The sequence below is a fragment of the Martes martes genome, assembly GCF_963455335.1.
Source record: "Martes martes genome assembly, chromosome: 7".
Taxonomy (NCBI): Eukaryota; Metazoa; Chordata; class Mammalia; order Carnivora; family Mustelidae; genus Martes; species Martes martes.
In genome coordinates this window covers 118467352-118611530 of record NC_137894.1, presented here as the reverse complement: position 1 = coordinate 118611530, position 144179 = coordinate 118467352, and the positions used below count along the sequence as shown (strand labels likewise).

At 41.3% G+C, this 144179-nt stretch overlaps 2 protein-coding genes across 3 annotated transcripts; one reads left to right on the top strand and one right to left on the bottom strand.

Annotated features, from left to right (window-relative positions):
- Positions 1 to 53852: 53852 nt before the first annotated feature.
- GALC (galactosylceramidase) lies at positions 53853 to 112990 on the bottom strand (the record flags this gene model as incomplete). Its single annotated transcript, XM_080809602.1, has 17 exons — positions 53853 to 55758; positions 59999 to 60075; positions 61690 to 61853; positions 63869 to 64049; positions 66075 to 66225; positions 68404 to 68490; positions 69229 to 69318; positions 78405 to 78532; positions 80433 to 80557; positions 83732 to 83887; positions 95674 to 95804; positions 98274 to 98312; positions 100277 to 100416; positions 102369 to 102482; positions 104462 to 104525; positions 104761 to 104829; positions 112796 to 112990. 17 exons carry the CDS (start codon positions 112988 to 112990, stop codon positions 55612 to 55614), a joined length of 2058 nt encoding a protein of 685 aa, XP_080665728.1. The 3' UTR covers positions 53853 to 55611.
- Positions 112991 to 130191: 17201 nt separating this feature from the next.
- GPR65 (G protein-coupled receptor 65) lies at positions 130192 to 140925 on the top strand. 2 transcript variants are annotated; one of them, XM_080807516.1, is made up of 4 exons: positions 130192 to 130272; positions 130542 to 130707; positions 136347 to 136489; positions 138097 to 140925. In XM_080807516.1, the coding sequence occupies exon 4, from the start codon at positions 138549 to 138551 to the stop codon at positions 139569 to 139571; it is 1023 nt and encodes a 340-aa protein (XP_080663642.1). In that variant the 5' UTR covers positions 130192 to 130272; positions 130542 to 130707; positions 136347 to 136489; positions 138097 to 138548; the 3' UTR covers positions 139572 to 140925. The 2 variants fall into 2 exon arrangements, with proteins under 2 accessions (XP_080663642.1, XP_080663643.1); XM_080807517.1 differs by lacking the exon at positions 136347 to 136489.
- The last annotated feature ends 3254 nt before the right edge of the window (positions 140926 to 144179 follow it).

The following is a 144179-nucleotide window of genomic DNA, read 5'->3' as shown; positions in this document are numbered from 1 at the left end:
ACAAGAGCTGTCACAAAACACAACAGTTGGTAAAAGGCCGGTGGCCTAGATAATAATGGTTCTGTATCTTGAAGTTGGAGAAATCATTTTGAGCAAGAGGTGGAGCAGGTCTCTTTATAAACTGGTTTATGAACTCAGCACTTAGAGCTACGCTGTCAGGAGGAGAGAGACGGGTCACAAATTGCTTCGGAAGGAAACCGATCAATGCAGAGTCCCTGGCAAAGGTGTCTTGATTTGTTGCCTCTTGACAAAAAGAAATGTCCCAATGAGGAGTTGTTCCCAGATATTGAAAGACCTCCTTTGGCAAAACCCACGTAACTGAAGAGCAGACAGAACCCCTTTGAGCAAGCTGCTATCACACAAATATGTCAGAGGACAATGTGGCGTTTAGTCACCTCCTGGGGTGACCACAGCCCTGCCAGCTTACAATTACATTTCACTCTCTGCTGCCTTATATTAATTAGAGGAGCAAGTGAGGTGACCTACCTGTTACTAAAGCAAGATTCCCACCGAAGGGCATGTTCAGCACATGCATAAACCTATGCATAAACCAGGGCACAAATCCTATTGGGTTTGGCTCCTCCCAGATTGGCTCCTCCCTTATTGGATTTGGCTCCTCCCATCTAAAATGGGATTAGATATGCAAGATACTTACTGGGGAAAGTGCCAGCAGGGGAAAACGGAAAGGGACCAAGTAGAACTGGAAGAGCCATCAGACTAGAGTGCAGGTCTGACCTGTCTGAAGGAGACAGGGAAGAAGGCAGGTGTGAGTGAGCTGTCCTCAGCTGTCATGCAGTCTGCCCAAAGTTCTGACAGGCTGTCCTGGAGTCCTGAAGCCAAGGAGGCCCATCAGAGGAGTCTTACTTCTTGCAGAAATGGGACTGCATCCAGTGTGGTCACAACGTTTAGCCATCGGCTGGAACAGTCAGGGAAAGCCAATGAACATGACCACTGAGGGATCCATGGAGCCTGTGGGCCCCTGTGAGCCAAACTTTGTCCAGAACATTATTCCATACCTGCCCCCTTAGGCCTTCACTCTAACAGAGGGCCATGTTGAGGCTTGTGGTCTCTCAGTAGCAGTGTCAACTCAGATCCTATGTCTAAGTGTCCTCAAAATGTCCCTTTCCCCAGTGTACAGTCTGCTCTCAGTGAAGAAAGCTCTTATCACAGGAAATATTGAAGAGCCTCAAGCCGAATGTCAGTCAGTTACTGGGGGAAAAAAAAGAATCTGTCTCTCATTTTCTTTTTACAAGGCCACCAATCTTTTCTGATTAGAATTCCACCCTTTTCCTCATTTAACAATGATTACCTCCTAAGAGCCCTATCTTCAAATACAGTCACACTGGGAGCTAGGACTTCAATAGATGAGTTTAGAGGGAATACAATTCAGTCCAAAGCAGGCCACCTTGTGCCACTGACTATCGGTGCCCTAGAACCCAGTCAGAATGAGATCCTATTTGCTACCAGGTCATAAGTGACACAGTCCCAGAACCTCATCTTACCACCTGTTTCCTGGGGCATCGCTGGCATCACCTACATCGGTTTGGGTTTTCCAACAAGTGGATGCCAAGACCAGATTAGATATGCAAGAGATTTATTGGGAGAAATTCCTGTGAGGAAAACAGGGTGGTCCAGAGGAGGTGGGGAAAAGTGTTGGACGGCAGTGTCGGACAGCAGTGTGCACATGGGACCTGTGAGGGAGAGAGGGAAGAAGGGGGTTTCAGATGAAGATCTCAGACTGCAATGCAGTTCTAGAAAGTTTCAGCCAAGCTGAAGGGCAGTTCTCGAAGGATGAGCTAAAGCAGCTTTCTGCTGAGCAATCTTTGGCTGGAGAAGCCCATGGAAAACGTAGCTTGGCATGAGGTCAGGGAAGAATTCAGAGCTAAAGTCATAAGTCAGTGACCTCCTCCACAGCAGGGACTCTGAGCAGTATATGGGCATGGTCACCAAACCTATCTGCTCCAGAGATTTACTAGAAAACATACAAAGTATCCAGAGTCTACCAGGAAACCAGGAGACAATCAACTGAAAACCAAGCCAAAATGTACTTGCCTTTGTTAGAGGAATTGCTGAAAACATCTATCCCCTTGTGGCAGACAGAATTCTCTGACCCCCGTGGTCCTTGTCCTGTGGATATGGTGAGATCCTTCCTATGACTCTATGACATTAAATGGCAAAAATAATTCTTACAGGGGAGCCTTGGTGTCTCATTTGGTTAAGCGTCTGCCTTCAGCTCAGGTCATGATCCTAGAGTCCTGGTTCAAGCCCCATAGCGGGCTCCTTGCTCGGCAGGGAGTCTGCTTCTCCCTCTGCCTCTCCCCCTGCTTGTATGTGCTCTCTGTGTGTGTGTCAAATAAATAAAATCTTTTTTTAAAAAAAATCGAATTCTTGCAGATATAATTAAGATACTAACGAGTTGCCTTTGGTTAATCAAAAAGTAGATGATCTGAGTGGGCCTAACTTAAGCATTAACTGGTGGTAGCCAGAGAGTTTTCTCAGCTGGCATCAGGGGGAATGATTCACAGAGTGAAGGGGATTCAACTTGAGGGGTCTCACGGCCAGCTGGGATGAGGTGGGAGGGCATGTGAGAAGGTGCCCAACAAGGAATCGCAAGTGGCCCTCATTACAGGGCTACCCCGCTGGTCGCCAAGCAAAGGGGCCCTCGGTGCCGCATCTGAAGGAGCAGAATTCTACCGGTGACCTCAAAGCCTGAGGGATGGAGACCCGGGAGCCAGGCTTTCCCACCCAGAGAGCTCCCTGGAAGGCAAGAGTAGCTGAAGACCCGTGGACAGTGGTCCCGTGGGCTTTGTTTTATTGTTCGTGTTATTTGTGCTACTTTGCTTGTTATTACCATGTCTCCAGCCCTCCAGAGGAGGTCAGAAGGGAGAGAAGGAGGAGCCGAGAGCTACAGAGGAAAACACACAGGACAAGAAGAGACACGGTCGCACTTCAGCAAAGGGAGCTGTCGAAGCAAACCACTTACGAGCTTGAGGAAGAGAGTTAGGAAACCCAGCATCCTAAATGGACTCCTCAGAGACCCCTGAGCGATGATGCACAAGAGAGGTCTTTTTTTTTTTTTTTTAAAGATTTTATTTATTTATTTGACAGACAGAGATTCACAAGTAGGCAGAGAGGCAGGCAGAGAAAGGAGGAAGCAGGCTCCATGCTGAGCAGCGAGCCCAATGTGGGGCTTGATCCCAGGACCCTGGGATCATGACCTGAGCCAAAGCAGAGGGTTTAACCCACTGAGCCACCCAGGTGCCTCACAAGAGAGGTCTTGAAGGGGTCACACAGGCATAAGGAAGCCCGGCCTCATTACTTGCTTGCACAGCTATTCTGAAAACCCTCAGCTCCAGTGACCTCGGTTGCAAACCTATCAGAGGAGGGGGCCATCTATGTCTTCTTACACCGCCCTCTAGCTCAGCAGCACGGTGGAGACCCACGTGGCTATCCTGCCTTCCAGTCCTACCTGCTCACCTCCTAAACTCAGCACTTTACCTGGGATCTGCTCGTTGGTAGGCACTCAATAAATATTAGCGGAATTAATAAATGAATGCTGTGACAATTAAATTGGATGTGTGAAAGTCGATGTAAATTTAGATGTATGTTGACATCTCTAGCCCCAGACCCAGTACATTCAAAAGGCTCAATACACGTTAGTTTCATTTTGCCCTTCTCTTTCATCTACCAAAGAAGCCAGATCAAATTGCCCCCCTCCTTGCTAGCGGTTGCAATTTCACAAGCTTGTCATGCTAAACACCAAAATGCCACCTGCTGAAGTTCCATAAACCCCAGGGAAAAGAATAGAGTCAAAAGCAGTTTCCTTGATAAATTACCCTGGGTGTTTCTTTCACAAGCTGTTTGCACATGACATAATCATGCATAGAAACAGACTCGCATTCTCCCCTACCATTCTCAGATACAATGACTTATTTTCTAGAGAAAATTGAGGGAGGAAAATGTGTCTTCCTTTTCTGCAATTCCTCCTGGAAAGCAGACATTCTTCTTTTGGGGTTGTTGTTTCATATTTTTAACGAAAAAGATTTTGAACACAACGATCAAAAAGCTGTAACTCACATGTCTAGTCTGAGAAGTGGAGCTGAAAGAATGAGTGTAGCCCCTGAAAGAGATTCCAGAATCACTCCCATCCTTTATGTGAATTTTCAGAACCTGTAGGTCATGACAAACTTCTTTAAACTCCCCCCTTTCCTGTCCCTTCCACTTCCTTCTCCAATTGCAGTTGTTCCCACACCTGCATGGGTGAGACTGGGGATCCCTGGGCTTTTCTTGTTTTAAAGGCCACAGGTAGAGGCCTGTCTTCCCACTCACCAGCTGTGAGATTTTGGCAAAGCTAAGTAACTTCTCCAAGCCTCAGATTCCTCATCTGCAAAATGGGCATGCCATGCCTATCTCATGAACCGTTGTAATGAATTGTTGTATTAATGAGATATGCATGTAACACATGTGTTACCTTGCACTCGCCAACTGGGGGTTTATGGCTTTGCAAATTATATTAATGATGTAATTAGAAGCGGTCTCCAGTCATCTAATAAGAAGCAATCATCGATTGAGAGCTTACTATATTCTAAGCACTGTTGGAAGTGTTTTCCCCATGTTTTCCTGTTATCCTTGCAATTGTTATGAAAGAAGCATTCTAATCCCCATTTTTCCCAGGAGAAAACTTGCCCAAGTTTACTCCACTGGTGTCTGGCAGAGTTGGGATTTGAACCAGGCTGTCTGGTTCTGGAACTTAGCCTCTCGACCACTAGTGTGGACTGCTCCCCTTTGAAATACCACTGTGGTTTTATAGTCCTGAGAATTGAGCAGAGATGCTAATGACCAACCAGGGAAGAATATTCTTTTTTTTTTTTAATTTTTATTTATTTTTTTAATTTCTTTTCAGTGTTCCCAAATTCATTGTTTATGCACCACACTCAGTGCTCCATGCAATATGTGCCCTCCACAATACCCACCACCAGGCTCACCCAACCTCCCACCCCCCCTCCCCTCCAAAACCCTCAGTTAATTCCTCAGAGTCCACAGTCTATCATGGATCGTCTTCCCCTCCAATTTCCCCCAACTCCCTTCTCCTCTCCATCTCCCAATGTCCTCCATGTTATTCCTTATGCTCCACAAATAAGCGAAACCATATGATAATTGACTCTCTCTGCTTGACTTATTTCACTCAGCATAAGCTCTTCCAGTCTTGTCCATGTTGATACAAAAGTTGGGTATTCATCCTTTCTGATGGAGGCATAATACTCCATTGTATACATGGACCATATCTTCTTTATCCATTTGTCCGTTGAAGGGCATCTTGGTTCTTTCCACAGTTTGGTGACTGTGGCCATTGCTGCTATGAACATTGGGGTACAGATGGCCCTTCTTTTCACTACATCTGTATCTTTGGGGTAAATACCCAGTAGTGCAATTGCAGGGTCATAGGGTAGCTCTATTTTTAATTTCTTGAGGAATCTCCACACTATTTTCCGTTCTAACAGTAAGAATGGATTCTCTTTTTATTATTTTTTTTAGATACCGTTTGTGTTTTGAATTTTTGTTAGCTGTTTGTAATGAATCTTTCAATGAACTAATTAGGAATCTTGAAGCCTTTAGGAAACTTCTTTGTATCAATTAAATTAGGCCACCCATTCAGTTTAATTTGGGAACCCTTACTTTCTTTTTTTTTTTTTATCATGTTATGTTAGTCACCACACAGTACATCATTATCTTTTGATGTGGTGTTCCATGATTCATTGTTTGCCTATCACACCCAGTGCCCCATGCAATCCGTGCAGATTCACTTTTTTAAAATCTTTACAGTCTTTTGCTGATTTCCAGGAAGGTTAACTCTTATTCTTGGATAATATAGCCACACTTTCATAAATTTTCAATAAATATTTATTTTACATAAACATAAAAAAGATACAAATTATTTTATACTTTATAACATAATACAACTATGTAAAATCTAAACACTAAGTCCTAGAAAAAAAAGAAAGAAAAATACCCCAAAATATTGATAATAATCATCTTTTAAAAGTGATTTCCACCTTAGTTTCCATCTTTCTGTATTTGCCAAATTGTCTATACTTTCTAATGCATCACCTTTACAAAGGAAAAATACCATTTCATGGAATGAAAATTACACATTCCATCAGGTGATTGCACAGAAACCAGGATTCCTCTGATTATCAACTATCCATCCGAGGCCTATTGTGTTTATATAAATACTCCAAAGTTTCCTTAAACACGTAAAAAATTAACATCTTCTATTTAAATCCAACAACCTCTACTCCTCCACTTCCCACATATGCTAGTTTAAGCCTGACATTTAGAAACTGCCTCAAACCATTTCTGTGAGTGGAATCCTGCCACAAAATAAAAGTTTATTTTCTCTCTGGTTTTGTGCCATTGGATTGCTCTGCCCTCTCTCGTTCAGGTGTTCTCCAAAATTCTTGCATATGTTTACTAACCGTGACCATTGTGCTAAATACTATACAAGCATCAGACAGAAAATAGAGACAAATAAACTTTATTAAATGTCATTCTTCATCACTAAAAGCCGGCCAACTCACTACACATACAAAGCTTTAAAGAATCATTTTCTAAAATGTGCCAAAGCTGGGTGCTGAGCACTTTCTCAGACAGTTAGTAGTCTGAGAAGCTTCTTGTATTAGGATTCTCCTGACAACAAACAAGATCTATATCTAAATCTACAGACATATGTATATTTGGGGGAGGGCTGGTGGGATTGAGATCTATGTTAAAGAATCAGCCCCTATAATTGTGGAGGTGCATGTCCGAAATCTACAGGGTAGGTCAGCAAGCTAAAAACCCAGGGACAACTGCAACTGATTGGGTGAGACCCACTACATCATGAAGGGTAATCTGCTTTACTCAAAGTCTACAAATTTAAATGTTAATCTCATCCAAAAAAAAAAAAAAAAACTTTATAGAAGCATCTGGAATAATGTTTGATCAACTATCTAAGCACCAGCCAAGTTGACTCATAAAATCAACCATCAGGAACCTGTGATACTAAGATGAAGAAACCAGCTTCAAAGCATCTACAACTTTCCTTACTAAACACCATATAATTGGCATTGGTTAATATTTTCAAAACCTCTGTGTAATCTGTTTTTATGTCTAGGAATCAAAATTCTTCAATATAATTTAAATATATGAAAAGAAAGCTGTCAACACTGCAATACAGAAGAATCTCATTAATTGACTCTTCCCAGGAAAAAGTCCTGAATTACTGGATATTGAAAGAAATGCAAGCTTATTAAGTACAACAATATATTTTAGTCACAAGTGGGATCACTATAGGGGCACCTGGGTGGCTCAGTGGATTAGTGTCTGCCTTCGGCTCAGGAAATGATCTCAGGTCCTGGGATCAAGCCCTACATCGGGCTCTCTGCTCAGCAGGGGGTCTGCTTCTCACTCTCCCACTGCTCCTCCCCAACTTGTGCTCTCTCTCAAATAAATAAATAAAACTTTTTTTAAAAATGGGATCTCTACAAATTATCAAGTCAATTTCCTTCTGGATTTGTTTTAATAATCAGCTGTAAATGATGAGGAAACAGCACATCAATTATTGATATGGAAATAGATGTCAAGTGGACTTTCAAAATTGTGTTCTTGGGGGAGGTCAAGCCTGTGCAGTGTGTCCTGGTTTTCAATATTAATGAATGTAAAAAACCTTTCAATCATATATCTGACCTGGAAAACACCCTACATCGGTAAGGCCCAAATTATTAAGGTTCTTCTAATTCTAACAATTTCACCAGGCGTCTGGACTTTCTTTTCTAAGACACATAACTTTCCATTAGTGCAATGCCAGAGAAAAAGCCAGAAAAGGTCCCTTGTCTTCCACAGTGAGGGATGCTCCTTTTAGTGTGGTCAATAGAATTCTTGAGGGGAGGAATATTTCAGAAGGACGTATAAGCAAATGTCTAGCACAGGAATAAATGCCCGCTGGCTAAGAGACCAAGTCCTCGTGGAGGAGAGCACACTGAGGAACAGTGTGCAGGTAGATTCAAGTGCAAAACCGTTTTGTGACAGACAAGAGAGAGACAGAACAAATGAGGTGGTTTATCAAAGGGGAAGGGAAGGGTGATTCTAACAATAAAACGAGATTGATGGAGTCTCCTTTCAAAAGTGTTCTCTCCAAACTTCCCAAGTTCTTCTAGAAACATGACTTTGTCCAGATGTAGTTTCAGGTCCCCCCCCTTTTTATTGTCAGAGAGAAAGTCACCAAAAAAAAAAGAAAAATTCTTTGAAATCGTTGAATGCGTTTGACACGGAGGACGCGCCCAGCCTTAACTTCTCGGCAACACGGTGCTTCATGCTTTTCCTGGATGACCAATCATCATTCTGCTCAAGACTCAGTTTTTTTAAAAGGCTTCAAATAGGTAACATATAACAGAATTACTACAGTTAGCCACACTCGTCTCAATTTCAGTTTATCCCATTCTTCATCCTTTTTGCTTTCAGCTGCACTGATTAATGATTGACCTTGCCTCTTCTCCATAACGTGTTGGCAAGGAGACTGGGATTCCATTTCCTATTGGGGCAGCGGGGGGGTGGGGGGGACTGCTGGGCAAAAGAGGGTGTGGTTGGAAGCCCTCTGCAAAGATTCTGCCTCTGGATGGACCTCAGAACTGAACAGCTTTGACTCTATTGCCCAGATGTTTATTTTTGTGCAGAAAGTCCCCCAAATTTTAGGAGCTGGGATTTTCTGGGCATTCCCCTGGGGTGATGGGCCCAAAATGAGTGGGGGAAGGGGGAGAACAATAAGGCAAGGAAACCTGGGTTCCATCTCTTGCTTTGACACCGAGCAGCTTAGGTTGCCTGGTCTCACCACCAGTCAAGTGGGGTAAGTCCACATGCTTTGCAGGCTTAGCTAGAGACAACGTAAGCATCAACGGCTGGGAGCACGGGACATACATCAGAAATGTTGGCTTCTCTGTATTAGAAAAGGAAAAACTGGGGCAGTAGAATTCAGGTAGTTTGAGAGAACGGCTGTAGGAAGAGACCGCAAAAAGAAAATAAATAATTTATTCCCCCTAACAATGCAGATTTTTAGAAGAAGTTTGTCACATTCACTTCTGGTTTTAATAAAGAGAATGACAGATAGCCAAACTGGCTGCCTGGGACTTCGGCTCAGTCCTTGAAGGCCAGGCTGCTTCAGAAAGGCCGGGCCCCTCGGGGTCTTCCTACACAAGCTGCAGAGACAAAGATGCACCTGTCTGCCTAGGTAGGGGCCATAGGGGTCTGAGAAAGCCCTTCCGGTACAAACTGCTGATGTCAATGACCTGCCTATTTTTCTTCCACAGCGCCCACCACCCTGCTCACCTTCCTTCACCCACCAGGCAGTTGCTAAAAATCCTAGTGGCTTATTTCCATGCAACATTAAAAGGTTTCTACCAAAAGGCATAGGAACATCAAAGACATCCAAACTTGGGCCTTTACTGATTGTGGGGACATGACTGACAACCTCCTTTTGATTTCAGAGCTCAAAGAATCATCTGGCCAGGCAAACACCCAAGAGAGAAGTGCCTCACACACTCCAGTGTTGGGCCGTTGACCGTGAAGAGGGGTGGGGGGATGCTGAAATCCGTTTGATGTATTTATGGTCCCTACTCTGTGTGATACCTTCAAAGAATGTGATGACCAAATGCCACAAAGCTTCCTCAGAAATGCACTGTGGGCCCAATAAATACAGACATAATTTGACATTTCTTTGACATTTATTGGCTTCTCAGAGGCTCACGGTATATGGAAGACAGGCCACTTGAATGTTAAACAGTATCCTACCCACGTGGTTTGTGTTGCCGTTTACAACGCCTGTCTGGAGGCCCTCCCTCTCCCGTCCAAGTTCCAGGAAAGAAATGGGGATTGAAGAACTACAGCTGGGGATGTTGGCAGCTGCTGGGTGGTCAACGGAGACAGACACCATCCACCTCTTCCCCCGAGAATCGGAAAGCAGTGCAGCAGAACGTGCTCCCTTCCCCAGGGGTCTGAACTCCCGTCTGGTAAGAAAGAGGCTGTTACTCTAAAGGGTTAATGGCATCCAGTTCATTGGGGGTGAACTTCCCAAAGGGCATTAGCCAGAACATCAAGGCTCTCCTTTGATATAGGTGATGATTATGCTACGAATGACTAACATCACTTCAAGGCTCACAATCAAGTCAAGGGTTTCCATTGGAACCACCTGCACCAAGAGTGAACATAAAATCCCCAAGGGGAAGCACCAGGCAGAGGCACCAACATGCTCCCTTCTGACATCTTGCACCAATATGCTACGACCCATCAAGGAAGCCGTATCTCATCTTCAAATGGCTGAGCTCTCTACTGCAGCTCTTAAAAAATGCTATTTGTAATTGTAACCAGATTGTCCCCCCCACCCCAGCACACTACAGAATTTGGTAATAAAGGTAATGTTCTTCTATAAAACAACGGTTTCATAAAATGATCAGAGCCTGGCCCAGTGTCCTAAACACTTACCTACCCCCTTAAAGTTTGGGATTAGATTAAAGTGCCATGGGGACATAACTGATGTAATGTTTCAAAAATCATAAATGCAGGGGGAGGGATTTTAAAGCTGGATAATGGAGAGGGTGGAATAATGCAGTAAAAGCTGGCTCAAATACTGAGTCTGTGATACTTGATTTATTGTTTTAATATAACGCCGTAAAGGCCATGCTTGAATATACAGCAGTATTTTATTTATCTGACCATCGTGATCCTAACAATGGGTGTTTAACAATGGCTTTCCTGGAGCTGGTGACCCACACAGATGAGGCTGGTTTTGGGACATCCCCCGAGTAAGGTAACAGAACAGCAGGGAGAGGTTGACAGGCTGTGTTTCAGGGGTATGTGAGAGCCCCCACTGAAAGGCAATTCCTCACCTCTCCCTCATGGCTCTACAGTTTTAAGAACTGCCCCCAGCCCTGCAAAGCTCAGCACTGGACACAAGATGAAGACCCTCATGGAGAGTCACAGCCCACAGGACTGGCCCTGAACTTTCTGAAGCTGGCAGTGGGGAACACACACCAGCACAGAAAGAGGGTTGTGGGGAGGTGGGAAGAAAGCAGCACCCCCCTGTTCCTCATCTGCCTGAAGACCCAGCTCTGCCCTCTTGGAATGTGCCAGACAAAATACTGTGCACCGTGGGACCAAAGTCTCACTTTATTCTGATGGAATTTCAAGTCCTAAACTGAGAGATGGAAAATTCAGCTTGATGGATTGGCCAACATTCTTCTTTCTTTAAAAAGAAAAAAATCAAATCCCACCATCTATGCGCTATTTCCAACAGTTCCTTGTCAGACAGCCCACGGCGGAGCCCTTTACTGCTCCCCCAGCAGCATGGCACAGTGGCTAAGAGAAGCTCTGGGTTCAAACCCTGCTTGACTCCCAGCTAGTTTTGTGGCCTCATGATGACCAGTGGAAACTGGTCAAGCCTTAACTTCTCCACCTTTTCAGTGGGGATAAAAAGATTACCACCTCAGAGAAGTTTCAACAAAATACCATCTATAACCAGTAATGACGGGATGAGAGTGGTTCAAAGGTTAGAATCAAAACTCAACACTTCCTTTATGTCTTCAGTGGGGGACATTGTTTCTTAGCATTTGGTGGAAGACCATCTGAAGCCTGGCCCACAACACGTGCACCTGTGATCTCAAAGTGTCTTCAAATCACATCTCAAATATGGTCTCATTTCAGAAATTGGAAGGTCCAGTTCTAGACAATAATCACGTTTGACTTGTCTTAAAAACTTCTGCTCTCCCCAAGCTAGTGCCCACCCCCGGAAGAACTCAGTCCCTCCACATGGTTCTTTTGGGCAGTCTCCTTTTAAATGATCCCAGACCCAACATTATAAACGACCTAGACTGTGACCAGTCAGCACCTCTGGCCTAACATTCGTACACTTTTGACCTACTTCCTTCTTCCTCACCACTTCTCTCCTTCATCCTGCCCACTCTCCCACATCAGACCCAGGCTCAACGTGCCCCCCAAATGCCAACCAGACAACCCCTTCTACAAGTAGTCTCACTGAAAGCCCTCACAGTGGGGAGGGTGGGAGAGGGAGGGGTCTGGCACAAGCTACCTTCAAAGAAATCCTCCTCAGGGCACCTTGGTGGCTCAGTCAGTTAAGCGGACAACTCTTGATTTTGGCTTGGGTCATGATCTCAGGGTCCTGGGATTGAGCCCAGTGGCAAGCTCTGTGTTCAGCAGGGAGTCTGCTCAAGGTTTCTCTCTCACCCTCTCCCTCTGCCCCTCCCACCACTCTCACTCTCTCTCTCTCAAACAAATAAAAAATCTTTTTAAAAAAGGAAAGAAGGTAGGAAGAAGGGAGGGAGAGGAGAGGAGGGACGGAGGGAGGAGGAAATCCACCTCACAAACCCACTCTCTTTACCTTTTATACCCTACAGGGGGAGTTTTCACACCATCTAATGCCTGTGCCCTTGAACATCTGCATATGGTCTGGCATCTCACCTTAGAATTTCACATCTATAGTGAACTGGTGTTTCTGTTGACATACCCTGTTTCCCTCCTATCCCATGTGTATAGAATGGTCAGCACTTGCTTGGCATACAGTAAGTACTTAATAAATATGTCTCTCCAGAGTAATAATGTGGGTCATAAACTACAGCACTTGGCACAATAACATCAAGTCTGAAACACAGATCAGGGCATATCTCCATTTGGCTAAAATCCTCAGTGGCTTCCCACTGCACTTAGAACAAACCCCCATCCCTGCCCTCACCCGCCAGCCCCTGCCCATCACCCACATGTCACCTCCACGCACACACTTCTCTGTGCATTTCCTCCAACCACACTGGAAATCTTCAGCTGCCGTTTCCCCAACACCCAAGCTCTTCCCTGTCTCAGGGCTTTTGCCCTCCTGCTGCCATGGCCTGAATACTCCTGCTGGATCTCTGCTCTGATCCCAGCCGAAGAAGCCCACCTGACCAGCCACCTGGAGTAGGTTTCTTCATCCCACCCCAATCCCAGGTACAAATGAACCCATTCTTAGGAAACCTTTCCTTCATGGCAATTTCCACAATCTGAAATCTTCTTCTTAACGTTTCCATGTGTTAATATTATGGACTGAATGTTAGTGTGGTCCTAAAATGGGTAAAGCCCTCACCCCCAGTATGGTGGAACTTGGAGGTGAGACCTTTGGGAGGGAATTAGGTTTAGTTGAGGTCATGAGGGTGAGGCCCTATGATGGGATCACTGCCCTTAATCAGAAGAGGAAGACAGACCAGAGTCCTCACGCTCTCTGCCATGGGAGGACACAGTGAGAAGGTGGTCATCTGCAAGCCAGGAGGAAGGCTCCCACCAGGAACCAGCCATGCTGGCCCCCTGTGCTCAGACCTCCAGCCTCTAGACTACGAGAAATAAAAGTCTGTTGGTTAAGCCACCTCTTACAGTATTCCGTCATAGTGGTCCACGCCAGGACAGTTTATTTTCTCTCCTCTCCCTCAGACAGTGAGTGACTCCCTTATGATTTCCATCTAAAGAAAAAACATCTCCCTCTTCCAAAATGCATGATGTTCTCCTAAGACTACTACCTATGATAAGGGAACAATTATAACTATTAACATGTATAAAGGAGTGGGAGGCAAATTGTCTTATGGGTATTAGCGCACTTAATAAACACTATAAGGTAGGTACTTATTACGCTTATTTTCTACTGAGGAAAGGAAGGCACAGAAACGTTCAATAACCACTGTCAGGGTTACACAGCTAATGAGGGGTGGATTCAGAATTTGAATGTGGACTGTCTGGCCCAGAACCTGGATTGTCGCCCATCTTGCGGTCCACCATCTTGTTCTTCCATCACCTCTGTGTGCAGAGTGGACGTCTGCCAAAGCAGGGATGGGCACCCTCTCCCCTCCCCGCTCCACCCATTCTCTGTCTTTCCAAATCCACAGCACGCCTACAGCTTTAAGACTGAATTTTTACACAAATGCACAGAATAGTCATAAATTTATAGATTTAAGACTCTACATTTTTACCATTCAAATTCTTTTTGGCTTAATCATTATTTTATGATGCTTCTCTGAAATCTTTCTATCAACGTCTGCTTGGCACCAGCTAGACTGCTAGATGACGAAACATGTTAACTGCTTATGTGTGGTGTCACCCACATTCCTGTTGTGCACCCATGGGATGGGGTGACTTCAAGATCAAGTCAGTCAGAATTTCTCTCTCACTCTCTCTCTCTTTCTCTCTCTCTCTTTTTGTTGTTGTTGTTGTTGTTGTTGTTGTTTTGTTCTGTTTCTTTTATTTTTTGGTTTGTTTCTGAGACAAAGCAGAACAGAACTACAGGAGCGTGCTCCAAAACATTTTTTTTCTGGGATCAATGAAAACAGTAATGTGACCATTTGGTGAGGAATTCTTGGAGAGAGGCAGTGGAGTATAGTGTTTAAAGTGCGGGCTCTGTAGGCAGGCATGCTCTGGACACTCACTTGAGATTCTGAGCAGGTTACATCTCTCAGTGCCTCAGTTCCCTAAACTGAAGAGTGAGGATACATTTATCATAGAATATTCTGACTATTAAATGAGTTAGTATCTATAAAAGTGTTTAGAACAGTGCTGATATAAATGTAAAGAGCCTGTCAGTTTGGGGCAAGCAAGGCAAAAAAGGGATGTGTCAGAAGGGGGGAGCCCCCCAAAAAAAGTAGGAGAGGAGCTCAACCAGCCTGTGGATTAGGGCAAATTTGATGAAACATAACCCCAAGACAATGCATTTACAGACAAAAGTTATGCTGAGGTAAGATGAAACGTTATGGAGTAGGGCAGAGAATAAAAGAGAAATGTTTTCATTTTAGCCTGACACAGTCTTTCCTATTGTCTCCCATTTACAATCACAGGTTCTAAGTCCCCACAGTCCCTCCTAAAGAAGCTTCCAGCCCGCACAAGAATCACCCTCTGCTATGCCCCCAAGGTAGCCACATCCTAATCCTCAGAACCTATGAGCGTTACTTCAAATGGCTAAAAGGACTTTGCAAGGGTGAATAAGTTAAGGATTTTAAGAGGGGGAGATTACCTTGGGCTATGCATAAATAATGAATAAGTCCATCACAGGAAAAATATTGATAATAGTTACCAGTGTTTGAAAACATAATACCATTGTCTTCATCCATTTGGGCAGCTATAACAAAATGCCACAGACTGGGTCACTGAAAAAAAAAAAAACAGCAATTTCTTTCTCATAGATCTGGAGGCCTGAAGATACAAGTGCCAACATGGCTGCCTGCTGCTGAGTTCAGAGCTGGCTCCTTCTCCCTACGTCCTCACAGGGTGGAAGAGAACAAGGTTCTCTCTAGAGCCTCGTTTAGAAGGCACTAATACCATTCACAAGGGCTTTACCTTCTCGATGTAAGCACCTCCCAAAGACCTCACTGACTAATAACCATCCCCTTTGGAAACGAAGATTTCAACGGACGGATTTTGAGGAGACACATTCAGAGCAACCATTAAGCTTTTCTCTGTATATTTTCATTATATTCAACCTTTACCATAATTTCCTTTCTACAGGTGAGCAAACAAATTTGAAGTGGTTATTTGTCCAAAGTCATAAAGTTAATGAAGTAGCCAAATGGGAACTCAAACCCAGGTCGAGTCCCTAAATAATTACATTGAATTGAACAAATAAAAATATATAAAATTTAAGTCTTCTCTCAATTTTCTTATACTTATGAGGTCTATTGCCACATGTCTGTCAGCATAAGCTACCAGAGATCCACACAAAAGAACTAGAAAAACATAATATTATTAATGGCAAAACTCAGAATCATCAATGCCTAAGATCAAATCAATGCTTTAAAAACACTAGGGACTTGGACTTGTAATGTTACTAAGTTTCATAGGATGTACCATTTAGTTATACTCAGTGTTTCTAAGGATTGTAAACTGGAAACAAATAATGAGCGCCCTCTGAAACTGGCCATTTGTCTATACGTGCCTGCTATTGTCAGGGGCCAGGACTTGATAAGCGTTAATTCTCAAGACTACACTAGGATGCCAGTGACTTTTTTTATTCTTCCCATTTTACACATGGGGAAACTGAGGTGGGAGAGGTTAAGTCACTGGTCCGAATTCATCCATGATATGAACGGCAGAGCCACAGCTGGAATCAACAGACAGCCATCTGATTCCAAAATCCATACTCTTTTCTGAAACCTCCCGAGAGGGAAGAAAACTAGCAAAGTCTATCCACTTGCCCCTCCCACAAAAGATGTCCTCTAGAACATTCCCATCCTCCGTCCCTTAGAGGGACTGAGAGGTAACAGATCATCTAGCTTTGAGGAGCGACGAGGAGAAGCAGTGTGATGAGGCGAGACAGAACAGCTCAGTCTGTGGCCTTGTGGGGTTCCACAAAGAACACAGTGACTTCTAGGTATGAGGGGCCCTAAGCTAGTACATTATTCATTTTGAGGAGCCTGAGTCTGTTTGCCTGTGGCTCAACCCCCTTCCCTGGATCTTACCTCTGGGGTCACTGACAACAAACCTCCTTCCTTTCCTACCAATGGACCTGACGTGCCTCCCTAAGTTTTGTTCCTGAGCTAACCATACTCCTCTTCTTCAGATGCCCTTGACAGAATTACAGAGGATTGATAGTAGAAGGTTTCTGCATCAGAATCTGTCACCATCAGAGGTGACTTCCTGCCTGGATGCTTCCTAGACTTTAGTCATGTCAACTCATATCATGTCAGCAAGATGGACACCGCAGGACGTGGAGGAAGAGGCTGGTCAGGGATTTCGTGTTTGTTTTTGTTTTCCTTTTGTTACTGATCGGGAGGGTGTTGTAATATTCAGTTCTTCCAGTTGCTGCTTCCAGCTCCTGGCCAAGGGAGGGGTGAGTTGAATGAAGGGCAGCCGGGGCCCCGGAGCTGGCACTGGTCACCGGCACACAGGGGGTGACACGGAGCAGTGGCCTGCACCTGACCACCTACCCTGTGGGCATGACCAGAAAACTGCCTCACTGGAGTGGAGGAGGGTCCCCTCTATTTCCTCCCCTGGGCAAGAACGTTCCTACCTCCTCTAAAGCATGAAGAAGTGGTCCCTCTCCATCTCCAGAGACATGAGCAAGCATAATTTCTGGGCAAGGAGCTTTTTGTCACAATGCCATAATATCCCCCTGGAAAAGGGCCATGAGCACATGCAAAGTGCCCACACTCAGGCTTATTTGTTCTTGAAAAAAAGGAAAAAGTTATTCCTTTCAGGGTGAGCCTCAGTGGGGTCTTTGGGCTCCTGAAAAGAATTTGACCCACAATCTCCTATAGCCGTTTCCATTTGTAACTTTCTGGTTCTCCTCTAGATAATTCCATTTAAGGTGGCCTCATTCACACAGTGGTAAAATAGAGGTATTGCAGAAAATAAATGACTTACGGTACATTCTTCTCTAAGAAAGATGGCAAGGCATTTAGACCTTGCCACGAAGGCCAACCTAAAAATCCTAAAAGATACTGTGCTAAAAGAAAAGAACATAGACTTGGGGCGCCTGGGTGGCTCAGTGGGTTAAAGACTCTGCCTTCGGCTCAGGTCATGATCCCAGGGTCCTGGGATCGAGCCCCATGTCGGGCTCTCTGCCCAGCAGGGAGCCTGCTTCCTCCTCTCTCTCTGCTTGCCTCTCTGCCTACTTGTGATCTCTGTCTGTCAAATAAATAAATAAAACCTTTAAAAAAGAAAAGAAAAGAACATAGACTTGATCTGGATTCCATTTAAACACACATGGGCCCGGGATGAAGGACACCATGTTGCAAGCCGGATGCAAGGCCCCTGACAAGAGATCTCTGACTTTAGGCCAGTATCCTTTGGGTTCCAGGGTCCCAGTGGACTTTGGTCCTGCTGCCACTTCTGACCAGGATGTGGGAGCTCTGTGGTGAGGTGGGACAAATAGAATCAGGAAGCCAGGGTTGAAGGTCTGCCTCTGCTTACTTTCCATCTGGGATTTTGCACCCACCCCTGACCCTTCTGAGCTTTGATCACTTCATCTGTGGAAACATTATCTCTTCTCACACTGTGACTTACCCACCGGAGTTATTGTGAGAAGTAACGACAGAAGCGCTACATTGCCCAAGTGTAACTGGTGAGATACAATCCAGGAGCAGGTCCGGTGATCTCTCTTACTGGCTCTCCTGGTTCATTCCATACGACTGGCTTTTTCTGGCCTCTCTATCATATTTAGGTGAAGTGTCAGGATCCCTCAGACATTTTAAAGTACAGTAGGTCCTTCGGCAACACAGGGGTTAGGGATGCTGACTTCCACCCAATCAAAAAAACACATATAACTTTTGAGACCCAAAAACTTAACTACTAACAGCCTACCATCTGCTGGAAGCTTTACTGGTAACATAAACACTCGATTAACAGATATTTTGTATGTTATATATAGTACATATCCTGTATTTTTACAATAAAGTAAGCTAAAGAAAAAAATTGTGATTAAGAAAATCATAAGGCAAATATACTTACTATACTGTAAAAAATCCCTATATAAATGGACTCACAGGTTCAAACCTGTGTCATTGAAGGGTCAACTGTAATCAAAGCAGTCTTGGTTGGGTAATTCATATCTTTGGGTCCAAAGGAATAAATAAAACTTTCCACTTTTATGTTCACACTCACAACCTCTCTGTGTTCACAGCTGGCTGAGCTGGCTGGCCGCCTGCCTAGGAAAAGAGAATGTTTGACTTCTCCTTCCCCACCTTGCGCATTCATCTCTTCTCCTCAAATGTGTTAATCATGGTTTCTGACCCTTTCTGGATCTGAGTGTAAGGGAAGGAGAGAAGAAAAGGTGTCTCATCTTGGGATGACCTAGCATGAGGCCCTCAGCTTCTCTCCTGGGGCTCTTTCCTGAGTCTCACCCCATAGGTGAGCATTTCTCTCCTGTAACTCTATTGACTTGGGCAAATGTTTCCCTTCCAGCAACACTTAGAGATTTAGACCTCTGCTTCCTCAGGGGTGGGGCGGGGCTGGGGGGGTGGCGCGGGATGGACTGCACCTTCTGGCAGCCATTTTGGTCAGGATCTAAGAGAGCCCCACCGCTCACAAGCAAGCCCTCACCTGCTCCATAAGACACCCTTCCTTTGCCTAGAGAAATGCACGGAGTGCAGCAGGCTCCAGGGAAGCACAATTGCTCTTTCACTCTTTTCTGTCAGCAACCAGCCAGTCAGTCTCTCATGGTCTGAGTTCTAGAGATGAGTCACGTACCAGTCCATGATGTCCACCAAACTGCCTGAGACATATTACAGTCTCTGGGTGAATTCCTTGCAGTTCCTCTCTCTGGACTTGAGGAGAATCACCCCCACCCTTCTCCCTATAGCAGCAACTCACCCCACCAACTCTGTGCACCATGCCCCTTCTCATCTCCCCACCCGTACATCCAGCCTCTTCCAGGCTGGTGGTCAGGAGGGAGTCAGAACCTAGGTCTTGTTCCCCTCCATGCATAAGTCTTGCTTGTGGTTTTGTGTCTCACTTTGGACCATAGCCTCTATTAACTGGAATGCCCACCCAATTGGGACTGGTAGAGCTTGGTGTTAATACCTTATTACAACAAGAGTTATAATGGCAGGCAATGCTGATCGTCACTGAAATGCACCAAGCGTTTCACAGGCATGTTCCTATTGACTCCTCACAGTCCCCTATGAGGGAACTGCGGTGTTTGTTTCACCTGATGGATGACAATAGCTGAGGTCCAGAGAGGGTCTGTGACTTGCCTGGGATTGCAGAGAGGTGATGGTGAGAATGAAAAGCGGGTCGGTCTGATGCTGACGCCAGGGCTCCAACCTCTGTTCTCGCACTGGAATGCCGGTGGAGCCATCAAATCAGTCATTTATTTGATAGTCTACGAGAAAGCCTTTTGTAAAACCATAAAGTATTCCTCAATTATTTATATTGTTATTGTAGTTATAAAAAAACAATAATTTTTATTATTCCATTCTATCGGTATGGCTTGAGGCTGCTTATATAAGATACATTAAACACTCCAGGATGATTTAAATGGGGACTGGGGATTGGGAGGTGATGGAATAAGTGTTACAGTGGCCATTAAAATGTCTTAGACACTAAGGTGCCTAAAAATGGAATATTTAACTGCATTAAGATCACCAAATTAAATTGGCTGTCTTCCCGAGCATGATCTATAGCAATTGCTACTTGACTGAAAAGTGAACCAACAGAATGAAATGTAGGCAACACCAATGAGGTTTAAGCGCCCCTCTGTGTGACACACGTAGCTTTACTGATTGCTCAGAACACAGAACACCTATGCTTCGCATTCACACTAACATCAGAAATATTTGCACAAGTTTCCCTAAGTCAAGAGGATTTAAGAAGATAGTTTTCCATTAAAATGTCTATACTACCTAGAGCAATCTATACTTTTAATGCCATTCCAATCAAAATTCCACCGGTATTTTTCAAAGAGCTGGAGCAAATAATCCTAAAATTTGTATGGAATCAGAGGAGACCCAAATTGTTAAGGAAATGTTGAAAAACAAAAATAAAACTGGCGGCATCACGTTACCTCATTTCAAGCTTTACTACAAAGCTGTGATCACCAAGACAGCACGGTAGTGGCATAAAAACAGACACATAGACCAGTGGAACAGAGTAGAGAGCCCAGATATGGACCCTCAACTCTATGGTCAAATAATCTTCGACAAAGCAGGAAAAAATAAACAGTGGAAAAAAGACAGTCTCGTCAATAAATGGTGCTGGGAAAATTGGACAGCTATATGTAGAAGAATGAAACTCGACCATTCTCTTACACTGTACACAAAGATAAACTCGAAATGGATAAAAGACCTCAATGTGAGACAGGAATCCATCAGAATCCTAGAGGAGAACATAGGCAGTAACTGCTTCAATATCACCCACAGCAACTTCTTTCAAGATATGTCTCCAAAGGCAAAGGAAACAAAAGCGAAAATGAACTTTTGGGACTTCGTCAAGATTAAAAGCTTCTGCACAGCAAAGGAAACAGTCAACAAAACAAAGAGGCAACCCACAGAATGGGAGAAGATATTTGCAAATGACAGTACAGACAAAAGGTTGATATCCAGGATCTATAAAGAACTTCTCAAACTCAACACACACAAAACAGATAATCATATCAAAAAATGGGCAGAAGATATGAACAGACACTTCTCCAATGAAGACATACAAATGGCTATCAGACACATGAAAAAATGTTCATCATCACTAGCCATCAGGGAGATTCAAATTAAAACCACATCGAGATACCACCTTACACCAGTTAGAATGGCCAAAATTAGCAAGACAGGAAACAACGTGTGTTGGAGAGGATGTGGAGAAAGGGGAACTCTCTTACACTGTTGGTGGGAATGCAAGTTGGTGCAGCCACTTTGGAGAACAGTGTGGAGATTCCTCAAGAAATTAAAAATAGAGGTTCCCTATGACCCTGCAATTGCACTACTGGGTATTTACCGCAAAGATACAGATGTAGTAAAAAGAAGGGCCATCTATACCCCAATGTTTATAGCAGCAATGGCCACGGTTGCCAAACTGTGGAAAGAACCAAGATGCCCTTCAACGGATGAATGGATAAGGAAGATGTGGTCCATATACACTATGGAGTATTATGCCTCCATCAGAAAGGATGAATACCCAACTTTTGTAGCAACATGGACGGGACTGGAAGAGCTTATGCTGAGTGAAATAAGTCAAGCAGAGAGAGTCAAGTATCATATGGTTTCACTTACCTGTGGAGCATAACAAATAACATGGAGGACATAGGGAGATGGAGAGAAGAAGGGAGTTGAGGGAAATTGGAAGGGGAGGTGAACCCTGAGAGACTATGGACTCTGAAAAACAATCTGAGGGTTTTGAAGGGGCAGGGGGTGGGAGGTTGGGGGAGCCAGGTGATGGGTATTAAGGAGGGCACATATTGCATGGAGCACTGGGTGTGGTGCAAAAACAATGAATTCTGTTATGCTGAAAAGAAATTTTAAAAAAAAAGAATTAAAAAAATAAATAAATAAAATAAAATAAAATAAAATGTGACGTGCAGGGGCACCAGGGTGGCTCAGTCAGCTGGGCGTCTGCCTTTGGCTCGAGTCATCATCTCAGAGTCCTGGGATTGAGCCCCGCATCAGGCTCCCCTCTCAGCAGAGAGCCTGCTTCTCCCTCTACCCCACCCCTGCTTGTGCACACTCTCTAATAGATAAATAAAATCTTTAAAAAATTAAAATAAAAAATAAAATGTGATGTGCATACTATATCTGCAGCTAGCAGGTAATGAGTTGCTGCTGTTGGGGGGGGTAGGGGGCGGACACTGGCCTAAGCTATTCGTGAGAATGACTTCCTTCAACCTTCTCAACAACCTGTGTAAAACCATGAGGACTCCCGCATTACGGAGGGAGCTTAGGACAAGCACCACGGAAGGCAGAATGATCCCCTGAGAACAATTCTTGCCCTGGGGAGAGGATACTAGATGATGCAGGTGGTCATCGCAAGTCTCCTTAGAATCACAATAGGATGGAAGGACAGAAGAGAGAGGCAGAAGGTCAAAGTCAAATTCAAAGACAGATTTGAAGATAGCATGTTCCGGTCTTCGACAGTGGAAGAAGGGGCCCTGAGCTAAGGCATAGGAGCAGCTCCTAGAGGCTGGAAAAGGCAGAAAACGGGTTCTCCCCTGGCACCTCCACTAGGCACGCAGGCCTGCTGACACCTCATTTTCAGCTCAGGACACCACCCATTTGGACGTCGGACCTCTAGACCTTGAAGAGAGTAAACACGTATTGTTCTAAGCCATTAAATGTACTTTGTCTCAGCCACAAGAGAACACTAGTACAGTCACCTGCATTAATTAACCAATCCTTCAAGCCTGGATTTGGACTCTGGTGTGCCTGACTCCGAATTCCATCCCTGGAATTTCTCACTGTTACGGGATAAAAGGTGTCCCCACCACCACCCTCAGAAAAATAATAATAATAATAATAATAATAATAACAACAACAATAATAATATGAAAGCCCTAATCCCCAGTATCTGTAAATGTGACCTAAATTGGAAATAAGGTCTTTACCCATGATCAAGATGAGATCACTGGGGGGGCCCTCATCAGTACAACTTGTGTCCTTATAAAGGGTGAAATTTGGACACAGACAAGCACAGTGAGAAGACAGTAATGTGAAGACACAGGGAGAAGACGGTCACCTACAAGCCAAGGAACATCTGAGGCTTCCAGAAGCTGGGAGTGGGACCTGGAACATCCTCAGGCCTTGAGAGGGAGCACGGCCCCGCCAAAACCTTGACTTTGAAACTCTGGCCCCCAGAACTACAGGACAATAAAAGTGAATTGCTCCAAGCCACCTGGTTTCTGGAACTTCCTCTTGGAAGCCCTAGGAAATCAGTGAGCCCAGGGCGGGAAGCAGCCTCATGGTACCTGAGTGTGGTCTTACACACGCTCACCGCATCTAATGCCGGGGAGCCTACTGCTCACAAAGTGAAAACAGTGCCACCTGACACTGGTGTGAATTTTTATCTTCTAGAACACTTAGCCCGAGTACTGACTTACTGGAACTCAACGCGATCATGTAAGAGAAGCCAGGACTTCTTCAGGGCGGCTCCATGGTGGCAGCACCTTTCAGATACTGACCTTCAAGAGTGTGGGTGCAAATCCTGCCGCCGTCACAGACTCAGGAAATGTCCTACCACCCATGTGCCTCCGTTTTCTTCTCTGTGTATTAGAATCATCATCGTTCCAGGCTCGGAGGTTTTCGCGAGAGTTAAATTACGTAACACACGTGATGTTCTTCGCCCAGCCCCTAATAAGCACCCCGAAAACCCCACCTCACAGACAGGAAAACTGAAGCTCAGAGAATTTAAGTGATTTACTCAAGGACATACGGCTTCTAAGTCACAAAACCAGGACGAAAATCCAAGTCTCCTGAATACCAGGGAAGAACTATTTGTACTATAATATGCTGCCTCTTACTTTTTATTTTCATTATTCTTTGGGTTTAAATCAATCTGAACTTTTTGTCCTTTGAGCAATTCTAATTTTAATTCTGCTTTCCATGCCCACCCCAGTCAGTCAATAAAGATTATAGTTTCCCCCAACCACTAATTCTTCTTGTCCAAACGCTTTTACGAGACCCTTTATCCCAAGGAGTAAGTCACCTTATTGCCCAGCAGCAAAGCCGTTTTCTCAAGATAACGCTTTCACTGGATAAAACACCAAAGACATAAAAAGGTGGAAGTCACAGCACCCCACCACCACCTGCCACCAAGCCACTCAACCTCCCAAACCCGCTGTGTTCTCTTCCTGGGTCCGCTTTGCTAAGTGAGGCAGCCCCTGATAATTTATGAGCTCTTTCGGCGTTTGTAAATAAATTCAGTGTCCCACAGATTCAAAAGCTGCCTTGGGACCTCCCTTCCACCTTATTATATTTTCTGCATTTATCCAACCATTTCGGAAACTGGTTCTCCTTAAAATTATGGGATGCAGAATGAAAAACCCATCAGGATTTAACGACCACATTTCAGCATCTTACCGCTTAAAGGAACTTGGCTTTTTCAGCGTTTTTGCAATCTTGCAGACTGGAAGCAGATCAAAAACGTAGAGCGAGAGTTTGATTTTTTTTTTTTTTTAACTGTCACAAACCATCCATCAAAGTGAAACTATTGATAGGGAGTGGGGAGAAGGAATGAAAAGTCATGAGTGAGGAGGACGGGACAATATTTAAAAAGACAATCTCTCAGTCTAATAAAATACAATTAACCGAATTTCATCAAGGCTTCTATAAAAAATACACAAAGAATCAATATTAGGCATAAAACCCAAAAGCGGGTTGTTATCTCTAAAGCAGAGAAAACATCTCATTAGGCTGAAGGATTTTATACTCCCGTCGGGAAAATTGCTTTTCCGTGGTACCCCTCCTTCGCTTACTTACAGAAACCCGATTGAAAAGTCAATCATCAAAATCACTTAGCAAATGTCAAAAGGTGCTGCCACTTTCTAAATATATTTGTTCCTTTATGGGAAATGCAGGCCCCAGAAACCCTGGCACCTTGCCCCACCCCGACCCACACTTTTCCAGCATTTTGCTGTTCTGCCATTTTCACAGTTTTCTTTTTTCTGTTTGTCTGCTTGTTTTTGTTGTTGTTGGAAACAGAAAGCCCATTTTATAAGGTTATGGGCAACAGCTTTTCCTTTTAACATGTCAGTGTTCTTTAATGGCTGGGCCCTGTGAGACCTCCTGTGGCCCGGGTTATAAATGAGCGTCACTCCCAGGCCCCGCTCACCGCAAGTCTTTTCCAGGGTAATCGGACAATGTACAGTCATTTCACATCTCCTCTTAGGAAGAGCCTTTTGGTTACTTTACACTCCGCCCAGTAACAAAGCTGGCTCTGCGTAGGGTCCCGCGACCACAGATCAGCAAGGTGTGCTCTCTTCTCCCACCATTTACTAAAACACAGTGGAGCAGATGCACAAAGACCCCAGCAGCAGAATTTGAAGATCGGGTGCACGCATGCACACACACAGTCAAACTTGGAACTTAGAAAATCATCCAAAGATCTCAAGTCATAAATTACTGAACCCAAAACAGCATGATCTAAGACTGCCAGGCTTGGGTACTAAGGGCCAGGCTTCTAGTAAACAGTAACCATAGTATATTAGTAACCTCCTGGGTACCTCCCATGTGCACCCAACACGTTTTACCATTCTGCTTCTGAATTCTCTCTTCACTGGCTCGCTATGGCAGCTGGGGCAGATGGCTGCATTCTGCGGGCCCAGGGTTGTTAAACTCCTATGTGATATATCTGAACACTCTCTGTCAACCATCGAGTGCTTTAAAAAGCCGCCCACAATGACTAGTTCTGTTTGTGGACCAGTCTGTGTGTGTACTCACTTATTTAGCTAACGAAATGAACCAGACTGTCTGCGTATTTCTAACCTACTTTGTCTAGGCCGTGTGGATGTGTCCTAAAGATGACAGATGGTGACAATAGGGGGACAGCTGCAGCCCGGCCCTGGTCCCCAATGAGCATGTCTGGCATCGGTCTCCTAATAATCCTTAAATTTGTAAAGCTGCCTCTGATATCCTCAGATCCAAATCCTTTTCCGGATCACCCAGCTATTTCCAAAAGAACTTTCCACGATCCCCAGAATAAGGGCCTCAATCTTAAAAGGACTTGTAAAAGAAAGAAAGAAAGAAAGTTAGTTTACTTTGTACTAAAGTAGGTACCTTAGATATGTGTCGTGGTATCTTCCAGCAGCACGTAACCTCCATGAAAGCCTCGCTTGACATCACCAACAGCTCACACATGGCCTGGCTCTCAGTAAAAACATAAGGCCTTAACATATTGCATCCACAAAATATCAAAGATCAAGTTATAGTTGATATGAAATCATGGGAGAAAAAGAAGAATTGGGCTGTATCATACGACTGAGGGAAACTTCCGACAGAGCCATAAAGAGCAGGATCACAGCTGTGTGGATCACGCTACAGACTAAAGCCATTTAGTAAATAAACATTCGTTGCCCTTTGAAGAATGTAGATTTAGCCAAGCAAAAGTTGGGATTCAATGAGCAAAGGTGGTGATAGCCAAAGGACGATTAGCCATAACCTGAAAACTGCTTAAATAACACATGAAATAATTCATGATCCTAAGAATTATACCAAGAACGCCAATATACTTTGCACAATAATAGGAAGAATTATATATTAAATATACGATGATTTAGAATATTTTAACAACATATTCCTATCCATAAAACCGTCAGAGTTCCAACCTCTGTGTAGTATAAAAAGATCCTTTTTTTAATGTCAAAGCGAGCCCCTGTGATCCTTTACCGTGGTCCTGCTGCCATCTAGCGGACAGACCTTAGAATGGAGATTCTTCTGTTGCCTCGATATGTCAAGGGAAGGATACCCAGGTCCTGAGGTTCATGTCAGACATGCATTTTTCTTTAGGGGACCAATTTTTGGAATTCGTCCATAGATTTTCCTGTGTATTCGTCTGTGTCGTCTTTCATTATCCCTTTCCCCTGTCTTCGTAGAAAGATATTTTCAAATGTGTCAGTCATACTCAGCGGGCCGGAATAGAACTTGTTTATCTGCTTTGGTTTACAAATGAGAAGCTTCCCACAAGAGGAAGTGTGTCCCCCTGGAAAGAAACACCATCAGTCTGACAACAGCCTCCCATGGTGTGTCCTTGAGAAACTAGACTCAAACTAGTGACAACTTCCCTGTTTTTTTTTTTTTTCTTTTTGTTATTGTCTCCAGACATTCACAAACACTGTTGTGTGACCAATAGGCTACTATTTGGAAAGAGACATTTCATTTCAGTCCCTTCTCATGCATCACAGCACTACTGGAGTCACACCAAGGAGGGCAGAGGAAGTGGAAGGGAAAGCGGAGACAGGGCTCCTTTCTCAGCCTCCGGGCTTGAATGAGTCATTTCACATGCCTGAGTCTGTTTCTCCCCCTGGCAAATGAGCAGTGGCATTAGAGGATGAATAAAAGTACCTCTTCCCTCAGGGGTGCTGGGTGGCTCAGTCCATTAGGTGGCTGCCTTTGGCTCCAGTCGTGGTCCCTGGGGCCCTAAGAGGGAGCCCTGCATTGGGCTGTCAGCTCAGCCAGAAGTCTGCTTTCCCCTCTGCCCTTCCATCCTCCACCTCCCCTGCCCCTTCACCCCACTCCATGCTCTCTCTCGTTCACTCTCCTATCTCAAATAAATAAAATTTTTAAAAAATAAATAAAATAAAGTACTTCTTCCCTCAAAGGCTTGTTCAGATTTATCTATCTATGTGAGTTTAACCACCCTCGGAGCATGGCCAAGACTTTGCCTAGACAGCAAACATAGAAGAAAATGGCAGGATTTCTCTGGATTCACCCTCCTGAGTGGTTGTCAGGCCCTCACTGGCATCTAGAAAGTCTTGGAGAGAAGCGTTGCTTTTATCCACTCAGTGGATAGAATGACATACGCGATTCACACTTGTTTCTGGGCCCTCCATTCACTAGGCTCATGGGTCTTCACTTTGGGTGTCCATTGGAACCAACTGGGGAGTTTTTGCAATATTGATGCCTGGGTTCTCTCCAGATTTAATTGGCGAGAGGTGCTCCTGCGGCCACAGAATGACCTTACAGCTCTCCAGGTGACTGTCATTTGCAATAAAGCTTGGGAACCACTGTTCCAGAGAAAACAAAACACAGAGCCCTTTGATATGCATCTTTGCGAGAAAGGGCAGGAGACTTATACCTGTACCCAGCCACCCCATTCCTTGTCATCCTTCACCTTAAAAACTACAGCCCACTCTGGCTTTCTTTAAACCCCCCTACTCACACTGCTGATTTCCACACCCTGCTAGTTGGCTCCTTGACGTATATGCACACATTGCCATAACTCTCTCTTCACCAAAGGAGGATAAAATAAAAGTTAAGGGAATATTCAATTCTCTTTGCCTAAGGCTTTTTAAGCGCCATAGACATTTTAAAGAGAAAGGGTAATTTAGAGATGATCTATTCTAATTCCTTGATTTGGTAGGCAAACGTGCAGACCAGGGGAGATCATGAACCAAGCATTGGTTATACGCCCTTGGAACAGGCAGACTCCTCGCTCCTGCTGCTATGTAGGCTTTACCATTAAGCCTTCACTACAGATCAATACGATGGTCATTTTACAAATATGTTGAGATTTCATTGAGATTAAGTCACATAGGTAACTTTGGACATGGACTTGAACCTGGACCCCCCCAGCTCCCATACCAGGCAAAATCCTGGTCCCAGAGCTCCAAGTAGCCAGGTCAGACCTGAAGCCTCAGGGCCATCCCTCCACCACACCTCAACTGCCCTCCATTGTCCACTTGCTGGACCTGAATTTTTAACTTTATACAGCAGCTCATCCTCCCAGTCTTGTTAGAAACCTACGTTAGAAAAACCCTGACTTTTCTCGTCCCCAAATCCCTACAGCATCTTATTTCCCAGCCAGAGTGAAATTTCATAATGTGACAACAGGGCAAAATTTGGAAATTGGGATAAACTGGGAAAACATGATGTTGTTTATCTCTAGTGGCTTCATACACACAAATGTTTTGTGTGTGTGTGTGTCATGTTCATTGAAGAGACTGTGTAAACTTTACAACAAAATACAAAAAAAGAAAATAAGGGTCCCCCTATTTGGACCTCTGAGAAATAATCACCATTTTCACTTTGATATTTTTATGCATTTATTTATAGTTGTTTTTTATAAAATTTTTATTGTCTTTGCAAAACTGGAAACATAATGTGTAAATTCTACTTTATATACTGTCTCCAAAAATTTAATGTTATATCATGAGCAGTGTCCCCTGTCACTAAACATCTTTCTGCAGGCGTGTTTTTTTTAAGGCTTTGATTCCATTGTACAAGTATACATAACTTCTTTACCGATGCTTCTATCACCGGACATTGAAGTCAATTCTCATTTTTCACTATTATAAAGAAAGCTGTAGCAAATATTCTTACACACATATATTTGTACCTAAAGCTATATTTTAAACATATATAAACATACATAATATTTATAAATACATAAAATACACAATACGTTGTTTTACACATTACCTATTACATATAAAACAGCATTTATAATAAATATTTATATATGTATTTGCCAATATAATAGGTAAAAAAAGGCTCTTTTATTTAATTAAACTACCCATTTTCATAAAACCTCATATGAACTACAGCAATGCAAGTCCCACATAGTCATCATCAAAACAATTGATTTGGTCGTTGAAAATGGCAGCTAAGATGGGTTCCTGACCACAGACCATCACAAAGTGCAGGGTCCAGAATCCTCCCCAGGTAGAAATGTTTCACAGGCACACACAGCATTGTTATGTTCTTAGAAGCTCCATACTCGGGGCGCCTGGGAGGCTCAGTGGGTTAAAGCCTTTGCCTTCAGGTCAGGTCATGATCCTAGGACCCTGGGATCGAGCCCCGCATCAGGCTCTCTGCTCAGCGGGGAGCCTGCTTCCCCCTCTCTGTCTGCCTCTCTGCCTACTTGTGATCTCTCTGTGTCAAATAAATAAATAAAATCTTAAAAAAAAAAAAGAAAAAGAAAAGAAACTCGACACTCAAGGGAAACACTCCTGAGAATACCATCAGCCCCCACTGAGCCAGTGGCAGCCATTTTCTCTCTGTTTGCTCTGCAGTACCCCAATTTACCCAGCAGGAAAGGCAAGCTTTTTGTTTTAATTGTAGAGCAGAACTGGTCCTTCACTGGTCTAACAGGAGTTCCAGAGAAACACCCCGGAGGGTTCAGCCGCTCTCAGCTCAAGGAAGTCTTGCCGAGCAGGGCATGCCAATGAGCTGCCAGCTGTGGCCTTGGGCGACTTACACCCCACCTCCCTAGGCCTCAGTTTCCCCATCTGTTGAACTGGGATATGAACTGATCTTATGGGGTCCATAGTACTTTATAAGATTAAATGAGCTCATGGAAAACAGCAAAAGCAGAGTACAATTCTGGTACCAATATCAATGTGGGGGGTGGTGGCAGTGTTCCCTCTACCCCCAAGCAATTCTCAGACACCAGCCGGGTGTCCTACAAATCAGTTCTGACACTCACTACCTGAAATGGTGTCAGATCCCACAAGGGCTCGGTCCCACAAGGCTGTTCTCCACTTTAGATTCCAATTGGAAGGTTGTCACTTGTGCTGACCACCTGACTGTAGATCAGCGTTCCCACGACCCCTTCCTTGGGTTCAATTAACTTGCTAGAGCAGTTCACAGAACTCAGGAAACCAGTTCACTCACAAGATTATCCGTCTATTGCAAAAGCTTTACAGGATGTGCATCAGCAGCCAGATGTAAAGATGGGCAAGGCACAGGGAAACTCCAAGGAGTTTCCATACTCTCCTGGGGCATATCTTCCCCCTATTTCCATGTGTGCATCAACCCAGAAGCTCTCCCAATCCTACCCTGTTGGGATTCTAGGGAGGCTTTATTACATATGCATGACAGATGAGATCTTTGGCCATTGACAATCTATCCAGCCTCCAGCCTCTCTCCCATCCCTGGAGGCCAGGGGTGTGGGACTGAAAGTTCCAATCCTTGGTTCTTCTGGTAACCACCACTCTCTTGGGTGACTGAGGGGCTTTCCAAAAGTTGTCTCATTAACATAGCAAAAGAGACCTTGATCACTCTCATTCCTTCAAAAATTCCAAGGTTTTAGGAGCTCTGTGCCAGAAACGGACCAAACACCAAATATGTATTTCTTATTATAAATCACATCAACACAGACATAGCTTTCAACACACTGACCCCCTCTTCTGCCTGCTAGAAGGAACTCCTGACCTTGCCTCATCCTTCCCTTGGCTGCCGAACTGAGCCGAGCAATCCTTCGGGATTAGCCTCAAGGTCCCCTCTACCTCTGTCCATACAGACCCAGCCAGCCTTCGACTGCAACCAGCCGGGCAAAGTTTTCTCCTGAGAACCCCACCCACTTGACCCCCACCGCTGCAGGTTCTCTGATTCTCCGGAACCCTGGGAACCAATCATCCGTCCCAACACACCTCAGCTATGAAGCCCCTCCCCAAGCAAAAGGACTCACCTCCTCCCAGTCCCCACATCTAAAATCCGTTGGCTCCTTTTACAAAAGATACTGATCTACCAAAGGGATTTTAAAAAGGGACTGTGAAATTAGGGTCCACAAACTCAACTGAATGCTATCTGGCCACCAAAAATTACAATTATAGAGAATGTAAAAAAATAGATACAGTACCTTTTATGAAAATGCAGACTGTGGAATAGGGCTATGAACACTGATTATAATAACGTTAAAATGTGCCTATACACAGCCAAGGGGATCCAAAAAATAGGAAAATCCATGTTTTGTTAAAATATGAGGTCAATGAATAAATTACTTCATTTTTTAAGTTTTCATTGTTGTAATGTATTCTTTTCCAGTGTTATAATGTGTTCTTACAACAATAAAATTCAGTCTAACAGGCAGGAAGCTCAAAATTTAATTAAAATCTCCATTTAAATGGTTAAAATTAATAGAACTTTGGACTCCAAAAATAATAGCATTGAGTTAAATACTATAAATTTATAATAAAAAATACAATCATTTATGAAGTACCAAGAATATGCATTCTGGAGCTAAGTTCTTTGTTATGTATTATCTCATTTAACCTGAACAACCATACTCAGAGGATTAATTAACCTAGTTTGTTTACACCCAAGGAACTTGCAGCCCAGAATAGGGAAATGGTTGCCCAGGAACAGAGACCTAACAGGAGACAGAGGTGAGGGAGGTCTGTTTGGCCTCCAAACCCTGTGGGAGGATTTCCACTTACACTGTGTGATTCCTTCCTGACAGAGCCGAACACGTAAGAGGTCTTAGTAACATCAAGTTTGGTAAAGTCTTCAGCCTCGTTTAGCAGGGCAAGCACGCCCAGATCCTTCATTTGGGTAATTTATATTAGTGAAAAATGCTTAAAAACAGATTACACTTTTCACTTTGCCTGCCTCTGAAATACACTTAATAGGGAAACTGTGATACTTATTAAAATGGACTTTCACAGCATCTTAAACAGCCGTGACAGCTTCGTGGTGAATTTAAAATTTGCACTGTCTTTTTTTTTTCCTACTCTGAAAATACAATTTCTATGATTCCTCACTAAAACATTTCTTATCTGATGAGTGTTTGATGACTCCAGCTCAGCGGCTGTCACATAGTAAGGATGCCGTCCACCAGGGAACACGAGGGAAGAGCTTAGGGCCCACCCACACCAAAGACAGTACTTTGTGATACAACCGGTCAATTCACATCTGCAAAGCCATTTAAGGCTTCCGGAAAACACTTAGCCATTCAGAAACATGCAGGAAAATATCATTCGTCTTATGCAGCCAGTGTCCTAGAAATGCTATGCAAACCAAGCAGCCTTCACTGAATTATTCCTTTAACCCCCTGAATAAAAATCCTATTGGAAGGGCCCTCTATCCCAAGCCACTACAAAAAATTATACCCTCACCTTTGCAATTTTGTCTGCTGAAAAGCAACAAAAGTGCCGTGGATGAAGGAGATAGAAAGCTATCAATAGACTGTCACCAGCTAGACCCAGGACCTGACCTTCATTGCTCACCTGCTTATACCCACTGACCTAATGTTCCACATTTTTTCTTAAGCTCTTCTTTTCCACTCATCTCTTAACTCAGGCAAAAGACCCATGGGGCATATCACCCCAGGCTGGAAACCTGAAATACCTTTCAAACAATAATGACTGTCCTACCCAGATAAAGAGTTCTCATTGGCCCAGACCACCCCGCCCAGCTTGAACTTAACTGCCAACACACGCCTACACAGGTGGACCATGGAGTGACCAATGGTGACCCTTACCTCATTATAATACCAAAATCCTGCCCAAGCAGGAGCACAAACCTCATTTACATAACATACAATGTATGTATAGGCATGTGTCCGTAAGGCTCATGCGTACCCTTATGCCTGCCTCTACACACCATGACAAGGATTCCCTACCTAAATATTCATCCTAACCCTAAACAAAAGGAATCCACTCATGGAATATTCCTCATCATCTCTTTTTGCCACAAATACAGTTTCTTTTGTGGGACAGATCACCTGGTGTGGTTTCTACCTGTGACTCAAGGAGGAGCAAACTCACCTTGATTCTCTTGCAGGATGACAAGTAGAGGGAAGAATAAAGTAGAAGCACAATCCAGATTTTCTGCTCTGTTGAGAGTAGAGGGTGGTGATGGTGAGACTTTGAATCTATTGGCCTCAGGCTTTGCTCTTTTAGCAAGAGTTCATGGAGCTCCCAGAACATATCCGGAGCACACACCCCATGCCACCATGCTCCCTATCGTCTAGACTAGGGTGGCCCTGGCTCCCATTTCATTTCAACCACCCAGAAGTTTCCTGGCTGTTCATGCCTTTCTACCGCCTCTGACTTAGGGTCCTACTTCTGCTGAATTCACTAACCTCTGGATTCTCTCCTCACCCAACCCTGTTCTGCATGGCAGCCACCGTCCCTGGAGCTTCAGGTCCTTCTACCTACACAAAGGTTGTCTCTGTCTCTCCCTCTCACATGAGCGCACACAAGCTCACATACATACTACACACACAAGCACACCACTAAGAAAAGACATGCACTTCTGTGCACAACACACTTGACTAAGGATTTCAGCAAATTGGGAGGTCGGCATGACGAAAGTGCAGCCCCTTCCAAGTGAGCGTTTGCCATCTCTGGGCAGAAAATTCCTTGAGCTTCTTACCAACAGGGGTACTGGGATGATCAATCTTGTCTGTCCACCTGATTGGGCCAGGAGATGTTCGGATGTCTAGTTACACATTACTCTCAGCTGTGTCTGTGAGGGGGCTTGGAATCAGTGGACTGAGGGCTGGGATTGGCCTCCCCACCAGGAGGGCCTCAGTTCAACAAAGAGTGAAAGAAGGTTGAATTAACTCAGCTTGACTGTTTGAGCTGAGACATTGGTCTTCCCCTGCGTTTGGTGCTCCTGGTTTTTAACTTTCAGACTTGGAATCTATACCATCAGCTCTCAGACCTTTGAACTCTATCAATATCTGCTTTCCTGGGTCTCCAGTCAGCAGACAGCAGATCATGGGGCTGCTCACCTCCATAATTAGATGAGCCTATTCCTTATAATAAATCTCTTTGTGGAGGTACGTAGGCAGGTAAGTCAATAGATAGGTAGGTAGATAGATAAAGAGAGAGAGAGAGATACGCATACACATACATTTATGTATATGTCCATCACCTCTTGGTTCTGAGTCTCTGGAGAACCCTGATGATACAAGAAAGGCGTTCACACTCCACAGGCCTCTGGCCCCCCTCTCCCACTGCTTCCTCTCTTCTCCTTCTCCCCATGTCTTAGTATCATGTGCAAAGCACTTTCAAAATTCCTTTGGTTGTCTCCACTCCTCAAAGCCCTCAGGGCTCCCCTTCCACTCCCAAATGACTTGTCAAGATCCTTTCTTGAAGGAACTCCCTTCCTGGGAGTATTTCTGGTAGCAGATGTTAAAATAATGCACTCTTCTACCACCTACATATGTACTTCTGTCTCCTCTGCCTGCTTTTTTTGTGACCTGCTGCCAGGTAGCCAGGACAATATTCAAACGTGGTATTCTGGATTTGATAAAGTTGGCTGACAGAAAGAACCATTAAATAACTTAAAAATACCCCCATTGTTATGGATATCCCACTAATCGGAAGGACCTTCCTGGCCAGAGAGCAGACCTGTATGTTTCTTGGCTTGGGATCCTAACCAGGCAGAGGCCCCATCAGTTCCGTGGCTCTCAGCTCTATTCAGGGACAGCTGGTCATCCATCAACCACAAGAGTTGAAGCCTAGAAGACAGATGTTCAATAATCCAACAAGATGGTTGGGGGGAGGCGCCAAGTGCATGATTCCATGTCAAAACAGAGGCTTGCCCAAGACTCTGCTTAGCGGGAACTAAAGAAAGCCGTGCCAAGCAGAAGGGATTTCAAGATAATTCAGTAGGAGTGGGCATGGAGAGGACAGCTGGAGTGTTGCTTTCAAACCTCCGACCATCATGCCAAACGCCCAAATTGAACAGAGTAGAAAAAAATAGAACAAAGGCATGAGCAGATGCGAGCCCAGAGTGTCAGGTGTCATCTTTGCCGTGACCAAAAAAAAAAAAAAAAAAAAGGAGAGAGGAAGGAAGGGACCAATTTCTTGGATCCATGACTTTACACATGGGGCCAGTTCTAGGTCAAAGACACTCAAGAAGCCCACCCCTCCTTTCCCACCAGTTCTCCACCGGGCTTTCCCCTTCCACCAGCCTTTTCAGGCCCCCAGGACCTTCTCTTACCTCCCTGCCCATCCTCTTTCTCCCTTGTATTTGCCCTGAAACCCACACCCTGGCCCACACATGAAAGACGATTCCTGGGGCTTTTGCCTTCATGGGAAAAGCAGAACACTGTCCACACCCCTCTGGGGCAGCTGCATTTTCACCCTGTTGAGAGGATAACGCTACCTTGGCATGAAGGTTCCATCTTACCCCAGGACACGAGGACAGGAAGTGGGGGGGCCCAGTATGATGTACCTATATTTTGGTCAAAATTTTTTTCCTCTTCATTCCCGAAATCACTCTCTGCCTCTGCTGGCTTCTTTTTTCAGGACAAAGAGAGCAGCTTAGCCAAGGATTATGGGCAATTTGGGAGGTACAGTTTGCCTGCCAAGTTGCCAAGTCACTAAGAAAATGCAACTTGTCTGGCAATAAAGGGACCAGGAAAGAGTGACGGTCTGGGAGTTCTCCCCCAGCTGCAGCAGGGATCCACCAAGGAAGATGCAAGGCGCAGTAGGGAACAGCTCTCCTGCTGAGCCCCAGCATCTAATCACGGGCAGCTCTCAGCCCACACCCCTGTCGCCCCACCAGCAGCACCCCACTGGCCCATCACACTCTCCACCTGAGCCCATTCTCCCTGCCTCTCTCCAGCCACGCTGCCCTCTCCTGCTGTCTCCTGGGCTCTCTCTCCTCCCCCTGACCTCCAAGCACGAACAAGCTAGGGCTCAGTCTGTGGACCTGTCTTTTACATCAATTCTCATGCCCTCACTGACCCTGCAAAGACCACTCACATGCTGGTGACTCTCAAATTTGTAATCCCAGGTCCTTCCCTTCATCTCAGACATGTATATCCAACAGCCTACCCAAGTTCACTTGGGTGTCAGACAGGTACCTCAAATAAAACACGTCCCAAACAGGATTCTCCGTCTTCTGCCCTAAATTTGTCCCTCCTTCTCTCTTATTAGCTCAGTCAACCAATGGAAAGGCCATTCTTCCAACTACTGAGACTAAAGTCTTAGACTTGCCCTTGACATTCTTTTTTCTCAGACCTTCTACCTCTGTCTAGAATGCAACCAACTCTGACACCCTCATCACTCCCGTCCTGGTACCAACCGCCATCCCTTTGAGTCTGGACCGTTGCAGTAACCTCCAGCCGGTCCTCACATTTCTATCCTTTCCGCAATGTGCTCCACTGGAGCTGGGAGTCAGATCAGACCATTTCTCTGCTCAAATCTTCCAAGGATTTCCAATCTCACTCAGCATAAATTCCTACATGATCTGTCCCCTACTGTTCACCGAATGTCTTATTTTTATTTTTGGCACTTAGTCATACCTGTCATAGTATATATCTGTTTTATTGCTCAGAATAGGAGTCAGCAAACTATGACATCCAGGCCAGCTACCTGTTTTGTAAATAAAATTCTATCGGAGAAAGCCATGTCTATTCACTTATTATCTTGTCTACAGCCACCTTAGTGCTAAAAGGGCTCACATACCCTACAAAATTTACTATCTGACCATTTACAGAAAAAATATGCTGATCCCTGCTCTAAGAACATACAATCCACAGGAGCAGGGATTTTGTAAAAGTTCCATCAATATTTGTTAGGTAAATAATAAACAAATAGAAGCGCATGGTAGTGCCCGGGGTTCCAACAAAGGATCAGAATGTGACATCCAAATGAGTGTCATCTTGCAAAAAAAAAATGATAATCATAATCATAATAATAAGGTCATGGGTGTAGACCTCACTGAAAATAGATCCAAAATTTTTGGATGCTGCAAAAGGTTTCTGCTTCCTAAGAGAGGAGTTTTGAATTTACTTTCAAGAAAGATGATGTTTTGGTTTAGAAAAATACAGATTAGCGGGTTCCCGCCTGTTGCCCCTGAGAAAGACGTGTGTATACTGGGGTAAAGCAAATGATGTTCAGAACCGCTGTATTTAATAACGCAAATAAGGTGTGTCTTTCAGCAGGGATATTAGATGAGAGGAAGGCAAACAACCAAATGATTCCTTTTCTCTTTAGATGCCAAGAAAGCTTGTCCTTGACCCCAAGGAGGGGAGATGCCTGGGGCCTTCCCAGTGCAGCCCCAGGAGCCTCCCTTGCTGCATGGAGACTGGAGGGGAGGTAGGCAGGGAAGCCTCCCTGAGGGGAACAATCTGAGGGTAGGTCTGGTTGTGCACACCAACACCAGTGGTGGCTTTGAGATGGTCTCTGTGGTTGCTGGGTCTCTCATGCGCTCCTGGGAATTAGAAGAAGAGCTTGGCCCAAACATGGAAAAGTAAAGGGGAGAGGGCAGTCCATGCTCTCCTGAAGCCAGAATGGGGATGCTGGAGAGGGACTCCAACCCAGGGAGCTGTGCGCACTGGAAAGGGTCACCAGGAGCTGGGACAGTCATCACAGGGGAGAATGCTGGGGCCAGTTGTCCTGAGCACCGGTGATAGACAGCCCCTCAGAAAACTCCCAGAATTCCACTGGGGAGGGGACTCCCGTGGTCAAGACAGTGCAGAACATGACAATGTGGATACTTCCAAAGGAATCGTGATCTTATACTGGATCACAGCCTAGGAAGACTGGGACATTTAGCTTACAATAAAATCATCAATTTAAAGAACATTATTTTAATGACCACCACCGAGTGTTCATGTGCTCATTCATTTGGTAAATATTGATTGAGTGCCTGCCATGTGCCCATCATTGGGCTGGTAATGGAGACGGAATGCTGAGCATAACAGATGTAGCTGCATTCTCAGAATCCCAGGGACAAGTGAAAGAGGCAGACAATAACCAGACACTAAACAAACATCACTTGTTATCAGTCCCACAAAGGAGAAGCACAGGGAAGGAAACAGAGAAAGAGAAGACAGAAAGAAAAAAAAAGGAAGGAGGGAGGAAGAATGGGTTTTCCAACTTCCCATACTCCCAAATTCATCCGATCCATTATGATTTGCTGGCCTAAGAGACACGTGTCATTCACAGCTGGCTGGCGGGGTGACTCGAGCTTACATTCCTAAGAATATCCTTCCTTTGGTCAGGAAATGGACCCCACTCATTGCAAGCCCTCAGGCCTGTCCCACACACTCGCTGTGCCACACACCCCCAGCATGGAGACACCTGCCTCTTCCCAACTTCGTGTACCAGGCCAGGGGACTTCTGGGTGACTTTCTAAAAATGGAAAGGTGACCCAACCCCCCAGCAGCCTCATGGTGGTACAGTAAACACCAGCTGTTTACAAGGACGCCGGAAGGAGCCGAACCATTCCCTGGCGGTGTCACTCACGGGTGGTGTAAACGCAGGATATACTCCTTCTGGCCAGTAACTGCCCTGCCCAAAGGATCCACTCTGCAGCCTCCTCCCACTGGAGAGAAGATGATTTTAGTAATATCTCAGCCCAGTTCCCTCCCTTTTTGATTACTTGCAATGATTAAAGCAGATAGTTCCAGTACTTGAAGACATGCTCTCCGTTCTGACACGTCCAACTCCGACAGGCTCCCTCCAGCCTCTTGCTCTGCCTCCTTCTGCTGTGGGGTCAGGGCAGGAAGCCGGCCAGGAGCCCCAGGTGACCACCGGCCACCTGGGACCCTGCGCCAGCTCCTTTCTCTTGGTGGCCTCTGCTCCTCGGTGTGACCTTGTTGGGCATCTGTCTCCTTCATCGGATAAGGCTTCAGAATGGACTCTCAGGAGCGCGTTCATGGAGTCTCGTGAGGGACAGCGGTCCTTAAGGTCCCTGCCCACGGAGAAGTCCTGCAGGGCGTATCCTGTACCCACCTCCCTCAGCACCCCCAGAGGAGACTGCAGGGGACCCTCTCCCAGAAGGCAACTCTCTTGCAGGGAGACGCAGGAGGCAGCCAGCCACCCGTCCTGGGCATGCTCTAGATCCACGGGGTGTGTGTCTGTCCATCCCACGCCCACAGGGGATGTATGGGCGGCATCACCGGGCTGTGCAGGGGCCTTGTCTCCACACTCCAACAGCCCTGGGGCTTGGATAGACCAGACCCAGGGACCACCAGCTCCCACGCTGGAGGGAAGAGGGATGGTGCAGACTCTCATGGCTGTGGGAGCCTCCCATCCCTTATTTTGAAGAGGAGAGGGAAAGAAAACCTCTCTTCACCAACAGTCTCTCTCTCTCTACACACACACACACACACACACACACACAAACACACCAAGAGGATAATACCTGTGTCCCTCGCCCCAGCCCTCCTCCAGCAAGATCGGGCCAGTTTTCCGACTGGTGTCTCTCAGGAAGCCCTGCAGAGAGGGGCCGGGCCGCATCTGCTGGCAGTTCTCTGAGCTCAGGACATGCGGTCTTAGCATCTCTGGGTCTCAGCTGTGGGGCTTTGCAGGCAATTCTAGGGAAAGACGATCCAGGGCACACCTGACCCCAACCCGTTACATCAGTTTAACTGCTCAAGACCAAACTGGGTGAGAGTATGAGAACTCAACACTGTCTCACTGAGACGCTGGGTGAGGCCCAAGGGAGGGCCCTCGTCTCGCCCAGCTGGAGCTCTCAGAGCTCCAGGACACCCCGCTGGTGGAAGAGGACAAATCGTCTGCCAGCCGCTGAACCACACGCTCACTAACCACAAGCAGAGCAGGAGCCGAGTGCCGTCTTCGGCTGCACCAGAAGGGGCACCCAATGTGCAGGGCTTGGTCTCCCTCTCCTCAGCACCAGCCACGCCGTGAGTTCATCCCAGACAAGGACAAGCACTTGGGAACCAGAGATGGTCTCAAGGGGCTGTCGGTCTAACGGAGGAGACAGATCTGAAAACAAACCTGCTCCCTGTGGGGCAAGGAGTGGCGGCAGAGAGGGGCAACTCCCCCAGAGAACGGGGAAACCTTCTCAAAGGTATAACATGGCTGAGTTTTGAAGCAAAGCTAGATAAAAAGGAACATGTTAGGGGCAACAAGGAGAAACCACATCAGCTTTTCAAATACAATGGTGAAGAGATGTGTGGCGGCTTTATCGTCACACCCCTAAAACCGACGAGCTTCTGAAGTACCCTACCAGAGACAATAAACACCAGTTTCCAGAGCAGTCCGTGAAAGTGACCTCTATCTACCTGAAGAGTTTTGAAGTGGGACAAGTAGTAGACTTTCGGGGAGTTCATTTTGACCCAGAATTAGAATCCATTGGCAGAAGTTAAAAAAAGGCAGGTTTGGGGCTCAAAACAACTCATTTCTGGTGATTATAACTCTCCTGCAATAAAGACATCTCTCTAGACTCATAGGGACACCTGCCAGCACAGGCGCCAGGTTGAAGCTGGGCCATCATGGGTCAGAGCCACAGAAGCAGGGGTGCCCTCCCCACCAGACTCCAAAGCACCTTCCAAATAACTTGAACATTTGCTAATTCTATCTTAAAGAGAGTCCCATTCATTCAGATCCTCATTTCCAACATGTTTATTAAACAATAATCTCCAGAGCCCACAGGTCATCAGAGCAGGCAAAGTCTGCCAAAGAGGACTGCTAGTGAGAAGAGCTCACGGGCCGGAGCATTCACCAGTTGTCTGAGCCTATGTCGAAGGACTAGACTTTTTGCTCTGGGCCTTTACTGATGGAGGAAGGAAGGTTTCTGCTAAAAAATATAAAAATTATAAGCTTCTTATTTTTATGCCCCCAATGATAAAGAAAGGTGCTTTCTTCCCTCCAAAGCACTGTTTCAACTTTCCATTGTGGTTGCCATGGTGAAGGGAGCCTCCTGCTAGGATCCCCCAGCTCCCTGCTGTGGTCCAGTATGTCTCCAAGCATGTGATACCCCCACCTTCTCTTGGGACCCTGGCACCCTGTCTGCCAGGAGTGGGCTTGTTGTGTCTTATTTCAGGCAAGATAATAAAGGGAGGGAATTTAGACCCTGGCCCTCTGGGTTTCTTAAGTAAGTTTTTGAAAACTGCTCTGTGGTACATTAGAAACATGCATACACACACACACACACACACACGCACAAATAAGACTGTGCACATAATGTCAAATCACTGAGATCTCATTCAAAGAGGACTTCTGTTAGTATCTTCAACACGCTGGAAAATTCTGTGGTTGCTTCTCTCCTCTATGTGTGTGTGCTCACGCGTAGGCTGCTTTTTATATAAAATAGATCGTAATGTACTTGATCTTTCCAAACCTTAATTTATCACTTAAAATGCCATGCCATGGTCATTGATCTTGAGCAACAAATATAACATCGAATATTCACTGAGAGCAGAAAAGGAGCCATCGTATTAACTCATTTAATTCTCATAAAACCCCAGCCACCAAGGTTATTATGTGTTATGCCTGCTTGGCTGTTATTAGCTGTTTCACAAATGGCAAACTGCGCTCCAGGATCGCACAGCTAGTTACTGCTAAGCGTCGGAGTTTGGACCCACACACTCTAGCTTCAAAGCCTGTGGACTTACTCCGCACATGATACTGTCCCTGAGCAAGGCCCCTCTTTCTCAAAGGCAGTGCGTATTTCATGGTGAAACTGTACCATCATTTACATCCTTACTCCCTGTCTGCTGGGCATTTAGATTTGAGATGTTTTGCAGTTAGGAGCCACACCTTGAAAGCAACACTCTGATGCTCGGATGTGTCTCTTGCTAACTTCATGAGATCATCCTCTCTTTCCTTGGCTGACATATATATTTTTTTAAGATTTTAGTTATTTATCTGACAAAGAAAGAGAGTGAGTACAACAGGGGGAGCCGCAGGCAGAAGGAGAAGGAGAAGCAGACTCCCGCCGAGCAGGGAGCCCCTCTCAGGACTCCACCCCAGGACCCGGGGATCAGAACCAGAGCTGAAGGCAGATGCTTAACCAACTGAGCCACCCAGGAGCTCCCTGGCTGATACTTCTTGAAGTGAGATTGCTAAGTCAGGGGGCTGACTCCGCCCTTTATAAAGGTTGTCTGACTTTCTGGTGGCATGAGGTCTCTTCCCACATCAAGAAAAGAAAAACAATCTTTTCTTTCATTCAGTACAATTACTACTTCCTCCTTACAATTTGTATGGAGAGGGGAAGCACAAGAAATAAGACTATGGCCATAATCAAACAGTCCCATAGATTTTTAAAAGTCTTTCATGGACACTTGAATGTGCACTTTATTCCATGCCAATGGGTGGAAAGCTTTTTCTGGAAAGGAACAGACAGTAAGTATTTTGGGCTCTCCTGGCCCTAAGGTCTCTGTGGCAACTGGTCAGCTCTGCCCTTGAACCATGAAAGCAACTGTAGATAAGATGTACAGGCATGGGCATGGCATAGCCTCAGTGCCCCGGCCTCCTGTCCCATATCCTCCATTCATCCATTCCCAGGCCATTACTGTGCTCACTGTCTTAGTACAATTTAAACTCCTTTCTCATTATACTTCTTTACAGGCTGGCTTTTTTCTTGCTATCCTTGAGTACCTATGCCTCCAGAGGCACTTTAGAATTGCTTTCTCAAGTTAAGAAAAGCATATTGGAATTATAATTGGAGTATAGCTTCGTTCACTAATGAACGTAAAGGGAATGCCATCTTTACAAAATTATCTTCCAATCTCCATGTAGGCAAGTCTCCTGTTGTCAAGAACAGATCTGAGAGTACAGATTTGGGTCTCAGCTCTGTCACGTCCAGGCAGGGTGACTTTGGGCAAGTTACTTCTCTGGACTTCTATATCCTCATCAGGAAAATGGGAAGAATAGTATCTTTCCTGCAGGGTTTTGGGAGGATGGGATGACTTCCCTGGAACACATAGGAAATGCTGTTCACTTGGTGCTCTAAACTTCCTGTTACAACTGTTGAATCAGACTGGTTGTTGCTGTGGGCATCCCATGCACTGCTAACTTCAGAAACTGGTTCTGAACGTATTTTACCACTAAGCATAATGGAAATAATTCATGGAAATTTCCCTAATATGATCTATTACCACTTTACTGTTTTGTGTATCTGGAACATTATAAACTTACATCAACTGCCCTCGCCACTTCTACGGAAATCAACACCCTTTTCCTGTCCTTTACCCATCAAAAGAGAGAGTTACATTAGCAGATTTCCACTACTGATCCATCTTTGATCTTTGAGGTTTAAGTGAACCTCACTCGGCCATGGTCCTCTCCTTTTCTGCTTTGGTGGATTCTACGAAACTCTAGTTGGAATTTTCTTATCAATGTTCTTGGGGAAGGTTAGATTCTTGGCTGTTTTTAAGTACCATCCCGGCCCATTCTTTTATACCAATGTTGTTCTTGCTTCCTAAAGATAATTCAGAAGCTTTACTTCTGTTTTCTTTGCTCTAGAACACTCTTAAATGAGCCTAAGAACCATCAGATCCTCAAGAATTTAAAATTATCAACTGGAAACTGTTTGTACCTGGCATTTCATGGCAAATAGCTCAATTTCCATCATGATAATTGGTCATTCTCCTGTTTTCAGTTCCTCTTGAGTCCGTTTTATGAAAGTCTTTTCTTAGAAAAGCATTCATTGGGCCTAATTTTTCCATTTGTTAGGAGATAAACTGCCCTCAGATTTACTGGTTAGAGAAAAACTATAAAACTCTCCTAGTTCACACTTGTTTGGGTTTTATTTTTTTTCCTCCCTGAGGTTCATTCATTCATTTCTAATTAAAAAGAAAAACAGTCCCTTGTTACATACACCTCACTCTGGGCTTTTTGTAGAAGGCACCCTCCCCACCCTCCCTCAACCCCAATCAAACGCACTCTTTGACCGTCTTGGAAATGCCGTCCTGTATAACCAGCAGCCCTCATGCTAGAAGAGTCAGAACACAGGAAGGGGGACAAGACAAAGAAGACAATGGTTGCCAGGGCAGGAGCCTTGGGAGGCCACAGGAAGGACTCAGCCTGGACCACACACGGCCAGTGCACACTTCTAAAATAAGCAACAGTGTCTGACTCCTCCCCCAAACCTTCGGGGTGGAACTTGGGCATCAGTCTTCTCAGATGATTCTGCTGTGCCCCCACGGATGAGAACTAGGCTCCAGAAACATGGAGGGAGAGAGACACAAAACCTTTGAAGGCGCGCAGCCACGTGGCCTCTAACCCACATCCACCCCCTCAAAGACCCGACCCCTAGACCAAGTCAGTCCCACGGGTCTGCATCAAGGATTCTCTCTGTTCCAGACACAACGGCTTAAGTCTCTCCGGACGGGTCTGAGAAACAGCATCCTGTATTCCACCCAACGCAGGATTCTGGCATTAAAAATGCCTCAAGCCAAACAGAAAGGAAAACAAACAAACAAACTCATACGCAAAAATAGAAAAATTCTCTCCCCATGAGGTGGAGAAGCAAGGCCTAAGACACAGATACCTCAGAGAGGTGCTCCTGGAGCTCCCCCTCTGCTCCCGCGCAGACGTCCCACGGCCTTTGAGAGAGTGTCCCGGAAATGAACCCTGGGAGTGAGATCTCTGAGCCCTTCGTCTCTGCTCTAGATGTGATTACACCGCAGGATGGGATTTTCAAACGGAATGTGTGGTTCAGGAGAAAGTCTCTTGCCATCTCCAACACGACAGAAGTTTACTGAATAACCATCCTCCACTCCACCTCACCGTTCCCCAGGAGTATACCCAATTATCTTTGGCTGTCCCATTGGTCGGCCTTTTCCTGTTTTATTCTGCTATTTTTTAAATAAGGTTAAAATAACTTATCTTTAGTGCTGGATAACACGTCAACTAAGCAGGCTTTCCAATTCCTCGTAGTCAATCTGACAGTTTGATACAGCTCTGTGATAATCAGTGGCAACCCCAAAATCTCCAGCTTCCCTAGTAATTCAGCATGGAGTCAGACGGACCAGCCGGGGCCCTGCCACATACTATGTTTGCATCCTTGGGCACATTTTCAAGTTTTAGTTTCAAGTATTGCCTACCTCATGGGATTGCGACGGGGATGCAAGGAGATACCCGGTGCAAAGCGCTTAAGGCAGTGTCTGCCGCTGCGTAAACACGACCTCTACCCACGCAGCCGCTGTTGATTTCTTGTATTATATCCCGCATCGAGGACTATGCGAGGCACTGCGGACACAGCGGTGCGTGAAATCAAACGTGATCCCCGCTTCCATGGAGCTTACAAACTAATTCTCAGTAGATGCCAGCTCTTATTTCAAGATGCTGAGAATGGGGATGATCCTTGCACTGCTAAAAACATGAATAGTGTGAGTGGTAGAGTGCGCGCCTGCAGCCTTTTCCCGGGGTTTGTGATTCCCAAATGGCGGGTATGTGTAGTTAGGTTCGCTGGAAAGAAACCAGGCAGCACCCAAGGGCCGGAAGACTTTCTGACTTCAATTAAACTTGCAATGACGGGGATCGGGGTGCAGAGACACCGCCTGAGATGGCCCACTGCCTCCTCCAGGAAGCCTTCCCAGGGCGGTGTTGCTTCAGGCAGGTCAAACTCACCTCCCTGGGCTCTGCTGTCTTCCTCTGCAAAAGGACAAAGCTGTGGCAGGTGATGTCTCTGCCGGCCAGTGCTTTTTCCCATAAAAACAAATGTGGGGGTTGGGGGAGGTCCCTCCTAAAATGATGAATCCAGTCCACCAGCTTTAAGATAGTAGCCCTGAAAATAAGTAGGCAAAATGTTCTTGCACAGATTGAGCTTTTAAACTTTTCTTTTTCTTTAATTTTTTGAAAGAGAGAGAAAGAGCAGGCGTAGGGGCAGGGGAAGGGGGAGAGAGAACCCCAAGCAGACTCCCCACTGAGCCCGGAGCCCACCTTGAGCCCAAGGCCAGCCCAACTCAGAGCCCACCTCAAGCCCAACTCAACCCAACACGGGGCTCCAATCACAACCCTGAGATCGCCACCTGAGTGGAGCCGAGAGTCTGGAGCTTAACAGGCTGAGCCACCCAGGCTCCACCAGTAGGCCCCTGTGGCAAAGGCTGTTTCTTACCTGCCTGGACATTCATGTTCCCTTTTATTCTTAGTAACTAAACCCCAGTTTCATTTGACGTCTCAAGGTACCCAGCAAGAAGACCTGCTTCCTAGCCTGTCTTGTGACTCCAGTTAGAATTTTACCGAATTCCGGTTAATAGCATGTAAACTGGTCTTTCCAGCACATCTTCTGAAAAGGAAAGTGTCAGGTGCTTTTTTCCTCTCCCGAACAGCAATAAGCAAAAGGAATAGGTGGGAGTAAAATGCTACTGAAACATGCAAAAGAGGAATTTTCAAAAGCCAATTTTTCAACAAACTTTTTACTTAAATATCACCATAATCCAGCAAGCAAGCCCTATGCATTCTTTTTAGAGGATTGAGTTAATGGCTCTTCAATCCTTTACATCTGCCAGAGGGAAAAATGTCATCACAGTTAGACTAATTGTAAGTTTTCAATTCAACATTCATTCACAAATGTTCATGATTATTGAAGGTTTCACATATTCTCTTCAATCCCCTATGAAAAACGGACCAAAATCCTCATGTTCTCAGTGACATTTTTATTAGAAAATGTAATGCAGTATCCCAAATAGAAAATTTTATCTACTTTCATTTAAGAATTCCAAGATGAACTTCCAAAATAAGACCATCTGTATTAGTCAGGGCTCTCCAGAGAGGCAGAACCAGTAGGCGATATGCATATAGAGAGATTTATTTTAAGGAATTGGCTCACACCATGATAGAGGTTTGGCAAGTCCAAAATCTGCTGAGTAGGTTGGCAGGATAGAGACCCAGGAAAGAGTTGCATTTTGAGTCCAAAGGCAGTCTGCTAGCAGAATTCCCTCTTCCAGTGAAGTTGGTCATTTTTAAAATCGAAGCCTTCGACTGATTGGATACGGCCCACCCATGTTATGGAGGGTGATCCTCTTTGCTCCGTTTACTGACTTAAATGTCTATCTCATTTACAAAAATAATTTCATGAAAACATTTAGAACAGTGTTTGACCAAATATCTGCGTACATGGCCCATCCAAGTTGACACAAAAAATTAATTTTCATAGCATCTTAGGTAGTTTTATTTGCAAAAATATTAAGTCTATATAAATCTGTCACAGTGGGTGTGTGGAAAGAGACCTCTGGAAGCTCTGTGACCTGGACAAACAGGAGGAGTCCATACCAAAGAAACTGACCTTCAACTCACCTAGTTCTACAGAAGTAAATTCTCAGATTGTTCTGAGATTGTTACCAGTTATACCCAGGGAGTAGCCACGCACATAGCTAGCAAACAATTGGGAAGAGACAGGTGTGTAGAGACATCCTGAATCTTCCCATTTGCAAACAACCTGACCAATTCCCATCCCTGTCAGAAGCAGGTGAGAAATCTTGTGAGCCTTCAGGACAGAAATTATACAACCCCACCTGGCAGGATTGCCCCATGTGCCCCACACTGAGCCCCCCATACACAGCTAAGATTTAGTGCCATTTGCCTCATTGAAGGAACTTGTATCCTCTGCCTGTGTCTAGTGGGGTCTTCCAATTGTGAGGCTGACAGCCTGTTTGTTATCAAACAGATCAGTAAATTCATGGCGGCAACATCGCAGCTCCCAAAGTCCATGACGATTCCCAAAGCACATGGTGCCACCTTGCACATAAAATCTTTAATGCGGGCTTAAAAACACTTCCCACGTTGTGTTAAATACATACCACACAATTCAAAAACATTAATCAGTGCAATCTGTTAAACAGATGCAGAGAGCAATAAACTGCCTTTTCAGTATAATCTTCAAACCACTTATTTCTATAATGTTTTCCACCCCCAGGAATGTGAAAACTATAAATATCTTGTTGGAGCAAAATCATTTCAAATTCCTTGTCCAACCACCCCCTACAATCCCTCAAAGTGTCTGCATTTTTTCCTGGTTCGGTAACAATTATCAGTTCTCTGGAGCATCCAGTCCTCCTTTATTGGTGAAGGAGGGGGCAGTGGAGGAGAGAAGGTCGGGGAGGGGGGTAAGATGGGGGAAAGAATGAGGGAGAGGAGAAGGAGAACACATTTTAGAACTGTTTCAAATCAGTCACGGGCTTGAATTAAGCAAAAAGGCTATTTTTAGAATAATATGATCAAATTGTAATACTTCTGACATACAAAGAAAAGCAAGCTTTCTTTCAAGTAAAAGTAAAATATTAACAAGAGAAAAATCAAGTGTTAAGAAGAATCTACGTATACGCACAAACCAGGACACGGTGGTTTCTAAATCATGCCTCTTGATTATCTCTTGTTTGGACACCGTGACAGCTTAAGCATATTATGAACAGTTCTGCGAGAGTGATAAAGATGGTTCTTTTTATGCAGATCACATACCTTTAAGAATGGAACCTGCAATATGGCTTATCTGTATTAGTTTAAAATGAGGTAAAATGCCGTTTGTGCCATGATTTCACTTGATGAAGCCATTTTGCCAGAATGAAAATGTACAGGGCATTGTAGGATCATCTTCAAGTCTGGGAGACAATGAGTGGCAAACATTACGGATTTAGGGGGGAAAAAGTTACCTCTTCAGGTAAGCAAGATTAGAATGAAATGAAGAAATGCAGCTTTACACTTACAGAATTAGAGAGTGAGGACTGGAAGGTGTCTCAGTGATGAGCCTGGGATCTTTGCTTTGCACACAGCAGCTTCTAACTAGAGGGCTTAAGTGATTAAGCCCAAGTTAAATTAATGGCAGAGCTGGCATTGAACTCAAACCTTAGGACTCAAATTCCATACTCTCACCATGGCACTCCCCACACTTTGAGGTGTGTGCTGTGTTCTGAATGTTTGTGTCCAGATTCTGGGTTGAAATCCTAATGCTCGTTGGGATGGGATGGGAATGGATATGAGAGGGGCTTCGGTTATGAGGGTTGAGTCTGCATGACTAGGACAAGTGCTCTTGGAGGAGTCAGACATCTCCCTAGCCCCCTCCACTATGTGAGGACACAGTGAGAAGTTTCTGTTGTTGATGAGTTACGCGATCTGTGGTAGTTCGTTACAACAGCCTAAAAGGACCAAGACAGTGTGCGGATCCAGTCTGGCAATTTTCAAAGCGCTTTCACCTAGAGGCTCTGCTGGATCTGCTTCAGTAGGTACAATTCATGGTTACCGGTCACCACATATAAATCCAGTGTTTCAAATCAACCTGAGCAGAAGTCAGGTCCCCTCTGAGCTCCGAAACATGGAATGTAGAAGCATGAGATACATTCTTTATACCCAACGAGCTACACGCTACTTCAGAAGAGTAAGATCCCATGTGAAACATCATCAAAGTCATAACGGCATAGGGCTCAACGTGTTAGCATTAAAGGATTTTGGAAAAGGTCCATGAAGACTAAATATTAAACTGGATGGGTTGAGAGCTCCATCTCCAGCCACGAGAGAATAACAACGGGAACTGTTTCAGGTCATTAGACAGCAGGCACCCCAGGGCTGTGAGCCCTCAAAGAAGGGAAACAAAAGAGGTGATCCCTGAGACCCCCAATTTCTGTCTGGAGGCATTTACTAGATTCCAGTACACAGGGGTAAATACAGAGCTGTGAAGATAAAATCTGAGTTCGAGGAGGCTGACATATGCAATGCAGAGCACCTGAGAAAAGGGAGCTCTGCAGAAAAAGGAGGTCCAGACATGTGCAGAGGGCTCCCTTCGTGTATGGCTCTAGACTAAGCTATGTATTCACAGCGTGAAACTCTGTGAGCTAGGCAAAGGATCCACAAAGGAAAAAACAGTTACCAGGGTCCCATCAGCTGTACAACGATCAGGATTCTCACAGGGCTTGCAGATGGTCAAGATCGGAACAACTCCCATGGAGAATGCTCGTTCCACCCAGAGAGAATTCCTCGCCTTGGAAATAAGGCCATACATTCCCTGGAGGAAAGGCTACAAGGCTACCGTCCCTGCCCTAGCAAAGAGAAAGAGAGAAAACAAGTGGCGGGGGGAGGGGGTGGGGGTGGGGGTTGCAGAGAGAAAAGCAGGCTTCCCACTGAGCAGGGAGCCCGATTCTGGGACCCCGGGATCATGACCTGAGCTAAAGGCAGACACCCAACCGACTGAGCCACCCAGGCAGCCTCTAGCAAAGCTCTCAAAGCCCCGGAAGAGTCCAGCTGTCAAGGTGAAGAAGAAAGAGAAAACACAAAATTGTATCTGGAGACTTCAATGCTCCTCTCTTGGTAATTGACAGAACAAGTAGACAGAAAATCAGTAAACACATGGAACTCTTACACAACATAATCAGCCAACATGATTTAATTAATATTTGTAAAACATTACAGCCAATCAGTACAGAATGTGTACTCTTTTGAAGGGTACATTGACTAAGATAGATTGGGTCATAAAACAAGCCTAGATACATTTAAAATAACTGAAATCCTAGAGAGCGTACTCTCTGACCACAACAGAAGTATTGATAAAAAAAAAAAAAAAATCTGGGAAATTCTTAAGTGTTTGGAAATTAAACACTTCTAATTAGCACAAAAGTCAAAAAATAAAAATAAAAAGGATATTAGAGAACATTTTCAAATGAATAAAAATGAGACATGTAACATCAAAATATGTGAAATGCTGCTTGGTGTTCTACACATTTTACAGTGTTAAATGTCTATATTAAAAAAAAAAAAAAAGATCACAACCCAATCATCTAGGCTTACATCTTAAGCTAGAAAATGAGCAAATTAAACCCAAAATCAGCAAAAGAAAATAGAGGTACAAGCAGCAATGGATGAAACAAAAAAAATGAAAAAACAATAGGGGAAAAAATATAAGAAACCAAAAGCAGGTTCTCTGAAAGATAAATAAAACTGACAAAACTCTTACTAATAAAGATCAAAAGAAACAAAGAAAGCACAAGTTGGCCATATTAGGAACATCTTACAGATAATAACAAGGAAATATTACAATAGGAACATCTTACAGATAATAACAAGGAAATATTACAAACAAGTTTATGCCCATAAATTAGACAATTTATGTGAAATGGACAAATTCCTTGTAAGACACAAATGGCCAAAACTAACACAAGAAATGTAGAAATTGGAATAGTGTTGCTTCTGTTAGGGTTCCCCAGGCCCCAGTCCCATTTTGACCTGCTCTGTGATATTGGAGCTGGGATCTGCAAACCTCTTTCTTTTGCCAGGCAGCATAGAGATATTGCAGGGGCGTTGCAGGGGAGAGGCGCTTACCATCCTTGTGCCAGGGTGCTCTTCCTCCCTGCTCCAGTGGTGTGTGGCCACTGGAGGCATTTGGTACACTCAATGATGCATCCCTGCCAGGAAGGCTGGGACAAGCAGTGGTATTTACAGGTCAACCAAGAAAAGCAACTGTATTTCAATGTATGTGCAACAAATAATTGAAAAAGGAAATTAAAAAAATATCTTTTACAACAGCATCAAAAACCATAAAATATTTAATGATAAATTTAAAATACATGCAAAACTTGGTCTCTACAGAAAACTACAGAAATGGCTAAAAGTATGGAAAGCCTAAACATGTGGAAGGTGGAACATGTTCATGGATTGAAGGGTCGATAGAAGTAAGAAATCCATTCTCTCCAAATTGAACTGTAATTTTAATGTAACCCCAAATAATAATTCCCCAAGCTCTTGGCAGAAATATATAAGGTGAGTCTAAAATTTATATGGAAACTTTACATTTACCTATATTAGCAAAAAAAATTCTGAAGAACAAGTTGAGAGGATTTAAAATTTTTTTTTTTTTAATTTATTTATTTGTTAGAGAGAGAGAGAGAGCGAGCGAGCACAGGCAGACAGAGTGGTAGGCAGAGGCAGAGGGAGAAGCAGGCTCCCCGCCGAGCAAGGAGCCCGATGTGGGACTCGATCCCAGGACGCTGGGATCATGACCTGAGCCGAAGGCAGCTGCTCAACCAACTGAGCCACCCAGGCGTCCCAAGTTGAGAGGATTTAAACTGAGTTCGACATTGACTATAAAGCTATGGAAATAAAGACAGTGTGGTATTTGCCTAAGGACAGACGTATAAGTCAACAGAACAGAATACAGTGTTTACTTCTGGATGTACACATAGCTAGTCAATTGATTTTTCACAAAGGATGGTCTCTTCAACAAATGATACTCAAAAAAACCTGACTATCCATAAAGGAAAAAAAATGAACCTCAAATCTCACCTCCTAGCATATATAAAAAGTAATGCAAAATAGTTCAAAGACCTGAATTTAAAAGCTAAAAATATAACACTTCAGGAAGAAAACAAAGAATAAGATCTTTGTGAATTTAGGATAGACAAAGATTTCTTAGGACACACCAAAAAACACCTACCCTAAAAGGAAAAAAAAAAAATTATGAACTGTACTTCCAAGTTAACATTTTATATTCTTGAAAAGATACAGACTAGGAGAAAACTATTTATAAAATATCTGATTTAAAATTTCATCTGGGTGAACCCAGGGGTCTCAGTCATTTAAGCCTCCAACTCTTGGTTTTGGTTCAGGTCATGGTCTCGGGGTCATGACATTGAACCAGGCTCCATGCTTAGCACTGAGTATGCTTGGGATTCCCTACCTCTTCCTCTCCCTCCCCCTCACTCACGCATTTTTTTTCAAATAAATAAATAAAACCTTTTTAAAAATTGCATCTGAAATATATAGAGCTCTTACAACTCAATAAGAGAGAAAACCCTATTTTTTAGCAAAAGATCTGAACAGACATTTCACAGAAGAAAATATATGAATAATGACTAAGTCCATGAAAAGATGCTCAACATCTCATGTGCCTACTACAGACCCACGCACCTAAAATTAGAAAGAGTGACAACATGAAGCATTGAGGAGAATGTGGAGCAACCGGAACTCTCCAACACTGCTGATGGGAGTGTAAAATCATACAAGCATTTCGGAGAACAGTTTGGCAGTTTCTTATAAAGCTATACATACATTTCCCTAAAGATACAGCAGTTTCACTCTGGTATTGATTAAGAAATGAAAACAGGGGCACTTGGGTGGTACAGTTGGTTAAGTGTCCGACTCAGGTCATGATCTCGAGGTTGTGAGATTGAGCCCCGAGGCAGGCTCTGTGCTCAGCGGAGAGTCTGCTTCATACTCTCTCTCTCACTCTCCCTCTGCTCCTCTGCCTGCTCTCTCTCTCTAAAATAAATACTTAAAAAAAAAAATGGTAACATATGTCCACACAAAGACTTGTACACAAATGTTCGTAACAGGTTTATTTGTAATTCCAAAAAGTGAGGGAGAAGAACGACAAATTGTGATTTAACCATACAATGAAATATTCTTTGAAATAAGGAGCAAACCATTGATATACATAGCAACATGGACAAATCTCAAAACCATTATGCTGAATGAAAGAAACCATTCACAAAAACGTACATAGTGTGTATCACTTCTATAATGTTTCAGAAGAAGGAAAACTTATCAGTATCAACAGAAATCTGATCGACAGTTGCCTGAGACAGGGGCAGGTGAGAGGATATTACTGCATAGGTGCACACGAGAACTTTCTAGGGTAACGGAAATATTCCAGATTGGCTGGGGTGTTGGTGTTGTGGGTGTATCCACTTGTCTAGGCTCACTGAGCTGTATACTTAAAATGGGGACACTTTATTGTATGTAAATTATACCACAATAAAGTTAACTTAAAAAAATATGAAGCCCTGAAGTGGAAATCACTTAGAGTTGGTTTTAATTAAAACTTTTTCTCTATAATCTGATATATTCGAATATTTAGTTTCTTGTCTTTAACAGAAATATGAAACTTCATGTCAGTTTAGCCTGTGTTAAACCATTACAAATTCCAAAATCATAGAATTAATCCAGTGAAGTTTTGAACTTTCACTTTAGAGAATTCCAGAATTTACTTTATTGACATGAATAATGGAGTTCTTTCTAGGAGGTCCATTAATGCTTAGATATATAAATTATACTGCATGAGAAATTTGCTCCCCACACTTAAATATAAACACATTTGTACTTTTGTGAAATAAATGCACCTAATCACCCGGAATATTGGAGGATGATCCAATTCTCTGAACTGGCAGAAGCTCAGTGTTCCCCTTCTTCCACGCACAGAGAGAAGTCATGAGCTGTGTCAGTCCGTGACCCGCAGCACACAAGAAGACAGGCCGCAAAAGGCACCATGAAATAACACACCAGAGAACTGCTACAGCTTCATCCGTAGACTCGCGAACAGCACTGGCCACGTGGGATTTTCGTCCTCCTTCCAGTCACTTGGGAAAATGTTCACAGAGAGCTTTACGGGTTACAAGACTAAAGGTTGGATTTAAAAGAATTAAAAACTGCAGACAGCCCAATTAATCTGCTGACATTGATTACTGCAGGACTGGCTTTAGAGGTAGTTTATTAGTGAGGCATTTTTCAAATGATCCACTCATCATATCTATAATTCAAAAGCATCATCGTAAAAAGGAAAAGAAAAAAATACTCTTTAGAGTGTTAAGATTAACGTGTTGAAGTAGTTTCCAAAAAGCAGCACTTCCAGTGTTCTTCAGCTCCCTGTGGTGGGGGTGCCCTCTGGACGAGGCCATCCACTCACTCAGACACACGGTCCATCTCTGTGATGATCGAGTTACTGCCATCCACGCCATCCCTTGCGCGTGCGATGAAGATGGCCACCTCAGCGTCAGTGCCAAGGCTTTGAGGTGTGAACCACCCAAACCACTCCTCACAATGGGACCGCTGCACAGCTTGAATTTTAGGGGACATATCAGGTCATGTTCAAGATTCATCGGTTTCCCCTGGGCACTAGTTCTAAAAATATCTTCCAGAAGATCAAACAAACATGTATTTCTCTCCCCATTTACACTTCACTATTGTTAGCCTCCAAGAGGCTCAATATTGATCCATCAAAAGAATTGGCTCTCGACCAAAACCAAAAACAAAAGAGAAAATCCGAAGAGTGGTTCTATGGTGCTCCATGAATATCAGCTTGAGGCATCCACATGAAAGTTGTCAAACTGTGCAAATTCAAAGGAGTGAGTTCCAATGGCGGCCCAGCCGTTCTTCGGGAAACTCACAGGGATGTTCGTCCAGACATACTGGCCGTTCAGCATGCCAGAGGAGAACCGGCCCTGGAGGAAAAACAAATGCACCCCTTGAAGACGTATGCAAACGATTCTCTGAGGTCTGTTTCATAATGTGCACAGCCAATCTAGTCAGTGGAGCTAACATCCTTCTCACTTCAGACCATGGCAAAACATAATTCCACAGTCTGAGCAAAAGTTGGAAACACAGGAAAAATTCTCTCAGAGGAAATTCTTATCTACGTATGTAAAGAGTTTCCAAGGCACGAGGAAGACCTCAGGATTTCCTTGTACCCCACCAAGATGCTGTAAAACCTACAGAAATGTAAAACTTTCCATCGCATCATAAAATTTTGGACAAAAGCCCACTAAAATAAACAAACATTTGTAATTTACAAGTACTTGCACGCACACACGTTGTCCAACAGGCACCAGCTCTTTCGACACGGCTACTGGAGCCAAACCATCCATCTAGTAAAGTCCTTTGGTCCCCATGTACAGAATACCACTTCAAAGTCACATGAAGAGCCCACCCTTAGGTTAGAAAAATAGTAACCATCAGTTAAACTGATGATTGGGGTCGGGGAGATCAGGGGGTAAGAAGGGACATATCCATAGAAATGACTCACTGGTCACTGACAGAGAAAGACAAAATAATTTCCTGAGACAGCTGCCATTCCTACAGAGCCAAGTGCCCGGCAGACAGCAGATAGTAAACGCTAGCTCTTATTATCATTATTATAGCACATTTATGAGCATATAGTCACAGAATATCAATTGCAGCTAAACATGTAAAAGTAGCTAATTTCAAAGGGCGAAGAGCTAAAGATCCAAAGCACTAGGCTGAGGACCAAAATTAGATCTGTTTTTACGTCACAGAATTACAATGCGCTGGGCCTTAATTTTGTTCTTTCGTCTTATGGAGAAAGATACGGAGACGTGAGCCCCTAAGTCAAAATCACAGGTTCACCAGCACAGCTGGAACCCGAATCTTAGTTGTCCAACTCCACGTTCAGGGAACCCACATTCCTGCTGCCACACGCGTGCACAGCTCTCCGCAGCCCTCAAAGTGGCCACCAGGGACTACTAACCCGGAGGCAACACACAGTCATACGGCCCAGGTGCCCTGCACCCTCTCCCCACGCCCACCGCTGGCCTCCAGGCTGCTCCTCACACCAGCCCAGTCACGAGCGGCATCCTCTGCCCAGAACACTCTTCCCACCAGGCATGCCTCAGCTCAAAGAGCACCAACTCCAAGAACCTGGAGAATCCTGACAGGGGAGCTACCTTATCTCATTGTCCCATTTCATTTTTGGTGTTTTTTTTTTCTTCACAACTTGACTGACTGATTGATTTGTTTGAGTTTCTTATTGTTTTAGAGCAAGAGGCAGCCATTCTGGCCCACAGCCCAGCCACCTATTTTTATCAATAAAACGTTATTGGAATCACAGTCACATGCATTCCTTTATCTACTGTCCATGGCTGCTTTCTCACGATACAAGCAAAGTTGAGCAAAGCTGCACAGACCAGATGGCTCACAAAGCCTAAAGTATTTACTATCTGGCCCTTTACAGAAAGACTTTGCCAACGCATGTCCTAGAAGAATACAGGCTCTAGAGAGCAGGAACCTTGCATGTCTTGTTCACTGCTGCATCCCTAGCACCTAGTACACCTAGTACACATAAAAGTGCCTAACAGACATGTATTAAAGGAAAGAAGAAAAAACATCTAACCCTAAGACAACCTACAGAAGCTATCCTCCTTTTACAGATATGGAAACAGAAGCTCAAAAAGGTAAATAACTTGCAGGGAGTCAGCAAGTGTCAGCAAGGAAGTCTGCACACAGATCTGCCCGGTCCAAACATGCCTGCTGCTAACAACACTCACTTGAGGGCCGCGTGGGTGGCTCAGTGGGTTAAGCATCTGTCTTCGGCTCAGGTCATGATCTCAGGGTCCTGGGATCAAGCCCCACATTGGGCTCCCTGCTCATTGGGTAATCTGCTTCTCCATGTCCCTCTGCCTCTCCCCTCTGCTCATTCTCTCTCTCTCTCTCTCAAACAAGTAAAATAAATAAATAGAGGATGCTCACTTTATTCCCTAAGGGAGGAGGGACAGAAATGAAGACATGTGCTGTTTTATACAAGGTGGTCAGGAATGAACCTGAAGGGAGCACGGGAATAAACTATGTAATCCAAGATTTTGGAAAGTCAACACACTTTTTTTTTTTTTTTAAAGATTTTATTTATTTATTTGTCAGAGAGAGAGAGAGAGAGAGCGAGAGCGAGCACTGGCAGACGGAGGCAGAGGGAGAAGCAGGCTTCCTGCCGAGCAAGGAGCCCGATGTTGGACTCGATCCCAGGACGCTGGGATCATGACCTGAGCCGAAGGCAGCTGCTTAACCAACTGAGCCACCCAGGCGTCCCAAGTCAACACACTTTAAAGTGTGATACTGGATAATAAAAGACAAACCAATATAAAGAACAAAGTTCAGGAATAACCTATCCACATGTGACGATTTATTACATCAAAAGGTGGCCTTTAAATCATAGGCAAAAGGACAGTCTATGTAATGAATGATGATGGCCATCCATTTGTTATAAAAAAAAATTATATTGAGCTCATCCCCCTTATGATTACAAGTAAATTCCAGATGTATTAAAGACTTCAACATGGGGGGGAGGTGCCTGGCTGGCTCAGTCAGTTAAGCATCCAACTCTTGATTTCAGCTCAGGTCATGATCTCAGCTGGGATCAAGCCCCATGTGGGGCTCCTTGCTCAGCAGGAGTCTGCTTGGGAGTCTCTCTTTCCCTCTGCCTCTACCCCTTCCCCCCTGAAATAAGTAAAATATTAAAAAAAAAAAAAAAAGACTTCAACATAAAAAATCCTAAACTTTGTTTATTTTAGAAAAAAAAAATGTTCCTCACCTTGAGAAAGGTGAAGGTCTTCTTAAATAAAACACAAAATCCATACAAAAAGTGAAATATTTGGCAGAATCAAAATTTAAAACTTCTATTCATGAAACATACCATAAGCAAAAAATACACACAACAGGACAGAAGAAAATTATCTGTGACATACATAACAGACAACAGGTCATCACTCAGAGTATATAATAAATTCATATGAATCCATCAGAAAAAGAAAACACAGTAAGAAAATGAGGAAAGAATGCAAACGGGTAACTTCAGAGAAGAGAGAAAAATACAAATAGCCAATAAACATAATAAGGGATAAAGTTCCTAATTATCATGGAAATATAAATCACATCAATTAGTTTGAAAAATAATCCTTTAAAATAGGTAATATCAAATATTATTATAACTGCTATAAAATTGGATACAACTTGGCTAGCAATAGGGCAGTACCTGTCAAAATTCAAAACACAATCACATTTTCAAATATCTGCCTAATCAACAGCAGCACACACGGCCCCAGAGGCAGCTAGCAGACCCTCCCCTCCACATGCACATCAAGCCAGCCCAGACACCTCGTTCACCACGAGAGGGAAGAACTGGGAACAAAGCTGTGCCCACCGAGGATGGCAGAGTTCAACACACAATGCTGTCCCCAAACTAGGTGCTCAAAATGTATTGTTACCACCTGAAAAACGTATACTATCATTTTGGGTGGTTGGCTAAGAGACAAGAACAACCTGAAAACAGTATCTGAGTTCCATAATTTAGCGGCTGTTCTAACCTAAACCAACTTAGGGCAGAACCTTATTGCCAGAGAGCAGCCTTGTGTTACACAGAAGTCTCCACGCAGCATCCCTTGGATGCACATCCAGCAATAACTCATGATCGCCCAGGGATATGGACAAATATGTTTAGATGCCATGATCCTACAACTGATCTGGTATCTTCTTTGACAAGGGTCTTCATGGAAACCAACTTCTAAAAAATTGTACTTATCACTGAAAACCAAACTATTCTCAACTACCAAAAATAAATTTATAGGCTCCAATTTAAATCTTGGTTCAGCCAACTTGGAAAAAAATTAATTCAATTATTGACTATCTACCAATTACCCCTGAGTTTAAAAAACAGAACCAAATTTTTAAAAAACTGCAGAATGATAAATTCAAGAGCTAGGGGTTCTCCTATGGGCTTACCCTGACACACACTATCACCCTAGGGTCTGCTGGTTTGCTGGCATCCTGGCAGATTCTCTGCCTGTTTCCATTACTACATTTATCACAGTTTTCCCCTCTTACCTGATAACAGAAAATGCCAAAAAGGCACAAGAAAAGAATATTTTACCTCCAGGCATTCTGGTCAGCACTACTTACCTTAATAATTAGCGTGAGTGTATACCATTTTTTTGCTGTAACGTCAACATGTCCTAAAGCATATATGATCCATCCAGCTGCAACACAAAAAGATTATCCTGATATATTTTTAAAATCAAAAGCACAGAATCACAGAGCTCAGTTAGGGTTCTCAGGCAGCATTTATATGTAACAAAGTGAGCCTTAGTAAAGATCTACATTTCCAGATCTACCACTGATTTAAAACAAAACATCCTTCCTTCAGGCGTGCAATCCACAAGCATGTCCTGGTATCCTACTCTGAGCCACATATTCTTTTTTTTTTTTTTTTTTAAGATTTTATTTATTTATTTGACAGAGATCACAAGTAGGCAGAGAGGCAGGCAGAGAGAGACGAGGAAGCAGGCTCCCTGCTGAGCAGAGAGCCCTATGCGGGGCTCGATCCCAGGACCCTGGGATCATGACCTGAGCCGAAGGCAGAGGCTTACCCCACTGCCTAGTGGGTTAGAGGCTTAAGCCTAGAGGCTTAACCCACGCAGGCGCCCCTGAGCCACATATTCTATGTGAGTTCACAGGAGAACCAGTGAACTAAACTCACAAACCAACCACAGTATAATGTGTCAGCTTCTACAGTTCAGGCACAGATTTATACTCAGTTGGACTGGATAAAATTAAGGAGCAGTGGTCAAAGGTCACCACAAGATTTCCAGCTGGCGTAACTGGTTACATGAGAATAGCATGAACTAAGAATTAGAAAACAATGAGTTTATTTGGGGATAGATTATACTTGAATGCCTGAGAGAAACCAGAATAAGATGTTGAGTGGGCAGTTTAAAATACAAGAACAGTGGGGACTAAAGACCTGGATGTAAATTGCTAGTTCCAGCTCTGCTACTAGCTCACTTTGAGACTTCGGGCAAATCAATTAACCCCTATGGTTTGGACTGGACAGTCAGCCAGGAACCTTCCAGATGGGTCATGCTATGATTCTGCAGTCCTACTCTACTGTCCTAATAACCTACTCTTTCTTTTTCACTTGTGGAGCCCTTTCCACCTTAGGAAGACGCGAAGAGTGGCGTAGGAGAGAAGATTTTTCACAAATGCAGGGAAGTCAAGAGGCAAGGAATCAGGAAGACACAGCACCAATACGGTCTTTTTCAACAGAGCGGGTGTACCAACATCAAAGTGAATTAGACAGAATTCAACACGGACATATTTTAAGCACCTATCCTGGATAAAATACTATTCTACATAAGACAAGGGCTGTTCAAGATGAATGTAAAAAAGTCAAGCTGTTTTCAAATTATTCAATAATTTGGGAAACAGGATTTCTCCATTTTAAGCAGACCAACCCCTCTCCTTGTATTTCCGTAAGCACACCAGCACACTCTTGTAGTCTTGCTTTTTATTTATGGGGTTTCCCAGTCATTCTCTCCCTACCACATCCACCTCACCCCAGTCTATGCGAATCCTACCCTGACAGCCTCGCTCAACTCTACCTGAAAAAGCTCGGCACTGTTTCCTTTTACACTGCTGCCTCTCTAATTAACTCTCCAATTTTGAATCATTTGGTTTTTGCTTCCATGCGCTGAATCTCTTCCCAGTTAGACGTCCAAGCCCCTTGAGGTAAAGCTCTCTCATTACACAGTAAGTGACAAGCTCACCGTGGCATATGTCACAGCAAGTCACGTGCTACAGAAGAAGTCACTTACCTAGATCACCTGTAACTCTGTAGGTTCCATTTGCAAAAATCCAGAAGAAAACTCCTCTGGCGCCTCTAATCAAGATACCACCTTTGTTCACTCTTCCCGCAACGAACACGCCTCCCTTCTCAGGAGTCTCTATGTAAACATCACACGTTACAGTCAGATTGGACCTGCAGAATGAAACTGTTAGTTAGCGCTCTTAATTATGCCTCTCCGAATGCTGCACAAACGTGTCCCTTCACAGCCACATGCTGACAGACTTCTAATTGAGGTGAGTATGTGATTTGCTTAGTCTGTGCGTGTAGCAGGGATGGGCTTCAAGAATCTTGATTCATGAAAAAAAAAATCTCACTGATGGCAGTTTTAAGTTTTATGTGGCTGAAGTTAAGTCATTTCATTGCCTCTTTTAATGTAACTGGAAAAATAGTACTTATTGTTTTTAAGTCTCCTAACACCTCTCTTATCTCTCTATAATAAAACAACTTCTCATCCTAAGAATATAACATTAGAAGAAGGCTACCTTGAATCCAGGAGGAAATATTGGGAAATAGCACATAATAAATAGGAAGAGCCTAAATCTGAAAGGGTCTCGGAAGTCAGGCCCAGACGTGTAGATGTGCCTGGGTAGCTGGCGACAGTCACTGCATATTCCTGAGCAGAGGGCTGCACGATGAAAACAGTCCTTTCTCAAAGGGCGTCACTGCCCTCCCCTCATTCTTTCTCCTTCAAACTATGTCACTCTTTCCCTCTCTGCCCGCTACCCCCTCTTCCCACCTCCTTACCCACTGCAGCGGTAAAGATGATCACTGCTATTTAAATACTGCAAAATCTTCAAAGTTATGAAGATGTTTGGTTACCCTCTGGATGGTGCTCTATCCCATCTCTACTACAGTTGAAGAGCCTTGGTTTTTCTAGAGTCCCAGTGAGATATGAGTCTGGGTTCAGGGAGAGCCACTCTGCTATAGCACTCACAAGCAAGGAGGATAACAGTTGTTGCAGAAAGTTAAAGATTTTCTATGGTGGTTGGCTTCCAAACTGGCAATCAAAATAATGGCGCCCATCCCTTAGACAAGTAAACCCAGCTACCTGTCTCATAATAAGACCACAGGTAGCAAAGGAAAAAAATCACACACCTCACTAGCACGTTCAGAAAATCGAGATACAGTGTCTACTACAGAGATGTGGGATAAATGGCATTTTTGTTGTATAAAAAGACAGGCCTTGCAGGGTTATCCTAAGTTAGGCAAGCATTCTTCATTGTACCCCAATAACTCTGGGTTCTGGAAACCAGGTAACTAAAAATTTCTCAAGACTTACAGCAGAGCTTGGAACTAGAATTGGGATTTCTAATAGGGAGTAAGGCAATAGAGAAGGGATAAGGACTTTCAGCAGCATGCCGGCAGATAAACAAGTCAAGGCTCTTTTCAGATTTATCATCCCTGCCTGGTCCAATTTCCAAGTAATAGATACGGCTGCTTGGTGACTTGCCATTAACAGCTACTATCACAAAACCGGGAATGCGTGAGTTTTGTTTCACAGAATTATACTAGTTAAAAGAAAAAGTAGAAAAGAAACACCTAAAACAGGTTTAAGTCAGTACATTAGAATCCCACAAATGACTTAATAATGAAGATTAAGTTTTGGGTTGGTCATTATGTTTTAAATGTAGAATAAATATAAATTGTGTCTTTAACAAATGCCTAAAGAAAAGAGTTGAACTCACCCACCAAGTAAAAGCTGATTTGCTTTTCACTACTGCCATCTACCGTCAGCCAGTGAACAGATTTTCCACGAAGGCTAAAACAGTGTGTAAGTCTACAATGGATCCAGCAGGTGGCAACACCAGATCAACAAATCAACTCCCCCCAAAACCAAAAATACACAAATCACTAGATCTGTTCATAAATAAATATTAAATTACAAGTGCATCCAAAAGCCCTTAATTTTTACATTAAAAGCAATCTGTTCCTGCAACAATCACTATTAAACTGGCAAATATGAGGGAAGGACACTGCGGCGGCATAACCACATGCTGGCTTGTGGCCTTGATACTCAACAATTACCACACACCCATCAGGTTCTTGTACAAGGAAGACTACTGAACAGTCTTTGCTTCAGAATGTACCCGACAACATTACAAGGTTATTTCGGCTAGATCTACATTAAGGACACCAATTTTATATACCATTTGTAATCTCCTATAATACTGATGGTGTTGTACGCATCAGCAGCCCAAGTAATGGGCCGCTGATTGAGAACTTGGCGTAGTGTGAAGCGATGCTCCCCAGGGTCTTCGATGTTCGTAAAGTATTCAAAGACGCCAGTCTGATCAGCGAAATTCGGAGCTTCACTAAAAAACGGGTAGTCTGTTCAGAACACAATTAAATTCTCTGGTTAGTATAAAATCCTTACAGAATCTCTCTTCTCTGATATTTTATTGCACATTTTTTAAACACTTTTGAGAAGTCCTAAATAAGTAAATGATACTTATAACAAGCGGAAGTTTAGGGGTTAAGTTAATAAAGTATATCATCATTATTATTCAATACCAATACGATCAGTTTGATAGACAGACTTTACATATTTAATCCATGCAACTGCATAAGAGGAAAGAGCATAAGTTTTAGAGAAAGGCAGACTCAAGGTTTAAATTCTAGCTCAGTCTGTCCCCCTGGCCAACTTGTTTAACTGCCCTGTGTCTCAAGCACCCACCTCTTGACGTGGGCATGAGGATAAGAGAATTAAATGAAAGAAAGCACGTCAAGCGTGTACCTAAAGCAGCACCTAGTAAGGGCTCAATAAGAGCTAGTTTTGTTATTTCTAGTGTCTGCCAAACGAGATTATAAGCCCCTGGTCACAGTCATCAGCTGACAGAAGATTAGGAAAGGCTCACTACGTCAACCACAGAATTTAAATATTACAAATTTTCTTTTCTATTTTTCTAAATTTCCATTCTAAAATGGAGCAGAAGCAGTTGGGCCTCAGCTATCTTTCAATCTTTTTTTTTTTTTTTTTGGTTTAATTAAATTACACTCTTACAATGACAAAGGCTAGAGAAGAACAAATTTAGTCATAATCTTACAGCTAATTTCACACTTCATGCTTTTCTAAATGTTTTCCTATTCATCATTTGAGAAATTAAGAAACACATAAAGGAGCGCCACAGCCTGACTTACAGTTTTTAGTTTATTTTGCAGTCAATAAAGCATTACATTTTAGATTTGAAGGTTTAGAATTGCTTTTCGGTTTTCAGGTCATAGAATAAGTAATTCTGGTGTTGGGGGAAATTCTCTCTTATTCACGAGACCGTATCCCACACACACTCCTTTACTGAAGACAAGAGGAGTTACCTTGGCCACGACAGAAGTGAGCAACAGACTGCAAAGACATTTCTGGTGGCCTATTCATGCATTCATCTAAGAGGCCACTTCAGAGAACTGGCAGGAAACAAAGCACAGAGCCCCCCCTGAGGGTCCCTGTTGTCTCTGTTCTGCAAATAACTGAGAGGACTCCAATACACAGTCCAAAGGGCCTCGTACTGCAATTAACCCAGATATCTCTTCCTGGGAAAGGGAGCTGAGACCTGCGGCCGTGACTGTGACCAGGAGGGGGTAGCAGGAAGTCTCCAACCAGCCGTGCTAGAAAGAACAGCCCTGCAGACAGGAGGTTCACGATGCTCTCTCAATGACAGTCCCCCTCCCTGCTTCTCTCCTACAGCTATGGATTTTAGGAGCGAAGAAGAGAGCTACCTGACCCTGTCTGTGAGATCCAGAAGCTGTACATCTCCTGGTCACCAAGTTCTGTCACTTACTGAGTGATCTGGGACTATACCCACAATGACTGTGCCTTCCAACTTTTCAAGCAGTTTTCTTACGTTACCTAAAATCAAAAGCTTTTCTAACAGCTTTAGGACAGATCTTCCTAGAAAACCAGGAGGGTGTAAGCATAAAATTCCCAGGTAGATAATAAGGTGAAGCACCCACGGGGAGCCTAACTGCCCTGAACATGCAGTCCACTAGCCCTGCGGAAAGTGAAGGACCTTGACCTCCACACTCATTGAGGAAACCAGGAATGGCTTTCATGAGATGTGAATAACAGGGCATTGGCAGGGTCACAAACCTGAAGCTTCCCCAAAACCAAGTTAGGATTATAGCTTTCATTCCCACAATGACCTCTCCGTTTTTTCTGGCACTGAAAAATACAGGGCTCGCAAGCTGAGTCATCTTGAGGTAACACGGAAATGAGGTCTCAGTTACCGCGTGGACATTGAGAGCTACACTTTACAGGAGTTCTACCACGCACCCGTCTGACAGGTAGAGATCTACTCATTAGTGCTATAAAGGGAAACCACGTTAAGTTTTAGTAAAAACAAACAAACAAACAAAACTTACCAACATCGAAATCATCTTTATAGATCCGTGGGAAGGGCCTGGACTTTGGAGGCAGTGGGTAGCTGCCCTTGGTCCCCGTGGTGAGAGTGGTGAGTGTGAAGAGCTCGTCCTCCTGCAGCTCCAGGGTGAAAGTGCCACCGCTGTCGAGAAGCTGGAAAATGAAAATGCAGAGGTCAAGGCCGGGTGCTTTGGTTCATCTCATTCGGGCAAAATCAACTTTTTGAAAAGTCAACTTAAAGAAAAGCCAGACTCACTTCTGCTAAAACTTCATAACCACTCAGGAAGGCCACACCCAAAATCAAGGCCTTGGGATATTTTTCTTTAAGTTATTTAGAAGACCTTATAAAATTATACTTTGTAGATAGGATTTTAAAAGAATTTCTCTCGAAAGTGACATTAAAGGTGTGGGGAAAAAAAAAAAAAAAGAATTTCCCTCCATGGAGGAAGAAAGACTAGATGACACCAAAATTTCTATTTGTCTATTCTTTGCTATTACACTGTAAGCTCCTCAGAGCCTGTATATATTCAATACACATAAATAAGAGATCTGCTTATTTATTTTTTAGGACTTTACTAAGGGAGAAAAATTAAAAAAAAAAAAACTTCACTGATGACTCAGTTGTTAATCACAGAAGACCTTTATTAAGAAAAAAAGGTCCTACTTTTGACATGTTCAATATGCATTTCAATTAGCAAGTTAGGTTTATGTCACATTTATGCTTTTGGCAGCTTAATCTTTTTAAGCCATTTCATCACAAAATGAGGGGGAAAAATACACACCTCCTAGGGTTGCTGCAGAATTTAACAACAAACTGCTTACAAAGTGCTTCACTCAGTGCATGACCTTCCCTAGAGAAACACTCCCTATATGGAGGTGTTCTGTGCTGCATGTGGACCTCTGAAGACACCAGAACACCTTGCATAATTAACGTAGGCATTACATGTAATGCCCATTTCAGGAAACTTGAGGGTTTTTTTTTTCTACTTTGACTTCAAGGGGCTTATACCATATCTTTGCTTTAATAATAACTTATTGGTCAGATCCATGAAATACCTAACACTGTATTCTGGCTCAGGTAATAACCCAAATGATATTATTTTTCTTGTGGGGAAAATTGATATTAATATGCTATATCTAGCAATTTGTTGTGCAAAAAGCAAACTGCTCTTTTTTTAGAATTTAATGCAGAAATGGTGTTCAATCATTGATAGTGACTAGTTGGTTCAGAAAACATTAATAATTTCCAGGAAAAGCAGATTTGTGTCAATTAGGTGAAGTAATGTGTTCACTTGGACCAATTCACATTCTTTGAAAACGTTTCCTGAGGAACTACCACGTGCTAATAAGTATGATGGTAGGAACCCAGAGTAAAAAGCTAAATAAAGCAGGGCCCCAGTCCTCAAGGGGCCCGGTGTAATGGGGACAGTGCTTAACTAGGTAAGCACCTGTTCCTATGATGCTGTGCTGGTGGCTGTGAGCTAGGACTGGTGCAGAAAGCTTCAGCAGAAGCAGCACCTAAGCTGAGTCTTGAAGGACAACAAAGACATGAGGAGAAGACATTCTAGGAGGAGGAAGAAGCAAGTACAAAGTCAAAGAGGGGAGTGAAGTGGCACACCACGCTCTGAAAAAGGCAAGAAGTTTGGTCTGTGAGTATAGGCCATGTTAGTAGAACAGGCATCAAGAAAGGAAAGCCATCTTTTATCTCAGGAGGTGGTCACGAGGGTCGTGTGCTATGCTGAGGGATGTGAACTCACAGGAAAAATCACTGAGGGACTTTGAGCAATGGAGTGACAAAACTCGGATCTGCATTTTAGAAACATCATTGTGGTAGCAGTGTGATGGGTGGCCAGACAGGGTCAGACTGGAGGCTGGAAAAACAGGAAAGAGTTTCCAAAATCCAGGAGAGAGATAATAAGGAACGGAAATAAGCAGTAGCAGTGGGAATGGAGAATGAGGACTGCGCAAGAAGAACATGTCAGTGATAGACTGCTCTGGACTTGACCAATGGTGGTATACAAAGATAGGGTGGATGGGAAAGATGGTCTCAGACAAGACTCAATTTTCTGACTTGGGCAGCCAAGGGATGGTGGTACCATTCACCACAACAAACTAAATGCTAAGACCAAACACACCTATATTCCATTATGCCTTGGGGAGGACTTCTATTTAAAAAACAAAAACAAAAACAGCTGGGGACACCTTTAGCTCTATTGTACTTCAGTTATAAAATCAATTATAAAATTAAAATTTCTTAATTCATTAATTAAATATCTGTCCTCTTTTACTAGTTGCAAAGCTCAAAATACAGGAATTTATTTTATAAACTACCCATAGAGAATCCAGTTGTTTAAAAAGAAATCTCGTAGATGGTCTTCCAAGCTTTGTATACCACACCTGTAGCTCTGGTATTTCACTCTGAGGAGAAAAAACACACAAAAAGGCATGGTTGAGCGGTTCATCGTATCTTCTTTCCAAAATTAATACCAGCAAGAATGAACCACTGATAATGTGCAGTCTACTCCTATTTGCCAAAGACCCGCCTCAAATCTTAAATAGTTAATGTTCTGAAAGTAGGAAGATATTGTTCAAGCAAATACATTTTTCCTATAAATACCACAGACTTTTGGCAAAAGGCAAAAGATTTTAGTGTCTTTGCTTCAAAAATACTTACTACTATACCTGTGTAATTTTTAGGAATTTTCTAGTATTAAAAACAATTTTTATGCAATTAGTAGTCAGAGAAGGCACAGTATTTTCGGTGTTCAAAATTAACAACAGGTAGAAACAGCAAGAGTCTGGTGTCTTTTTATGTTGTTGGGTTTTTTGTACAGAGTACTAAAAAGATCAATGCTTGAAAGTTCCCTAGACTACTGATGCTTCTACCAACAAGAACAATTTTGTTACAAACTGACTTTTGTTAAGTGTTCTTCAAAGCCATAGAGAGTTTTAGCCACACGGAGTTTTTTGCCTCTGAGTAGCTTAGCTTCTGTACTGTTTGACTAAGACTATTCAGCAGATAGAAGACACCAGTGCCTGTATCCATTCATACTTAACAGCTCCTAATAGAAGACTTCACTTAGAAACTGCTAGCCTGTGATAAAATATATAACTTCTCAAATCAAAACCAAATAAAAGTCCCACATATTTACTTACAAAGGACCCTTTAAGAACAAAGGTAGCAAACTGATGTGACACATTGAAGTAAGGCAGAAACGGCCGTATACACTTAGACTGTCTATGGCTCTAGGAGAGAAAAAAAAAAAAATCACTTAAGTTATCCAAATGATATACAAGCCACCTTAGGAAAAGAAAATTAAACATTCATTGCCCTAAGATTAACAGAAATGGTACATATTAGGTGATAAACATGAGTTTATTTCAAATTTCTAAAGACTTTTTTTCTAATATAACCTACACTGAAAGTCTACTGTGGATACCTAGTCAAAGTAAAGCTCAATGGCATTTCGACTGAATTAAACTGAATTCATGGCTAAACTACAGAGTCATTTTGTGGCACACAGATTAATTTTTATGTTATAATTCTTTTCCAAGTAACATACATCAAATAAAACACAAATACTTGTATGTTTTCACTGAAAAGGCATCTCATCTAAATAGAACCTTCATATACAACTAAAGTCAATAAGTACATATAACAAATAGTTCTCACACTGACATCATATTTTACTAAACAGTGACTACTACGGATTGGGATCAAAAGAATTATGATACATAATCCCTACTTCAGGGGACTCAATGATCCCAGAGCACTTAAACAAAAGGTTCTGGGCCAGGGTTCGTGGACAGTAAAAAAATTATAATTGTACTTAGAGATTCTGACACCTCATCTTCAGTAAATGATGTCCAACTAGAGAGAAAATCGACAGGATAGAGGTAATTTGCACAAAACCATCACACAGCTTGCCTGGATCGATATCTATAGATCACCTCACCCAGCAACAGCAGATGCACAAGCAACATTCACCAAGGAACACTATATTCTTAGCCATAAAAAAACTTTTTAATACATTCCAAAAGATTCAAATCACACAATATATGCCTCTGTCCACAAGATAATTAAATCAGAGATAAATAACAGAAAAACCTCTAGAAAAATTACAAAATATTTAGAAACCAAGTAACAAATTTCTAAATAATCCATGTCTCAAAGAATAAGTAGAAATAAAAAGGGAAATGATGAAGAATTTTGAGTTTATCAAAATAAAAATACGATGTATGATTTGTGGGGTGCCACGAAAGCAGTATTTAGAAGCAAATTTATAGCACTGAACACTGATAAGAGAAGAAGGATGTGAGACTTCAGCTTTCACCTGGAGATCCTAGGACAAGAAGAGCAAATTTAAAAACCAAAGTAAGCAGAAGGAAAACATTAAAGATCAAAGGAGAAATCAACTAAACGAAACCCAGAAAAATGAGACAATAATCAAGAAACCACAAGCTGATTCTTTGAGGAGATCAATAAAATTGAGTACTTTCTAGCTGGACTAATCAGGAAATCAAGACAGAAAGAAAGAAAACACAACTTGCCATTGTCAACAGTAAGAAAGGTGACATCAGTACAAATTCTACAGATACATGCAGAATAATAGGGACTAACACCAATAACTTTATGTCCAAAAATTGAATGAAACAGAAAAAATTCATGAAAGACACAAAAACCAGGGGCACCTAGGTGGCTCAGTCAGTTAGTTATGCATCGAATTCTTGATTTCAGCTCAGGTCATGATCTCAGGGTTGTGAGACTGAGCCCCATATCAGGCTCCACACTGGGTATGGCACCTGCCCTCTCCCTCTGTCCCATTCCTACGTCCCTCTCACTCTAAAAAAAGAAAGAAAGAAAGAAAGAAAGAAAGAAAGAAAGAAAGAAAGATACAAAAACCCAAAGCTTACTGAAAAAGATACAGATAACCCAAATAGCCCTGATGGCTATACTGGGAAATTAAGGTCAACCCTGAAGGTTTGCTCAAACATGAAGTAAAGCTACTACAAAGTTGTACACTGCCCGCTTGAGCACTGACATATACCCCATGCACACAGAGCCTACCAGCCAAGGCCAGGAGACTTGCTAGCTCCAAACAAAAGGAAACCTCTGTATAGTCATGTGCTGACCACTAAGGTAACTAAGCAGAGACTTCGGGGCCACATATAATAAAGCTGACAAAGTATAGAATTTGTTCAAGGAAGTCACTAAGCAAATAAAAAGCAACAACAATAAAGAATAACAACCACAAATGCTAGACAGGGGAGAAATCTGACCTCCAGAGCTGCCACCTACTATGTATATTATGTATACTATGAATATGTCTAATATTCAACAAATAATTATGAGATTTGAAACAAAATAAACAAACAACAACAACAAACAGGAAAGTGGCCCATATACAGAATAAAAGCAGTCAACAGAAACCATGTCTGACAAAGCCCAGGCATTGCTTGCCACATATTAGACTTATTAGACAAAGACATTAAACTGGGTATTTAAATATGTTCAAAGGAAACCACATCTAAAAAACTGAAGTAGAGTTGTACTTCCAGAATGACAATATAGGAGCTCCATGAAGCTGTGTAAAAACTGTGTAAAACTGGTAAAAAATATTTTTTAAAAATGGAAATGATCCAGGGTTCCTTGGTGGCTCAGTCAGTTAAGCAACCAACTCTTGATTTTGGTTCATGCCACGATCTCAGGGTCCTGAGAGCAAGTTCCACATTGGGCTCCATGCTCAACACAGAGTCTGCTTGAGATTCTTTATCCCTATTCCTACCACTCTGTTCCTCCCCCAACATCTACTCTCTCTGTCTTAAATAAATAAATAAACATAATCTTTAAAAGAAAATGGAAATGATCCTATGGGCATGCAATACATAAACATTCATTCAAGAAAATCTACAAAAACTCAGTAAAAAGAGTAAGAACCTGTGACATTTAAACCACTATCTACTCTGTCCCTGTCCCTCTTACCCAAGCAAAAGAAACTGCATGCTGAGTAGGTGCAGCCAAAAACAGAGGGTTCCCTCCTCCCAACTCGCAGCTGAAGGCTACAGTAGCTTACTGGGAGAAGCAGGAGGTCAGCATTTCTCACCACCCACCCCTCATCAGATATTTGAGGTTAAGGCTAAGCAGCAGCAAATATGGCTAGGAGGCTCAGGGCTCCCTTCCTCTGCCCAGCTCCCATTCATTGGTTCACCTTGGAATACTGAGATTAATGGGGTCCCAAACCTCCATCCATCAACCCTATGCTCCTAAATCAGAGGTGTTACTAAGAGAGAAACAAGAGATCTTCAGTAAGATTAAAAGTGGATTCTTCATCAGAAATAACAAAAAGTAACACATTCGAAATGTTAAAAAAAAAAAAAAAAAAAAAACAAAAAAAAACACTGTCAATCAAGAATCCTATATCCAGCAAAATTCTTCAAAAAATGAAGGCAAAATGTACTTCCACAGAAACAAAAACTGAGAGAATGTGTTGATACCAGACACAACTGTCATAAAATAAATAAAAATAAATAAATAAACAAAATAAAAATAAATAAAAACAACCAAAAATAGTGAGATTAACATAAATATTATAAATATATAATTTCTCTCCTGTATTCTCTCAGATTTTTTTAAAGACTTAAAATTATATATTAAGTTGTAATTATAACAGGTCTTATTAAGATTATAACAGATAGAGGTTTAACATATATAATAACAACAAAAAGTGGGAGAGAGAATGGAGCTATATAGGAATTATGTTCCTTTTTTTTTCTTTTTTTAAAAGATTTTATTTATTTATTTGACAGAAAGCACAAGCAGGGGGAGCAGCAGTCAGAGGGAGAGGGAGAAGCAGGCTCTCTGTCAAGCAGGAAGCCCAATGCCCAGCTCAATTCCAGGACCCTGGACTCACGACCCAAGTTGAAGGCAGATGCTTAACCAACTGAGCCACCCAGGTAAACCAGGAATAATGTTTTTATATCTCACTAGAATTCAGTTAATATGAATCTGGAGTAGATTCAATAAGTCAAGATATACAACCCTAGAACAACCATAAAATAAATAACTCACTAAAGTATAGTGGAAAAAATTAAAGGAATTAAGATGTTATATCAGAGAATATTCACTTAATGCAGAAGACAGTAAAGAAGGTATAGATGAACAACAAAATGAGACATAGAGAAAAAAAGCAAACAGATATAAATTCAACTATGTCAATATTAACATTAAATATGAATGGAATAAACAACTCAATCAAAAGTTCAGAGTACATTTTTAAAAGCAAGATCCAACTATATGCTGTCAAAAGGAGACACATTTTAGATTCAAAGATACAAACAGATGGAAAGTAAAGGAGGGAAAAACATGTATTAACAGAAACCACAAGAATAACTAAAGTAACAATAAACAGACTTTAAAGCAAACAAAAAATTGTTACTAAGGTAAAGAGAGACATTTTATAATTTTATAAAGATAAATCCATCAGAAAAATATAAGAATTATAAACACATATGCACCTAATAAGAAAGACTCTAAATACATAAAACAGAATAAGAGAAAAGAGGACAGATGATTCAACAATAGTAGTTAAAGACTTCAATTAGTTGCTATTAACAACAGAGAGAACAAGGAAGCAGAAGACTTGAATGCTATAAACCAACAAGATATCACAAATAGCTATAGAATAGAATAACAATAACAGAACATACATTCTCCTCAAGTACATATGTAATACTCTCCAGGATAGATCATATGCAAGAAAATAAAATAAAACTCCATAAATTTAAAAGGATTAAAATCAAAGTATATTCTCCAATCTTAATAGAATGAAATTAAAAATCAATAACAAAAAATTACAAAAGCTCATAAAAATGTACCAATCAAATAATTCCCTCCTAAATAAGCAATGGGACAAAGAAGAAATCACAAAAGAAATTAGAAAATAAAATGAACAATAATGAAAATATAACAGAATTGGGGTGCCTGGGTGGCTCAGTCATTAAGCGTCTGCCTTTGGCTCAGGCCATGATGGTCCTGGGACTGAGCCCCACATCAGGCTCCCTGCTCGGTAGGAAGCCTGCTTTCCCTCTCCCACTCCCCCTGATTGTGTTCCTGCTCTTGCTGTCTCTCTCTGTCAAATAAATAAATAAAATCTTAAAAAAAAGAAAGAAGAAAAATTAAAATATAACATAACAAAACTTAGAGAGATACAATACAGCTGAAGTACCACTTACAGAGTAATTCATAACTGTAAATACCCACATAAAGAAAAAGAAATATCTCTATGCTAAGCGAAGTAAATCAGTCAGAGAAAGGCAAATAACATACGATTTCACTCATATATGGAATTTAAAAAATAAAACAGATGGAACATAGGGGAAGGGAAGGAAAAATAAAGTAAGATTAAAAAAACGGAGGGACGCAAACCATAAGAGACTCTTAACTACAGGAAACAAACTGAGGGATGCTGGAGGGGAGGTGGGATGGGCATTTAGGAAGGCACTTGATGTAATGATGAGCACTGGGTGTTATATGCAACAGATGAATCACTAAATTCTACCCCTGAAATTAATAATACACTACATGTTAACTAAATTGAATTTAAATAAAAAATTTAAAGAAAGAAATATCTCAAAGAATAACCTAATCTTCTACCTACAATCTTTAATGAACAAACTAAACTAAAAATTAACAGAAGGGAATAAAGATTAGAGTGGAAATTACTGAAATAAAGGAGAAAAATCAACAAAAGTTGTTTATTTGAAAAGATGAACAAAACTAATAAAACTTTAGGTTTTCTAACCAAAAATAAAAGGGGGGGGAAGACAAATTACTAAAATCAGGAATGAAAGAGGAACATTTCTACCAAACTTACAGAAGTTAGAATGTAATATATAAGAGAATACTATACACAAACATATGCAAACAAATTAGGTAACATAGATAAAAGAGACAAGTTCCCTGAAAAACACAAACTACCAAAGCTGACTCAAAAAGTAACATAAAATCTGAATAGACCTATAAGAAGAGATTGAGTCCATAAACCAAAACTTTCTTGTAGGAAAATCACAAAATCAGATAACTTCATTGATTAATTCTACCACACATATAAAGAATTAATACCAATCCTTCACAAATTATCTTACACATAAGAGGAAGGAACATTTCCCAACTCAGTTTATGAGGTCAGTATTTGGTGAAATACATCAATCAGAGAAAGACAATTATCATAAGGTTTCACTCATATGTGGAATATAAGTAATAGTGCAGAGGACAATACGGGAAGGGAGGGAAAACTGAATGGGAAGAAATCAGAGAGGGAGACAAACCATGAGAGACTCTTGATTACAGGGAACAAACTGAGGGTTGCTGAAGGAGAGGTGGGTAGGAGGATGGCATAAATGGCTGATGGGCATTTAGAAGGGCACATGATGTAATGAGCACTGGGTATTACATACAACTAATAATCATTGATGCCCAACATCATTAGTCACTAGTAAAATAAAAATCAAAACTAAAACTAAAACGAGATACCACTTCACGTCTCCAGAATGGCTATAACAAACAGACAGGCAATAACAATTGATGGTCAACAACTGTTGGTCAGGAAGATGTAAAATTATTTCTATTTGCCAATCATTTACAAAGAAAATGCAATGGAATCCACAAAAAAGTTACTAGAACTATAGGTGAGTTCAGTGATGTTGCAGAAAACAAGATCTTCATACAAAAATCTACTATATTATGATATACCAGTTACTACTTGAATGCAAAATTTAAAAACTATTTACAATAAAATTGAAAATGTGAAATACTTAGCCAAAATTTGATAAATGATATGAAATACCTGTACATTGAAAACCATAAAATACTATTCAGAGAAATTAAAGAAAACCTAAATAAACTTGAGGCTATGTCTTGCTAAAGAGATGGAAGGCTTGATATTGTTCAAATATTAATTCTCCTTTAATTAATCTATAGATGTAATGCAATCCCAGTTAAAATCTGAGCAGTCTTTTTTTTTTTTTTTTTGGTTGAAACTGACAAGCTGATTCTAAAATTCACATGGGAGGGGGCACCTGGATGGCTCAGTGGGTTAAAGCCTCTGCCTTCAGCTCAGGTCATGATCCCAGGGTCCTGGGATTGAGCCCTGCATCAGGCTCTCTGCTCAGCGGGGAGCCTACTTCCCTTCCTCTCTCTCTGCCTGCCTCTCTGCCTACTTGTGATCTCTTGTCTGTTAAATAAATAAATAAAAATCTTAAAAAAAATAAAATAAAATAAAATTCACATGGAAGTACAAGTGACCTAGAAGAGCCAAACAACTTTGAAAAAGAACAAATTTGAAGAGCAAACACTACCTATTTCTAGGAATTGTTTTACAGACATACACACACACACACACACACAGAGTAATCATAGTATTGGTGTAAAGATACATAAATGGGTCAAAGAAATAGAACAGAGTCCAGAAATAATCCTACGTATACATGGATAACTGATTTTCTACAAAGGTGCAAAGGCAATGCAATAGGAAATATAGACTTTCCAGCAAATGGTGCTAGAACAGACAGATACCCATATGCAAAAACTTCTTGGATACCACAGCAAAAGCATGTTCCATGAAAGTACAAATGAATAAACTGGACTTCATAAAAATTAAAAACTCCTGCTCCTCCACAGACACTGTTAACAAAATGAAAAGAAATGCTACAGACCGGGAAATTATCTTTACAAACCATGTATCTGTAAAGGACTTGGACCCAGAATATGTAACACAAAAAGAACTCTCAAAATCCAACGATAAGAAAAAGCCAACAAAAAATGGGCAAAAGACTTAAACACACACTTCACCAAAGAAGACACATGAAGCCCAAGCACATAAAAAGCCCAACATCATCAGTCATTAGGGAAGTGCAAGCTAAAGCCAAAATAAAGTGCTATATGATATATATTACGAGCTGAAATTTTTATAACTGATCACAGCAAGTGTTCACAATGATAAAGAAAAACTTGAACTCCAATTATGCTGCTGATGGAGATTTAAAACAGGACAATCGTTTTGCAGAAGAGTTTGGCAGCTTCCTAAAAAGCTAAACAGAAGCATATCATTGATTATCCAGCCAATCCATTCCTATGTCTTTACCCAAGAGAAAAGACATAGATTCCCATAGAAAGCCTGTGCACAAATGTTCATAGCTTTCTGCGTAGTAGCCAGAAAGTAGAAATAAGCCAAATATCTACCCACAAGTGCATAGATAAAAAAAACTATGGTGTGCCCTTACAATGGAATACTACTTAGCAACAGGTGTATCACAATGTGGATGAATCTCAAAATAATTACCCTGAGTGAAGGCAGCAAGACAAAATACAGTACATACTGAACTGGTTCCATGGAGACAAAACTCTAGAAAATGCAAACTAATCTATAGTGACAAAAAGTAATGATCAGGGAAGTCACAGGGTATGAGGAGAAGCGGGACAGAGGGAATATTTAACAAGGGACATGAGTACTCTTTGGGGGGCTTATCTAGATTGTGACTATGGTTTATTGAGCATTTACCTATTGTAAGTCATAAAATTGTGCACGTTAATTATGTGTTTGAAGGGGACCAGAATATGCCACCAAAAATAGGCCATTTTGGTATAAATATTATTTAAAGTTGAAGGTATTTGAGATTCAAAAGATGCCAGGACAAAGTCTTCTCTGAGCTTCCCTTAGCTTACTCGGAGCAGCAACTTCTAGAAGTAAGACTGCCACAAATGGATCTACTCTGTAGGATGGATTTACTCCCAGAAAGGAGAAATGGGAATAAAACCTACCCCCAAATCCCTACTACATAGGGTTTTTTACAGCCCTGAAGGAGAGGGAAAGACTGCTCTCCAGTATAGACATACAGTGTCACAATCATTCTTGTTTGTTCTCCTGAAAACCCATTTATCTTCCCAAAAAGTCATTTATTTTCCATTAAGCGCCCTTTCTCCCCTTCTCCCTTATTTACTCCTCTAGGTATATAAACCCAAATTCTAACCACCCCTCAGGGTTGCTCATCACTAAGCCATCTCCCATGTGTATGCACGCTGCTTGCACAAATAAACTTTTCTCATGTGAATCTGGCTTTTTTTTTTTTTTTGACAGTTTAATATGTGGGGTCTCAGTTTCTGAACCTAAGAGGGTATAGGAAGTAGCTTCTTCCTCCCCTACATGTTATTTGTCATATGTCAATTACACTTTGGTAGAGCTGGGGTTTTTTAAAAAGGAAGTGCTTCATTGTTTTCTACTGTTTTTCTTATTCTAAAAGAGTCAGTTAATTCCATAAAAACAGCAAAGAATTACCATAGTTTCAACGATGATGGTGAGGTTACCTAGACCATCAGTCAGGGCCACGTAGCTTCCTCCTTTCTCTAAGTGACCAACTGTCTTCAGGTAATACCAACCTGGTTGAGTAAACTGAGTGGTATGAGCTATAGAAAAGCAGAGAAAGACCCAATAAAATAGTGACGGAAGAGTTTCTTTAAAAAATAAAGCTGTCTACCGGCTTGAATCTGAGTGAGTCTAACAAGCTTTTTTTTATTTTAGAAGAAAATACATGCCAATGTCATGTTTCAACTTTTGAATAATTAATCCAGTTAAATGGTACCATTGTAATAAATAACTATAGTTAGAATTGCCACTAAAAATAAATGAACTACACCATTAATTCAAGAGTTTTGTCTTTTTTCCCCAAGAATAAAATAATCTCTTCTGAACTATTGTGCCTCTCTATTTAACTCATCTTAATATAACTACAAAAAATAAGACTAAAAATAGTTAATATTGCACTTCAAAAACTAAGCTTTATGATTTCAAACAAGTTTTATTTGCAGAATATATATTTACTGGGTACCTCCAAAGCTGGCTCTGAAAATGTACTGAGCAATATTTCATGTCCCCTTCCTACCCCCAAAACAAGTGACAATATTAGCAGAGTACATTAGTTCACCTAGATAATGTGGGACAAACAATTACAAATTTAAGGGGTTAAGCAATGAGGACATACATACAAGCATATTTTTTAAAATGTAATTTAGAGTTTAGAATGATGTTATGATTTCATGACTAACATCATGACTACAAATCCTTCTGAGGAAAATACATCAAATAAAAAATAAAATCCCCAAAATAAACGTTTAAAAGAAAACAACTTCACTCCAAATTCAGATTTTTCCTATGAAAGCATCCTGCCTTTGAAGAAATGGATTTTTTTAAAGACTGCAGTAATGATGTTAAAACAAAATGGTCATAAATGCTTTAATTTTTTTACTAAAAAAATTATAGAAAGAACTTGAATATTATTCAACAACGGGATTTTTATTCTGCTTAAATTATATTCATTTTTAGCATGGTTATATCATTCATGAAAAAGTGGTAATTGTCAACCACTGTCTGCATGACCTCAACGTCCCTTGTGACTAATAACTGATTCCGCAACAAAAATTTTGTTGCTACAGCCCTGCTGATTGTCTTTAAACTATTTTGAAACTTACGTAAGTGTAGATAACTGATGGATGTGTAAAGTGTCTCCTATCTGGCAAAGACTTAATTGATTTCCTCCCCCTCCCTGCTATGGGAAACCCAACCTGTCTCCATTTGCAATTTATCTCAAATTCTTTTACACTAAATAAATTTGTACTGTTTTTGACTTCTGCTTTGAATTGATTGATTCATCTGCCTGGTTCCTACATAGCACCAGAAAAGTCTTTAACATGTGTTCATTTTTATGTGCATGTGAGTCATGGTTTTACATTTTTCTTAAAATTATCTATAACAATATTCATCAGTATAAAGCCACAATATCTCACAGAACCTTTACATCTACTTATTCCTTTAGTAATTCATTTGATTTTGTTAGCACACTATTCTCATCAACATAACTATATTAATATAAAGCAACAAAATGTCTCCAAGACAAATTTTAAGACTTTTAGATACTTCTGAGTTGCAATAAATCTTTACAAATACATCATTTCATTAGCAATTATCATAATTTATAATTATACATTTATCAACTATTTCATGTATTTGTCTCCATCACCAGATGTTAAGCCTTTTCCCTCCTCTTTCCCCTTTCTTCTTCTTTTCTAAGAGCCTGGTCTTAGGATAGCCAAGACTGGAATACAGAAAGTAATTATCCAAAAGGCTCTTAGAGAACACTATGGCAAATCTTGCTTACAACAGAGACAAAACTTAGAACTTACACGACACACACATACATGCACGTGCACACACACACACACACACACATAATTAGTGTAATCCCTTCTGTTTTCTGCTTTTTCTCCTAGAGAGAAATCCGAGGCATGAGAGATGGAATCTGAACCATACCTGATACCCAGATAGGAGACTCTACTACATAGTGCCCACTCCACGGCTCCTGAGCGGTCATCAACCCACATCGTCCGTAAGGCAACTGTTCATAGTAACTAGCCACCAAATTCCAAGCAATTGTGCTAAAAGGTTTATTTGATAAAAGAGAAAGGCCAAAACAGCTTGTGATAAAAAGGTAAATGTCAAGAAGACTGTAGTTAAAAAAAAAAAAAAACTTATTAGAATTTATATAAATATATGAGAAGGAGCAAAAATGACCACCCAAAACAAGAAAATATAAGTCACCTAAGTTCATTCACATTTTGAAAACTTCAGCGCTGGATCCACCTAGGTATTTTTAACGGTGAATTGCATAATTTAAAAACACAAATGTATATGGGATATATAATTTTTGCTGAACAGTGGTGTAGCCAGAAGATGAATATGCTCTACCAGTACCAGACATGTCACAGATTTGAGTCAAATACAAATAAAGGCTTTATCCATACCTGCTTTCCCTTTGACAGTCAGCCTTCTTAATGCCCCAGTTTCATGACATAATTTTATGAACTTGACTCTGAGCTGCTGTAAAGTTTTACAATTGAGAACTCTTAGAGTCAGACTGCCTGGGTTCAAATCATGGTTCTACCACTAACCTCTCTGGACCTCAGTTTCATCGTCTGTAAAATGAGGATAATAACCATATCTAGCTCACGTGATCACTGTGAGGAGTCACTGTATAAATGCCTGTAAAGTGTCTAGAACAAAGTCTGAGGTCTAATACTGCGATGATTCTGTCTCATCTACAAGATGGGTCAGCTTGCTGGTCTGCATTTCGGCCCACTCTTTCGGAATTCTATAGCTGGTACTGAACCCTGAAATAGTGACTCTGTGGTTTTCAGGAAAATCCAAGGGGAAAAGGGAAGCTCTGGCTCCTGGTACCGCTGGGTTTCTCACAGCTCAAAAACTAAATAAATAAATAAAATTAAAAAATAACAAAATGAAACAACAACAAAAAAAACAGTAACAATAATAAGAAACCCAGAGCTTACTGTCAGAATTTCCCTTTTTTCTTACCAAGTCCTCAGCCATCATAAAATGACTTTTTTAGGAAATCAAAGCCTTCTAATTCTGTCAACAAAAAGTAGAAATAATAGCTCCAATTGTCAAAAATCCTTACTACCAGCAAAAACTAAGAGTTCTCATGATTTTACCCCTGGATTACAAGATGCATAGTATCTTCTCTGACTAGTGATAGATACATAAACCAAAAACTACCTGACTAGCATTTTATTATATACACCAAAGTCTTTAAAATCTATATACCTCTGACCCAGATATTTATTCCCTTTCTAAGAATATACCCTAAGGAAATAATTATAGATGTGTACAAAGATATCTGTATATAATTGATCATTTCAATGTGTACAAAGCTGTCAACTTAAAATAGAAACAACTTCCACTTGTGGAAGAGAAGACCATTCAGTGAGGTACAAGACATTTTCTACATCAGTGCTTCCCAAACTTGTGGGGCATCAGAATTGGCTGGGGCACTGATGACACCAGCAGAGTCTCCAAAGCCTTTTGGAGAGATTATGATTCAGCACACCTAGGCAGCTGCCAAGGCATCTTGGCATCAGGTGCTTCTTGAGACAAGGCAAGTTTGGGAAACCATGTTCTATGCAACAGAAGATACATAAGCATTAAAAATGATGAAATAGAAGTACACTCAAATATGGAAAAAAGGTCATAATGCCTTTTTAAATGAAAAGCAGCTTAATACTAAACATACAGTATGGTCTTAATTCTATATTAAAATTTCATACATATATACATAAATGGGAGGACATACACCAACATTTTTAAGGATGGTTACCTCTAGATGGCAAAACTATGGGTGATTTTGTTTCCTTCTTTGTACTTATATGCAGTTACTAAATTCTCTGTCATGAGCATGCATTACTCTTAATACCAAATTAAGTTATTAGAACCAAACTCTTCATGATAAGCATCTTTTCTTTTAAAAAGGGAAGAAAAAGAACAAAGGCTGTAAAAAGAACGTATCAGCTCACATTAACATCACAAAAATATGTACTGGCTTACTTTTGTTCTATTTATTATTGTTTTAGAAAGCAAATTTGAATCTAATTACCGTTAATGCTTCTTAAAGCATTTAAGAGATGCTACCCTGAGAAATAAAGAGTTGTATTCTGGGGCGCCCCCAGGGTGGCTCAGTGGGTTAAGCATCAGAATCTTGATTTTGACGCAGGTCATGATCTCAGGGTTGTGAGCATGGAGCCTGCTTAAAATTCTCTCTTTACCCTCTCTCTCTGCACCTCCCTGCCCCGTAAGCATGCATGTGTGATGCTTCCTCTTTCCCCCCACCAAAAAAAACATTGTGTTCTCTCCTAAGAGACAGTTATACAAATTAAGTGATTCTATGAGGAATCAGTCAGGCAGATTGGGAAGTGGATAGTCCATAAGACCACTTGCCTGGTCTTTTCAAAAGGTTGCAGTCATGAAAAATAGGGAAGGAAAGAGGGGCACCTGGGTGGCTCAGTCAGTTAAGCTTCTGCCTTTGGCTCAGGTCATGATCCCAGGGACCTGGTATGGAGCACCATGCCAGTCGGGCTCCCTGCTCAGTGTGGAGTCTGCTCCTCTGTCTTCCTATGTGCACTGTCCCCACTCATGCTCTCTCGCTCCCTCTCAAATAAATAAATTCTTAAAAATAAAATTAGGGAAGGAAGGAAACTATTCTAGATTAAAAGAGATTGTAGGGCATGACATCTAAATGCAATGCATGCTTGATTGGCTCTTAGTTTTTTTAAAAAAAGGCTATAGATGATACTTTGAGGAATAATTATGAAAATTTTAACATACACTAAGTAGCAGATATTTTTTAAAGTGCTCTTATACTCTTATGTATCAAAATGATATAGTGATCATGTAGGAGAATATCCTTTATGTTTTGGGACCACATGCTAAAATCTTTAGGTATGAAGTGTTATAACATCTATAATTCATAATTGTTCATTAAAAGATATACATAACATCAAAAATCATAGAACTGCATAAATTTTACTATAAATAAATTATATATCAATAAGCCTAACTTTATTCAATACAGACAATATTCAAATATAAAAAAATAGATAAGCTTAGGTATAGATAGAGGTACAAATAAAGCTAATAAACCAAAATGTTTACAATCATTGAATCTAGGTTGTGAGAATATGGAAGCCTATTGTACTTTTTTCTACTTATTGTCTTTTTGAAATTTTTCATAATAAAAACCTTTAAAAGTTTCAATAACTTACGCAGTCATGTAGCCATTGATATAATTCTGATTCAATATGCGGCCCAAGCAGCCTGCACCCACATCATTATTTAAGGTGCTAAAATCTTCAGAAGACCAAAGCTTCTTCTTAGTCAACTTCGCATCCTTTACTGTGTGGGTTCCAGGATAATGAGCTCTAGAAAAGAAAGCATGGAAATGGGAAAAGGTAGAACATGCCACTTATATTTATTTGTTGAGTGAATAAAAACACATGTCCTCACCACTGTTTTCTATTTTAAAACAATGGGAAGCTTGTGGATAGATGTCACACCAACTAGAAGCTTCTGCTTCCCATTCTTTTGTCTCAGGATGTCCTTAAAATGCAATAAGCTTATATTCACACACAGAATAGGAAGGAAGATCACCAGTGGACAAGAGATTTCTGTTTCTAGAAAACATAAAATGGATGGAAACCCACTGACACACAGAGACAGCAGAGGAGGTCACAGCCTAGAACACTCCAAGAGATGAATCAGATGGAGAGAGTATTCAGACTTCCCAGAGGAAGTAGAGAGCTCAGAACAGAAGAAAGGAGTCTGAAGGAAGCCAAAAATAAGACTAATGAGACTTATACCTACCCCTGAGCAGAGAGAGAGAAAAATAGCTTGGTATTTATTCCCAGGCAAAAACAAAAAGTCAAAAACAACCAAAGTCCAGAGAGTTACTTCTTGAATAAAAAGAAGACACTACCTTGGGTAAACTACAAACGATCACCCCAAAGCAGTGGTGGTTCTTAACCCTGGTGATTCTGTTGGTGGAGAAGGGAGGGCCAAGCAGGATTTGCTACTCCCATCCTACAGTGCACAGGGCAGGTCCTCACAACAAAGAACTACCCAGGGAAAATATCAAAAGTACAGAGGATGAGAACCCCTCCTTTATTCCATCATTTAAGAAAAGTCAGTCAAAGTATAAATGTGTATCTATTATTCTGAGTAAAATACTGCCTTAACGATGATTTTGGAAGTTACTGATTACTGAATAAAAACAATTAAGAAATTTCAAATAGAAATAGAAGTAGAAAATGATGGCCAGTTGGCACAAGAACAAGAGAGCATATCAGCTAAGTGACTTTAGGCACATGAGTGTATACTTTCTAGGACAACAATTATTTACAGAAAATTTAATAATATGAGCATAATAATGGGGACAGGATTATGTCATAATTCTAAACTTTGTAGTTTGGTGTTGCAGTATTCATTACATTAAAGAAATGAAGACCTGTTTTGGTTTGTAGTTATTTAATTCCATTTAGGTCATGAATCTTTCAAGAAAAATTCCCATTTGGGAATTCATTCTACCTCATGAAGATGAATTAGGACACAGCATCAATTTGGCATTTCAGGATTTCATGAGGAAGAAAAGAATATGAAACAAACAAGAGAAGACATAAGAAGAAGGATTCGAGAAAATTGAAGTAACAGCAAGATGTTGCCGCATCATCATCAAACTCTGCTGAAAACAGGCATCTGATTCAGCAAGTGTAAACACACACTACCTCAGAGACCTCAAGGGTAGGCTAGCACCTAACAGGGTTAAGAAATTATTATTCTGATACCACAATGCCCAACACGTGAAGACTGTTACTAATCTTTGTAACAATTTAAACAAATTTTTACATTTTAGTTTCATAAGAATAAACCTAAAGCATCTCAGAACCAAATATCCTAGAACTACATTCTATGATCATGATATTCAGCCACATACTAGTATTAAGATTCATCCCAATGTTACTCAGCCAAATGTATGCTTGGTCTGTCTCTAGTCAAATATACGTGCAGAAAAAAGTAAAAGCCTAGGGGCACCTGGGTGGCATAGTCAGTTAAGCGTCAACTCTTGGTTTCAGCTCAGGTTGTGATCTCTATCTCAGGGTTGTGGGATCGAGCCCCACAAAGGGCTCTACGCTGAGTTCAGAGATGGCTTGAGACTCTCTCCCTCTCCCTCTGCCCCGCCTTGCCATGCTCGCTCTCACTCTCTCTCTAAGACAAATTAATAAATCTTAAAAAGAAAAAAAAAAGGGGGGAAAGAAAGTAAAAGCCTGGGAAGTAATATGCTATTGTGTTACTAATGATCTCCAGATTTTAGGATTCTGAGTAAGTTCTATCTTTACAAGGTTTCTACCTTTTCCAAATTTTCTATGAATTTGAATTATTGAATTATTTTTATTATTTTATAATCATGAATTATTTTTATAATCTGAAAAAGTATCTCTTTTAAAGTTACAGATAACTAAGAGATCCAAGAACAATACTGTTGACAGTTTAAACCAACAGAAATATGAGGTGAGCAACACGTGTATAATTTTAAATTTTGCAGCACCTGCATTTAAACAAAGCAAAAGGGAAATTTTCCTGATATACTTTGTTTAACCCAGTGTATCCAAAATATTATCATTCAACATGTAGTCAACATAAAAAACTAATAACATTTAACATTTTTAAAATATCAAATCTTTAAAAGCCAGTGTCTACTTTACACTTACAACATACCTAAATTCAGACTAGCCACGTTTCAAGTGCCCCTTAGCTAACTATGGTTAGTGGCTACCGAATTAGACCATACAGGTCTCAACTCTTCACGGTTTCAGAAATACGTAGCCAACAATCCTATCAGGAATGGTGGAGCCTCACGGGGAGGCTAAGCTGCCCAACGAAAGCCCACATTGATGAAGACAGGCATACTCAGGGTGAGGGAGAGACAACAGTTGGGCAGTAGGGAGGCCCAGAAGGAGCAGACCCCAGAAGGCACTATGACTACAGAACGGGGGCTTCCACAGTGTAGGCCAAGTACAACATGAAGATGGCAAGGAGATCTATACTTCCTAGGGAGGGGGCAGCCAGAGAATGAAGAACTCCTGAACAAAATCTCATTATTCCACAATAACCTGAATTTGGAAACAATCCAAATGACCACTAACAAAGAACAGATGGATAAATTGTGACTTATTCCTACAACTGAATGCAAAACCGGAATTAAAAGGAATCATGTCTATACCTGGCAATAAGAGTTAATCTCAAGAATACAATGTTGACCAAAATAACAGATACTCAATGATGCCATTTTCTTTCAAGATTTTATTTATTTATTTGAAAGACAGAGAATGAGTGAGAGAGAGCACAAGCCAGCAGGGAGAGGCAGAGCAGACTCCCCACTGAGCAGGGAGCCTGATGCAGGACTCCATCCCAGGACCCTGGGATCATGACCTGAGTCAAAGGCAGATGCTCAACTGACTGAGCCACCCAGGTGTCCCTTTATGACACCAGGTAAATAAACTTTTTTTTACTTCAAATCAATTAGCCAGGGGTGCCTGCGTGGCTCAGTCATTAAGTGCCGGCCTTCGCTCAGATCATGATCCCAGGACCCTGGGATAGAGCCCCATACTGGGTTCCCTACCCAGCGGGAAGCCCACTTTTCCCTCTCACACTCTCCCTGATTGTGTTCCCTCTCTTTTGTCACTCTCTCTGTCAAATATATACATAAAATCTCTTTAAAAATTTTAAATTAAAAAATAAAATCAATTAGCTAAACAGACACATGAAAAACCACTCATCATCATTAGCCATCAGGGAAATTCAAATCAAAACCATACTGAGATACCACCTTAGACCAGCAGAATGGCAAAAATTGACAAGATAAGAAACAACAAATGTTGGAGAAGTTGTGGAGAAAGGGGAACCCTCTTACACTGCTGGTGGGAAGGCAAGTTGGCACAGTTTTTCTACTTTGGAAAACAGTGTGGGGGTTCTTCAAAAAGTTAAAAATAGAGCTACCCTATGACCCAGCAATTGCACAACTGGGTATTTACCCCAAAGATACAGATGCAGTGAAAAGAAGGGCCATATGCACCCCAACATTCATAGCAGCAATGTTCACAAAAGCCAAAGTGTGGAAGGAGCCAAGATATCTTTCAACAGACGAATAGATAAAGATGTGGTCCATATATACAATGGAATATTACTCAGCCATCAGAAAGGATGAATACCTAACTTTTGCATCAACATGGACAAGACCGGAGGAAAATATGCTAAGTGAAATAAGGCAAGCAGAGAAAGTTAATTATCATATGGTTTCACTTCTTTGTGGAACATAGGAATAGCATGAAGGACATTAGGAGAAGGAAGGGAATAATGAAGGGGGGGAATCAGAGGGGGAGACGAACCATGAGAGACTATGGACTCCAAGAAACAAACTGAGGGTTTTAGAGGGGAGGAGTGTGGTGGGAAGGGTTATCCCAGTGACAGGTATTAAGGAGGACATGCATTGCGTGAAGCACTGGGTGTTATAGAAAAACAATGAATCATGGAACACTATGTCAAAAACTAATGATTTACTGTATGGTGACTAACATAACATAATAAAAATAAGATAAAATAAAATAAAATCAATTAGCCAACATATAGTACATCATTACTTTCAGATGTAGAATTCAGTAGTTCACCAGTTATATGTAACACCCAGTTCTCATCACATCACATGCCCTCTAAAGTTTTTAAACAGGGAAAATTGGTCTACAGTGTTAGGGCTAACATTAGTAGTTGCCTTTGGGACCAGAGGAGAGGCCAATGATTAGAAAGCTTTCCAAGGGAAGAGTTGCTCAGATACTGATAATTTTCTATTTCTTGACCTGGGTGGTGGTGATGCAGTTATGTTCACATTGTGACAATTCACTATGCCATATTCTTATGATTGATATACTTTTATATATGCATGTTGGTATGTGTATATATGTATGGTATCCTTTGTTAAAAAATGTTTAAGGAGATGAGATTGTTAGACAACAGAGGTATAGGAAACTAAAATGAGAGAATTCTAGAATTATAAAAAACACATTTTAGAAATGAAGAAAGAAAAAGAAACACAAGATAGAATAGACACTGTGGAAAACACAATAAGGAAAATAGAGGATAGCAAGGATAAAATTATAGAGAACCAAAGAGAAATAAAGAGATAACAATGGTTTGAGAGAAACAGAGAACAAAGGCAATATGCAAACAAGATCCAAAATGCATTACTGGATATTCTAAAAAGAAAACCAAAGCAATGGAGCAGGATAATCATTTAAATTAAGATTTAAGTAAATCTTGGGGCACCTGGGTGGCTCAGCGGGTTAAAGCCTCTGCCTTCAGCTCAGGTCACGATCCTGGGGTCCTGGGATCGAGCTCCGCATCGGGCTCTCTGCTCAATGGGGAGCCTGCTTCCCCCTCTCTCTCTGCCTGCCTCTCTGCCTACTTGTGATCTCTGTCTGTCAAATAAATAAAATCTTAAAAAAAAAAAGGTTTAAGTAAATCTTATTGAAATAAGAAAACACTTAAATACAGACAGTGAAAAGGCATATAATATGTACTGGAAATGTTAAAGAGTATATAACTTCTAGATTCAAAAGTTAAGGAAAAATATTCTTTGAATATACAGGAATTATGCCAAGTCATTTATAAGGAAGAAAAAAATAAGTCTAATCAAGGATAACACACTTGAGAATGGCAGAACCACAAGACCAAAGGGCGCCTTGTAGAACAGAGTTGCTCACTCTTCCAATATACTGTTTTGTACTTTCACCCAAGAAATAAGCATCTATATTGCTTTAACCACATTCTGTTTTGGTCTATGAAAACAATTTAAAACAATTTAAATAATATCCTAACATGTGGAAGCTAGAGATGGAGATGTCTGACATAGTTCAGATGATCCAAGAAGCCAGGATATAGTTTCAAGTATCCCCCCATGGAAATAGAATTAATTCCTTTTACTGGAATATAAGATAAGCATATCTACAAAAGGATATTTGCTCTTCTTGGAGACAGTTTCATTAACTAATATGAGGCTTTTTCTATTATTTCCATCCTGCAAAGAAAAGGAATTCAGGAGAAAATAGAATGTTTACACAAAAAATAGGAAATACTGTTTAGAGGCCTCAGACTACAAAGAATGTAGTGGCATAAAGAAAAAGAGTATATTTTACTTCCATATAATCATCCCAAGTTGAGAATCAAGGTTGGTGGAAGCAGCACTTCTATCTTCTTCTTGGTCAAATGGTTGCCTCGGATTCCAGCCAGTAGGAAAGAAAAGGGGTAGAAGAGAGTGTACCCAATATCCTACAGTATAAACCCTCAGGTGTTACTTATCAATTGTGCTCTTATTTCATTACCAGAAACTTAATCCTATTGTCCTATCTTAACTGCAAAGAATGCTGAGTGTCTTGCCTTGGGCCCAGCAAGAACAGGATAGGTTTTGGTAGACCACCAGCAGCTGCTTCTGCATTAGGGTAAGTGAGAGGTCCAAAAGAGGGGGGAAACAACAACCAAAAAAGAAAGAAAGAAAAGAGTCTAGCATCAGAATTCTCAACAGCAACATTTTATGTGAGTAACCAACAGAGTAAATTTTATGACATTCGAGGATTAAGAAAATGTGAGTCAGGGAGTTTATATCTAGCCAAACTGTCCTTCAAGTATAAAGGCCACAGACGAAGAGTTAATAAACATGTAAGAGATCAAGAAATATTGTTTCCATTAGCACTTCCTGAAAAATAAGACAAATATTAAGCTTCTGACACCCAAGAATCTAAGGAATGTCAGCAAAAGACCTGAAGGTGAACACTGCATATGCTTAATGGTAGAACTAGACTAAAAGAAAGAGTAATTTAGTACATAAATATTACATTTTTTTTAATTTATTTGAGAGAGAGAATGCATGAGCCAAGGGAGGCACAGAGAAGCAGACTCCCCACTGAGCAGGGAGCCTGACATGGGACTCCAACCCAGAGCCCTGAGATCACAACCTGAGCTGAAGGCGATGCTTAACTGACTGAGCCACCAGGTTACATGTTCTGATAATGTGTAACTAATATACCAGATGCAAAATAGGAGGAGGAGGAAAGAAAATGAAATGTAAACAAAGTCTGCCAACTGGCTGGGAGTTGAAGGCTACAGCTTGCAGCTGACAGTCAAGACAGTAGAAGCTTAAGGTCATATAAGAGTACAAAGATTAAGAAATTCTGATAATTAGAATTCCATTGTAGGAGTGAGAAGGCAAGAAAGAGGAAGTTATGAAATAAGTTTCGCACTGCTTATAGTAAACCAACACATAATAACTACATAGAAAAGGAACTAAGAGTATTAGTATGAACATTTTCTCAACTGCAGCACTATTGATATTTTGGCAGGATAATTCTTTGTTGTGGGGAATTTATCCTGTGCTTGGGAGGATACTTAGAAACATCTCTGACCTCCACCCATCATGCCAGTACAATCACAAATATTTCCAGGCATTACCAAATGTTCCGTGGGAGGCATATTATCCCCAGCTGAGAACCACTGGTATAAAGGTATCAGTATAAATGCAATCCATAGAATCAAAAATCAAACCTTGCTAAGTAACAACTCTTTTCCTTCAAAAAGAGCAAAGAAGGGGCTTTGCTGGGTGGCTCAGTGGGTTAAAGCCTCTGCCTTCGGCTCAGGTCAAGATCTCAGGGTCCTGGGATCGAGCCCCGCATCGGGCTCTCTGCTCTGCCAGAAGTCTGCTTCCTCCTCTCTCTTTCTCTGCCTGACTCTCTCCCTACTTGTGATCTCTGTCAAATAAATAAATAAAATCTTAAAAAAAAAAAAAAGAGCAAAGAAAACAAATCACATAGCAAGATTTTATTTTAGTATATATATATATATAGTGTAAATAATTAAATAATAAGACAATATAGAGTATATCATTATATCATTAATTATATATGGTTTCAATAATATCTTTAAGTACAAACGAGTTTAAACCAAGCATTAAAATCAGAAGATTTTTAGAGCAGCGAAAAAAGCGAAATCTAAATCTATGCTTTATGCAAGACACACACATAAAAAGAAATAACGTCAAGAGGTGCAGGATGAAAATATGGGCGAAGATAGTTCAGGCAAATATAAATGAAAAGAGAGCAGAGGTCTCTTTCTTAGTCATAGGCAAAGCAAAATTCATACCAACAAATATAATGAGGCAAAGAATGACATTTTCTTTCCTTTTCGGGTTTTTTTTTTTGGTCACCTCTGCACCCAATGTAGGGCTCAGACTCATGACCCCAAGATCAAAAGTCACACGTTCTTCCTCCTGAGCCAGCAAGGTACCCCAAAGAATGTCATTTTCTAATGTCAACAGTTCAAAGATAAGATGATAAGATAAGACATTAATACCTGTAACATAACACAGAGCAACTTTCAAAAGCATAAACTGCATGAAACTGAAACCCACAAGTGAGAGGAAACTAACACTGGGTAACCCTGGATAGTTGAAGTGAACATAATAATTAGGATACAGAATACCTACACAATGCAATCACTAAGGTAGATAATACACACTCAACCTTTATATCCTGATTTAAAAATATATATATACCCAGGGGCACCTGGGTGGCTCAGTGGGTTGAAGCCTCTGCCTTCGGCTCAGGTCATGATCCCAGGGTCCTGGGATCAAGCTCCGCATAGGGCTCTGCTCAGCGGGGAGCCTGCTTCCTCCCTTCTCTCTCTGCCTGCCTCTCTGCCTACTTGTGATCTGTCTGTCAAATAAATAAATAAAATCTTTAAATATATATATATATATATATATATATATATATATATATATATATATCCTAATATAATAAGACAAAAAGAAGCTTCTGGGAAAGTTTTTGAAAAAAAATTTTTAAATACATTCGGCATTAAATGACCACAGTGCAATGAAATGAGAAAATAAAACAGAGCTAAAGCATCCTCAAAGGAATATTTGCTTTGTCAGATGCCCATATCAATAAAGATACAATGAGGGGTGCCTGGGTGGCTCAGTGGGTTAAAGCCTCTACGTTCGGCTCAGGTCATGATCTCAGGGTCCTGGGATCGAGCCCCGCATCGGGCTCTCTGCTCAGCGGGGAGCCTTGCTTCCCTTCCTCTCTCTCTCTCTGCCTGCCTCTCTGCCTACTTGTGATCTCTGTCAAATAAATAAAATCTTTAAAAAATAAAAAAATAAGAAAAATAAAGATACAATGAATTAAACAACTAACTTTTTCATGAAGACACGGCAAAACCCATAGCTTCATTCAAATATTTTTTCCTAGACAAATATATTCAAAAATTAATACAACTTTGTTTTCCCCTCAAGACTTGAGCTGCTTATGTAAGTTTTAACAATAAAGGCAAAAAACTATATTCTAATTTCAATGTATGAAATGTTTAAATACATCTTCCTTTTCTTGCCAAAAATAAACAAATAAATAAATAATCCTAAATCTAACCTAATAATGCTTCTGTCAATTTCCAGTAAGAAACAGAACAGATGGGCAGGTTAAACTAAATTGCAAGGATGAAACTATTAAATCCCAGACTGTGAGACACTTTACAGGACAAACAATCCAGTTTCTTTAACAAATGAAAGGGAATAAAAAGATGGGGCAGCGGGGCGCCTGGGTGGCTCAGTCGGTTAAGCGTCTGCCTCCAGCTCAGGTCATGATCCCAGGATCCTGGGATTGAGCCCTATACTGGGCTCTCTGCTCAGCAGGGAGCCTGCTTCTCCCTCTCCCTGCCGCTCCCCCTGCTTGTACTTTCTTTGTCAAATAAATAAATAAAATCTTAAAAAAAAAAGATGGGACAGGAACCAAAAAAAATCAGAAAAGACTTAAACATCAACCAATCACAATGTACAAAACTAAATTGGATGCAGATTCAATTAAAGCTATAAAATAACAGGAACAAATACTTGATAATATCAAGAAACTGTTACATTTTTGGATGTAATATTGGTACATTTATGGTAAAAAAAAAAAAAAGAAATCTTTAAAGATGCATGCTAAAATTTTTACGAAAGAAATAACGTAATGTGTGGGATTTGCTTCAGAATAATGCAGGAGGAAGAAGAGAAACTGTAAGCAGAAAGAGCTAGGCGCCCCCGGAAACAGAAAGACAAGCTTTCTTGACATGAGAAATGTCATCTTGGGCCCCCAGCCATCTTGCCATCTAGGCCTGACTGGCACTACTTGCCCAAAGCACATTTCTTGCAGAACTTCCTGAGACATGTTGAAATTGCAGAACAACAGATCCCGGTAGATAACAATTTTAAGGAAACCATAAAATGTAAGCACAAATAGCCACTATCAGGCCAGGAGATAACCTAATCATATCAGGACCAATAAATCAGTGGTAAATCTTCCAGTGCTGGTTTAAAAATAAAGACTGACCTGACCCACATTCTTGAGCTATCTTTGCAGGATCTGGACCGTTTTGAGTGCTCAGATACCAGGAACTGATGATGCTGACCCTCATGACTTGGGCTCTGTCACTTTAAGATGACTTCTGCCCCTCATTACATGCTGAATGCCCCACTGAGCAAGCCCCACCACCTAAAACTTCCTCAGTTTTGTTGTTCAAGGAGACCCTGCTTTGGAAACATTCCTGGTGTTCTCCTTTACTTGTTGCAAGTAAAACCCTTTTTTTGGTGTGTCTTTTGGCTCCACACACATCAAAAGATGCAAACCTAGTTTCAGGTAACAGAATGGACAGGATATGGAGAACTGGCCATGGGGTCACAGTTATGGAGGCTGAGTTACAGGAACCAGGAGATTCGTTATATTATTCTGCCTACGTCATATACATTCAAAATACTTCATTTAAAAAAAATAGGGACATGTAGATCAAGCAGTCTTCATAGTGAATGAAGAGTGCATTCCATACATATGTGTATTCTATTTTTCAAATGTTTATATACATCATCACAACAGACAAAATTCAAATTCACTTTAAAAAATACTGGTAGGTGAGGGGTAGAAGAAGAGGGAATTGGAGGAAGATGGTCAAAAGGCACAAAATTCCAGTTATAAGATAAATAAGTACTAGGGATGTGCTATACGGCATGAGGCCTGTAATGAACAATGCTATAGGACACATAGTAAAGTTGTTAAGAAAGTAGGTCCTGGGAGCTCTCATCATAAAGAGAAATCATCTTTCCTTTTCTTTTGACTGTATCTATATGAGATGATGGATGTTAACTAAACCTATCATGGTAATTATCTCACATATATGTAAATCAAATCACCATGCCCTATACCTTAAAATTATACAGTGATGTATGTCAATTATTTCTCAATAAAACTGGAAAAAAATTTAAAAAGACAGAAAAAAATTACTAGAACTCAGGAAGGCCAAGGCCCAAAGGACTGACTGGCAAAACTAGACTAAAGAGCAGGGTCAAAGCCAGCCCGCTAAGGAAACATGCCAAGAGCCATGGCCGGTGATCAGCCGTGCCATTTACATGAAGTGTTCACTCATGCAAGAATGCCCAATACAGGAAGTCTGTCTGTTGTAATTTCTAAAATTTAAATACTACTCTGTCCCTTAATTGAAACAAAGCCATGTTTCATTACTCCAAACGTTAACACATTTCTTGAAAAGTACCAATACATTCCATTGTCATAGAAAGATCTCAAACTACAGGTGACCCTCGAATAATGTGCATGACCCCCCAACTATGTGCATCTGAAAATCCAAATATAATCTTGGACTCCCCAAAAATGTAATTACTAATAGCCTGTTGACCACAAGGCCAATAACATAAATAGTTGATTACACATATTTTGTATGTTCTATGTGTTTCATACTGTATCCTTACAGTAAAGGAAGCTAGAGAAAAGAAAATGTTATTAAGAAAATCACAAGGAAGAGAAAATACATTTATAGTAATGTAAAAATTCCACACATCAGTGGACTGGCTCAGTTCATACCTGTGCTATTCAAGGGTCAACCATGCATACATTTCAAAGGGAAAGGAATGAAACACCAGTCACGGGTGTTTTAGTTAAGTAAATACAAGAAAGCTCCCTCTGAAAATGTAATCAAGTGGGAAGGAAAAGCAAAAACAAAGGTACAGTCAAGTATCGAAAGCAAGCAATCAGAAACTGATAAGCTTTCAAAGCAAAACCTTCCTTACCCTATAACATCAATCACCTCCAGGAGCTCAGAGTCGAGCAACATAGAAGCAGAAATGGGCTCCCAGAGATTGTCACTCGCTATGATTTTCACTCGATCGAGACCTTGATAGTTCAGCATTCTTCTTAACACCTTTCGGAGAGAGAAAGAGAACACAGCAAAGTTTACAAATGAGTTTTCAGCTGTTGAATTACCACCACAATAGCTGAAGTACCTTGGAAAATCAGCATCCTGGATAATAGTATCAATATTATTTCTCAATAGAAACATGCCTCCTATGGAAAATATAAAGCATTATCATTAAGATAACCTACTTCATGGGAATGTAAAAAGAAAAAAAAAAAAAAACCCAAGAGGTAAAAATGCTTTAGAGGAATTCTCCCTCTGACTTTAATGGAATCAACAACAGACTCATAATAGTAAAAAAAAAAAAAAATTAAGTAAACTACCACCATATATGCAGATCATTAGTTTAAAAGAAAAAGGAAACCAGATTCTACTGTTTCCAATGGTTCCTTCAAATGAAATGAACTAGAGAAGCACATGTATAATCACGAGAAAAAACACAGGCTGTGAAACGTCAAACCTGGGTAGATAAAAAAGTTCCCCACCTTCACTATTGGGACCCTGTCGTGAAGCCGCCCCCAACTGTGGGGCCACACAGAACACACAGCAAGACCGTGGCTTCCACCCTGGGTTCTTGATGCTCTCATTAGCCCCGCACTCACAGAAGTCACAACTTTGCAGGAACAACCCTGTGCTTCCATCTTATCCCAGCTCCACTGCCCCACCTCCCACAGCCCCACGATGCCCCCTCCACCACATCTCACTTCACTGATAATGCCTGCAGCCTGGAGGTGACCCTGACCTACACGGACCTGGCTGCAAGCCACCCCATCAAACTCCACAGCTCCAGATTAAAGCGTGCCGGTCCCCTGGCGATCACCGAAGCCTACGCGTGGCTCAGAGTCCCCACTTGTCTCCTCTCTTACACCCTTGCTCTTCCCCCCACATCCCTTTACTCTCAATCATCATTTCTTGGCGGCATCCTGTCCCTGCCCTAGCAACCAGGGGAGTTCCTATCCATCCCACCTTGAAGATTCCAACCACATGTCACCTTCTCTAACAGCATTCCCTAATCCGCATAGGCAGCAGCATCAATGTCCACTCTGTACCTTCTGATAACCCTGCATGGGCATTATTCTGCTACAGAAATTATGGCTGAATTTTCACTGCCCATCCAGGACTATAGCCCTCAAATGTGAACTCCTTTTGGGCAGCAACAGTATTTTGTGTCCTTGTCTTGTAAGCATGTGCGGAATGCCTGACACCCCCCAGTGTTGAGTCAATGCTTGCTGATGGAATAAATGAATAAATAAATTGAAAGAAATTTAGCAGATATTACCTGCTTAAACACACAACACACTTAAAGAAAGAAATTTTTTTTTAAAACCCAAACAAAATATAACCACAAAACCATGTATTTTGGAGCAAACACAAGACAAAAAGAACTGGAAAGCAAACCAGAGACTACCTCCACCTGAAAAGTTAAACTGGCATTAGTTTCCCAGTGACAGAGGAATTATTATTCTCAGTTTTTCCTTTCCTGAAAAACAGCAATAATAGTAATTACCTAATAAAGAAGCTAGTAAGAATGAAATGGAGATAAATAACTAGGAAAAGCGACCCCAAAAAACACACTTGGCAAATGTTACCTATTTGCTACCTATTTGCTAATCACAGAGAGAAACATATGGAACATTCCAATGTAACAGGCATTCCAAAGAAAATAACCATGAGACTATATACGAGAAATTTTGATGTAAGATGTGGAACTGTATAAAATTTCTGGCCAGAAGAGACTTCCTTTCCGAGAGATGAACCCTTGACCTGGGCCAGAAGTGGCAAGAGTGTTACAGGCAATTGCTCCTAACATTTCAACAGAACAACTGGCATTCAGAACATATGAGGATAACAAAGTGAATTAATACATTCCAGCGAGTTTTGTTTGTGATAGCACCAATAAAATAATCGATGAGAGATTCCCAGAAATGGCTCAACCAGTCAGCCCCAAATTAGCAGTGTTTTCTCTTCTTTATCTACATCATGGAATTACCTCTTCCTTCTTTGTCATAAAAACCCCTTGCCCTCCCCACCAGGGCAGGACACTTTTGGTTACTCCAGGATCTGTGCTCCCCAAGTTGCAATTCCGACACCCCAAATAAAGGTCTTTGTTCTTTTTCAGGTTTGCCTCCTTTTCTCAGTTGACAATGAAAAAAAAAGCTACATTTCTTTATGTCCTAAAAGTCTACCATGATGCATTGTTTTTATAATGATTATCATAATTCCACAAATAATATATTTTAAAATAGGAAAATTCAACACAAGTCTTCAGACAAAGGAAATTTGGGGTTCACAAGGAATTATCTATGCTTTAATCAGGAATTTAAATATGATTAAGCTTTTGCTTGAATTTTATATCACAACTAGCAAAACAAATATCTGTGCTGTAAAAAACAGTGTTTCCACTAATTTCCATGGAACCATAGAGAATTACTTACCAATAACTTTAAGATAAAAAGATTTTATAGTTGTACAGACCTTGATATAATTGATGTCAAATGACCTCTCATTCCAGATCTGTAAAACAGAAAGTCAAACAGTCCGAATTGAAAGTTAAAGGTTAGAAAGTTAAAATTAAAATATTATCTTTTAAAACCTTGAATATTTGGTGGGTATTTTTAAATAGTCACTTATTCCGGTGATTTCTTTTTTTTTTTTTTTATCTTTATTTCTTTGAGAGAGAGAGAGAGAGAGAGAGAGGGCAAGCAGAGGAAGAAGGGAGAGAGAGAAATCCTTAAGCAGACTCCCTGCTAAGCATGGAGCCTGACATGGGGCTCAATCCCCGGGCCCTGAGATCATGTGAGCTGAAATAAAGAGTTGGAGGCTTAACTGACTGAGTCGTCCATGCTCCCCATTTCAAGGATTTCTAAAACTGGAATATCCATTCAACCATTCAACAAACATTGCCAGTGTAATGTGTGCAGGGACTCTTATTAGGCACTGGAGACCTAGCAGACACAGGGAATGTTGTAATAAATCTTACAAGATCTTACCAGCACACCTAAACCCAAGTATTAATAAGTATACTGCAGAAGTGATTTTTTATTTTTTTAGCCCACATAATCTGCTACATCACAAAGGCAAATTCTTAACAAGGATAGATAAAAGGAAGATGCACAGCTCTCATTGGTTTAGAATCAGGGGGAATGAAGTTTTAGAACTGAGAAAGAATTTCCATGACATTTGTTTTGGGGCTAAGAAAACTGTTAATAACAGAGATGGCCTTGAGTCTAGGCACTATATATAACTCATTTTACTCTTGCGACACAGTAAAGTACTTCTTATGAAAGAAACTCCTCACCACAGCCTGTGAGTCTAAACGAGATGTGAATTACCCATTCTTTACCAGAAACATTTTCTAATAAAATAAAATGTTATTTAGATCCAAACCTACATTTAGTTTCACTACAGATTAAAAATACCCTGACATTTGAAAGTTCTCAAACTAATTTTCAATTATAATTTGGAGAAAGATAACAAAAAACAAGCATATTCTTGCTTCTGGCTCCCTACGGCCCTTAGCCCATCCCCATGTTCTCTCTCCTCCTGTGATATTACAGTTTATCTGCCCCAGTTTCTACCTCTCTCACTAACCTCCTTAAGGGCTCACTCATCTTAGTATCCCTAGAACATAACAGTCACAGTGCCTGCAACATAGTAGGAGCTCAATAATTGCTTGCCAACTGCATGAATGCTTTTAAAATCAGTTTTAACAGATGATGTATTAATACGCAAACAAATATGGAGACCACTGTGTGTATATATGAGGCTCTGTGAGGTACAATGCCTCCAGCCTGCAACAGACCAGTTGGAAAGACATTATTTCTACATTTTTTCAATCATTAAAAGGTGTTAAATAACAGTTTAAGATAAGGGTAGGCAGATTTTAGCCGGCCTGCCAAATCCAGCCCGCTCACCATTTGTATTTTTTACAACCTGAGAGCTAAAAGTGGTTTTTACAGTTTTAAATGGTTACATTTTAAATGGCTATATAATTACCTACATAATAGCCGTAATACTGCCTTTTGACCCACAAAACCTAAAATATTTACTCTTTGACACACTAATAAAAAGTCTGCCACCCCCTGGTTTAGGACAATAGAAGATTCAGCACAATGAGATTAATCATGAAACTGTATGGTAAATATAGTATTTTTGTACGACTAGAGGAACTAGGGAAAGCGTTTTAAGAAGGAGAACGTGAGCTGGGGTGATACCAAAATCAAAATTAAAAATAAAAAAGAAAGGTAGTTCAGAGAAGGTATTATATACTTAGTAGTTTTCAAAAGGGGTCAAAATTTAGATGGGCAAAGAGGAGAAATAAATGGTCACATGTAGTTAATTCATGATCAGATGCCAATAAAACAAATTAGTCTCGTGACACAAAATGGTCAGTCAACAAAACACCACAGAATCAAATTACTTTAAAAAATTACAAATAAATGTTCAAAAGTTAATTGAGTTTTAAATACATTACTAACCCCAATGTAATCAATATCTAAATCATGATAATGCTTGGCACCCACAATCCAGGTCATGACATAGTAGGCAGTCAGCTGAAGATTTACATAAGGCCAGTTGTAATGTTTTCCCAGCCATCCGGGGAACGACCATGGCAACCCTGCAGATAGGAAAAGGTAAAGGTAGAGTGGGCATACCCGTGCTGGCCCCACCAGAAACAAAGCAAAAGAAACCTAGAAGAACACAGGTTAAGCAAAAAGCCAATACAGATCTTTTTTTTTTTTTAATACAGATCTTCTTAAAGATTATACACCGTGCACAAATTCTCAAAATCCCTTCCAGTTTATGAACTCAGCAACTCCTTACTGATCCCTAGAATTGCTTCCATAACTCCAAATGCTCTTTCAAGAAAAAGAAATAAAAACACTTTCTCAAAGATACTTACCAATAGAAAGAAATGTAATATACAATTTAATTTAACATGCCCACCGCCTGCTATAGGGATATTTAATATTCCATTTCTTTCCTCTGAAGTCAAATCAGAGGTTAGGCTTATGCCTAACCATTCCTACAGGTTAAGTATAATACAAATTCCTCATTCATTAGAACAACTTCTAAAAACTTAAACCTCCTTAAAATACTAGTCAGATCATCAAATTCAGCAAAACTAGTTTGTCATCATATCAGTATAAATGCCAATGACTCAATAGGAAAGTATGCCTTTGTGGTATGATTTAGATGAAATAACCCACATTCTTCCAACGCCTTAATTATTATTTTTAAGAAAATGAGAATAGTCAAGAAGCACTAATTGCAATTCTAAATCCTAATTCTGTTACTAACATATCAAAATAAGTTCAACAGTTAAGTTCCTCAACTGTTTATATCATCAATTTAGTACACCACTGAAAAAAATCAAAATGAACAAAAGAATAAAATGCTTATTTTTCTAAACTCAGGAGGAATGCCTCAGTGTATATTCCATAAGAAATGTGACACTAAAATACTGGAACATTTTAGAAAAATGAAATGCCAAATACATTCAAAAGGCCCAGCATGTGTAAGTCTTTGTTAGAACATGGTTCAGCATGCCAGATTTTCTACATTTAAATGAGAACTGACCTTGAAAGCAGCCCAATGGTGCTGAAGTCAATGATGCTTCTTTTTTTTTTTTCTTTAACTGCTCCAAACATTTCCTGAATCTCTTACAAAAGACCATTTTGAAAGAACACACCAACTCCTCATTTTTTTAATTTAGAAAAACTTGTGCTTGTCCTTTAATTTGATTATTGAAATGATTTTTAAAATAACCTGAAATTAAACCCTAAAAAATGGATCTCACTGGTCTGACACAGACTGGATATGGAAGCCTGTTTCAAAAAATCAAATTCATTTCAAATGATGACTGTAGGCCATCACTGGGTATGTTTACAGTATCTTACAGGTCTGTGCATTAATACATGAGAATTGTAACATAAATACAGTAGTCCTATTTGAGAAATCCAATGATTCTGCTACTAGAACTTAAGCTCCACAAGGGCGGGAATTAGGGGCTGGATTGCTTGGTACCCCCAATGCCTAGAACAGTGACCATCACGTTGCTGAGGTTCAAAACAAACTTTTATGTGTACCTCTTCTAGAAATGGAGTCTACTACTGTATGTAATGCATAATTTTACAAATAGTTGGTATATACTACTGTACCTAATGTATAATTTTCTAGATAGTATTGCCCTTTTACAAATTTTAATAAGAAATTTTTTTGAGGATAAGAGTTTAGCATTGCAAAAACAACCAGAATGGAATTAGGTTCTATGTCTGATTTTGCCATTTACTAACTACCTGACCTTAAGTCAGTGGCATAACCTAAGCCTCCACTGCTTCTGTAGATGGGAAGAGTAATGCTTCACTGCAGAGGTATTACACATATACAGCAGACATAGGATCTAAGGGCAAAGAAAGGATCAAGTCTGACACATGTTTTGCTGCTAGTACGATAATGGTAGTACTGACAACATTATTAGTACTTCAGTATTAACAGTGACTCCACACACAGAATTCAGAATCTGAAAGTTAAATGGACTGCAAAAGCATGGCAAACTTCACTTCTTACCCATGAGTATAATATCAGGGTTCCGCTTCTTAGCTTCCTTCATTAACCACCATTCATATCCTCGGAAATAATTCTCATCTAACGCATAGTGCATGTGGGAGGGCTCAGTACCATCTGCAGGCGAGAGAGCAAAAGAGAAAGGAAACCACCCATTAATGGTTTCATAGGGTCCCTCTCCCCTATACATACACACATTTCAGAGAAGACATATTCTGGTTCCAATCCTGACATGGGGCAAGTAGGAATGATCTTAGATAACTTGAGGATGGATGATCAAAGCATATTATTTCATATTTTTTCATTACTCTCAGTATCATAAAAGTCTTGAAAAACAAAGCCACAACTTTCTATTATATAAGCAGCTTTGAGAGAAGTGTTGTCAATTCACATAATTGAAAAGTCCTAGGACTACATTCTCCCAGGCTTTGGTCTGGTCTTTCTGGGGTTTTCAAATCCCCATGTTTGACAATGAGTTTAGATCAGCTCAACTTCTGGCTTCTCAGTCCTTGATGTGAATCTCCAGGCTCCTAAGCCTCATTCTCATACCCCAGGCCTTGAGCCTATACCATGCCGTGTGACACCAAGATAACAGAGCTTTGACAGAAAAAAGAGTATATCTGTATTTCCCCTCTATAAGAAAATTCTATCTAACCTCCGTGGTGTGGCAAGGTAGGTAGCTGATATCAGTCCTCATAACGTTACATTTCACAAATATCTGCCCATGTTAGGAAGGGCCTCACAAGGAGAAGGGCCTTGCCCTTTTCTTCTCAAAGATAAACATCAGATTCACAAGAACCACCCACTTCTGTATCTCTACCTCTAATTTCACTTCAGCAAATGTAGAAGGCCAGCCATTACCAATTCTGCATAAAAGGAGTGGACAAGGAAATACACGTCCTCTTACGGTAGCTTGAGGAAGTTTGTGTTACAGAGGTTTCTTTCGTTTTTTCATTTTTTTTCTTTCAATATTAATTAAACACTAATACCACCACACAGCCATATCTCTTTAACAGAAATTATTCCCAAGTCATCAATAGGAACACGTGTATACAGACGATACTGTAAAGTTCACTCTAATGGAATCTGGCCTGTAAATAATAAGCTACATTATCATAAAGAGAATTTTCTTCTTCCTATACATTAACTGACTACTTGGACTACACACAAAGCCAATCAAAAGGGTGACAATGAAGATTAAAAATTTAATGGTTAAAAAATAATTTTGTTTTTGGGCGCCTAGGTGGTTCAGTGGGTTAAGCCTCTGCCTTCCGGTCAGGTCATGATCCCAGGGGGTCCTGGGATTGAGCCCCGCATCAGGCTCTCTGCTCAACAGGAAGCCTCCTTCCCCCTCTCTCTCTGCCTGCCTCTTGCCTACTTGTGATCTCTGTCTCTCTCTGTCAAATAAATAAATTTCAAAAATCTTTAAAAAAAAATAATTTTGTTTTTAAAAGAGAAAAAAGCTGTATCTCTGAAATACTGATGACTTATATGTTTGCCACATTATTTTATTTAAAACTAATAACATAATAACATTCTACATGTTTTCCACATTAAGAGTCTTCTTTTTTGAACTTCTCAATAAAAACTTATAATTGTCTCTATGCTCTGTCTAGTGATATAGTTTTTTGAAAAAACTGTGGGTTTGTTTACTACTGATTAATCCAACTAAATAAGCAATCTAAAGTCCAAATGCTTTTTTTTATGAGAAAAAATGAGTATTATGATGTATTTTAATAGGATAAAAAAGGAACAATAAAAAACAATCTATAAGCAATAATCAACATCAATAATGTTGGTATCATTTATATTCTAATTCACAGTTCCTAAATTTAAGTATAGATTAAAATGTTGAAAGAGGGGCGCCTGGGTGGCTCAGTGGGTTAAAGCCACTGCCTTCGGCTCAGGTCATGATCCCAGCGTCCTGGGATCGAGCCCCGCATCGGGCTCTCTGCTCACCGGGGAGCCTGCTTCCTCCCTTCTCTCTCTGCCTGCCTCTCTGCCTACTTGTGATCTGTCTGTCAAATAAATAAATAAAATCTCTAAAAAAAAAAAAAATGTTGAAAGAAATCAATCCCATTTCCCAAATCTCCTACCTGTTGTCTGCCCATCACCACCTATTTCGACTTTTAGAATATGCAAAGAGGCACCGAAGTTTGGCTGGGGAAAGAAGGAGGAGTATTAATACTGTGATTCACTGCAAGAAGGACAAAGCACATTAAGACAATTACTGATGCGAAAACCAATTTCAAATAAATAGCAACTTATTCCAAAAGTAATTTGCTGGTTTTTTTTTTTTAAGCTAGAATTGTGAAGGCGATCAATTCTACCACTAAAATTCACCATAGTTTTAAAAAATACCAGAGATGCCATTAAATAATTATTTTCTCATTACCTTAAAGAGATAATCCAATATTTGAGAACGATAGGGCTCTGGATAATTTACTAGAAGTCGGGAGGTTGCCTAAAAAAAATTCAAAAGTATGAATAAAACAAATTCAATCAGGAACATATCTCATAGTGCTGATGCATGCTACCCGGCAGGCCCATGTTTAGCCAGCTCTCGGGGAAAGTTGAGTGGTGGAAAGTCATTTCCAGGGCCTCCATCAGCCTCCCTGTATTCTATTCTCCACACTACTTGCCACATTAATCTTCCCAAAACACAAACCCAACCATGAAAGTATTCTATTTAAACCTGCCAAGACCTCCCCTCTGCCCAGAGCTTTCAGGATAAAGTTCAAATTGGTCAGTTTTATACCCAAATCTCTTAACTATTTGACTGTGACACTTCACCTGGTATCACTCTCGTGCTTTCTATCTAGACTTATCAAACTACTTTTTCTCTTTCTTCTGTCTGGAATGAATTCCACACCCCCATTTGGCCACCTCCAATGCATCCTCTTCAGAGAAGGTCCCCTTCTGCTCCCCCCTACTAGTTTGATGTAGGTAGTAGTAATCTGATGTAGTCCTGTGGACTCCTCTGGCCTCGGGTCTACATTTCTACTGTAACCGTTCTAACCCTGCACCCTCATCACCGTACTTCTGTCTCACCTCTGAGTTCCTCAAGGACAAGGACTGTGTCTTACTCAAGTTCATATCCCCATTTATTCTCTTATTCAGTAAACATTTAATATCTTTTATGGTATTGTTGGTTGCACTGGCACAGGCAACATCAAACAGGAGGCTCTGAGTCAGGAGCTTGCACCCTGATTACAAGCTATGTGACCAAGGGCACTCTGTTGTAACGTAGGCTATCTTACTTAGAACTCCTTCAGCTGTTCTAAGGTGAAAATAAGATGTATGTAAAGGACATAGCCCAGCAGCTGGCACACAGTTAGCACTCAATAAATGGCAAGCATTGTACAAAGCATTTTTAAAAATACACTCTTCTCAAAGAGCTTACAGGCTGGTGGAGGCTCACATATTGAAATAGGCACTCTGTAAGTGAATGAACACTGCACATGCCCGATAACCCAGCCCTGATCAAAGGGAAAACAATGCTTCCAACCCTGAATTATGTCATCAGAACAGTGTGTTTGGTTGTTTGGGGGTTATTTTGCCTCTATGCAATCCTATCCATAACACAGAAAGTGCCAACTTTAAACAAACACACATCATTACGCTATCACAAAGCTGAGGTCATTCTCAATGCAAAAGCATTAGTCAATGGCAATAGCCAGTTCAGAGTACAATAGCCAAATGTTGAAATGCACAATCAAAGAATAACAAATCACCAGTCACATTCCCTGAAAAAGGCCTGGGGCTGTTTCCAATCTGCTCGGGAAGAAGCCTTCTTACAAGAGATGACACACAGTAAGCTCTCAATAAATGGCAGACTTTTTATACCCAAATAAGTCTCTCATGTAACTTCCTCCTTCCCAATCCATGAAACAGGATGATATTAACCAGAATAATCATGTGCCAGATGCCATCCTAAGCACTTTACATCTGTCCTCACGATGCGCCCACCAGGTTTCAAAGTCTCCCCAGAAAAGAAACTGAGACACTGGGAGGTTAAGTAACCTGCCCATGGCAGTACAGTAAATGGCAGGACCCAGAACGGACCCCTGACAATCTGCTCTTAAACCCACGTTCTTAACTACTGCCCCATACTGCCTTCCCCACCGGACTGGAAGAACAAATGAGAACATTCCAAACACTACTGCTGAGGCAGACAGAGACCCCGGGGCCCTAGCCCCTTCCTGTCCGCTGCTCTCCATTGCTCCTGCTGAAGCAGAAGAAAAGACCTATGGCCATCCTGTTTGGTTAAGAAAACAAAAAAACAAGTCCCCCGGGATGATTTAGCACTCTCCTGAGATGCCTCTGGATAGATTATGAAGAAGGCCAATGGGCCCTGAGACCACAAAAACATCCCGTTACCATCCCCCATCACCCATAACCATAAAAACTCACCCCTAAACCTGTCAGGTGCTCAGCCTTTGGGAAAGGATCCCGCTGCGCCCGCCAGCGATAATAAAGCTGAGTTCTCCCTGATTTCCGTGTGCCGCTTGAGTTTCCTCGGTCGCTTCAGCTTTTCCGCAACCCTGCCACAAACTTTGCTACGTACCAGGGACTCCACACAGAAATCTAAAGTAGTGCTGCAACCATTTTCCTTCAATCAGTATCTATTAAACTTCTTAGATGAGAAATGCACTATACACAGGGACACTATCAAATAGATAAGAGTATCCTACTCTGACTTATGCAACATTCTTCTCATTTTAATAATCTTAAACTGAGTTAATAAATATAAAATAATGAAGACTTCCGTTTTTCCGCAAGTTCAAATACTGGATTTAATGCCACAAGTAAAAACGTGAGAACAGATGGGTCATCATTCAATGAAATACTGGCTAGTGTATGTTTAAACCATAAAAATAAAAAGAAGAATGACTGTAGTAAAAAACACACACATTGACCTCTTAGTCTACATTACCCTGAAATACGCTCCAGCACCTAGGAGTAAGGTTGCAACATCAGAAAACAAAAACATAAAAATCAAGAAGAGTAAGTTGGGTTAAGGCAAAGGTTTGTCTCTCCCCATTCCAACACCTCCCACATCCCCACCCCCACACACAAAGCAGGTCAGATCAGCTAAAAACCAGGTCATTCAGTCTAGTGTAAGCCACAAAGGTTGGCTTTTTTCTTTTCGTATTGCAAATGTTTAATTTAAGCTTCAATGGTCAAGGCATCCACTTTTCAACAATAATTGTGTTTTATGGTATGTGTACTTAAAACATTACCCAGAGCTTTTTGGTAACTTGAAACCTTAGTGTTTTGCAAAGTTCAATGATGGAAATTCATTAAATATATAGCACATTGCCAAATATGAAATATTGCAACACTAATTACTGAACACAAGTTTATCTACTTTTGGTTTCTTGTAATAGAGAAGCTAAAGATATCTGGATCTCTTAGTAAACATGTCCTGTGCTATAGTGAAAAATTACTATTTTTTTCCTAAAAAGAGGCATATGCCTCTAGAAACTATGAAATGTATTCATAAATTTTTCAGTATAAAGAATGCTAGTAAACAGCTCACAACTGCTTACTCACTGGTTTCACTAGAAACTAAGGTTTCTAAGAGTTAAGAATTCTAACAATAATGTAATTAAAAGTGCAATAAATAAGAGAACTCTAGGCAAGGAAAGTAGATGTATTTTAGTTAAGGTATGAGGTATGGAGATGCATTTTGTTAAGGCAATTGAAAGTATACAAACTAAATGGATGTAGAAAGTAGGAGAAAGAAAGAAAGAAAAAAAAGAGAAGTGAAAATTTTATCTTGTGGAGACAAGCTGGCTAAAAATGAAATAATTTATTATAAAGATTTTTTAATAAGCTTTAATAAATAGTGTACTTCTGAAAACTAGCTTAATTTTTCTTTCACCTGCTAAAAGGACAGTTTTCTTGGACTATTGGTCAGTTCTTGATAAGACTGTGCAAGGTCCTTCTTTACCTTTTAAGTAATCTGCCTAGGAAATAAAGATTCTGTACTTTATCAAAATAACTTCCTGTGTTTCAAGTTGTCTTTATCACGTCTTTGATTACTTAAGAAAACAAGTCTCTACTTAAAGAGCTAAAGTTCTTTTTTTTTTTTTAATAAACTATGTAGCTTTCTGTATTTGCTTATAAAGTCTTTAATTACAACTTTGGTTAAAGTTTAAATGGATTACTAACATTTCACAGCAGTCTATGATCCTATGTAATCAAGTGTTTTAAAACCTTTTGATATTTCTCACAAATTTCCCAGAATCAAATTCTAAATGAAGTCTTTTTAAACCTTGAACTAATTTTGAGATATTTCCCCAAGGGTCCTGGAACATCTCAAATGATTTGTTCTTTTTCCTTATAAAAAGAGAGATGTTGAACTACATGGAAAGCATTGTCAAATAAATAATGAGAAACCTTCTTTAGGTTAAATTTGTTTGGAATATGTGATTGATGTAAATGTTCCAGAAATCATATGAAATTCCTAGACATCTGCTATATCCTGGTATGATTCTCTCACTTATAATTCTAGTTATAATCTTAGAATGTTACATGTCACAGAAATAACCAAAGTTCTTTGCCAAATGCATTGTAATGAACTCCTATCAGGTATTTAACATGGCTATTTTTAAGCCTTTAAGTGTTCCTGGCAGTTACCAAGTAACTAAGAAGGCCACTTCTTGGGAAGCCCAAAAACATCAGGATATTTGGGGGGCATTGAGAGGAGAGGAATTCACCCAAATCTACAGGTATTTTAGGCGAAGTCTAAAGGCTAGTCCTTGGCTTGATTGCCCAGTCCTGAGTCCAAGCTGAGATTCCTGAGATCACTGACCTGGTTTCATGGCAGGACCTTTAAAGCTTGTAACAATGGCTACAGACTGGATTTCAGACTACCGTCTGTATAATTATTATAGAAGTGCTATATAATCCTACTTAGATGTGTACTTTCTGGGTTACAACATGCCCTACCCCTGGCTTTTAAACTATCAGCTATCCAGGGTCACCTGAGGGATGCCTCAGCATCAAGGTAGACCTTAGTGTAAATCCAGAGTTTTTTTTCTTTTCTGTAAGGCAAGTGCCTGAGGGCATCCTCCTCAAAGAAGCATCTACTTCAAAGATGGCCTTTTCAAAGAAACACATTGTCAGCTACACACCTAGATAAGGAGAACTGCGGACCCTAGCCTTCTTTGTTTTAAAAATCTTGACTTGAATCTCCCTGATGGCTAGTGATGATGAACATTTTTTCATGTGTCTGGTAGCCATTTGTATGTCTTCCTTGGAGAAGTGTCTGTTCATATCTTCTGCCCATTTTTTAATATGATTATCTGTTTTGTGTGTGTTGAGTTTGAGGAGTTCTTTATAGATCCTGGATATCAACCTTTTATCTGTACTGTCATTTGCAAATATCTTCTCCCATTCCGTGGGTTGCCTCTTTGTTTTGATGACTGTTTCTTTTGCTGTGCAGAAGCTTTTTATCTTGATGAAGTCCCAGAAGTTCATCTTTGCTTTTGTTTCCTTCGCCTTTGGAGACATATCCTGAAAGAAGTTGCTGTGGCTGATATCAAAGAGGTTACTCCCTATGTTCTCCTCGAGGATTCTGATGGATTCCTGTCTCACGTTGAGGTCTTTTATCCATTTCGAGTTTATCTTTGTGTACGGTGTAAGAGAATGGTCAAGTTTCATTCTTCTACATATAGCTGTCCAGTTTTCCCAGCACCAAGGAAGACATACAAATGGCTACCAGACACATGAAAAAATGTTCATCATCACTAGCCATCAGGGAGATTCAAATCAAAACCACATTGAGATACCACCTTACACCAGTTAGAATGGCCAAAATTAGCAAGACAGGAAACAACGTGTGTTGGAGAGGATGTGGAGAAAGGGGAACCCTCTTACACTGTTGGTGGGAATGCAAACTGGTGCAGCCACTTTGGAGAACAGTGTGGAGATTCCTCAGGAAATTAAAAATAGATCTTCCCTATGACCCTGCAATTGCACTGCTGGGTATTTACCCCAAAGATACAGATGTAGTGAAAAGAAGGGCCATCTGTACCCCAATGTTTATAGCAGCAATGGCCACGGTCGCCAAACTGTGGAAAGAACCAAGATGCCCTTCAACGGATGAATGGATAAGGAAGATGTGGTCCATATACACTATGGAGTATTATGCCTCCATCAGAAAGGACGAATACCCAACTTTTGTAGCAACATGGACAGGACTGGAAGAGATTATGCTGAGTGAAATAAGTCAAACAGAGAAAGTCAAGTATCATATGGTTTCACTTATTGGTGGAGCATAACAAATAATATAGAGGACAAGGGTAGATGGAGAGGAGAAGGGAGTTGAGGGAAATTGGAAGGGGAGGTGAACCATGAGAGACTATGGACTCTGAAAAACAACCTGAGGGTTTTGAAGGGGCGGGGTGGGAGGGTGGGGGAACCAGGTGGTGGGTATTAGGGAGGGCACAGATTGCATGGAGCACTGGGTGTGGTGAAAAAACAATGAATACTGTTACGCTGAAAATAAATAAAAAATTAAAAAAAAAAAAATCTTGACTGATTTCCATAACTGACCATTTAGGCAGCTTGGTTTGTCTCTTACTGCACTTTAAATTCCCCCTCTTAACTTTTTAATCCAAACAATGAGTGAGCCTGCAATAAAACAGGACCCCAGGGGCTCCCAAACACCCACTCTCTCGTGCTCTCCCCCACCCCAACCCACAACCTTGCTCTATGGCCCCAGGTGTGCTATGTGAATAATAAGCCTTTTTTTTTCCAACGTTTCCTGATGGTTATTACTGAGGACATCTTACAATCATAATAAGAACCATAAGGGCCAGTCTAGCCACGACATTGGCTATCAGTAGGCGGAGATCAGCACAAAACATCCATTCAGCAAGCAAGCAGTCCAGCTAGTTCTGAAACACATCTGAATACACAAGCTCCATTTGACTCAACCCAACCAACCACCCATTCAAGAGTTAGGCCTTAACATCAAATAAAATTAGCTCTAGTTGTGATTTGGGGTACCATGGAAGGGGATAAAACAAAGACAGGAAGAAAGTTACAGAGAGCATATGATAGAAGCAAGTAAATGTTGTTAGAACCAAGAAGAATCATGCTACTAAAGCAAGCTCCCAGGCCTAGAGGTCACCTGTCAATATGACCAGGAAACTAAGACAATGACCAGCTACGCCCACACAATTTTACACAAAGCTGGAATGGCCCTCCTGTCTGCCAACACGTAAATGTTATGGAGTATCAGGGTAACAGGAATTCATTCATCCCAACTGTCAGAGCCAAGAGAGGACTAACACATGCCAATTAAATGCAACTGGTATTCTGGATGGGATCCTGGAACAGAAAATAGGCATTAGGTAACTACTAAAGAAATACGAAGTGTGGATTTTCATACGCTATCAATACTGGTTGAGACGAATGTACCATACCAAAGTTGGATGCTGGTAACAGAATAATGGCTGCAGGGTGTATGAAACTCTGTCCTGTCTTGGAAACTTTTCTGCAAATTTATACTATTCTAAAATTAAGTTTACTTAAAAGAAAAAGGTCTCTCACTACTTAGTATGAGAATCAACTTATGTATGTGTTAAAATGCAGATTCTCAGGCCCCCATCCAGAACTATAGTCAGAATGGGGAGTGCATTCCAACAAGCATGCCGGGTAATTCTTATACACCATAAAGGTGGCGAACTGTTTTCCCCTTTCTGCACACAAAAATTGCCACCAATGAGACAAAGAGGCACTGACCTTTCCGGTGGGCAACTCACCCTACTTTGGATCTTGAGGACTCCCAAAAAACAAAGCCTCCCAACAGTAAACAATCCTAGACTACCAGCTGATGCTAGCATAGCCTGCCATTAAAAACAAAACACGGGGGAGGGGGGGCAGTCCCAGATGGGCCTCTAACCTTCCTAAAGAGGCCCTGAGGCACCTGTCGCACCTCCAAACAAAAACGTATTCTGCACTGGCCCCTCTGAAGTTAGCCAATCGCACCCTGCACTAATGGTCCAGGGCTTCCGACTCCCCGACTCGCAGTGGGGCATCCTTTTGGGAAGAGATGCTCCCCGGCTCCCTGGCCATTTCTGGAGAGACTCTCAGGAATGCCCTCTCTGCGGCAAAGAGAGCCTAGACTCCAATGCCCGGGGTGAGAGTACGAACCCCAGACTTGTCCCTGCCTACACCTGTCACTTACTCGGTGGACCTCCGCATCCTCCTCTATTAAAACTAAGCGCCTCTATAGGTTCATCTAAAACGAGCAAGCGCCGCTTCCAACGCTGTAGGCGCCCGGATCTCTGCCCGAGAGGCACCGAACAACAGTGGGGCCGCGACTGGAGTGCGTCGAAACGCCGGGCTGCGCCGCGGGGGCTTGTGGGGCGGCCCCCTGGGAACGCCCGCGCATCCCACCGCCCGCTGCTCACCCCGCCGCCGCTGACCGCGCCGATGCCATCGAACTCCCGGCCCAGCCCGTCGGAGTCGTCCAGCACGTACGCGCCGCCGGGCACCAGCAGCGCGCACAGCAGTAGGGGTAGCGCTGCGAGGCCCGCCGAACCCGCGGCGGCCGTCATGGCTTTCACTCGGCGTTGCCGGGAAGCCTGGAGTAGGCGCTCAGCCATTGTGTGGGTCACATGACTCCGGTGCCCAGGGAGGCGGGTCTGGCCGCCGCCATGATGGAGAAGGGCAGGAGGTCGCTGACGCCAAAGCCGCCATTTTGTGTGCGGGCACCTTTCTGGTCCTGACCTTGTCGGGGTAGGGCCTTCAAGTGTACTCGGGGTAGGGCCTTCAAGTGTCCTCAGTTCTCTGCTTCTCTTCCGGCTTCATCTATTGGAGTGCGTTATCGCAGGGGAGGTGGATGTCCCAGGCCGCCTAGGGAACTGGATTTCCCTTATCATCTTAGGGCAACACCCAACATACGTCCCTTAAGGAGGTCCCAGTTCAGGTGTGGCCCTGGTTGAGTCACTTAGCTTTCTGAGCCTAAGTTTCTTTTTGTGTCAGATAAAGAGCAGCCACAAGGGGACATGTGATTAAATGAAATACAGGGTAACAGGCCCTCAGTAAATCTGAGCTGAATGCATTACACACTAGGCAAACGTTAGCTGACAGATTTCTCCATTCTGGTAGCAACTGCATTTATTTAGCTTTCAGCTTCATCAACTACCCTGCATTGCCAGTTGACGTGGTTTCAGGAAGATAACCCTAAACCGGTAGGGAAATTGTGTCATGGGATTTTGCCACATTCAGCGCCAGTCTGAGATTTCGTATCTTCTTGGTATCAGAGCAAATTGAAGAGACTGAGTGGCTGCAGAGAAAGCATTTCTGATCCCAAAATCTCCCTTTGTAGACCCATGTGTCTGCAGAGACCTTCAGTATCTGCACAAGCCCTGGAGACCCCAAAATGGCAAGAGAAGACTCAAAGGCTATAGGACACAGGAGGCCTTATCTTCAGGGTCCTATTTGGAGTCAGATTGTTTTGCCCCTTAACTACAAACCTAAATTTAAGTTTCAGGACAACAATTATAAGGAAGAAAAGTACCTGTGCTGTCCCAAAAATGAAGTTGTCAGGCCCTTCGGCTATACCTGCATTCTTTTTCTTTTTCTTTTTTTTTTTTTTTTTTTAAGATTTTATTTATTTATTTGAGAGAGACACAGGGAGAAAGGGAATACAAGCAGAGGACGTGGGAGAGGGAGAAACAGGCTCCCCACTGAGCAGGGAGCCCGATGGGGGGCTGGATCGCAGGACCCTGGGATCATGACCTGAGCCGAAGGCAGACACTTAACGACTGTGCCACCCAGGCACCCCTATCCATGCATTCTTAATGGACAATAGCTATGCATGCTTTTTCTCTGAAATTACTATAGATCTATCTGGTTTACCAAGACCAGTCCCAGCTATGTCTGTTGTTCTGGTATAATTATTAATAGTGCCCCTTTAGCCTTCAAAAGTGCTCTGGCTTAGATGATAAGTTATATAGCTCCCTACATATGGGCCACTTTTTCTTCCATTTCTTCTTTTCCCAGTACAGCACATGTCTGGACTCTGCCTTCTCTCCCACCACCATTCTATGATACAAGTCAGGATCCATGCAGGTTCCATAGATATAGCTTCCCTGAACTCACTCTGATCCATCCCTTCTCATACAATATTTTAAGCCAGAATTTGAGCACCAGAGGATGCAAGCCGCAGATGATCAATCAAATGAATGCTAAGTTCCCTACCAACTCCGAGACTTTGTATCTGTGATGTATATATAACATATGCATAATAATGCAACTAGAGGGGAAGTACCAGGGTGAAAATAGAAGAAAATACCATACACATGAAATGAGAAGTTGAAACCAGTACCCAGTATACATCATCCTGTAACACACCATTGCAACTGTATTTGAAAGGCACGCCACAAATATTTGTACACTTTGTGATCTCTATAGAAGAGGAAACACAGAATATTTAACAGAAAAAAGTGTTCTCAGGGCGCCTGGGTGGCTCAGTTGTTATGCGTCTGCCTTTGGCTGGACTCATAATCCCAGAGTGGGATGGAGCCTGCATCAGCTCCCTGCTTGGTGGGGGGCCTGCTTCTCCACCTCCCCGAACTTGTGTTCCTGCTCTTGCTGTCTCTCTTTCTCTGTCAAATAAATACATAAAATCTTTAAAAATTAAGAAAAAATTAAAAATAAATGTTCTCATTCCGAGGATATATCACTAGTTCTTACTAGTTCGTATACCAAAGTAATTCCTTAACACAGATAATATCTCTTATTTAAAATATCTAACCTATGTTTGGGAAACCATTAGAAAAGAAAGTGTCTAGTAAAAAGAATTAAATATAAGAAAGAAAGAGAAATCCATGGACCGCTGGACACAGGAGTCAGATTTGCTCAAGAAGTGAGATAAAAGAAAATAGCAGTTATCGGACAAGTAATCATGTGTTCAGCTTCCCTTGGTCCTGTGGTTTGGGGCTTGAGATAAACAAGAAAAGGAGTGCCTCTCAGTTCTCAAATTTCAGATGCCTTTTGAAAGTAAAGACTGCCTTTGTCTTAAAGGAGCTGCACTTCAGCTATAGCAAATTTCATTTTTCCAAAGTGAAAAGTGTAATTAAAATCAGATGGTCTCTTGAGAAAGATGAGAGATCTTGCCTTTTAAGGAAAAGTTACAGATAAAGTCTGATAGTAGTGTGTTGTCTCTAGAAAATGGCTCTACTTTTAGAAATCTAAATTCAGCCCTCAAATTCAAGAGCAGAGGCCAAGACTTTTTCCTCTTTGTACTTCCCAAGTGCAGGGTCCAAACTGCAGTAGGTTCTCAATACATATTAGCGGACTTGAACTTTAAAAAAAAAAAAAAATCACTGTGAAAATGGTGCCTCAAATTACTGGGGTAAGTATGGAACTTTTAAAACTTACGGAGACATCTGGATAACTATTTGGAAAAAGATCAAATTTTAGATCTGTGCTTCACGCCACACATAAACTGCAAATGGATAGAGCTCTAAATGTAAAATATGAAAACTTTCATTTTCTAATACAAAACATGGATAAATTCCAGTATGACTTGAGGGTCTAAATATGATTTAATATCTCAATACGAAAAAATAAAAGTTTGATTTTTTAAAAAATCACTGAATATGGGGCACCTGGATGGCTCAGTCAGTTAAGCATCTGCCTCCGGCTCAGGTCAGGGACTCAGGGTGCTAGGATCTATGAAGACCCTGTGAGGTCAGGCTCCCTGCTCAGTGGGGATTCTCCTTCTCCGTCTCCCTCTGCCCCTCACCGCCCACCCCCTGCACTGGAGCACACACATGCGCTCTCTCTCAAATACAATAAAATCTCTAAAAAATGTTTAAAAATAAGAAGAAGTCACAGAATAATCATATAAGGGGATGAGGAAAAAGGATTATCTACAAAAGAAAGTGGAAACATTTCTTAAAATAGAATCTCCTGGGGCATAAAAGAGTATAAAGTATATTCTCTTCATGAACTATCCTGTAACACCTGCTGTTTATCTGACTTTTTTTGAGTTTGGTGTACGTTGTTAGACTACAGTTATTAATAGTGTCACTCTATTCAATGACTTCAAAAATATGTGTCGGAATTCTCTAAATTCAGGACTTTATATAAAGACAGTAACAATAGGTCAGAGGACAGAGCCCACATAATGGAATAAATTATATATTGCTTACTAAACATTTTCTTCAGTAGAACTCAGATAAAAATGACTATAGCACAGAACAATGTGGTATAGTAGTTAGAATCAGCCCTGCAGTCCCAGCCTGTTTTACTGCTCTCCTCAAAACTATGACAATTCTGGGGGTAAGAATATTCCCGTCTTCACACTAATTGGAAATTTTTTTCCCTTTTTGTTCTCTACAGTCATTCAAACCCAGTATGTCTGATTCCTCAGGGTGCAAGTCTTGGTGAGAGGCAGATTCCACTCCTTCAGGAGGGAAGGAGCAAGATCTTCCCTCTTCCTTCCCCCGGTAGCAAGTGCTCTGGCAGCCATCAGACTCCCTCAGCCAGTTCCTTGAACCTGTGACTTTGATCATGTAGGAGTAACTAGACAGATGTATGACATCCAAGAAAGCACCTTGGAGCCATGTCAGAGTCCAGAGGAAGTGCAGGCACAGAGGGGTCCATCAGAGGAGCCCCACGTGTCTGGAGCAGCAGGGTCAGAAGTGCCATCCTAACCTACAGCTCAGGCAGGGTGACCTGGAGTGTTTTTCTGGTCCTCTGACTCTGGCCTGTTTCACAAAACTGGTTCGGCAGCTTCAGCAACAATTCTGTGCCCTAGCCTGATTTTTTTTTCCCAATCCTAATTTCTTCTCTCTCTCTCTCTCTCTCTTTTTTTTTTTAAGACTTATTTATTTATTTGAGAGGCAGAGCAAGAATGGGAGAGAGAGAGCATGAGAGGGGCGTGATCAGAGGAAGAAGCAGGCTCCCTGCTGAGCAGGGAGCCCAATATAAGACTAGATCCCAGGACTCCAGGATCATGACCTGAACTGAAGGCAGTTGTTCAATCAACTGAGCCACCCAGGTACCACCTATCCGAATTTCTAAGTCATTCGTTTTCAGCCCAAGTTAGCCACAGGTGGTGCTATGGTCCTTAGCAAAGAACAGTGACCAGTACGCCAGACTGCGATCCAGAGAGGAGGCAATCATCCAAAAGAATTCTCAAAATCAGCACTCAAAAAAACAGATAATCGTGTAAAGAAATGGGCAGAAGACATGGACAGACACTTCTCCAAAGAAGACATATAATGGCTAACAGACACATGAAAAAATGTTTATCATCATTAGCCATCAGGGAGATTCAAATCAAAACCACATTGAGATACCACCTTACACCAGTTAGAATGGCCAAAATTAACAAGACAGTAAACAAGTGTTGGAGAGGATGTGGAGAAAGGGGAACCCTCGTACACTGTTGGTAGAAATGCAAGTTGATGTAGCCACTTTGGAAAACAGTGTGGAGATTCCTTAAGAAATTAAAAATAGAGCTACCCTATGACCCTGCAATTGCACTACTGGATATTTACCCCAAAGATACAGATGTAGTGAAAAGAAGAGCCATCTGTACCCCAATGTTCATAGCAGCAATGTCCACAATAGCCAAAATGTGGAAGGAGCCAAGATGCCCTTCAACAGACAAATGGATAAAGAAGATATGGTCCATATACACAATGGAATATTACTCAGCCATCAGAAAAGATGAATACCCAAATTTTGTATCAACATGGACAGGGCTGGAGGAGATTATGCTGACTAAAATAAGTCAAGCAGAGAGTGTCAATTATCATATGGTTTCACTTACTTGTGAAGCATAAGGAATAACACAGAGGACATTGGGAGAAGAGTAAAAGGGAGTTGGGGGAAATCGGAGGGGGAGACAAAGCGTGAGAGACTGTGGACTCTGAGAAACAAACTGAGGGTTTTGGAGGGGAGGAGGGTGGGTGGTTGGGTGAACCTGGTGGTGGGTATTAAGGAGGGCACGTATTGCATGGAGCACTGTGTGTACTGCATAAACAATGAATCTTGGAACACTGAAAATTTAAAAAAAAAAAAAAAAAAGTTCAGTTTCTGTGCCTGCATTCTCCACCCCAACCCCACACTCCACCTCCACTCCCTGGCTTTAAAACACTCTTTACCACCCCTTGTTCTTCCCTTGGTCATTGTGACTGTGTGGATTTGCTCAAATAAGAGGACTCTGGGAAGTTGTGCTCTCCTCCTATGTTTCACCTTTGATGTGTCTGTTCTTTGGATTGTCATCACCTTTTTCTGCATTGCTGACAGGGGAAGAATTTTAGAGTTTACTTAATCCCAAATCCTAAGCATGAAGAAAATGACAGTGCAAGAGGTTTCTACCACTCAAAAGACTTTTTTTTTAATATCTAGTGTAATGCTGTCCAACAAATATAAGGCAAAGCACATATGTAATTTGGAATTTTCTAGTACACATTTTTTTAAAAAGCAGATGAGATCAGTTTTAATGATCTATTTTATTGAATCCCAAATACCCATGTATGACCAAATATGTAATCAACATAAAATATATTAATAAAATATTTTGTGTTCTTTTTTTCATACTAAGTCTTCAAAAACCTAGAGTGTATTTGCCATATACAGCACATCTCAGCTTGTACTAGCTACATTTCAAGTGCACAATAGCCATGTGTGGTCAGCAGCTCCTGTATTGGACACACCAGATCTCGTGGATGTTGGTCCCTGGGCTAGGCACACTCAGTAAGCATCTATCTCTGTGGCTAAAGATGAGGCTGAAGAATACCTACTCTTTGCTAGAGCTGCCATAACAACATACAACAAAACAGTGGTTTAAACAACAGAAATTTACTTTCTCACAGTTCTCAAGTTCAAGATCAAGGTGACCAGAGATTTGGTTTCTTCTGAGACTTCCGTCCTTGAGTTGCAGGTGCCTACATCTCTCTGTGTCTTCACATGATGTTTCCTCTGTGCTTACAAGTCAATAGTGTCTCTTTGTGGGTCCAAATCTCTTCTTAAAAGGACACCAGTCGTATTGGACGAGCGCCCATGCTAACAGTCTCCTGGTAACTTAATCGCCTCTTTAAGGGCCCTGTCTGCAAATACAGTCACATTCTGAGGCACTGGGTGTTGGGGCTTCAATATGCAGATTTGAGGGGGACACAATTCAGCCCGTACAGTCTCTAACTATGCATAAGTATCACCCCATTGTTCAACAATTACACACTATTGAGTATATAGTTGATCTCTGATCACTAAACTTACAACAAAAGTTATCAGGAGAATTTAGAACTCTCTTCAGAAAACTTAAATGTATAGTTTGGTGTCCAGGGGAAAATCTGTTGCATAAACAACATACCACTGTATGTTTTGGGAATTCACAACTATACACACATAAGTCACATAAGACTGGAAGGAGGAAAAAATAGTTTCCCATTTCTTCTTGTAGACTGTGTGAAAGGTAATCACTTGCTCTTCCCAGGACACGCCTGACAGGTGCTCTTTTGTATTACTTACCTCATGCTATCACGGTTTGGAAATATCCTTTCTTCCATATCTAAATGTCTAAAGTCTTCTCATTTTTAAAGATACATCTGAATGCTACCTTCTTCTTACATTTCCCTTGATTTATCTGTTTAAAGCAACCTTCCCTCCCTCTAATCTCTCATGTGTCTTCTTTACATGACTCTAAAGTTGGACAAAGGTTATGATTATATGGACAAAGGTTATGTATGATTCATTATAATTTCTGTTGGAGCAACACTGTGTTACGCTATGGCACAGACAGTGTTTGTTCATGATAGACACCTCGTAAGTCTTGGTAAAGGTTTGCTGGTTTGAAGGTTCAAAATAATACCAATACCTCTAACCTGTTGCCAAAACTCCATCCTGGGGGGTTCAGCCCATGTGTTTCAGATGTTGTTAAACTGCATTAGCCACAGACTCTTTCAAGACATCACATTTGGATAACAGGAAGAAGGAATAAAACAAGCAGGCCCAGGGCATCTGAAAGAGGCAGGGAAGGAGTAGAAAATAGAAAAGAACTAAGAGGTTTAACCAATTTTATCACTGTACTCAGAGTGGACCCTGGTCAGAACAAAGACCCTATGAAAAAATGAACTATTGGAAATGACTCTGGTCTAATCCTACTGGGTTGACCTTGGCTTGGGCTTCTGGCTCTGTTTTCTATTTGTAGTTCTGGGGGCCAGGATTAGAGTTTAGTCCAACCTCAGGGCATTCACCTGGGCCCGACATGTTCCCTACTTGTTGCTTACTCCCCAGGAACTAGACCAGATCCTTCTTTCTCTGCCTGCCACCTTAAATCCTGCTCTCAATGGTTTGAATGCCTGGGACTCACAACTGTCCACCCCATCTCTGCCCCACTTAATGCAGTTGGGGTATTGTGACATAATAAGAAATATATATTTGGCCCCCAGTTCTTGACAAAAAGTTCCTAAAACCCTCAACACTTCATCAGTTCTCAAGGTGATAGAAGCATCTTGATTATAATATTTGGCCTTAGTCCCTGGTTCTGATAGAGCTTAAAGAACCATTGGACCCTGCAGAGTGATGAGTATCCCTTTTTATCCTAATGAGATGACTGGTGGCTATGGCCCCCAGGAAGATTCAGGATGAGGGGTGATCACTAGAAAAACCAAGGCATCCCTAGAGGATTAGAATTTTTAGTCCAACTTCCTGACCTCTTGGAAGGGGAATGGTGATGGAGATAGAGTTAGTCACCAATTGGCCAATGATTTATTTAATCATTATACCTATGTAATGAAATCACCATAAAAAAAAAAAAAAAACCCATAGGGGCACCTGGGTGGCTCAGTGGGTTAAGCCTCTGCCTTCGGCTCAGGTCATGATCTCAGGGTCCTGGGATCGAGCCCCACATCGGGCTCTCTGCTCAGCGGGGAGCCTGCTTCTCCCTCTTTCTCTCCCTGCTGCTCTGCCTACTTGTGATTCTATCTCTCTCTCTGTCAAATAAATAAAGTAAAATCTTTAAAAAAAATAAAAACCCATAAACTATGGGGTTTGGAGAACTTCTGGGTTAGTAGATACAACCACATACTGGGAAAGTAGAGTGCCCCAGTTCCATAGGACAAAAGCTTCTGAGCCCAGGACACTTCTAGACTTCCCCTATGTACCTTTTCATCTGGCCATTCATCTGCACCCATTGAAAATATCCTTGTATAATCTTTTCTATAAATATTCCCCATAAGAAACCAATAAATGTGAGTAAAATGCTTTCCTGAGTTCGGGGAGCCATTCCAGGCAATTATCAAATCTGAAAAAGGGGTTGTAGGAACCTTCATTCATTACTGGTTGGTCAGAAGTAGTGGAGGCCCAGGACTTTTTTTTTTTTTTTAATGTTTTATTTCTTTTCAGCATAACAGTATTCATTGTTTTTTCACCACACCCAGTGCTCCATGCAATCCGTGCCCTCCCTAGTACCCACCGCCTGGTTCCCCCAACCTCCCACCCCCCACCCCTTCGAAAACCTCAGGTTGTTTTTCAGAGTCCATAGTCTTTCATGGTTCACCTCCCCTTCCAATTTTTGACTGACATCTGAAGTGGGGGTAGTCTTGTGAGACTGAGCTCTTAACTTGTGGGATCTAATTCTAGCTCCAGGTAATTAGTAACAAAATCGAATTATACTGTAGGACATGTAGCTGGTGTCTGGAGTGTTGGACAATTGTTTGCTGCTGTAAGGGGAAATCCCACATATTTGGTATCAGAAGTGTTCAATGTGGGTAGAAACAGACCATAGTAGTAGCCAGTTCTCCTGAGCACCAGCCTGAAGCAAACATAAGCCCATCATTTGTATTCACGCCAATTTGCAAGAACTACCTGCAGCATTCATTCCGTCTTCCTGCTCTCTGAACTTGCTCCCTAGATTTTAGATCCCTGGCTCCATACTCCAGCGGTCAATATTGTTTTTTGGCCTCCCACCTCAACTTAGAGGTCACTTCAGCAGCCCTGGATCCCCATTTTGCTTAGCTGATTTTGACACCAATAGTTTGCAAAAATGGAAGCCCCACAGAAGCCTTAAACACTTCTGTGGAAGCGTTGGATTGCTCCATAGGATTCCTGTGGATTCCTACTACCCTTTACCGCCCCCCTCCCCAACATCAGGAAAGGAGATTTTGGACAACAACATGCTTTCCCATTTCCATCTCAGACTTTATTGCCTAATACTGTGGACTGAATTGTTGCCCCTAAAATTCATATGTTGAAGCCCTAGCCCCCTGTGGTGACTGTATATAGAGACGGGGCCTATAAGGTTCTATGTGATCATAAGAGTAGGGCCCTGATACAATAAGATTAGTGTCCTAATAAGAAGAGACACCAGAGTGCTCACACTAGCACACTTTCATGCACACAAGCCCCCCCCCCCCGACTTCTATCTCCCACCCCACCAGGTAAAGACAGAGCAAGAAGGCAGCTGTCTACAAGACAGAAAAAGAGCCCCTACCAGAAACTGAAGAGCAGACACTTTGCTCTTGGACTCAGCCTCCTGAGTTATGAGAAAATCAGTTTAAGCCTCCCAATCTATGGTACTTTGTCACAGCAGCCTGAGCTGACTAAAACATCTACCATCTACACTTCTTGAGTGTTCAAACCATGTAATCAAAATTTCTTTTTTCTAAACATATGACACTTTTTTAAAATCAGCAATAAGTGGGCACCTGGGTGGCTCAGTGGGTTAAAGCCTCTGCCTTCAGCTCAGGTCATGATCCCAGGATCCTGGGATGGAGCCCCACCTCGGGCTCTCTGCTTAGCAGGGAGCCTGCTTCCCTTCCTCTCTCTCTGCCTACTTGTGATCTTTGTCTGTCAAATAAATAAACAAATAAACAAAAATCTTTAAAATCAGCAATAAGTAACTATGATTATTAGAAACTTCATTTTCAAATGACTTAAAACATGCCATAAATCTGGAGAGTTAACTGAGTACTTAGGTTATAAAAAGAGAAAGTTTTTTGAATATTGACACTTGCCTGAATTAATCCTGATTTCATAATTTCCTCCTACATCAGACTACTGGCACCCATTTTCCATGTCACAATATTCAGATGGACTCAACAATATATATACTGAACCAGTTACTTGTTGCTTTGTTACAGATGGCCTGAAAAATCAGCTTAAAACAACAAATATTGAGTGTCTCTCAGGTTCTTTGAGTCAGGAATTCAGGAGCAACTTAGCTGGGTGGTTCTAGCTCAGGATTTGTCATAGGGTCACAGTAATGATGGGAGAAGGAACTGTGATCATCTGAAGGTTTGACAATCCACTTCCAAGATGGCACACTCAGAGGTTCACCATGTGGACCTTTTCTCATGGCACGGCAGCTGGCTTCCCTCAGACCAAGGAGAGAGAGTGAGGAGGAAGTCACGGGATCTTTCTGACCTCGTCTCCAAAATAGCACACCATGACTTCTCCTTTATTCTCTTCACTGGGAGGGAGTTGCCAAGTCTAGCCTGCACTCAAGAGATGGGAAATTAGGCTTTACCTCTTAAAAGGAAGAGTGTCAGGACTGTGTGAATATATTTTAAAATCACTACACATACTCATGACACATTTCAGCAAACCACTCATATGATACAGTATTAAATACTGCAGTAACAAATATGTGGTGAATTAATTTAAAGAAGTGAGTATTATAAAACACCTTAAGTAATGTGCTCAATTACTACACATTTGCAAAAATATTTTAGAAACCTCGAAAAAAGTGCCAAGGAGAATAAAGACTAGCATTATTTTCTATTAAATTGCAGACATTTCTCTTTTTTTTAAGATTTTTTAAAATTTAAAAAAAATTAAAAAAAAATAAAAATTAAAGATTTTTTAAAATTTATTTTAGACACTTGAACCTTCTTAGATATGATAACATATTTGCTTTATTTAAACCTGGATTCATGAAATACTTTTTGGATCTTAAATTTTATTTTTTTTTTTTTTTCTTTAAAGATTTTATTTATTTATTTGTCAGAGAGAGAGAGAGGGAGAGAGAGCAAACGAGCACAGGCAGGCAGAGTGGCAGGCAGAGGCAGAGGGAGAAGCAGGCTCCCTGCTGAGCAAGGAGCCCGATGTGGGACTCGATCCCAGGACTCCGGGATCACGACCCGAGCCGAAGGCAGCCGCTTAACCAACTGAGCCACCCAGGCGTCCCGGATCTTAAATTTTAAATTGTTTGTTGGCTATCCCTACCATAAGCAGACTCAACAGAAGAGATACTTCCACAAGGATGACAAGGATGTACACTTATTAGCCTGACTTCAAAAGTTAAGTTAATCAGCAGTCTTTATACCTACAATACATCAGAGGAAACGATTTGGAGTTAATACCCTTTGTAACATTTGTGGACATAATACAGGCCATTAAAATTATTTATATAATTTATAGACATCAAGAAATACATATTAGGTCTCCTAAAAAGGTATTTAGCATATTAAAGCTTCTAATGTCTAGTTTGATAACATATCTTCCTTTTAACTCTTACAATACTTTAGGTGATCTGACTTGATGTTGAGGTCAAAAGCATTTACAAGTCTGAAATGACAGGCTCTATCAGCTCTAGTTTTTGGAAAATGCTGGGGCCATATAAACTAAAGGTACAATGGTGCAGAATCGAATCACTGATGAAGGGACAGTGGGAAAAGCAACCAAAGGCAAGAGTTCGAAAAGAAAGTGTTTCCTCACTCCTCTGTTTTCAGGGGTTCTGTTCCCTCACAGTCTCTTACCCAGGCACCCATCCTAGGTATGAGTTGTTCTCAAACTTGGGAGCATCAGAATTACTCAGAGGGCTCGTTAGAACACACACATCACTGGACTCCCACCTGAGCTTCTGACACCCTATGCCTGGGGAGGGATGGGTAACTGTAGCCCTCAAACATGACAGGAGTCATGGGACATTGATGCTGCTAATCTGAGACCCACACCTGGAGAACCACGGATATAAATGATTCCAGTCTCAGGCCAGAACCTCAAATGCAAGAAACAGAACATTCTTTATCTTTCTGTAACTCAGCTGGTGTTTGAATCTCTCATTCTGCCAAGGTGGTGGAAACTTAATCACAGTTCATTTGGGGTCCAACTTCACCTTCTTCTGGGTTCCACCTGCCTTAGCCTGCTAGGGCTACCACAACAAAGTACCCCAGACTGGTGGGTTGAACAAAAGAAATTAGTTTTCTCACAGTTCTGGAGGCTATGTAGTCTACCATCAAAGTGTTGGAAGGGTGAGCTTCTTCTGAGGCTTCTCTCCATGGGTCACAGGTGGCCAGCTTCTCCCTGGGTCCTCACCTGGTCTTTCCTGGGTGCACATGCAACCCAGTGTCACTATGTGTCCAAATGTCCTCTTCTGATAAGGACACCAGTCATATTGGATTAGGGTCCTTCATTTTCACTTAATTGCCTCTTTAAAGGCTCCATCTCCATATGCAGTCACATTCTGAGGTGCTGGGGGTTAGGACTTCAGCCTGTGAGTTTTGGAAGAGGGATGAAAGGACATAATTCAGCCCACAACACCAGCTAAGAATCAGGGAGTTGTCAAAGATACAAATGTAGTGATCCCAAGGGGCACATGCACCCCAATACGTATAACAGCAATGTCCACAATAACCAAACTCTGGAATGAGTTGAGATGTCCATCAACAGATGAGTGGATAAGGAACATGTGGTTTATATATACAATGGAATATTACTCAGCCATCAGAAGGGATGAATACTTACTATTTCCATTGACATGGATGGGACTGGAGGGTATTATGCTGAACGAAACAAGTCAATCAGAGAAAGACAATTATCATATGGTTTCAGTGCAGAGAAACAGTGCAGAGAATCATAAGGTAATAAAGGGAAAACTGAATGGGAAGTCATCAGAGAGGGAGACAAACCATGAGACACTCTTAACCGTAGGAAACAAACTGAGGGTTGCTGGAGGGGAGAGAGGTAGAGGGATGGGGTAACTGGGTGAAGGACATTAAGGAGGGCATGTGATGTGATGAGCACTGGGTGTTATATTCAACTGATGTACTATTGAACTCTACCTCTGAAACTAATGTACTGTATGTTGGCTAATTGAATTTAAAGTAGAAAAAGAAAGAAAAGGAAAATAAATAAAAGAAAATGAAAACAACCAGGTAACTGGCTGGCTCAGTTGGAAGAACATGTGACTCTTCATCTCAGGGTTGTGATTCAAGACTCGTCGTGTTGGATGTAGAGATTACTAAAAAATAAAATAAACTTGAAAAAAAAAGTGTAAATGCATAATCTAGGGGCAAAAGGTAAAAATATTTTAAAAATAAATAAATAAAATGGAAAAAAAAAAAAAGAAAAAGATCCTGGAAGTTTTCATGTCTTCAATGCTGGAGGGTAGTAGCTCAATCCTTGGATCTCAAGCTGACCTTCTATCAAAGCTGGCCTCTCCTGAGATGCCCTCCCTCACTCCCTCTGATCTTCAGTCATTAGCCTCTACAGGACTCACCCAACATGTTTCTCATCAATGGTTGCAAGGCAGCTCATGTGACACACCGGGCCACTGGCAGCACTGTGACATGGACTGAGGCCCTCTGTCACTTCTGTGTGCCCTCTGTGGCCTTCCAGAAATGATTCTACTCCCCCAGTGCTGCGCTCAGCCTGGGGGATCTTGCTGAGGCTGTCTCCCGCCTCTCCCCCACACCCTTGAGGCTTACCACCCAGACTTCACCCTGGACCTGAGCCACAGGTTTCCCCTCCCCCCCAGATCCGACGTCTCATCTGGAGTAACTGCCACTTCACCTCCCCACAGGGCTTGCTGGGAAGGGGAGGTGCAAGCAGTCAGGATGCCAAGCCCTGTCTCAGATGTGGCATCTGAGCTCTCATAACTTCCTCTCTCACCACCCTGAGAGGAAAACCCTTTTTCTGCTCCCGGGGACGGGAAGCTCTGCTTTGTCTCCGCAGGTACACTCCCCAGCAGATTCTGTGCTTCAGTAATTTCCACTCTCCTACACCACAGAAATTTTTTGAATCTCAAACCCGAGGATTGTCTTCTCCCTCCCATCTACCCATCTACTTTTCTGCCAAGAATTCCTCTTCTGACGCAAAATATGCAAAATAGCTAATTGCATTGGGTGGGGTGCGACAAGGACATAGGTCAGTATTTCGGAACACCCCCTGCCGTGTCTGCTAGCTGCTTTCGCTAGTGAAATTGCGCTGAACAGGTCACGTGGCCTCGCAGAGGCCCCTCCATCAGCAGGTTGCACTGCCTGCCCCATGGAGAAGTTGGAACTGGGCAGAACCACATGCTCTTCCCTTTTCCCTGTGGGTTGCCCAAGTACCCTGCCACTGGCTACTGCTGGCCTCAGAAGAGCAAACAGCTGGCACATCAGCAACATCAGCTCCTTCAGGCAGTGCTCTGAATAGCTACAAAGTGGCTTTTTCTCACCATGGAGCTGTTAAAAATATCACAGAGGCTCAATGCCCTGAAATGTCCAGCTGTTTGGTAGGTAGCCCTATGGTGGAAAATACGGTATTGACATATATTCTAGACTACATGAGAAGGAAATTTACTGGGGCGCCTGGGTAGCTCAGTCGGTTAAGTGTCTGCCTTGGGCTTGGGTCGTGATCTTGTGGTCCTGGGATCTCAGGCGGTCCCGGCTCAGCGGGGAGTCTGCTTCTCCCTTCTCCTGTATACCACCCCCCCCACACTTGTTCTCCCTGTTTCTCAAATAAATAAACAAAATCTTTAAAAAAATTTACTATAGAATGTTAAATGTCTTATGGTGTAGAATTGGCCACGTTTTAGCATAGGTGAGTGCAGAGGTTTTTCTCCTTTTTAATCAAAATTGAAAGTTTGATTGTGCTTCTTGTGCCTTGTAACTATGTCCTTTTTTTCTTCCTGAAGAGTAAAATAAATAAGTATTTTGATTATGGACATGAATATACCTTCCCCCTAGCAGAAGTATAGCATTTAGGCAAAATAAGAGATTGTGAGAGTCATGAAATAGCAAAGCAAAGATACATGGATATACAAAGCAAAAGTGAGAATTTTGGATTAGAATCACAAGGAAAATGGTATCAGTATTTCAATTTTATAAAGTCTTAAGGGTTTTATTATCAATTTTCCATATTATACTTAAATTCTTCACTATTTCAATAAAAATATAAAGTATTCTAAATTTTTAAGTTACTGTATGCTAAATTACTTTGCAAACTCTCATGTACTTTATAAACATGCATTCTTACTTACAGTATTCTCCATGAGAAACCCGCAAAGGAAGTAGAGAAAATCTGTTACATTTGTGTTATGTCCTGAATAACTCCAAGATTAAAAGTCTTGGTTCTATCACTAGATCATCTTTGCTACTTTTGTGTGGAAATTAAAAAAAAAAAAAAAACCCTACCAACAACATCCTCTGATGTCCTTTTACAAAAACAGACTCAGATTGTCCTGATTACAGCTTTTCAATTTAAATCAAATGTATCCAACCCACATTAATTCTGTCCTTATAATGTTTCCCCTTCCTTTGTAATAAAAGTTTACGAGGGCCAGGTTCAAATGTGATGTCTCTGACTTTTTTATGTCTCAGAAGTTCTGCGAGTTAATTTCACCTCATATTAAAGCATTTATAGATTTGCCAGCAAAGGTCAGCATGTTAAAGTACTACACAAGTTTTTATTAAAACAATTCTGTCTTTCTCAAATAAATTTTCAAGTTTTGAAGAATTATTGATTTGTCTAAGCCAGTTAGGTCAACTGGTTGTAGCATGGTTTTTAATAATCCCTGATCTCTATTCTGAGAGGGCAATGAAAGGAGAAAATGGTCTATGAAAAAATACTATGTAGCTAATCCTTCTGGTCAAGAGAGAAGAAAGAAAGGGAGAAAGGGAGAAAGGAAGAGGAAGGAAGGAAGGGGGAGGGAGGAAGGAAGGAAGGAAGGAAAGAAAGGGGAGGGAGGAAGGAAGGAAGGAAGGGGGAGGGAGGGAGGGAGGGAGGAAGGGAGGAAGGAAGGAAGGGAGGAAGGGGAGGGAAGGGAGGGAGGAAGGGAGGAAGGAAGGAAGGGAGGAAGGGGAGGGAAGGAAGGGAGGGAGGGAGGAAGGAAGGAAGGGAGAGAGAGAGAAAGAAAGGAAGGAAAGGAGATAAAAAGAGGAAAGAAAGAAAGAGAGGGAGGGAGGGAGGGAGGGAGGAAGAAAAGAAGGAAGAGAAAGAAATGGTAAGGAAGGAAGGAGGGAAGGAAGAGAAAAAGTCTTCACAAAGTTGCCACCATTAAGCAAGGAAATGTGCTCATTACACACTCAACATCCATTCTTCCCTAGCTCCTTTTCTCCCAGGAAGTTCATCCCACTGAATCCAAGTAGACCTTCTTCTCCTACGTCACACATGCAGTGATTCATCCTTTCTTTCTTTCTTCTTTCTTTTTTTGGACATCTCTTAGAGTACTTATCCTTTTTTGCCCTTGTATTATGGTTATTACTGAACATGCCTTTCTCTCACTGGGTGATGAGGTCCTTGTGCCCCACAGCCAGATCCTCCATCACTCTCAGTACAACGCCCTACGAGTATAACAGATATACGTGCAGACAGAATATAGGAATGAGTGAGCGAGGGATTACATGAAATTCTAGCACGTTTTCTATTACCTAAACACATATATCAGTATACATTGTGATTGAGATGCAAAGAGGAAAGTGAATCATAAAAATTATTCTACCGTAACTAATAAACAAAAACATCTTTTAAAATATTTAAGAGACTTCTTTTGTTCAAACTTGGATAATGTAAATCTTCATTAAGAGGCTGCTTCCTCTTTGTTTAGTGGTGAAATATGAGTGCAATTTCCTGTCTCTTCACTAGGGTTAGTTTCTCATCTCGGTGCAAGCAGATCTATCCAGCTCCTCAGTGGACAAGATCGTCACCCCAAGAAACATGGGTAAGTGTAAGATTAAACAATACAATAAGATTTTTATGTAGATAACATACTTTGACATGATTATCAGTAATGTTCACAACCCTTTAATCGAGTTTAGGCTAATGAATCCAATGAAGCAGAACTTTATGAGAGAGAGAGAAACGAGATTGACACGTGGTTTCCTCTTCTCTGGGTGGTGGTAAAAGGATGTCAAAATTGCCATTTAGAAATAGTTAGGTAAATCTACAGATATACAAAAGTGGAATATTTATGCTCCATTCTCTTTTCAGGAAGCATCGTATTGGCAAACTGAATTGTTTGTGAAGCAGTCTACCAGTTCCCAGCTGTAGAGCCATCCCGCACCATTTCCTGGTTGGTACGACGAGCTCATGATACTTTCTATGTCATCAGAAATAATGTGAAATTTGGAAATAGGATTTCCAGTGTTAATAAGAAGTAAGTCATAATTCTTACTTAACAAGTGGCTATCAGTATCTGGCGCAAAGTAGTCTTAATAAGCAGCTATTAAACCAATCAATGAAGGTCAGGAAGTGTTTCCTATAACGTGTAGGAAAACATTGTCATCAATGATTTGTACTATTTGAGGAGCTGGTTAATAATAGATATATTTTAATACACTGGGGATTATCTCTTTCTGGCATTTGGTAAAAATTGAAGTCAAAATTAGAAACTTACCCAAATTTCTCAGCACTGGTTCTAAAAACAATTTTGTCAAAATTGTATTAAAGTAGTAAAATGATATCTGAAAAGAGGTATAAATAATAAGAACCATGTATTCCATTAAAATCTCAGAAGCAAGGCACCTGGGTCGCTCAGTGGGTTAATCCTCTGCCTTCGGCTCAGGTCATGATCCCAGGGTCTTGGGATTGAGCCCCACATCCGGCTCTCTGCTCAGCGGGGAGCCTTCTTCCCCCACTCTCTCTGCCTGCCTCTCTGCCTACTTGTGACCTCTCCCTCTCTGTGTCAAATAAATAAATAAAATCTTTTTAAAAAAATAAAATAAAATCTCAGAAGCAAAAAAAAAAAAAATCTCAGATTCACCCACATTAATTCAACAACTATTATCTGCAGAGCTTGGTATCATATTTGAAACGTTGCTATACAAATTATACTCTGAGTGCTCCTAGTGTCTCTGCTATGCTCTAGGTAGATGACAAAAGATGATCTCCACTCAGGACATGTCAGGGACAGCACAAGGACACCCACAGACTAGCAGTGGGTCATTCAAACAGTACTATCATCTAATACATAATGAAGGTCTCCCATGTTCCAGGAACATTATGCGTGTTCTCATTTTATTATCACAATACTCTATAAAGTGGGTGTTAATTTTACTTATAAAGATTGAAACTTAAAGAAGCAGCATCAGGGTCATAAATCCCCCAAGGGCTGTGAGAACCTTTCAAAAAGTCTCTGGAGCCACACGCCTAACGAAAGCCTCATAACCACGGCTCTGTTATCCCACAGAGAAGACACTCTGATTCTGCTTCATCAAACTATTTGATCTTGTGGTGGTTTTAGTCAAAGCAGAAACATTTTTACAGAGGAAGAAACTCAGTCCATTGAGAAATTTATAAATCCTCCTAAAATCATGTTTGCCATTTAGCCATCTTTTTTCTTCCTTAAGAGAAAAGATGAATATTTCTTAAGATGAATAGAGGAAAAAGGGGGCACCCACTGCCAGTCCTCTCCCATCCCTGCCCTGACCTCTCAATCCTAGTCCCAAGGAAGGATGTTTTCATGGCTGATGTGTTCTTCCCAGACAAATGAGCCTAGTGATAGGTGGCACCCTGTGCAACCACCAGAACAGAGTTCCATCCTCCGTCACTCAGACTTTTTTCTAGAGTCATTTTCCTTCTGTACTTTTATCCTTTAGAGATCTCTTTAATGAGGATTTTGGGGGTCAATTTTCTCAGTGGTGGTTTATTTTACATTGTCCTTAATTTTGCTCTGGATTTGACATGTGGTTCTGTCCTGTATATAATTATAGGATGACATAAATTTTCATGGCCATTTGGAAATATCAGCCCACGGTCTCCTGATCTCAGTTATTACCACTATGAAGTCCTTTGTCACTCTACAGTTCATTCTTTGTAGGTGCTCCACTTTTTTCTCTCTGGTCATTTTTTCTTTGTCTTGCACCAGCACCTTCATAGCAGTGTGTCTAAGCAGATGTCGATTTCCATCTTTGTTTTTAATCCTTGCTGGGATTTGCTGGGTTTCATAAATCTGAGGATTCCATGTCCTTCATCAGTCCTAGACAGCTGTCAGTCATTATCTTTGCAGACATTCCCTATTTTCTCTCTTCTGTCCCTTATGGAACTCCAATTAAATATATACGGACGTGTTTGCTTTATTCTCCATGGCTTTTTGGTTTTTTTCCATCTCTTTAACACTCTGATAATTTATTATTTCTTTAGATCTGTCTTGCAGTATATTAATTTCCTCTTCTGCTAAAGCTCATCAGTGGGTTAGTCCCTGTGTTGATTTTTTTTAAATTTAAATTATTACATATTTTATTTTTGGAAAATTTATTTCTATCTTATTAAAAATATGCCAATTTGTCTTTTGTAGTCTCTTGTTCTTTACTCAGGAGTTTTAATTCCTTCCTTTATTTCTTATTTTTTCAAGAGATTTTTTTGTATTTATTTGAGAGAGAGAGAGAGAGAGAATGAGAAGGGTGGGAAGGGCCAGAAGCAGAGGGAGAAGCAGGCTCCCCACTGAGCAGGGCTCCATGAGCTGTAGCAGATGCTTGACCGACTGAGCCACCCAGGCACCCCTCCTTTATTTCTTATTAACACACTTATTTTGTGCTGTAAATCTATTAATTATTCTAAAGCTTTTGTGGATTTGCTACTCACCTTCCTCATTTTTGATGACTCTCAAGCATAGTGGTTAATGTAGGTGTGTGTATGCGTGTGTGTGTGTGTGTTTTCATGAGCTCATATTTGTTAAAACTCTTATCTGAGAGGATTCTTTTTTATTTAATATTTTCTACTGATATAGAGTTGACACACAATATTACATTATTTTCAGGTGGACAACATAGTGATTCGATAACTCTAGACCTTACTCTATGCTCACCACAAGCACAGCTGCCCTCTGTCACCACCACACAACGCTCTCACAGTAACACTAGCTCTGGTCTCTATGCTGTACCGTTCATCCCCGTGACTTACTCATTCCACAGCTGGAAGCCTGTATCTGTCACTCCCCTTCACCCAGCTTGCTCACCCTTGCGCCCCCTCCCTTCTGGCAACCACCCATTCCTTCTGAGAGAGTTCTTCAAAGCCTAGGTGGAGAGAAGGTCCCTCAAGGGATGATTTCTATTTACTTTTTCCAGGTGCCTAGGATATTTGTTTTTTTCCTATAGCAAACTCTCATTTTTGGTGAATTCACTTTCATCTTGCTTAAATGACTTATGGTTTGCTTTGGTTTCTATGAATTATGTTTCTATATGAGAAAAGAAGTAAAATGGTATCAGTTCTTAAGAAGGTCTGTGTGCTCCGCTGCAGGTGATATAGATGCTGTTTGGCTCTCAAGATGCTTTAGAGCTCATGCCACAGAGCCTTTGATTCCACTTTCTAACTTTTTAATTGCAAGATAACATACATGCAGAAAAATGCACATGTCCTAAGTGCACAGCTTGATGAACGTCTACAAACCAAACACGTTCGTGGAGTCAACACTCAGAGCAAAACCAGAACATGGCAAATTCTCAGAAGTCCCCCTCATGCCCTCTTCTAGTCACTACCCAGCCCCTCCCCCAAGGCAACCACTACCTGACTTCTTTATTTTTTTTTTTCCTAACATTTAAATGTTTACTGTGATACTCCACAACCAAATCAAACAAGGGTTTGTCCACCTAATGTGCAGCAAGCCAATTAAAACTGTCACGGAGCTTCTGCAGTGAAGAAAGGTAGGCTAGGTATTGGTGTGGTACCACCCAGGAGAATGGGAAGCTCATTCTCTCGAGTCCTGAACTGCCCAATGGCTTGCAAGTGAGGGCTCTGAAGGGCAAAATTTGGGGCAAGGGTCTTTGAGGAAGCAGACATCACTGAGTGGAGACCCATGAGATCATGCTACCAGAGGTCTCCTGAGAAGGCAAATGCTGTTTTTGCTTTTGTTTTTTTATAAGAATTTATTAGTTTATTTAGAAGAGAGAGAGAGAGTGAGCAGTGGGGGGCAGGGGAAGGAGAGGGAGAGGGAGAAGCAGGCTCCCTGCTGAGCAGGGACCCCCCCCAATGTGGGGCTCGATCCCAGGACCCTGAGATCATGACCTGAGCTGAAAGCAGATGCTTAACTGACTGAGCACCCCAAAGGTGGACACTGTTGAGTGGAGGCCCATGAGGTCATGTTGATAGGTACTCTGATCCTGCTTCAGCTGGCCTCCTGAAGGTCTTTTCCATCTCAGGAGCCTTAGATTCTGAAAAATATCTTTATTCCTTCTGTTACAGATTTCATTAGGTACATATAGTACTTGTATCTTTAAGGTAGTGCCGATGAACTGTTTGTAAACCAGTGGGATTACATTCCTACAGGTTCTCTGGCCAGTCCAGCCATGCCTGCAGGTGGTATAACTTCTAGGGTTCATTTTTTTTTCTTTTTTTAAAAGATTTTATGTATTTACTTCAGAGAGAGAATGAGCGAGAGAGAGAGAGGAAGTGCATGAACGAGGGAGGAGCAAAGGGAGAGGGAGAAGCAAACTCCCCACCGAGCAGGAGAAATAGACTCCCAGCCGAGCAGCGAGCCTGATGGGGGTTCCATCCCAGGGCCCCGAGCCACCCAGGCACCCCTCTAGGGTTCCCTCGTGCATCTGAACTGACAAGACAGACTCGGACTTCAACTCCACATGATTTGTGCAACAATGCAGACGTATCATGTTACATATACATCAATCCCACAATCAGTCTTCTCTACGTTTTCTTCCTTACCACATACATTATGAGTGCTGAGAGATACTTAATTTCAGCTTTGAAATAATTCACAGAGGATTCCTGAACTCAACAAAATAGACCCTTCGAAGCTCAGCTTCATGACTCTTAAGAACTGGGAGATTGTTTTGAGTGTGGTAGCAGGATAAATGTTCCTTTTAGCCATCTAGTTCTCAAATCAAGTGCAGGAAAAATTAGAGCCTGTCTAAGTAAATCCAATACATTATCCATTATAGAAGAGGAATCCGTGGGCACATAACAACACATTGTTACTAAGTGGGAGGACACAATGTGAGATGATGATTTTTCCAAGTTTATTTGAAGCCGGTAGAGTCTAACAGACAACATGAAAGTGATGTGTTCTAGAAAACTTGTGGTCACCTTCTATCCAATTTACAGAAATGATTATTCACAAATTATTTTCTTTAATTAGATATGTTATTATGGAGAGAAGACTTGTATTAATCTATTGGTGCTACTATTTTAGTGGAAAATAGAAAATAATTATTTTCTTTCTCAACAAAGCTGGTCTACTTTGCCACAAAAACACCTCAGCATTCTAAGGCATTTTTATGTAAAAAGCAGAAAGCAAAATAGCCAAGAAGCTTTATTTAGCATTCCAACCTAGGATCATGGCCAAGTTCTACCCATGATTAAATAGGTATTTCCGGGCTATATGTGGCTCAATTCTTTATTTGTACTATAAGGTTATAATAAATGGCACAGAAATGTAGTAACACCTAAGTTATAACAAATATGCATGCCATTTTAAAGGGTGCCTAGCACATAGAAAGCCTTTAATAAATGGACCACTGCTCTGATTTCTGACAAGAGTAGATTAACTTTACCTACTTTTTAATCACCTAGTATATATTCTTTTGTGTCTGCTTTTTTCCATCACTCTGCATTATGTTTCTGAGCTTCAACTGTGTTATTGTATGCCACAATAATTTGTTCATTTTCAGTGACGTATACATTTCAATTGTGTTAATATATACTTATCTATTTACTGATCTATTTACTTCTCTATTCTGCAAGTGCTCATTCCACTTGGGGGATGCTACAAATAAGGCTACTGTGAACATTCTTATTCTACCCCACGTCTTTTAGTAAACACATGTATGTATTTCTGTTGACCAGATACCTGGAAATGGAATTGCTGAACCACACGGTATATGTAAATGTCAAAACAATTTTCCAACCACCAGTATATAAGAGTCCCAGGCACGTTACAGCCTCACCACAACTTAGCAACTTCTGCCTTTTTCATTTTATTCATTCAGGTGGGTGTCATTGTGGTTTTCATTTGTATTTCCTTGATGACTGATGAAATTGAGCACGTAGATCCAGCACGAGTTCCTGGCTGGTGTGCAGATCACAGGACCAAACTAAGAGTGTAGACTCAGGCCCTATTCCCAAGAAAGGACCAACCAGAGGCCATGAATCCTCAGGGATTTTTCATCTTGGCTCCTCACGGAAACAGCAGAGACAGGGAACTTGCCAGCTCTCCCCACCGTCCGCAAGAAGCTATCCAGTTTGTTGCTTCTTACGTTTATTTTCTAGTTCACCTTTTGCGTGAGGACAGAGGCTCCAGCACCCCCACACGTGTGCTATGGTGAGAACCACTTCCTGCCTGCACACGTCTGCATTCTGCCTCTAGCTTCTCTGCATTAGAGGCTCTAGTCACATCTTCCAACCCACACAGGCCTCCAGGACGTCCAGAGTTTTCTGCTCACGTACCTTCCTGATCTTAGCTCCCACTTCCTTTTTCTCCATCCCAATTTTTTTTTTCCCCTCTCCGGAAGTTCACCTATTAATTTAAATGTTGTTTTTTCACATTTTGTTCATATTTCTAGGTGTAGTAAAACAAGAAGATTTGGGGGATTTTAGTTCTCTACTTTAAGACTGACATATAAGTAGGTACTCTGAATATGGTTTTTTCTGCTACCAGAATCCTGTGGCTTGTGGTGGCAAGGCCTCTCTTGTGCTCAAGGCTCATTCATACTTGGAAAGGGGTGGTTTTGGTGTCCTCAAGAACATAGCAAGAAGGCAAATCTTTCTTTCCCTGTACAGTGACTCTACAGAGTGTAAGCTCCCCATCACATAAGTCATCCAAAGCAGGAATAGGCCTCACTAGCAAAGAAATAGAGGCTAAAGTAGTTCTCTACTCCACTATGAAAAGAAGGATGGAGTCTCTGTTCCCATGTGAATCTATAACAACAGACCTTGAAAAAATTAAGCTAACAAACAATCAGTTACAAAGGTAGACACTGATGGTGGAAAGATTTTGCCCAGAATTAAGAACATTCTGCCCTCTCTTTCACAAAAGTACAGGAAAGATAAAATGCCCATGAAGGAAGCAATGGGAAAGCAAAAGAGGCAGCGTTGTCTAATTATGAACATTCATCAAGCCGCTTTATTTTACAATATTTCAGTTTGTTAAATTTCTTGTGACTCTATTTTCTTGGCTAAGGAGCTGATAGTGAAAGTACCTCATACCTAGATTGCATACAAAATGAAACATTTGAAATCGTGTAACTATACAGTTCATATAACTCAAAAGCATTTACTGATTACAAACAAATCAATACATCGGCCGTTTTTATTAGCTCCGAAAATGTTGTAACTTCAGTTTTGTGATCGTGTCCAGTGAGAAATAGAATTCCCTCTGATCTATCACCCTGTGGATAATTCTTATTTGAAATAGAGAAACATGTCTCAGCTTGATTTTATTCACTGAAGTCAATTAAATAATTTACCTTTTTAAACACCTTCATTGTAATTTAATACATTTTTGATATCTCCAAGAAATGAAATAAAAGAAGATTGTTTCAAAAGCATGAGGCACCCGCTAAACATCTAAGCTATTTGAGTTCATCTTTCGTTACAGAAACAAAGGCATGTTAAAAACAGATGTCAATCTCTGTGAAAACAAAGCCTTCTATATTCACATATGCACCAATCTCCTGAGTTTTGTGAAGGAAAACAAAATGAGGACAACACTCTGCCGATGCTGAGGGATGGCCCGGTTGGTCGCTGGGGTTCTTCATCATCCCATGGTAATAAGAACCTGGACTTCTGCTCGTTAAAATTTACTGACCATTGTGGCTAATTGCCAGGAGGCTGGATTCTGGCTTCCAACTATTGATATCTTTGTGAAAATTGACCTACAGCCACCTTTTAAAAGCACCAATGATTGAATTGGAACTTTTGAAAGCAAAGAAAAACGGGCACATATTCGTAAAAAAGAAGGAGATGCTAAAAGCAAACTGGAAGGAAACGAGACTTACCTTGCTACTTACCTTCTAAGAACCAATGCAGTTGCCACCTTAATGCAAGAAAATGAACAGCACGTGTATTGAAGAACAGCACGACCTGGATCACTATCTGTTTCCGATTGTCTACATCTTTGTGGTCATAGTCAGCGTCCCGGCCAACATCGGATCTCTATGTGTGTCTTTTCTGCAAGCCAAGAAGGAGAATGAGCTAGGAATTTACCTCTTCAGTTTATCACTCTCAGATCTGCTCTACACGTTAACTCTCCCTCTATGGATTGATTACACTTGGAATAATGACAACTGGACCTTCTCTCCTGCCTTGTGCAAGGGGAGCGCTTTCTTCATGTACATGAACTTCTACAGCAGCACGGCCTTCCTCACCTGCATCGCCATTGATCGTTACTTAGCAGTGGTCTACCCTTTGAGGTTTTCTTTTCTAAGGACAAGAAGATTTGCCTTCATGGTCAGCCTATCCATCTGGGTATTGGAAACCTTGTTCAATGGTATCATTCTGTGGGAAGATGAAACCACTATAGAATATTGCGATGCCAAAAAGTCTAATTTTACTTTGTGCTATGACAAGTACCCCCTGGAGAAGTGGCAAATCCGCTTCAACTTCTTTAGGACGTGTACAGGCTATGCAATACCCTTGGTCATCATCATGATTTGCAACCAGAAGGTCTACCACGCCGTGCAGCATAACCAAGCCACGGAAAACAGTGAAAAGAAGAGAATCATAAAACTTCTGGTTAGCATCACACTGACTTTTGTCTTGTGTTTTACTCCCTTTCATGTGATGCTGCTGATTCGCAGCATCTTAGAGCATGATGGGAACTTCAGTAAACTTACCTTTCACCACAAGTCTGGGAAGCAGACTTACAAAATGTACAGAATCACGGTTGCATTAACAAGTTTAAACTGTGTTGCAGATCCCATTCTGTACTGTTTTGTCACTGAAACGGGAAGATCTGATATGTGGAGTATATTAAAATTCTGTACTGGGAAGCTTAATAACTCGAAAGGACAAAGAAAAAGCATACTTTCTATGTCTACAAGAGACACCATGGAATTAGAAATCCTGGAATAGAAGCAAAGAATTTTTTTAAGGTACACAGTATCATAACATCAAGGTTACATTTTGAAAAGGAAATTAAGCATGGGAGGGGACAAAGTGTTTCAATTGAATATTTTAATCCTCTTCAATGGAAATCTTTTGGAAGTGTACTGTATGGCTCCCTTTTATTAAATTGAATATTAAATAAAGTTCAATAGTATTAAAAAATTCAATAGTATTTTAATGACTCAAGATCATTATTATCAATAGCAATTGGTTTGTTTTTTTGTTGTTGTTTTATCTATGCTATAACCTTTCAGAGGTTAGTAGATATATGGAAATCTGTGTCTTTAATTCAGTGAGCTTTGTGTCCAGTTTTCATGATTTCTGTCACTCTTTCAATAGATTTCAGACCACCAGCTATCACTTTTCCCAACTGTATGTAACTGTCTCCAGCAACCCCAACTACTAAATACTGCTTCTAATCTTCTCATTAAGTAACAAATACTTATTGAGCCCCTCTATGTACTAGGCTTTGTGTTAAGTACTGGGGTTACAAAAGAAACGGTCTCACGAAGCCTTATGAAGCTTATGTCAGCTTGGAAACCTAGTCATTGAGCTTGTAAGACTTTTTACTAAAGAAAAGCAAATAGGAGTCTGAAGGCGTCTTCCGTAATATAAAGCTATGGGCTACGTGTAAACTCTTTCGGCTGCTCAGAGGTCTTCTTCATTTCTTTAAAATCATAATTTTAAAAAAATTTACATTTGAGTACAACATAGCTGAAATTACCAGAAAGTTAATGTCTACACAAAAAGACGTAGACACCAAAGGCACTTATTCCTTTAAATCTTACAGTCAGGGACTCTTTTTGGACTTAGAATATTTAGAGAATCTTGATAAAATATATTCTTTTATGTTTATATTTTCTCGTTGTGGAAATTACCCTGCCTAGTTTTAGGTAGGCATTCCTTAAGCAAACTTTTTATGAACCAAAGTATTTTTCCAGATTTTTAAGGATTTTTTTTTTTTTTAAATCATACACTACTCCTTCTCTCGTTCTTTCTCTTTCCTGTTTCCTCTCTGGTCCTTCTCCCCTTTCTTACAAAATGATCTGATAACAAATGTCTTGGTCCCTCACCTTAGAAAACAAACATCCTGGGAACAAGAAAGACTATCTTTTCAATAGTAAAATCAGTGAGTACACAAACTGACTACATTTCTATTAAGGTTTTCTGTGATGGTTCAGGTACACAAAAGAAAACCACCTTGTTTCGAGGTCACTTATGTATTCTCTGTTCTTTGTATTTTTCTGATCATAAAGTTTCTGGAGAATTAATAGATTCTGTCTGGTCACACAGATACATCTACATGCTTAAAAGCTAAATATACACCATTAAAATGAAGAGTAATTAAAATAGTTTAGGCTGTTTGATTAATTATTGATAAATTACTGGCAGCCTTTAAGTTGAATGCTTATAAAACTAAGAATTCCAAAACCAATTTTGCCCATTTCTAGAAACTCTGATGTTGATTGAGTGTCTTGTCCAAGATCACACATTTAGTTGGAAGCAAAGCCAGGCTTGTTCCCCCAAATCATTTCCCTCCAGAGTTGCTTTTCCTCCTTTATGTTTATTTGTTTTAACATTTCTACCATTTCTTTCTTTAGAGATGCAAAAGGTCTATATGCATGAAGAATTGTTCAGGAGAGTCATTGGACTTAGATCAGGATAAGGAGGATTATTTTATTAATGAATGCTTTATTTAATTTTATTTTATTAAAGGGGTTATTTTATTAATGAACGCTTCTGGAAATATAATAAATCATATGGATAGTAACTAAGCTCATCTGTTACAGAGAGCTGGTTAGGACTTTACCTCAGCTGGTTATATAAAGAGATGTGGCAAATATAAATTCATGACACCCTTAATAAGAAGGTCCTACCTAGGGGCGCCTGGGTGGCTCAGTGGGTTAAAGCCTCTGCCTTCAGCTCAGGTCATGATCCCAGAGTCCTGGGATCAAGCCCCGCATCGGGCTCTCTGCTCAGCAGGGAGCTTGCTTTCCTTCCTCTCTCTCTGCCTGCCTCTCTGCCTACTTGTGATCTCTGTCTGTCAAATAAATAAATAAAATCTTAAAAAAAAAAAAAAAGAATGTCCTACCTAATGATTAACAAAGAATCAATGATTTGGAATGTTATAGGATAGGTTAAAAAGGAACCAGGCCGCCAAAATTGTTGAGCAGTGTATCCATCATGTCTGAGCAGAGCCAGTCTTGGAGGACCCACGGTGGCAGGATACTGTCCAGATTTTAGGGCAAAGCACGCTAGATATGATCTAAAATTTTCTACAGTTCTGACAGTGGGAAGTTAAGCTTTCAGTTTTGAGAAGCTTTTTAAGTTCTTAATTACAATCCTCCATTAAACTGTAAGTATGGGGGTGCCTGGGTGGCTCAGTGGGTTAAGCCTCTGCCTTCAGCTCAGGTCATGATCTCAGGGTCCTGGGATCAAGCCCCGCATCCATCTCTCTGCTCAGTAGGGAGCCTGCTCGCCCCACCCCCATCTGCCTGCCTCTCTGCCTACTTGTGATCATTGTCTGTCAAATAAATAAATAAAATCTTTAAAAAAAAATAAAAAATAAATAAACTGTAAGTATGTCTGGAAGAAGAAAGACCCTACAGCTAATATCGCCTGGGACTTTGTTGGCAGAAGACCCAGACGGGAGCACCACTGACCACCCACCATTTGACCTTAAAGAATTTTTGTGTTCTCCCTAAGGCTCAGCTTCTGTCCACAGCAGAGGCAAGAATAGCACTTGCTTTTAACAAGTAGATGTGAAAACGACTTTGCAGAAGGTGATGAGATGTCTAGATGTTCATTATTACTTATTCTCATCTTTATCAGGATTAGTGGACAGCTACCCAAGAGATAGAGATGTTCCCAGGGCCCTGGGGTAGGAATATGGCTATGTGAGCTGACCGGGGCCAGCTCCAGCACACCCCTGCTCTGGTTACTTCTTCCAGGGAGCTGAACACACCCGTCAAGGTAACTGAAGGGCCTTCATTGTTCCTGGCTCTGTGGCATCTTCTCAGTAGTGCCTGCTCCTGGGAGTTCATAGTGCTGAGGAGACACACACTGAGGACGTCACCATGAACGGAGGGGTGGACATCCATTTCTAATTTGTTTAAATTCCAGACTTTTTATTTCCTTATTCAGAATGTTATTTTTTTTAAGATTTACTCATTTATTTTAGAGAGAGAGAGAAAGAGCGCATGTCTAGGATGAGGGCCAGAGGGAGAGAGAGAAGCTCAAGCAGACTCCTTGCTGGATGGAGAGCCCAACATGGGACTCGATCTCACCACCCTGAGATCATGACTTGAGCCAAAGTCAAGAGCCAGATGCTTAACTGACTGTGCCACCCAGGCACCCCGATTTTTTAATCTAATGGACTCAGACATCTTAGATAAGCCAGTGAGGAAACTGAGCACAGGATTTTAAAACCTCCATTTTTCCTACTTCGTCTGAAGAAGCTTCGTGGATGAAGGAGACGTGAAAACACATCAAAGATAACCACCTCGTTGGGGTCAAATAATATAGCATTATTTCCATAGGGGCAATCTGAGCAAATCTGCTTTCCCAACCTCATTTATTCCATTTTCTCTTTGCAGTTTAAGTCATAAATTCTCCCCAAGACATTATGTTTTCATTCTTAAATGTTAGGATCAGATAAACAATTATTTGCCAATTGCCTCTGTTGACTTTGTGAACTTGACTTACTTATTTTGAAATATGCAGTACCAATTTTAAAATAGAATCTGTGGTGCATGGCATGTAAGCATTTCTTTTTCCAACACTTTTATCTCACCCTGGGCTTCCTTTAGTCCAGACACCACTGTCATCGTTCTGTCATTTATGCATGGGGCCTCTGTTCTTTCCTGGCTGAGCCCATCCACAGGTTGCTATGGAAACACAACAGCTACTGTAACTCCCTGACCCAAGAAGGCCTTTGTGATAATAGACTTCTTTGTCCAGGTCCATCGGGTGACCCTGCCATGAATCAGTAGGCTGTTCCTCCAACAGACACACACCCACACACGAATAGCACAGATTCATAGATACAAACAACCTGTCCCGTGTCACAAAAACAAACCAACGAAAATTCCTGGGATCTTTTAACATGAGTTTGTGCTATTGCGCAAGATGCCTAATACCAATGAGGAGAACACATATTACCTCCTTAATTTCTAAAATAATCCTCTTTGTGGGTGTTTTCATTTTGTTGTTTACTAGATCAGAAGTCGGGGGGGGGGCATTGTCAAGATACTCCCTGCCAATCCCTACTCCCTTCTCTTTCCTTCAGGCAGAAATGGCTACCAAGGACTATTCTGGAAAATGGTATTCTGGAAAAATCCAGTTCCAACTGGGATATTTTTTTTTACGTCTTCTGGGCAGACACCTATGGGGGAGAATAAAAGGAGGTTAATTTAAAAGAAAGCAGGAATGTCCTGTGTTGTTCTTTGTTCATAATATAAACACTTGATTGGATTCAACTTTTTAAAAAAATGACCATTTCTTTTATTCTTTGGCATTTCATACAGCTTAAAGATAGAGCACAATGTGATTAAGTTCATGTTATTTAGTTGCATT

Coding starts and splice junctions, on each gene's coding strand:
- GPR65 (XM_080807517.1), top strand. CDS start 138,549: ATGAACAGCACGTGTATTGAAGAACAGCACGACCTGGATCACTATCTG.